At 39.7% G+C, this 144,179-nt stretch overlaps 2 protein-coding genes across 2 annotated transcripts; one reads left to right on the plus strand and one right to left on the minus strand.

The window, feature by feature from the left end:
* Window positions 1-26,313: 26,313 nt before the first annotated feature.
* LOC131859068 (uncharacterized) lies at window positions 26,314-114,028 on the minus strand. The gene is made up of 5 exons (XM_059212590.1): window positions 113,837-114,028; window positions 38,885-38,978; window positions 38,262-38,685; window positions 32,769-32,846; window positions 26,314-26,328 (listed from the first exon to the last, which is right to left on the minus strand). Exons 3-5 carry the CDS (start codon window positions 38,616-38,618, stop codon window positions 26,314-26,316), a joined length of 450 nt encoding a protein of 149 aa, XP_059068573.1. The 5' UTR covers window positions 38,619-38,685; window positions 38,885-38,978; window positions 113,837-114,028.
* LOC131859069 (sister chromatid cohesion protein PDS5 homolog C-like) lies at window positions 62,070-65,781 on the plus strand. Its single transcript, XM_059212592.1, has 2 exons — window positions 62,070-63,052; window positions 65,619-65,781. The coding sequence occupies exons 1-2, from the start codon at window positions 62,070-62,072 to the stop codon at window positions 65,779-65,781; spliced, it is 1,146 nt and encodes a 381-aa protein (XP_059068575.1).
* Window positions 114,029-144,179: the final 30,151 nt, after the last annotated feature.

Raw genomic sequence — 144,179 nt, forward strand, 5'->3', positions numbered from 1 at the left:
AATTTAGTTGAAGCCATACGTATATGGAAATATATTAATTGTAGTACCCCTACCCTAATCAATTTATAATCTTGGTTTGATCTGAGTTAGTTTAACATATTATAGTGTTATAGTCAGTTGTGTTGATTTTAGTGCATACCTGTTATTGTGGTTTTCGCACCAGTTTGTATGCAAGTTAATTAATTCTCCTATTTCGTGTTATTATCTCGGGCTAACGCTTTCATTAAATTTATATATGTATGCATGTATGACTCTTGGTTGCAGGAGATTTCAGGTACAGTACCACATGAGTGCGAGGTTCGTCTTCACCTGGATTCGCAGGTTTGAGTGTACCTCTTTAATCCTTAGAGTTGGATTAGGTGGTCGTAAGACCCTAGTTTGACCATAGTCGTGCTCAAGTGAGCTCCGTCAGTCGTCACCGGTATTCCCTTTTGGTTGGGTTTGCGAGTCGTCTGTCTGGTTGACCTTCTTGGTTTGCGTGTTTGGTGTGTATGGTTAAATTGATTAATCAGTCCTTAGTATTTAATTTGATTAAATATGCATTTGTGTAGTAAAGATTAATGGACTAGATTAAACATGGTTTCTTTATGCGATTATCGTTAATTTGAATTGCTCGATTTTAAATTGGGAGCAAGTTCAATTAGATGGTTGATTTCAATGTTAAATTTATTATGTATATGCTGTTGAAAAAAAAAAAAAAAAAAGATTTAAATTTAATTGCAATAGAATTAATTTAATCTTTTGGCATTTTTTTGAAATAGAAAGGTTAATTTCCGTTAATTGAGAAAATCAATTTTAAATTGAAAAGCAATTTAATTTATTGATATAGTTGGAAAATAATGATTTTTGAGGAATTATTTTAAATAAAAATTTTAATTCCAAAAATAAATTTTGGTCAAACTTCTCCCATTTAACCTAGGCTCTTGGAAAATTATAGAGATGGATATTTTTGGAAAAAAAAAATATTTTTGGAAAAATATTTTAGGATGATTTTGGGGAAGAATTTGGGGAATTTCTGGTGGAAGGATTTTGGGTATTTTTGCAGGTGGAACTCATCTTCAACACCTCCAGGATAGCATTCAAGGTTGGTATTTTGGTTAATCCTTTGTTCTTTTTTGTTGAATTTGCTTGAATTTAAAGGACCTTCCTATGTGTGTAGCTGCCCTTCTTTCTTTAAGAAAACCCCTTCATTTTGGAAATGAATTGAACAATTAATTTTGCATTGAATCCTTTGTTTCATGGATGCAAATCTATTTCTTCATTTTGAGAAAGAAATGATGGGTTAAATTTAAAGTGCTGTGTGTAAATAGGATTTGTAAGAAATCCAAAATTCCTCCAATGAATCCTGCAATTTGGTTTATAGATTGTTAAATTAGTTGTGGGAATGAAAATGTTTTGTTTTAGATTGATTAAATTCATTTTCTGTTTTGCCTCAGAAAATTTCTGAGTATATTTCATTTGGGGTTTGGTTTGAGATTTTTTTTGTAAAAAAAATGTTTATTTATGCCTGAGGGATTTGAAATGAAAATTATTTCCCTAAAATTAACTGAGAATTTTTTGTGTCTGCTCATTCTGTGAGGGCAGAATTGTTTAAATTTATAAACAAAATTCAAAATTTAAATTAACGAAAAAAAACAACATTTTTATTGTTTTACATGAGGTGGGAGAGCCAAGGCTCAACCCCAACCTCATGCTTCGCCTGCCAAAAGCCAAGGCTGTGGGGACATCCCTTCCCAAAGGAAAGGGGAACCACGTGGGTTTTCCCTTACCCTTTTTAAAAGAAAAGAAAGTTTCTTTTTTTATTATTATTAATTAAAGTTCCTTTTTATTATTTCAAAAAAAAAATTAAATTAAGTTTCTTTTTATTATTATTACTTTTAAATTAATGTATATTATTAATAATATATTAATTTTTAATTACTAATTAATGTATATTATATATATATATATATTAATTGTAGTGAATTATAATTAATGAGTATTATTAATTATATATTAATTGTCTTTATTAATTAATGTATATTTTTTTTAAATATATATTAATTGCGGTTGAATTATGAATTTATAAATCAAGGTATATATAGTTAGAGATATATATACTAATTATTATTTTAGGTTTGTATATTTGTTTAAATATACGCAAGGAAATATTTTGGGTAATTTGGGAGATGTTTATCTATTTTTGGTTTCTTTAAATGTATATTTCCTTAATCTGAAGAGACTAACTTGGTTCTGGAAAAAATGAATTTTGAGAAATTGTTTTCGAACCAGTGTGAGAATGATGTTTTATTTTGATGAATAAATATCATATTTTAATTGATTTATGTTCATTTATTTATATTCATGTCAATTTGGTTTGAAAACTCATGATGACGTATTTATGTAGTTTTATGATGCGAATGAACTTTACTGAGTTAGAAACCATGAACGACCTGTGCCTAGGCAAGGTAGACAAATTGCAATCAAACTTAGATCAATTAGAAAATTGGATCGATTTTAATGTTTAAATCAATATGGAAAAAGATTGTCTTTCTTTCGGTTATTGCCTATGCGAGTTTAATTTCTGTATTCGCTTTTGCTTCAGTAATGGCAAGCCTTGCTTTGTTTGATTGGACCCTGTCGTATGGTTGATTTGGGTACCTGTTTCTGTTCTCGGTCTCGAGTTGACTGTTATTTTGTTGTGGTGTTGTATTGGTCATATCCTTTATGTGGGTGTCGAATAATGATTCATGGTTGACCATAGTTGGTCACGTCTCTGGTTAGAGTATCGTCAGTAAGTGTACCTCTTTTGAGTCGTGTTTGACCAAATGGTTGTTCCCTCCTTTTTGAACTCCTTTTTCTAAAATGACATGTCCTAAAAGCTTTCCTTCTGTGACTCCAAATATGCATTTCTTTGGATTAAGGGAGACACCGTATCTTCTGCACCTTTGGAAGACTCTTCTTAAGTCGTCCACATGATCTTCTCTTTGCCTAGAAAAAACTGTGATATCATCCATATATATAATAATGCATTTTCCAATTAAGTCCCTGAAAGCGATATCCATAGCTCTCTGAAATGTGGCCCCGGCATTTATAAGTCCAAAAGGCATTCTTTTGTAAGCAAACGTTCCCCATTTGGTGGTGAAAGCGGTCTTTAGTCGGTCTTCAGGTTCGACTAGAACTTGATTGTATCCTGAATATCCATCTAGAAAGGACATCATCTACGATCCATTGACAACCTGCAACACTTCATCTAATGATGGTAGCGGATAATTATCTTTCTCTGATGCTCGGTTGAGATTTCTGAAATCAACACACAATCTGATCTCTCCATTTTTCTTTCTGACAGGTACCAGGTTGGCGACCCACGTCGAGTGTCTTACTGGGAAGATGATCTTGGCTGTGAGTAACTTCTTCACTTCTTGGTATATCAGGGGTTCCAATAAAGGATTAACCGGTCTTTGTCTCTGCCTGAATGGCTTGCTTCCTGGCTTCAACGGGATCGTGTGAGTGATAATTGCAGTGTCATAAGTCTTGAGATCTTCATAGCTCCATGCAATGACATCTGGGAAGTCCCTCATATTTTTCAAGATTCCATTTCTTTCAGTCGCTGAGCAGGACTTACCAATGAATACATTTTTAACTTGTTTATCATCACCCAGATTAATCGTGTCGCACATGTTTCCTTCCATGCTGTGGTTCTTCTTTTCTTTCAATTTGTCAGGATCAAAAATTCTCTCCAATTCTACCATTCCTTTTGGAATAGTGTTTGTCTTTAAATTCAAGACACCTTCAGCATCGAATTCAGCTTCTCCCACTTCATCTTCATCAATGATCTGTGTTAAGAAGACATCTGTGTTGGTTAAGAAGTCTAGAATGTGCTTGTCGTCTTCGAAAACTTGGAAGTTGGTAATGTTGTCCGAGACTGAGGGAACTGATACTAACTCGACTGTGAACTTCTTCAATCCTTCCATTGCTAATGGTATCAAAGAACTGGCAGCTTGTGCAAGTGAATTCGCCACTTGATTCTGCTATAAATAGAATTGATATTGAAAGCCTCAAAACTCTCAATGAGATCCCAGACTCGATTTCTGTACTTGGTCAATCTTTTGTCGTGGCAAACATACTGCTTCCTGATTTGCCTTATGGCTATTTCTGAGTCTCCATATACTTGTAGTATTTTCGCCCCCTTTTGGATGGCTAATAATAGTCCATGAATCAAGGATTCATATTCAGCTACGTTATTGGTGCAAGGGAATTGCAATCTATGGGCGGCAAGGTAGGTTTCTCCTGTTGGACTAATCAATTCATAACCAGCTCCAGATCCTTGTTTGGATTTAGATCCATCGAACCTTAATGTCCAAATTTGATTTTCTTGATTTTCTGTCTCTGGACTTTTCTGACTTTCAGATGATGTATCGGATAAGACTTCTTCTTCCATAGAACTCTCGGTCTCTGTAGAGCTTTCATTCTCTGAATCTTGAATTTCTTCCAGAATTAGTGTCTGCGGGGCTCTTTTATATACTTGCTCCAATGCAGTTTGGCATAAAGCACAAGATAATTCCGAGTGGATGGCATTGTGTATTCTACACCAATTTGGAAGAAGCAAATCTCGGACGGATGTTAGGTTGCCAAGTTGCACACTTTGCTGAATGTTTCTATGTACGAATCTCCTGAAATTTTCAAACATGCCTTCATCCTCTTGATCAGATCCTTGATCGCTTTCAATGACAATCTCTGTCGACTCTATCACTTCTTGTTGACTATCTTCATTGTGTATATCTTGTATCATCAAGACTTCTTCCACCTTAGGTTTGTATGTTCCTAGGTCAGATTCTAAAAATAGGACTTCATTGTCTTCCCCATATTCAGTTATCATCAGTCTCCACCTTGGAGTGTTGTCGATCTTAATCTGATTCGGGACTCCTCTCCATGGTAACCACATATGTGCAAAGTCAGTCGATACATATCCATTCAATTTTCGCGACCAATCTCGACTTAGGAGCATCCCACATGAATCTGGAATATCCACTACTGAAATATCTATGAAGTTCTGAACTCTTGGATCCGCGGCCAATTGCATATGAATGTTGTTTAACTCACCCATGACTGGAACTTCTGTCTTGTCAAGCTGAGTGACCTTTCTCTTAGTAGGAGCGGGAGTTATACCGAGTCTTTGACAAACAGCCAGGGGCATCACATTACTGGAGGCTCCTGAATCATAAAGGCAATTGTGTAATAATTTTCCAAATATTCTAACTAATAGCAAGAACGGTGCTGGTTCATCTTTTGCTTGGGAAGGGACTGAGGTCTCCTCACTTGGTTCCTGATGTTTGACTTCATTAATCTTTGAATGATCATCCTTTGTTGGGTTCTCCTCTTTTGAGTGATTGGCTTTGTTTGTGGATTTTCCTTTCTTGACTATATCTTTCTTGATCGCTACTTCCTTTTCTGGAAGAACCAGGTTAGTGGTGAGGTTCTCTTTGACAGTAGGCTGAGTCTTCTTAGTCTCGCCCCTTTTAAGTAATACTTTTCCTTCCAACATATCTTCCTTTTTAGCTAGGAAGGTTATAGTTTGGACCATGCATTCATTCTGTTCGGACTATCCTTGGTCAGCGGTTTCCTCTTGGGTCACATTGATAGTGGCTTGAACATTCGACCTAGATTCACTCAAACTGTTGATTACTGCATCTTTGATTTCTAACACTTTTAGCAACTCGTAGAGTGGTAGACTCACTTTGACTTTCTTGAGTTCATCCAATACCAGTGCGGCCAATCTTTTCATTTCATTTCCCGCGGGAGGTGCAATATTCCTTTGTCTGTATTCTTGTGTGTTCTGCGGGTACTCTGGAATGTTGCTAGCTTGGGGATCCGGCGGAGTAGCGAAATTGTTTGGAGGGATCGATGTAGTTAGAGGTTCTTGATTTCTTTGATTTCTGTGATAAACTCTCTGATTCACACCTCCTGATGATTGATGAAATACCTCTTTTATGCCTTCTACTAGGACACTGTCGTTCAATGGTGGAAAATAATACTCTGAATCCTCTACAGGTCCATTTGCGGATGCGGGTGGGAACTGGGATCCTGGTGGTATCATTGGTCCATTAGCTGACTCTGGTGGAAATCTTCCATTTTGTACTTGACCAATTTCTTGTTGTGAATATCTGCAGGTTTCCACAATCATGGCTTGACCGTACTGCGTGGTTGGAACAATTTCGTATCCTGTCGTGGGAGGATTTTCAGGTGGATTAGTGGTGCGCATCTCTTGTTGGAAAATGTCAGCCGCGATCTTGAACTCAGGACACTGCAACTCAGAATGTTGGTTCGTATTGTGGAGTTTGCACCAACTGGACAAGGCTGCTTCAGCTAAAAATACTTTGCTTGTAGAAGGATTTTCTTGATTTTGCGAATTTGGTGGATTGTCTAGAGGCGTCACCACATTTCCATTGTTGGGAGCTGTATTCCAAGGTCTCCTTTGGAAGCCTTGGTTGTTATTTCCTTGATAGTTATTTCTAAATCCTTGATTATTATTTCCTTGGGAATTTTGGTTGTGATTGATCCTTTGCGTGCTTTGGAGTTGATTATTCTGGTTCCTCAGATGAGTCACCTCAGTTGATAGCCTCTTGACTTGCTCAATCAACTCTTTCATTTCGTCCTTTTCTTCTTGTGTCCTTGATGAACTTGTGGCATTTTGCAGGTACACAGGTTGAGCAGGTGGGGCTGGAGAAATTGGAGCTCCTGGGTGAAGAACCAACTGATTCGCCGGCTGTACGCTTGGATACGTTGCTTGCGGGATTGGATTCATGACTGGAGTTTGGTTGGCTAACGCCGTACCGACTGCCTGCATCTGGTTCGGTGCGGCGACAGGTCCCATGTGTAGTAACAGTCTAGTGATATTCTGTCCCATGTGCTTACTAACTTCAATGGCTTTTGCATAGGCCGCATTTAGATCATTTGGGGTCGGATGCGTCCTTACAAACATAGCTGTGAGATGATCTAAGGCTCCATAGTAAATTTCTCTTGGATCTGCAATAAGATAAGGAGGACGTAGCATTGTGTATGCACAATGAAATCTGTTGTTGAAAGAAGTAATAGGTTCATGTTCTCTCCTTCGGACCTCAACAAATTGTCTATATAACTCAGCTGGTGTAGTTGGGATACCAAATTTAGCAATAAATGCGTCTTTCATCGCGTCCCAAGTCCTGATGGACCCTGTAGGCAAGTGAATGAACCAAAAGTATGCCTCTTCTCCCAATGAGTAGGGAAAAAGCCTACATGCCACATCTCCATATTCAATTTGTCTGTTGCGAAGAAGGTCCTCGAACATCTTGATATGATCTTCCGCTGTGCGATGGAAATCACTGACATTGAACTTGGAACAAAAAAATGCTCTGGATTCTTCGGCATATCATGATAAACTGCAAATTCCAACGGCGATGGATTGTTGACTAGCCAAGTCGCACCATTAAGTATATGAGGAGGAGGAGGAGGAGGTGGAGCGCGTTGAGCCATCGTATTCTTTGAAACTGAACTTGATGAACTAGCTTGGACCTTGGTTTGAGAAATTGCCTGGATACTAGATTGGATCGCCGCTTGTACTTGTTCTTGAAGAACTTGTGATGACTTAGGAGATTCTTCCAATCCTAGTTCGAATTCTTTGGGAGTGTCCTCTCTTTTAACTCGCTTCGCCTTTGAAGTAAACTGAAGTTCACTTAGATTTTTGATGCCTGGTGTTGATCTCAATAACCTTTGATGTTTCTCGGGCGAGAAAGAACCAATGCGATCCAGCGTGAAGTCTTGCGAGGATTATTGTGGGTTCCTTTGATTGCGAAGTTCTCTAGCTACAACCCTTCGATGTTCTTCGGCTTTATCTTCCTCTTGTTCCAAGATGATTCTGACTCTGTTATACTCAACTTCACTTCTCCTTGCGTTCCACGCTACTTGATTCAATCCTGAAATGATATCTTCTTGAGTGTTACCTATCCGCAAATTCGGTTGTACTACTTGATTCAATCCTTCATTTGGCAACACCATCGTACTTCATAATCATGTTTGCAATGTATTCCTTTTCAAAATCTTCGGACTTTCGGAAATTCGGAAAACGGCCCTCCTTCTAGCGCCAATTCTGTTGACGTGTATTTTATACACCATCATACACAGAATAAAATACGAATAGGCATCTTATCCTCTCTTGAAAAAAAGCCTCTAACTGCTGAAGATTCGCATAAAGGATCAGTTAGGATGACTCCAAGGTTCTGGTTAGTAGGGTCTCTACGTGTGGACAAGCTTCCAACGGTATGATGTGATTTGTTGTTTCCTCCAGGGGTCTTACGCTTCCGAAAGTTCAAGATTTGCTAAACTAAAGAAACTTTTCAAAAATAACAAAAGAGTAGGGTTTGAAAGAAGTCTAATCTAGTCTAATCCTAAGAATGACTTAGTATGGACAAGACTTGGCAAGATTCAACCAACTTCAATTTTGCCATAAGATAACAACTTAATTGAAATTGATGCGATCTTCTAAGGTAACAAATAATTTTCAATGCATCAAAGATCAAAGACACTACCACGAAGGTACATATCTAAGATACAATAACGATTGAAGATTAAGGGATTCAAAGTATTCTCCAGTCGACCACGCAAGGCGTTCCTACAATCAGCAAGAAGCTAGTGGTTTGGATTACGAATCCTACCAAAGATCAAGTTTCACACTATGTCCTTCAAACTAACACACTACTTTGATTGAGCATGATTCAAGTAAATTGAACAACCATGAAGATAACCAAGAAAGTTGCAACAAAACACCATAACTTCAATATTTCATTGATTTCCAAGTCATCATATACAACAATTACTTGAATTCCTTTCCTCAAAACTCAATCTTGCTACAAAATAAAATTGCTTCTAACTTCTAATCTCTTAGCTATCTCTCTTCTCTATTACAAAAAAAATTACAAATGAAATGAAAAATGAGGGTATAAATAGCATCCTCAATTACAATGAAAGGTCCAGATTGAAAGTAGATCAACGGTCAAGATCATGACACCTAAACCCTAATTAGGGTTTGTTACAAATGGCCTCCTTTTTACTGAACAATATTAAATGCATAGCCAAATATTAAATTTGGCACAAAAACCTAGGAGACATAAACCAATGACAAATAAGGTGCCATGTCATCTATAACAACCTATCATCTAGAATCTTATTCCCTTTCCAATGTTCTTTTTTAGCATATGCAATGAATCTAGATACGATTCCTTCGATTTCTGCAATTGGAATCTCGGGAAGATTCTTCATACTCTCTTCCAAGTGGATGACCTGATCGAACGCATCTAGAAGAGCCGCGTCCCAAGTAGGTTCAAGTTCCTTTGTTCTTTCAATCAGGAGCATGGTGGCAAACATCTGATCATATTGCTCATCTGTAACATTAGCGTCCTTGCAAAAGATGACCCTGATTCTATCCTCTAATTCCTGCATATCCACATCTGTCTCGACCTCGATCCTTCTGCCAAGAATGGTACGAAGTACCTCAAATACCCTGTCCTGGATCGGATTGATCACCTCCTCAACTTGGCTACATTTAGTACTGATGTCCTCGAAGAGAACACTCTTCATATGGAGTAAGGTTGACCACTGAAGCAAACTGTGAGGTCCTCCATCCATGATCTTTTCTTGCGCTAAGACCTTCCTTGATGTGTGTCTAATTACTTTCAAGACAGGAATGATAACATCTTTGGTATGGGCAAATGCAGCTACTGTTATCATCAAATTGTGGATTATCTCAAGAACCTGGATAGCTTGATGAATAATCTTCATCATCCTTGTTACAAATTCTATGGCCACTGTATGAGATTTATCCATCCAATTACTTGTACGTTGGACCATATTCCTGAATCTTTCTGCCTCATTGATTGATTGAAGTGGAAGTGCTTGCACTGGTGACCTAGCTGGATCCTGACGTCCCAAAGGTTCATTGATGTGACTGAAATATGTCCTCCATGCACCGACCTCTCTCTCAAGCTTTCTATTCTTCTCCATTTCTTCTCTAAGCTTGTCTTTTAATGCTTCAAATGAGTCGGTAGCATCATCCAATGTCTGCTCTGCTGTGGATGGTCCTAGCTCAAATGTCTGTATATCATATTCTTCTGCTAGGATCTCACCTTCATATTTGTCTACTGCCGGTGTAGCTATCTGCAATTTCCTGGATCCAGTCTCATCTCGAATCATCTTGGACATCTTGGTAGCCTTCCTCTTTTCTGTTACTTCGTGTGAACATCCAACAAGGCTCTCTAAATCAATTGCATTATCTTCGTCCTCTACTACGATCACCTTGGTTAATCTTTCCTTCAACCAATCTGGGATAGCCGATCTTGTCTCTTGAACTTGAATTTCCTTATGTACTATTTCTTCTTGTCTGGGAGGAGATGTCATTTCATTGTCTTCTTTATCTTCATCAAACTCATAATCTTGGAGAGATCCATCTGGTGACCCTTGTTGTGCCTGTCCTTCCTCCTGCCTATCATTCTGTACCATCGACTCCATGGATTCTTCCACTTGAAGTTTCCTTTTCTCCTGTTGAGAAGATGTGCCGGATGAACGATCTCGGTTGGCCTCTTGTTTCTTCTTGGAAGATTCTCTCTTTCCAGGTCTCTCTTTCCTCTTCGAACCTCTTGGATGGAGATTGCCCTCACTGGCACATCGAAGGTTACCTTCACCTGAATTTCTAGGATTAGGATTGCCTTCACTTACACTAGCTCCACCTTCGGCTGGTTTCTCTTCCAAAGTGAAAGTCATAGCTATACCTTGTTCTCTCAACTTCTGATGCTGTACGTCAACCCATCTGCGAGTACAAGACAAGACTGGTGCCATCAAAGTATCTAAATCCACGACCTCGGGCTCATTCCAATCTAACCTTATTGATTTGCTTTCTCGATCATAGGATGACTGGATATGTCTGCCACTGTCTTGAGCTTGGTCGGCCACTCTGTAAATCCTGCATTTCCTGATGAAATCCAAAGGCAATCTAGAATGCATTTTCCATTTTACTTCGAGATCATCTACGAGATTCATCATAAAATCTTCTATTTGGTATTCATGCCTAAACTTCCTGCCGACTGTCTCCTCTAAATGTCCATGTGGATCGAAGCTTTCTCTCAAAGCAAAAGATGGAAAAGAATACAAGGCTAACTCCTTCTCTGCGTCATCCATGGCTAAAGCATTAGGACATACCTCAACTGAATTGCCCAAAATGATAGGTACCGGAACTCCATTCCCATGTCTGTGTCTGAATGCCTTCGCATATGCTGCCAACTGCCTTGTTACTTCAAGTAACACAATTCTGTCTGTCGGATATCTCGGCAACATGTATGGAGGTAAAGGACATCCATGTACTCTAATATAAGTGAACTTGGGAAACTGAATAAACCAAGCACCGTACCTCTTGATTAAATCCTGTGCATCTTGAGATAATCTGTTGTGAATCCCACCTTGCAACGTCCTTGTGATGTTCATCGTGAAGGTATCATTAACTAACTTGTAGTTGCTTCCTGGCGGATGATGCAAGTAGGCATAGGAATCACAAGCTCTGACCTCGCCGGGTCCTCTTCCAATCACTCCTCTGTGAGGTAGTCCTGCGTATTCAAAACTCCTGATCAAGGCATAGATGACGTATGAACTCATGTGGAAGGACTTGGTAGCCTTGAGTCTCCTCAACTGTTCGTCTAAGCAATGGCTAATCATCCTAGCCCAATGTATCGTAGCCTTTCCCTGAACAATCACCTGGATGAAGTAGAACATCCACTTCTCAAAGTAGAAGGTGTGAGGGGCTCCTGTAACTCGTTTGAGCATTGTAATCAAATCTCTGTACTCCTCCTGGAAATCAATCCTGTGCGGTGTGTTCGGGATCTTGCTCAGACGGGGACGGCTCTTAAGTAACCAGTTCTTATTGATAATGCTTAGACAAGCATCTAGATCATCTTCGTACATTGACCTGGCTCCTTCTATGCTCTTGTATATCATGTCCCTGTGCTCTGGAAGATGGAAAGCTTCACTTATAGCTTCCTCTGAAAGGTACGCCAAAGTGTTTCCCTCATTGGACACGATCGTTCTGGACTGTGGATCATAGTGACGAGCACACTCGATCATCAACTCATGGCACTGAACAGCTGGAGGAAAGCCGGCCGCCTTAATGATGCCACTCTCGATTATTCTCCGGGCGACAGGTGATGGCTTGCCAATGTAAGGGACCTCTCGAAACTTTCTCGTGCTGAAGTTACCCAAGTTAGTATCTCCAATGTTGCTCCACTTCGACACGATCTTGGTCCCCACTTCTTCGGTCTTCTGATCTTCTTTCATGAGAGCTGAACGACTGGTGGATGCTCCCGCCTTCGGGGTTGCCATACCTACACAACATTTCATAATGAGAAACTAGATCTTCCAATATGTAATCATAGATTAGAGAATATTTTAGGAAACCTCATGATAAGTCTTAGAGTTATCATTTCCTAAAAAACGATTGAGCTAGGAATTCAAAATTCAAAATTCAAAATTTAAGCTATGACGATCTAAAACTTAAAACGATAAAACCACATCGCCATACCTCACTAGAGAATTAACTCTAGAATGCAAAATGAATAAAATTGCCTAGGCAAAATTGAAGTTATATCTCTCTTCAACGTGATTTCTTCTTCAAAATATCAACCTCGCCACCTTTGATATGTCCTTGATGTGATCTTCAAAGCAACATTCCTCTTGTCAATTTCACCACCCTTCAAGTCTTCGACGTGATCTCCAAGTTCGCTCAAATGTAAACTTCAAGTTCGCACCACCTTGGATAATCTTGGCGCCACCTTGCTTGAAATGAAATTCGCACTTCTTCAAACACAACTTCGTACTTCTCCCTTTGTCTTCCAAATCGCACTTGAATGAAGATGATAAAATGATAATGTAAAAATGAAAATCATCACCTCCCTTTATAGTGCTCACCTCATATTCACCTTAGGGCCGACTTGGTAATTAAATAAGGCAATTTAAACGATTTTTAAATAAATACAAGGGCCGACCTCCATAAAATAAATACCAAGCGCCATATTTAATTTCTTATTAAAATAATTAATTAATTATTTGCCAACATTTTTTAATTTAACAATTTCGATTTTTACAAGGCAAAACAATTAATTAATATTTTGCGCTATATTTTAAATGCTATTTTTAATTAAATTTTCAAACTTATCGAATTTTTCTAGCATTTAAATAATTTCAAAAATGTGTTTGAGCGCCAAAATTTGAAAATGAAATATACAAACCTTATCGCCCTGGTCCCTGACTGAGGGACAGGAGCGATCCATCACCTTGGTCATGATCCTTGCATTTTTTACGTCCAAAGTCTTCATCTCCACGTTGAACTTGGCATTTTCGTTGGGTCCTTCGAGCTTGAGTGTCTTGCTTGTGCGAATGAATACCCTTTTAATGTGACATCGCCCTGGTCCCTTGGAGAGGGACAGGAGCGATCTTCATGCTTTCTCCATTTCAAGCTCATCTTAACGTTCTCCCCCTTTGTATCGCCTTCCAAGTGATGTTTTAAACCTCGTGCAACTTTGCTTTAACGTGATCTTTAAAGGATAACAAGTGTTTTGGCAAATATCGCCCTGGTCCCTTGGAGAGGGACAGGAGCGATCCTAGTGTTTTCTCCTTAATCTTGCATCTTTGATCTCAAATTTCCATCATAAGGTGAATAATAAAATTGTTTCATCATTCCATGCTTGTTTTTCTTGACCTCTACAAGGCATTTAGATGTTTGGAAGGATCATCGCCCTTGTCCCTTAGAGAGGGACAGGAGCGATCCATGTGTTTTCTCCATTTCAAGCTTAAATTGGTAACATCTTAACGTTCACTTCCTTTATATCGCCTTTCAAATGATGTTTTAAACTTTGTGCAACTTTGCTTTAACGTGATCTTCAAGGATAACGGGTGCTTTTAGCAAATATCGCCCTGGTCCCTTGGAGAGGGACAGGAGCGATCCTTGTGTTTTGGCTCAAATTTGCAAACTTTTGATCTTTGTTCTTCGTTCATTACCTTCCAAATGGCGTCTTTGACCTTGCCTATCCTTGCATTGTCTTGATTTTGAAGGAGCATGAGTGTTTTAATGAAAATCGCTTTGGTCCTTGTCCAAAGGACAGGAGCGATATAGGCTCGTTGGCTCAATTGATAACATTTTGACGTTAAAACCTTTGTATATCATCATCGAAAGACACCTTTGACCTTGTATGATCTTGCATAACCCTGACTTAACGTGGTTTTGGAAAGATTTGACCAATATAATCAATATCGCTCTGGTCCCTTGGAGAGGGACAGGAGCGAACTTCAACGTTTTGAGCTTGTCCTTGTTTTGACCAACTTGCAATCACTTTCATCGTGTAAAATAAAGTCCCTCGATCCTTCTTAGTCGCTTGGTACTTGGCAAACTTTTGAAATCTAGGCATTTATAGGAATTTCGCTCTGGTCCCTTGGAGAGGAACAGGAGCGAGTTAGGTGTCTTGATGTAAATCCTTCAATGTTGACGACCTTTGATGCTTCGTGCTTGATTGAGACGCTTTAAAACATCTTCACCACCTTGTACTTTGTCTTGGAATGCCTTGAACTTGGAGGAAAAGGCATCATAATCATTATGTCGCCCTGGTCCCTTGGAGAGGGACAGGAGCGATATTGCTCTTGTAGGCCTCGTTTCGCTTTATCACCTTCAAAAATTATCTTCAACGTATTCGTCATACCCCCTTTCATCCATCCATGCCTTGGGATTCCTTCAAACTTGGCAAGAAAATCATCTATGACAAAAATCGCTCTGGTCCCTGCCTGAGGGACAGGAGCGAACTTAGGCATTTAGGTCCCTAGTTGACGTTTCATAATCTTCAATTTATCTTCAACGTGTTCAATTCATCGTCTTTACTTGCCTCAAACCTGAAACTTGCTTGATTTTTGCCAGAAACATGCCTTATGAAGAACTTCGCTCTGGTCCCTTGGAGAGGGACGGGAGCTACAAAGAACTTTGCCCTGGTCCCTGACTGAGGGACAGGAGCGATTTTTGCATTTTGGGTCATTCTTCTTCACGACGGCACTTCAAACTATATTCATTTGATAAAACACATCTCCTTGGACCTCTTCAAATCGTCAAGTCGTTAAAATCCTGCAAGGACAAAGCAATATTTGATTTTAAGCTCCGGTCCTTCACTGAGGGACAGGAGCGATTTTGACTCCTGGAGGCATTTCTGTGTTCGTGAAATTCTTCAATTTATATTCAACGGAAAGATCACGCCTTTCTCTACCACTTCCAATTCGAAATTCATCTTGACTCTGCAGGGACAGTAAGATTTTCGAAAACGAGCTCCGGTCCTTCACTGAGGGACAGGAGCGATTTTGCTCCTACAGGCCAAAATATCATGATTTCACACATTTAATCAATTCACGAGGCAAAAACAAATCATTCCCAATGCCCGGGATCAAAAATCAAAAAAGTCAAAATTTGGTCAAAATTATTCAATTGGACAAAAATTCACATTTCATCTTCAACACTTAGACAAATTTAAGCTCTGCACTCAAAATTCCAATTGAAAATAGACCATTCTGGCGAATTCATTTCATTCAAAATTTGCATCCTACGAGAGGAAGCTCAAAAAGCTCTCAAAACTGACTGGATTCTGGCCTGAAAAGACGGCAATTAAAACCCTAAGGCTTGACCCTAAATCCAGACAATTGACTGACTAACAAAACCCTAAAAAACGAAGCGAAAGGCGAGCGAAAAACGAGCAAAAAGAGGGGGTCCCCATTTTAAATGGGGCGATGTGTGAAATGGTCACAACAGTAACCCATCAAAAGTGAGTCTAATAAGTGATAACCTAACAGTAGATTAGAATGTTAATCTCTAAGTAAGATAATTGTGCCTCACACATGGGACGAGTGCTAACACAGACTCGACATGCTGTGAGAAGGCCTAAAATAGCAAACCATCATCCTTGTCTTCACGAAAGGATGTGTGGGTCCACATGAGGCTTGGATGGGCCGGAGGTACGGATTAGGTTGCCAAGGTAACCCAGTGTATGGGGCCGGAACCTATGAAGACCTGCCATGGTAACCATACCAGGTTGTGTGATGACACTTGTCCCTACATTCGCTAGTGTGTTGTCGTATTGTCCTGTTAGGAGCACATTTGTGGATCGTCCTATTGTCTATGCCCTTGTGAGTATCGGGTTTCATGTTAGACCTTGGGTGGTGATGACTCAGTTTTGTGGATGTCCTAATGAACCTTTGTATTAGCTTCGATTGTTGTTCAGCTGGATCCTTTCCTTTTCAAGGATCGTTTATGTATTTATTGACCGATGCGGTCGCTTGTATATTGTTTATGTTTCGCCTTGATGGTAGGATTGTAAATTATGAGAACCTCATGTATTCTTAATTTTATTAATTATCAGAGGGGTCTTGCAGTTGAGCAGACCCGGAGATTTAGCCCTTTAGGGGTGAACTCCGAGATCATCTTGGTGTTATGTGATGCTTTTATTTCTTATAGTTCATGTTTAGTGTTAGCATGTATGAATGCCATTTTGATCGAATGCATAAGTGGTTTAGATGAGATTTATCGTAGATGCATGTATGCAATCGTCTTTTAAAATGCAGTAAATTGTATCATGAAAGAATGTAACTTAGAGTAGTGGGATATATTTAGTTGTTGTTAAGAAAATTAAGTATGCATGAAAAGATCTCATAAGTTTATGATGAAATTATTGTGTGTTAGAATATTAGATGCATGGCTTATATTTTAATGAAAAGCTTGAATGAAGATTATGAATAGATCTTAATGGATGAATCTTGTCTCGTGATTTATATATTTCCATCTTCTGAAAGAAATTATCCTTGTTTAAGAATTATCTCGTTTTTAAGATAATCAGCTTATTGGATTAATTGAGAGTGTTAAGTTAAATGTGTAATTAAGTAATCTCGTTGGGAAACTCTTTAGGTGTTAGTTGATGTCTTCCGCTATGTAATCTGAATCTTTGATATCTCGTTGTATCTTAATGTTGTGTTTATCTTTAAAAAAAAATTATTGCACTCTATTCTTGTGTTATGGCTTAATCCCTTCGGGGTTTCCTGGTGGGGCATTACATTAATTATGGTCAAGACAAGACTAAACCTAGTAGGGGACATTACAATCCATCACTTTGTTGTGGATGGTATTAAAGGCAGTTCTTCAGATGATGCTTAAGCTATGCACGGAGCAGATATTGTGGACAAATGATGAGTGATGACGAGGGCCAAAGGCCACCCAGCCATTAGATCATCACTAGGTTCTTCGGTGTGATCAATCCAAGTAAATGGAAATTCCATTGCTAAGCGAAATTATAAAAGATAAGTACTCTTTATGTTTGAATAATGTTCATGAATTTTCACTAAGTCATGCTACTTCATTGAATAGTGAATCTTGTATTGACATTTCCCCTGACTATCATTATCTCTCTTTGAAATGCTTCCAAGACGAATCAGAGAGTGCATTCAAGGAAGAAAGATTGCTTGCATTTCTTCGCAGAGGAAGAATCAACATTTAGAGGGAGTCTGACATATCGTCAGAAGTAACCTTGGACGAAGAGGTCAGAAGGTTGAGAGGGAGTTTGACATTTCAGCTTCAGAGGGAGCTTAACATTTCAGCTTCAAAGGGAACCACGCCATCATGAAGATTTGTTAATGAGTTCTTCTCTGTGAGGGGGAAGTTCGAGGTTCAGCCCTTGTTATGCATTCTTCTCTGTGAGAGAAGTTTGAGGTTTCAGCCCTTGTTGTGCATTCTTCTCTATGAGAGAAGTTTGAGGTATCAGCCCTTGTTGTGCACTCTTCTCTGTGAGAGAAGTTTGAGGTTTCAGCCCTTGTTGTGCATTCTTCTCTATGAAAGAAGTTTGAGGTTTCAGCCCTTGTTGTGCATTCTTCTCTGTGAGAGAAGTTTGAGGTTCCAGCCCTTGTTCCACCCTCTGCGAGTAGGTATGGTGGATGTCATGTGAGAGACTCCATGACTTAGCATTTGTGCGTATTCACCCTCTGAGAGTAGCCATGGTGAACGTCATATTGAGGTGACAACATCACGTTGAGTCACTCCGTGATGAAGCACTTGTATTTACTTACCTTTCCATACATGGGAGTAGCCATGATGGACCCACCCTCTGGGAGTAGCCATGGTGGATGTCACTATGTGACTCAGATATCGTGAAGGATTCCTCCCTAGCTAAGAGGGAGTGTTGATGTTTGTAGCTATGGTCAGATTCCTTCTATGGCCGACATAGCTAATATAATTGTCTAATTGGCCTATTGGCCTTAGACAATTATAGGTCCGATTTATATTCATTTGTGTTAAGCATAATTAAGGTCTTAATGCATGCCGATTAGCATCTTGCTTTAATAGTAATCGATTGAGGCCAACTTGGATGTCCGCCACCTCTTTGTATTGAGACGTGTTGCTTAGGAGAGGACCGACTCTATGGAGAAAAGCCATAAGCGGTGCATTTAAAGGAGATCGAATCTCCATTCATATATATATATATATACACTCAATCATATAGTAGATATACATATTGAGAAGAGATGTGCTCGGGGGTGACGATAGAGTTTATCGTCTATGGTTGGGAGGGCAACGCTATGTCATTGCCCCTGGTTAATCGAGCATACCAAAAATCAACAAACCCTAATTAGGGCAATTCTAGGGTTTTGTTGGCATGATCTTGGCCGTTGATCTTGTATCAATCCTGGCCATCCATTTTGTAAGAGACTCTATATATACCTCCTTGTCTCTCATTTTCAAGAGAGAGTTTTTGTAGAATTGTTGGTATATGTTGCAGCTATTTGAATCAAAATCATTATTCAATTGTTGGTGATTTTTCTCTTCAAATGTTGTCTTTGCATTCATGGTTCTCAATTCCTCCAAGTTAGATTAGAATTTTAGATTAGAATTTATTTTCATGTATGCTAGATTGAGTGAAAGATTTGTTGAATATATTTGTGTGGAATCCTTAATCCATACCACTAGCCTCTTGTTGCTGGTAAGTGCGCCTTGTGTGGTCAACTGGAAATTTGAGTAAGCTTAACTTCAATTATTATGCAAGCTTTGACAAGCATCAACTTGGATGGTGTCAATGTGTGACAGTAATAGTCTCAAAATCCTTGAGTATACCTTAGATGATTGCACCAAGCTTGTGTCAATACCTGTCCTTGCCTAGTTTGATTCCACTAGATTTGTTCATCATTTCCTACATTCCTAGGCTTAGAATAGATTTCCTGAACCCTATTCCTTTTGCCCATTTTTTGGTAAGAATTAAGTCCGGAGATTCATTGTTAAATCCTAAGTTGTCAGCACACCTATTCCGCATCTTCATGATCAAAGAAGATAATCCCAACATTTGCATAAGTCCCCAAGTGAACACAACAATTCACATCGACCATTGAGTTACCCACTCGTCCAGACCTGACATGTAGATACCTTGGAATCATTTTAGTTGATCTTATCCTTAGCATCTGAGGTGATTTTGTTCAAGAGAGGGTGAATTACCTTGGTATTTTATTCTGAAATGTTATGTGCATAAAACACACACCAACAGGTAGGAAGCCAATCTATGAACATGAAATTTGAATTTACATTGTTAGATCTCATGACTTGGATTATAAACCATTTGATATGCCTTAAGTAGCACAATGTTTAAGCTCTTTTTCTTCATTACTTTCGAGATTAAATTTGAGAGTGAGAATGTTGTTATGTGCTTTTGTCTGCCCATCCTAGGCTAGGTAGCTATCACCTAGGGGTTTACGAAAATTAGAACAGTTGTCAATGCAATTTTTTAAGCACCTATTGCCTTGCCACCTATAACTGATTTTCTATCTTGTGTTGGCTTTGTCCCATGAGCACATGTTGTCATGTGTTCTTTTGTCACATTTAGCATGTTATTTTCCCAACTTTTTGCCCAAATACCATAAAAAGGGTTGTATTAGGAATTTAGGACTAGGATAAACATTTAGACATGATAGAGGACTGGTTGAAAAGAAGCCTGTTCCAATTTTAGAGACATGTCCCTTCATGGATGGCAAGACAAGAGTAAGCTAAAGCCTTCATGCATGCAATTTCAAAATAGGGAATGTTGAAGGGAAAAGAACTCCAATATGAAGAATGAAGAAACTTCCATCTAACAAGTGGGATCCTAATGGCCGATTTGTAGATCTCAGTTTCAAATCATATAATATGGCTCTAACAATGCATCTTTAGCTTGAACCTTCATAAACATTGTGTTAGATATAAAGCCTAGTGAGAAGAATCAAATCTTGGATTGGGTTAGACTCCGGAGTGGATGGAATTGATCTATGGCCAATACATATTGAAATTTATTCATAAAATCTCAAAATCTCTCGCTCTAGCTATAAGTCGTGTGTAAACCTTTCTTAAACTTTGATTCTCGGATTATAATCTTAGTCTTTTATCTCACCATGAATATGACTTCTTATGCCTTAATTATTCATTCTTGCATAACAAGTTACTGATATCAGGTTTTGTCTTTGATTACAGATCTGAAGGAGACTTCACATTGAAATTAAGGATTCATTTCCCACTAGGCAACACATCAAATATTGACAAGAGAGCATAGGAGATCTGAAGTATTTCTCAATTGTGAAGTTGTCCTTGAAAGTAGGCATTGGGGATGTAAGATTTTAAGGCTGAACTTCCTATTCAATCTTATGTTTCACCTAAGACTCAACCTTGACCTTGTTGGAACCTGTTGACGTGTATTTTGTACACTATCAAACACAGAATAAAATACCCAAGGGTACCTTATCCTCTCTTGAATAAAGCCTCTGATTGCTGAAGATATTGCGAAAAAGGATCAATCAGGATGACTCCAAGGTTCTTCGATGTAGGGTCTCTACGTGTGGATAAGCACCAGTGGTCGTTGTGAATGCTGTTTCATCAAGGGGCCTTACGTTTCCGAATTGTAGGAACAGAATTTCCTAAAACTAACAAGTTCTCAAAAAGATCAAAAGATAGGATTTGCAAGAGATGAATTCTAATCTAATCCTAAGAATGACTCAATGTAGGCTAGACTTGGTAAGATTCTACCAATTTCAGTATTGCCAAGGAATTACAACTTTACTGGAATTGATGCGATCTTCTAAGGTGATTAGTGATTTTTCGAATCATCAGGAATTATAGACACTACCATAAAGGTACATATCAATAGTTCAATAATGATTGAAGGTTCAAGCAATCCAAATATCTCCAGTTGACCACACAAGGTGTCCTTACAATCAGTAAGAAGCTAGTGGTTTGGAACGTGAATCTCACCAAAGATCAAGCTCAACACTTAGTCCTTCAAACTTAAATACTACTTCGACTAAGAATGATTCAAGAAAGTAAACAACCATGAAGATAGCCACAAGAATTGCAATAAAACACCATAACTTCAATATTTTATTGATTTCAAAGCCAAAATAGACAACAATTGCTTGAAATTCCTTCTTCAATGCTCAATCTTGCTACAAAATAACTTTCTTCTCTCTAATATCTAAAATTTGATTTCTAATAACAAAATGAAAATGAGTGAGGGTATATATAGCATCCTCAATTACAATGAACGACCCAGATCAAAAGAAGATCAACGGCTGAGATTTTGACACCTAAACCCTAATTAGGGTTTGTTACAAAAAGTTCCCTTTTTAGTTGAACAATATTAAATGCATAGCCAAATATTTAATTGGCACAAAAATCTAGGAAACATAGACCAATGATAATTAAGGTGCCACATCATCTACAACAACCTCTCTTCTAGAACCTTATTTCCTTTCCAATGTTCCTTCTTAGCATATGCAATGAATCTGGACACAATTCCTTCAATCTCAGCAATAGGAATCTCGGGAAGATTCCTCATTCGTTCCTCCAAGTGGATAACCTGATCAAAGGCCTTGAGAAGAGCCGCATCCCATCCAAGTTCGAGTTCTTTGATCTTCTCGATCAGGAGCATAGTAGCGAACATTAAATCCCGTTGCTCATCTGTGATGACATTCTCATCCTTGCAAAAAATGACCTTGACCCTTTCTTCCAACTCTTGAAGGTCCACATCTGTCTCAACTTCGATCCTTCTGCCAAGAATGGTACATAACACCTCAAACACCTTGTCCTGAATTGGATGGTTGACGCCTTCAACTTGATTGCATTTGGTGTTGATGTCCTCGAAAAGAACCTCCTTCATCTGAAGTAGAGTTGACCACTGGAGTAAATTATGAGCTCCTCCATCCATTATCTTTTCTTGTGCTAGGATCTTCCTTGGTGTTTGCCTGATTACTTGCAGAACAGGAATGATAACATCTCTAGTGTGAGCGAAAGCGGCTACTGTTATCATTAGGTTGTGGACGATCAAGGACTTGGATAGCTCGGTGGATTGTCTGCATCATTCTTGTTGCAAATTCAACGGCTACTGTGTGGGATTTGTCAATCCAAGAGCTCATAAGCTGAACCAAGCTCTTGACTCTCTCTGCCTCGCCAACTGATTCAAGGGGAAGTGCTTGCACAGGAGACACTGCCGGATCTTGACGTCCCAAGAGCTGATTGAGATGGCTAAAGTAGCCTCTCCAAGCACCGACCTCTCTCTCAAGCTTTCTATTCTTTTCCATTTCTTCCTTAAGCTTGTCTTTAAGTACTTCAAATGAATCGGTTGCCTCATCCAATGCCTGCTCAGCCGTGAGTGGACCAAGCTCAAATGTTTCTACATCATACTCTTCTGCAAGGATTTCACCTTCATACTTGTCCACTGCCGGTGTAGCTATCTGCAACTTCCTGGACCCTGTCTCATCTCTAATCATCTTAGACATCTTGCTGGCCTTCTTCTTCTCCGTTACTTCTTGAGAATTTCCTAAAAGGCTCTCTAAGTCAATTACATTATCTTCATCCTCAATCACAATCACCCTTGTCAGTCTCTCCTTCAACCAATCTGGAATGGCAGATCTCGTCTCTCTAACTTGTATTTCTTTAGGCAATGGTTCGTCTTCTTGGAGAGGAGATGTCACTCCATCATCATTCTTGTCTTCATGTAGCTCATTGACTTGGGGAGATCGACTTGACGAATGCTGAGGTGCCTTCCCTTTTTCAGGTCTATCATTCTGTACCATTGACTCCATAGACTCATCCACCTCAGGCATCGTCATCTCTTGTCCTTCAACTTGACTTGTCCTTTTCTCATGTCGAGATGATGTACCTAATGAGCGATCTCGATTAGCCTCTTGCTTCTTCTTGGAGGGTTCCCTTTTCTCGGGTCTTTCTTTCCTCTTCGCGCCTCTAGGATGAGAATTGTCTTCACTTGCGCTTGCTCCTCCTTCTTCTGGTCTTTCCTCCAAAGTATAAGTCATTGGTACGTTCTGTTCTCTTAACTTTTGATGTTGTACATCCACCCATCTGCGAGTACATGACAAAACTAGAGCCATCAAAGCTCTCAAGTCTGTAATCTCAGACTCGTTCCAATCCATCTTCACTGCTTTGTCCTCTCTGTCATAGGATGACTGGAGATGTCTACCACTGTCCTGAGCTTGATCGGCCACCCTGTAGACTTTGCATTTCCTGATGAAATCTAAAGGTAATCTGGAATGCATCTTTCTTTTCACTTCTAGATCACTTGAGAGATTCATCCAAAAGTCTTCAACCTGAAATTCGTGCTTGTACTTCCTACCATATGTCTCCTCTATATACCCATAAGGATCAAAATTCTCCCTCAAGGCAAAGAATGTGAATGAATATGAGGCCAACTCCCTCTCTGCATCATCCAAGGCTAGAGCATTAGGACATACCTCAACTGAATTCCCCAATATGATGGGCACGGAAATTCCATTTCTATGCCTGTGTCTGAATGTCTTCGCATAGTCTGCCAACTGCCTAGTCGCCTCGAGTAGCACTATCCTGTTTGTCGAATACCTCGGCAACATGTAGGGAGGTGAAGGACACCCATGGACTCTGATATATGTAAACTTTGGAAACTGGATGAACCAAGCGCCATACCTCTTTACAAGCTCTTATGCATCTAGAGATAGTCGATTGTGAATCCCGCCTTGCAATATCCTAGTGATGTTCATCGTGAAGGTATCATTGACTAACTTGTAGTCACTTCCTAGTGGATGATGCAAATGAACATAAGAATCACAAACTCTCACCTCTCCGGGTCCTCTTCCGATCACTCCTCTGTGAGGTAATCCTGCATATTCGAAACTCTTGATCAAGGCATATATGACGTACGAGCTCATGTGGGATGACTTGGTAGGCTTTAGTCTTCTTAATTGCACATCCAAGCAATGGCTAATAATTCTAGCCCAATGAATTGTTCCTTTTCCTTGAACTATCACTTGGATGAAGTAGAACATCCACTTCTCAAAATAGAAGGCCTGAGGAGCCCCTGTAACTCGATTGAGCAAAGTTATCAAATCTCTATACTCCTCCTGGAAGTCGATCCTATGTGGTGTGTTGGGAATCTTGCTTAGGCGAGGACGACTTTTGAGTAACCAATTCTTATTGATGATGCTCAAGCAAGAGTCTGGATCATCTTCATACATCGACCTGGCTCCTTCTAGGCTTTTGTAAATCATATCTTTATGTTCTGGGAGATGGAGAGCTTCACTTATAGCCTCCTCTGAAAGGTAAGCCAAAGTGTTCCCTTCCTTGGACACGATTGATCTTGACTGTGGGTCATAATGGCGAGCACACTCGATCATCAGCTCATGGCACTGGACTACTGGAGGGAAACCGGCCGCCTTGATGATGCCACTTTCAATTATTCTCTTTGCGACAGGTGATGGCTTGCCAATGTAAGGGACCTCTCGAAACTTTTTCACACTGAAGTTTCCCAAGTTGGTATCTCCAATGTTGCTCCACTTGGACACGATCTTGGCCTCCAATTCTTCATTCCTCTGATCTTCCTTCATGAGAGCTGGACGACTAGTGGATGCTCCTGCCTTTGGGGTCGCCATCTTGACACCTACACAACATTTCATAATGAGTAAAATATTTAAGAGAGTAGCAATGAAGATTCAAAAGGAAGACAAAAGATATTAATTAGGAAACTTCATGATAAATCTTAAGTTATCATTTCCTGATTAACTACGCCATTGTCAAAACTTAAAGTTCAAAATTCAAAATTTCAACATTGGGACTAGGATGATCTCGCCATACCTCCACTTGAGAATTAATTCTAAAAAAAATGATGCAAAAATAAGGTGAATTCGCTAGGCAAAATGTAGATCGAAGTCCTTCCTTTAGCAAAATGCACCTCCTTTAGTCTTCTCAAGCATCAATTCCACCACCTTAAGCCTCTAACACTTAGGATAATTCGCTCCAAATAGACTAGCTTTCGCACCTTCTTCTTGCTCTCCAAAATCGCACTTGAAGTAATGAATGAATGATTGATTAAATTGCTCAAAACACCCCTATTATATAGGGCGCTCACCACTTCACCTCCCCATAGGCCGACTTGACAAAATAGGCCAAAAAATAAATTAATTTGCAAAAAAAGAGGGGCCGACTTAATAAAACAGATAAAAATAATACCTCAAAGCGCTCCATTTTAATTTAATTTCACAAAAATTAATTTTAAATGCCTTTCTAATAGGAATTCGATTTTTGAGGCTCAAAATTAATTTATTAAATGCCATGCGCCTTTATTAAATGCCAATTTAATTTAATTTTTTCCAAATATTTTGAAATTGGCGATTTTGGCATTTCATGCGATTTGGAGGATATCAACGTTGGGATATGGCAAAAAATAATGAATGCCAATGACTTCGCTCTAGTCCCTTGGAGAGGGATAGGAGCACTTTTTTCAATCCTCTTGAGTTTAATTCACTTGATCTTTAGAAGGGACGTGCCTTATGTCATTTTCGCCCTGGACCCTGGGTGAGGGACAAGAGCGCTTTTTCATTTTTAGGCTAGGATTCTCAATTTTTGAAGTCAAACCTTTATTCATCATGCTTTAGAAGATCCTTCCCATCTCGCACAACCTTGCCTTAGCATAATCTCGGAGGGAAATTGTTGATTTTATAAAAATCGCCCTAGTCCTTCAGTAAGGGACAGGAGCACTTTTGCCAATTGTCATCAAAATTCGCAAGTCTTGCATCTCAATTCCACCTCGAAGCATTTTAAACATCATTTCAAACTTGTGCCTTGGCCTCAATTTGTCCAAAATTGGCGAGAAAGGCTAGATAATATGCTTTTCACCCTGGTCCCTGGGTGAGGGACAGGAGCACTTTTTCCTTTAACCTTCAAAATCTTCAAAAGTATCAAGTCACGTCCAATTATCACTCCGGGAGACCCTGCACAAAACAAAATAGAAAAGTCAGTGACAAATATGCATAAAATAACATTTTCGCCCTGGTCCCTGGGTGAGGGACAGGAGCGCTTTTGTCCTTTCTGGCTAATCCATTCAAAATTTAAGTCTCCAAACATTTCACAAGGCAGAGTTAGGTCATCTTCAAGGCCAGGAATCAGTTAGCAAGCTCTCACAAAATAAGAAATTGCACTTAGAATGAAATTCGCCCTGGGCCTCCAGTGAAGGATAGGAGCACTTTCTCTGTTTCAGGCATCATCTTGCCTCCAAAATTTGATCAAAATTTACCTATGCAAGAATATGCAATTTCATCTTCAAAATGCTAACACTTAGACAAAATTTGAATTTTACCCCAAAAAACCCTGACTAGACCTAACCTGAGACTTATCTGACCTTCCTAACAGACTCACCTTACTTCAATAATCAATCCTCGAAAGGATGCTTAATAACTTTCAAAATTTGACTGGACTCAACTTGAAAATATACGGAAGAAACCCCTAAGGTTTAGCCCTAGCCCAGACAGACAACTCACTCACTCAAAACCCTAAAAGCAGAGAGAAGAACAAGCAAAACAAAAGCAAAGAGAGGGGGTCCCCATTTTAATGGGGCGATGTGTGAAATGGTCACAACAGAACCCCACCCAAATTTTGAATTTTATGCTTGCAAATGTTGCCCCAAGTCCTTATTTTTTGCCCATTATAGATTACCAATCCTAGAACTCATAAATGGGCAGACCACCTTAATTTAGTCATGTTCAATGTTATGATTTACACCCATTTGAATCTTTGTTGTTGTGCATATTCAAAATGTTAAGTCTTGGGAGGTTTTTACTAAACATATCCTAGTGGAGATGTGAAATTTCCATGAGCTTTGTAAATTTTGCAAATTGTTTCCTACTTTTTTTCTTGTCTACAGAATTTCAGACCCCCTATGCGACTTTATAACTCTTGCAAATTGCTTCTTGACCTCAACTTCCCACTCCTTTTGTTGCTTGCGAAAATTCACACCACACATATGACTTTGGAAATCTTGCAAAATGCTTTCAACCTTCATTTCCCACTCCCTTTATTTCCTATAAAACTTCAAACCCCACATGCAACTTCGCAACTCTTGCAAATTGCTTCCCAACCTCCACTCGTTGCTCCCCTTGTTGCCTAAAAACTTCAGACCCTACATACAACTTTGCAGCTCTTACAAATTGCTTCCCAACCTCCATTTTCCACCCCTTTCCTTCCTTGCAAAACTTCAAACCACATACGCTACTTTGCAACTCTTACAAATTGCTTCCTAAGCTCCATTTTTCACCCCCTTGCTTGTAGAGCTTCCAATACCATATGCAACTTTGCAACTCTTGCAAATTGCTTCCCGACCTCTACTTTCCATCCCTTCCTTGCTTACAACTTCTGCAAATTGTTTTCCAGCTTTCACTTTCTGATAGCTAATCTCGGTGGACTTTTCACCCTTTCCTCCGAATTGCATCCTTGCTTCCTGTCTTATTCATTCTGCCATGCATATGCTCGTAGACTTTTCACCCTTCCCTACAAATGCACATTGCATGCCAAGCTCCAAGCTTTCCCAATTTACACTGTGGACTTCTTAGCCTTCAATGCAGTTTGCCAACCCTAATTGCAAGTCTACCCTGAAGTTATACTATTTGAACATGGTTTCTCATCTACTCTCCTACACCTTTTGATGCACCATTATTGATCCCAAAAGAATGTAATAGATATCTATAAATGTTCAAATCAAGCCCAAGTGCTACTAGACCCGTCAAGGATGTGGATTTAGATGCAAGAGCATGAACTTGTGACGAAATAGACATGGAGCACGCCCACGAATTGGTAATAATGACTTACCTAAACATGGAAAGAATGTTTTCTTTTCCCTACAGTACCTATCAAAAAATTCAAAGGAGATCTTTTGTGTAGATGGTTGTACCAGCAAGTTGCATGTATTGATTGCAAGTAACCCCTACAACCCAGCCCAAGGAGTTAATGTTAATTTAGGCTATCAATTCATGTAAGCCAATTGTATAAGGAGATCAATCATTTATCCTTCTATTTCTTTGGAGGTTAGTGCCTCATTTTTAAAGAGATTGGTGTCTTTTCTTGAGTAGGTGCTCGATAGTGGGGATTGGTGCCTCCAGAGGGTTAATTCTCCGTTGGCACATCAAGTTTAAAAACTGTGACAGTAGTGAAAGTATAATTTTAAACATGAGCTCATGCTGCAATGACAATTATACAGAAGATAAATCAGTTATTATAGTGAATAAAGATCATTAGGGCAATGTAAAATTGTTAAAAAAATCCAAGGATTTGGTTTGTATGGAAAACTTCAAGAACATAGTCGCAAACTTATATCAAAGGCAGAGTTGAAAGATAAGATGACAGTCCATAGAACGTGATAGAGAAAGGCCAACCCTATGTTGCATGGATGAAGGATGGCAGTCAAAAAAGGTACATCCATGACTTTCTAAACCAAGAAGAGGATACAAGAGGAACAAGGGTTTTGAGAGTTTTAATTAACCCTACAAAGAAGGGTAATGAGAAGTGACAGTCCTATGACTGAGATAAGAAGCAAGTTAGATTACCCCAAGTGATGGAACTGGTTATAGTTGGACATTCCTGCCTCTTGTGGGCCAAGTGATGAATTGATTACCCCAAGGGATGGAACTAGTCATAGTTGGATGTTCATGCCTCTTGTGGGCCACGTGATGAATGGGTTACCCCAAGGGATGGAACTGGTCATAGTTGGACGTTCCTTCCTCTTGTGGGCGAAGTGATAAATTGATTACCCAAGGGATGGAAATGGTCATAATTGGATGTTCATGCCTCTTGTGGGCCAAGTGATGAATTGAGGGATGGAAGTGGTCATAGTTGAATGTTCCCGCTTCTTGTGGGCCAAGTGATGAATTGATTACCCAAAGAATGGAAGTAGTCATTGTTGGACGTTCTTGCCTCTTGTGGGCCAAGTGATGAATTGATTGCCCCAAGGGATGGAACTGGTCATAGTTGGACATTCTTGCCTCTTGTGAACCAAGTGATGAATTGATTGCCTAAGGGATGGAACTGGTCATAGTTGGATGTTCCTGCCTCTTGTGGACCAAGTGATGAATTGATTATCCAAGGGATGCAACTAATCATAGTTCATTGCTCCTACCTCTTGTGAGCCAAATGATGAATTGATTACCCAAGGGATGGAATTGGTCATAGTCGGACATTCCTACCTTTTGTGGACCAAGTGATGAATTGATTACCCCAAGGGATGGAATTGGTAATAGTTGGATGATCCTGCCGCTTGTGGGATGTGAGGCGAATGGCCATAATTTGGATGTGACACGCTCTCGGACTTTTGTTGGGTTGGGCAGTTTACTGGTGCCCTTTCCAGTTCCTACCGAACTAAGAAATAATTGGTTATAGGTTAATTAGCTAGTCATAGTGTTTATTGTAATCTGTCTATTCACTATGTCTACATATATTCATGTGTATGCTCCATGTTTAGTTCATCCCTAATGTGTTTCCGGCATGTTTATTCCATGAACCTCTATGATTATTACCTTGGTTTGATCTAGAATATGAGAATAACAAGAGTGAACCAAAAGAGATATGAAGTTATTTAGAAGAGAACATTGCATTTAAGGTCATAGATGTGTGCCATGTTTCTAATCCTCTTCTCAATATATGGAAGTTCACACTTGCATTGTCTCGAAGAGATATCCATAGGACCAACCAAAACAACCCTTAATATTACAATTGATGAGAGAAAACTTGTATTAAAATTGCAAAGCCTTGCGAATCTCCAATCATAGGACGAGATAACTCATATTTGACTTAAAGACAGAAATATTTTAGAGTTGCATAACAAAATCTAAATATTTCACAAGGAGGTCTAAGGATTAGTTTAGGATCCTCACATTGAAAAAGATGCAGTTAAAACTATCATTGCTTGAGGACAAGCAATTTCGGGAAGGGCGGGCTGTCATGTCCCCGCCATGAAGGCATTATTTATACTAAGCTAAAGATTTAAGGAGGGCGGCTGACCTCATCAGGGACCAGATGTTAAGGCCAACTAGAGAAAGATAAAATATAATTATTAAATTTAATAATATTAACTTGTCCATGGCCAACTCATCATTATCTTCAGTCAATGGTTAATAAACAAAAAGCACTAGTTATAGTTAGGAGTTAAAACAAAGTCAAAATATAATGGACACAGCTAATCTGGCTCCAAAACGGCTGACTAACCTTCATGTTATACACACAGCCGAAAAATAAAAGACGCAGCTAGTTCTGCCGAGCACGGCCGAGATCTGTAATTTTTTACTTACCCTCGTGTTATGCGGAAATCATGGCGTTTTTGGAGCCAGATTAGCTACAGACAAATATAATTAGAAGGTGGGCCGACCCTATCTAGAGGAAGATTATTAATTGTGTTTTAATTATGTTTTAATTCAGGCCGACCTTTCTTGGAGTCTCGCCTCTTTTGGTGAATGGGTACACTAAGTGGTATAAAGGGGCAATTCAAGGAGGATGAACATGGAGCATGGGAATAGGAAGAAGTTAGATCAGAAATAGAAGGAAGATCTGATTATATAAGATCAGAATAAACATAAATATATATAGAAAATTGTCTTACTAATAAGACATCATAATTTCACCCTCCTTGGAGGACTATAGAAGGCAAGATCCATTTAGTAGCAGGCATCGATGAACAACAGAGACTTTCATATGCAGCAGATCTAATCTGAGTAGTGACATATTAAATTCTTATGGGCAAAATATAAGGTGATTCGAGAATGGGACATTATAGCCCTCAAAAAGAAGACAATCAAAAAACGATACCCCTTCCCCAAGATCCATGAGCTGATAGATGAGCTTCATGGGGAAGTATACTTCTCCAAGATTGATCTCAAATCAAGGTACCATCAAATAAGAGTAAGAGAAGAGATGAGCCCAAGATAGCATTCAAATGTCATTAATGGCCCTATGAGTTTCTGGTCATGCCCTTTAGCTTGACAAACGCACCTGCTACTTTCCAATATTGCACGAATCAAGTATGCATCAAAGAATTGAGGAAATTTGTGTTAGTATTTTTTGACGACATTGTTATATACAAGAAGACTTGAGAATATCACTTGACGCGTCTAGACGAAGTACTTGGCATTCTTGAACAACACTCTTTCTTCACCAAGGCATCAGAGTGAGATCAGGATGACAAAGATTCTATACTTGGGAATATCACTAATGCCCAAGTTGTCCAAATGGACCAACGAAAAATGCAGGCAACCTTAGATTAGCCTCATCCAAAAACTTGGACACAATTGAGAGGTTTATTTTGCCTTTGCAATTACTATACAAAACTTGTGAAAGGTGTCTCATATTTGGCAATACCATTATCAAATTTAACAAAGGAAGCTTTCTAGTGGTTCAATTCAGGAACCTGGTGTGCAATCCTAGGCTACACATGTCATGAACTCAAAGCCAGCAACCTGATGTGCAACCCTAAGCTACACATGGATATTGACTTGAGTAAATATCTCTTGTCTACAACGAATCAAAGTCCTTGGGACTGCATTTAAGAGCAAAAAGCAAGAGATCATACTATTTCGTTGCAAAATTTACTCTGTGAATAGACATCTACAAAACGCTTGCCTAAATTACTCAAATAATTGAAGACGAAAGTTGTTAGGAAGCTAGAAAATAGGGAAGTAAAATAGAAAAAAAAAACCGATAAACAGCCTAGTGAATATGAGGAGAAAAACAATATGAAACAAGCAACAAAGGATAATAGAGTTAAGAACCCTAGTAAAAAATTAAAGCCACAAACTCAAGCATTGTCAATTACATCTCCCAAGTTTAAGGATCAGGGCGAATCAGATAACAATGACGAAAATCAAATATTCTGATAAAAACCAGGAAGTAGAGAACCATGGAGAAAGAACGTGAGTTTAAAGAATCATATAATAACTCCTGGGTAGGGGAACAGGAATGGGAAGGAGTGGGTGAAAGATAACCCTAAATGAATAACTAGGAATTCTAAAGTAGAAACCAACCTGTAAATGAGGGAATGAAACAAAATCGATTACTTTCCATGAAAATGATCAAGATTTTATTGGACTTGTGCCAGCCATAGACAACTGGACAATCAAGGATTTGATATTTATGGCTTTATTGAGTAATTCTAACCTGGCAATGTCAGTTTAAAGCACACTTGTGACCTGAATTTATCTTGTATTTTGTATTTACCTGTTATGTTTTAACTGAGATATGACAAAATGTATCATTCCCTATTTGAAATTAACTCTTACAATTCATTTGATATCTGCAAACTCATTGTCAATGTACATAATTGCACCACTACATATATTTTATTTTCCCATCTTGAAGATGCTTAAATTAGTAATGAAAAGATTAGAGAATGACTTACATTTAAAAAACAAAGAAGAGAACCTGCAAGAGATCCAGCAATGGCTAGAAGAGTTAGAAACCTGAAATCAAAAATAGCCTGCATATCAAAGGAGAAACAACAAAGTCAAAAAAATTGTTCATTGGGGAGCATATTTAAAATCAAGGTAGCAACCAATTTAAATTTGCAAGAACAAAATAAAATAAGCTCAGAATTATTGTGTATAGAGAACCTTGTCTCCTAAAACAAAAATGAAATGACATTATTGAAAGGATAAATTTGCAGCTAAGAAGAATAACTCCCAAATTGCACAGATCCATAATTTCATTGCCAACATGGATTCTCCAGAAACTCTTCGACATACAGAATTATTCTTAACTGAGAAGATTTAAAAAGGTTTTTAAATAAAGATTGGAATTTCACTTCAGAATAACTGAAAAACACATTTTTCCTCTTAAATGTGAGTGACAAGCTATTTCAATATTTTCATGTAATTAAAAAAACCTCACCAATGATACAGAAATTTTACAAAATAGATTAATACACTCCCTAGCCTTATAAATGAAACATTAATAATAAGCACAGTGTTTGCTTCAAAAGATACCAATAAAAAGATAACCTTTCTTTCTCAAGATTTTGATGACGAGTATTTAGGAATAATTCTGCCACCAAACATGTTGATAAATTCTAGCAAGATTTTATGATTTTCCATGTCTGGGAAAATTTAAGGAAGGAACCACATATTTCATAGTGCTAGAAATCTTAGAAAATCTTTTTCATTAAATAGTCAAATTTATGTCAAGAAAAATTCTAATAATATATTTTTAAAATCATAGAATTTGGCATGTTCAATATAACAAGTTGGTCAAGTCTCTATTGACGTGGCTAAAATCGCATTGCTACGACTCTATCTGACCAACGCAGAATAGAATTTACTCGTCGAGTATCCTATCCTCTCTTGTATAAGGAAGCCCTAATGTTGTTTTTAATCGATCAAAGGGGACAACCTCAAGGTTCCAAATATCAGTTCTTGACTGCGGGATAAATCAACGGTTAATGTGTTTTGCTGGAAGCACAAGGGAACTTACGTTTTGCAACAGGTTGGTCTGTATCTGATTCTCGAACTGGGAAATAAAAGAAAAGGAGAAGGGTTTATGAGAACTAAAATTAATTAGACTGGTATGCAGGTAGACGAATTCAACATAACCAATCCCTGCTTGGCCAGATAACTCACAACCTCGCAAGAACGGTGCAATCTTCAAGGGGACTTAGAAGATTTTCAGACTGCAAGTGCATGCCCAAACACCCAATTCTGGCGCAGCTCAGACGGACAACCTGCAATTGAACTAAACACAATTTTAATGGCCCAGACTAACCATACACAGGGATACACAATCAACATATCCCCAATGGTATGAACCTGAATCCATCAAATGCCTGCACACCCAAAAAGATCTATCTAAACTACTGAAGGAAACCATGCAAACAGACTAAAACCAAGATGATAAACACCAAATCAATGTCCATTATATTGATTCTAGCTGCTATTACAACAATTTCTATAGCATTTCTATGCTACTACTAACTACTAAATTCTAATCTTCTAACAATCTAACCTATTCTAACAGTCTATAAAAACTCTAACCCTGGATCTAACCCTTTACAATGAGAGGCATCCTGCCTTTTATAGATTTTACAATTCTGAATTAGAGGCCAGGATTGACTGCATCCAACAGTCCTGATCTACCTTCTAGAAGGATGGCACCTTTAACCCATGCCTACTCAATTCTCAGTTATCCCTTCAACCACTTTCTCAACTACCTACCACTATATGGCATTAATCTGGTCAATTAGGTAGTTGGAGATAACTAACTTGTGTCCCCTCACTTTGAATCCATTAGACAGGGCCCACAGGCAGCTCTCTTTTACAATAAAACAATTTCAGTTTTTTAAACTGAATTTCTAGAATTAAGTCCAGGTGTGTATCCTTCTAAGAATGCACATTTTGTAGCATTTTGTGTTCTTCACTTCGGTCTTACTGGTTCAAGTGGTGGCACGCTTCCCATGCTTCATTTTTTAATCTTGCGCTCTGCATCCTCACTTCCCGACTTTGATCGCGATCGCATCTCCAATTTGCGCTTCAGGTTTTCACTTTAGCTCTTCCCGACGTCATCCTGCAAACAATGCAATTTCGACCCGAATTAATCATTTTGAAAAATTAAATAAATTAATTTAACGATCATATTAAATTTTAGGCGAGGTCGCGCTTTGTTTGGCGAAAATGGAAGACGTTTGCTCTTTAAAATAATATAAACTCCCCTTTGCAAAATTAGGGTTTTAAGACTAAAATGCAACTTTTGAATTTGTTTTTAAATGCCTAGCTTTTGAAATAAGACTTCGGGCATTCAGTGTATTTTTGCATAATTCTGCCTTCTAAGTTGACACTTTAAACGCCTTCCTCCTAATGGTAAAAATTCACTTATTTAAGAGCTTGCCTGTTTTTGGGAAAAAATTCGGCCTTGGAAGCCAAAATGCGAACTTTGTTTTAGCATTATATTATTTTGATTCAATGTAAGAAGAAAATCAGGCTTTCAAAATTAATTGTGCGATTTCTTTTTTCTTGCAAAGTAATGGGAAATGCCGAATTTTTGCCAACTCGCCCTCACTCCTCTCATATTGCTTTGACCTTGCTTTATGGATTTTGGGCCAAGAAGTCGTTTTGTGCGATTTGCCTTTTGTTCATTTTCGGCTCAATGAGGTAATACTGCGTGATTTTTTAAGCTATTGTTTTCGACTCAATGAAGCCCTTTTGCGCGACTTTAATCTCTCTTAATCATTTTCGGCGTATAGACCTCTTTTGTGCGATTATATTTTTAGTGATTTTCGACCTAAAAGCTGAGTTTGTGAGCTTGGAATTTTGTTGATTCTCGGCTACTTGCCTTACTTCACACTTTGATATTTTAAGCCGAAACCAGGAGATTTTCGAATATCTAAGAGGGGTTTTTTCAGGCATTTCAGAGAAAGTGTACGATTTTGTTTAAGTGAAAATGCCCCTCTTGCTTTATGGAATTCGGGACACTTGGACAAAACGCGCGACCTAGGGTTGATTCGGACCCACAAACTCGGCCTTTGAGAAGTTCGGCCATTTACATCAAATCGCGCAACTTTGTGAGATTCGGTCCCTTGGATTATTCTGCGCGAACTTTTCTTTTGAATGAATTCGGCTGAAAAGAAGACCCCTTCATGCGACTTTACTGATTTTCGGCTAAATAGGGGGTCATTTCGCGATTCTTTACCTTTTGATTCTTTCGGCTTATTGAAACCAATCTTGAAACTTTGATCTTTTTCGAGCCTAAATGGGTTTTTGCACGAATTTGTCTTTTGATCGTTCAGGGCTCAGGAGGCCAATTTCGGCTTTCTTTCTCTCATTTCGGATTAGGAGGCCGATTTGAGAGTCTTAGCTTAAAACACCTCTTTAATTTCGGGCTCTTTAATCACTTTGCAAACTTTGACTTATAGAACCTGGGATGAGCGATTTGAAGTTTCTTATAATCCTCCTCAAAAGACCGACCTTCTGTCTTTAATGCAGAGCCATGGGTAAAGCAAAAATTGAGGGTCCCTGTCCGAGATAGGGGTGTGTGTGCGACACGCACAACAGACTCAAGGAAAAAAAGTTGTATTATAAGAATCAAGGTAGATATGAGTTAAAATTGCAAAAAACATTTGGAAATTTTTTAGAATATTCAATTTCCAAATATTAATTAGTATTTTCTTACCTAGCTAGTTCATTTGACTAGACGCACCTCTTTGTTTAAAAGGCACTAATTAAGATGGACCAAAGTGTTTGTGTGATAAAAACCTTACAACTGCTACTTTAGTCCTTAAACAGTGAAGCAACAATGACCAATAATATGGAGGCATGAGTACTAAAAAGTATTACAATATTCCATGGGATCGGGACACCACCCCCAATATTTCCAAACATCCTTGCAATGGAGGCATAGTAGGAAATGACTCCAATCTCGTATGAGACAACCAAATTGCAACCAAAACAAATTGGAACAATCCAAGAATGTTCAAGGCATATTTCTCAAGTACTATGTGTGACAAGACTCTAATGTCCTGTTGGTGTCTGTTTTATCATCTACCAAACATTAGAATAAGATACCCAAAGGTATTCTATCCTCTCCTAAAAAATCACTACTAATTCCAAGGTCTATATGTGCGAACAAGCGACTTTAGTGAAATAGCTTCTTGGGCAGTGTATGCTGAAAATATCAAGAGAGACTTACGTTAACAAATGTCTATTGAACTACTAGACTTAGACGGATTTAGCAATTTTAGGCTCTTCTCTATTTTTTGGGATTTTCGGGGATTTAGACTTTCAAAAAGGAGAAAAGAGATAGGGTTGAGAAGGCTAATCTAATCCTATGAACTCCAGAGACAGTATCAATTGGGTGCTCTCGGGAAACCACACTTTGCTTTGCCACACTGAGGACAACTACACAAAGTGGGTGCAATCTTCAATGGGTTGTGCTTATGATTGAAATATTGGCATGCACAGAGGATAGGCTCAGACTAACTTTGCACGGTGAGATGGAAATCATCCATTCACCAAAAGTATGGGTGGAGATACACCGTCAATTAACACTTATCAAATCCTTCTTTCAATTCTAATAACATGAAAGCAAATCTAAATTAACTTAAACTATGTGTTGAGGAAACTGAAACCATGCTAATCATTCAAACAATAGAGATTACAAAGCCTTAAGAGAAAGCGCACATGCAATATATTATTCGGAAATGACCTTCAAGCAACAATATGTCAAAAACCTCACACCCTCCAAATGAGAGGAGGTAGCCTTATATAGTTTTTCCAAAACCAATGAACAGCCGAGATCAAACAGTGATCAAGGGCCCAGTTTGAAAGCTACAAACCCTAATTAGGGTTTCCCAAAACTCTACTAGTCAAAAATATGTAAATCTGATGCACAATTTCCTATAGATATACAATTTCCTATAGTCAAAAATATGTAAATCTGTGGCACAATTTCCTATAGATATACAATTTTCCATAGTCAAAAATATGTAAATCTGATGTATGATTGTATTTAGTTTTCATTGCTACAATAAAATTGATGATCCATCCATTATAGTTAGGTTTTTAGTAGGTTTATTAGGGATCCTATACCCAATGAACATAAATCCCAATTTGAAATGCTTTTAATTTCTGTACTTGTAGAAGAAATACACTCTTCATCAGGAGTCTTCTTCCCATACACTCTTTATCGTGTGTTTCTGTAAACTTTTTATAGACAATAAAGTGAAACAAAACTAAATCACATCATAGTCTAGTGGCCTAGCCTAAAATGCTACAGCTTCCTACATATGAAAAACAATGCATCATCGACCAGTTAAAAAAATTTAACAAACGGGTAATGAAAACAAGATCAAATAATCTACATAACCACTAAATTGAAATTTCAAAGAAAAACATCACTGCCTGAAACTTACACGTTCGATTGTTTGTTCAGCTTGCTTAACAAAACTCTTGCGTGATTCTCCAGACGTAATTGGTAACAGAAATTCTGGCAGTCTAAGACTTTCAATGAACTTGAAACTTTTAGAGTCTGCCACAGCAGAGGCCTTGCCAGCATTATCTGTATGGATACTGGACAAAGAATCGGATTTTACACTTTTACTGGATCCCATGATAGCATAACCATCCTGAGTACCACGTACTATAATGGTACTGTGTTTAGTATGAGAAATTGAGGCAGTTAACAGAGAATAATGTCGCATAGCAGTTGTCACTCTTGGATTATGAAGAGTACACAAAATTCCACCTGAGAATGTCGTAGACAACGCCATTGAATTACACTTTCAACTGGCAGATTTTTACTTAATAAGAAAAATACCTGAAGAAAGTATCTTCAACCTAGCAAATAGCAGAATAATGTATATTAGAAAGCTTGAATGCTGCTCAATTCGTCAAGTATCTACAAATTATCAAAATTTGCGAATAAAATAATATATAGATGCAAGGACTTATATACAATAATATCCAAAACAGCAGCAAAATTTGCAGCTATCAAAAGAATGCAAGCAATCAAAAGGACTTCACACTATCACGCTACCTTTAATTTAGTAGTTAGAGAGTTGATCCTGATCCTCTATGACCATGCATGAATATGTATTGTCTCTGAATTGCTCAGTACAAATCCTTCTATTCTGTAACTTTAATATACACAACATTACAACCATTATAATTATGTCATAGTTTAAATTTTTTTAAATAGAATCAAGTTTCAACACTGAATCTTCAACCTTGAAATAGTTCAAAAAACCTCATGATGTGTAAATTTCAATACAGTATACAGGTAAACAATTAAATCCCAAATTGCCATTACTACCTTATAAATGCAAAATCATTACAACACTTGCATATTTTATCACAAAGGTTAACAAAACCTACTCTACATTTCTCAATACAAGAATCTTCTAACTTTAAACTTTAAATGAGCTAAACTACCATCCTTAATTTACTTAAATTTTTTAAAATTAATTACAAGCTTATTTTCAAAGGTTTTATCCAAATTGGATCATTCACAACTCTTGTGATACAGTAGTTTAAAAGTTAGATTCATTCATCGTTCACATGCCAAATGGAAAGTCTTGAGACATGTTTCCACTTCACTTATAATGCAGTAACTGGAAAGACAAAATGTGCAAAGCATAGGACTAATTGGAGGGAGAACAAGATCAAGAAGATTCAAGGTAAACCCAATACCCTAGAGCCAGCAGCCATCATAAAAACAGGAGTAAGAAACAAATTCATCACCTCATCATACCCTTGTAGAAACCACTTTCAGCACTGCCAAACTCAACCAATCAACAGCAGCAGGAAACAGGGCCAAGCAGACATGCCTGTCACTGCCAAATTTGTCATGTAACAACTCAACCACTCATAAAGGAAGCATGGCATTCCACCTTCCAACTGTTGAGAAATATCGGCATTCTGAGTCTTTTGTATCACTTGCCTACTCATATTCTTAATCTACTAATCAGGCTCTTGTAGAATGATCTAGAGTTGTAGGAAAACATCTAGCCTTCTTGAGCAAGTTGCCACTCAATTTCATTAACTGCTGTAACAATTTAAGGCACTTAAGTAGCTTCACAATTCTATGCACAATTCTGTTTGTGAGAATGAGACTCAAGAAATACCATAGTTACCAGGAGACCAGTACTGGTACTGGTACAGGAGATTGGTACCGGTACTGGTACGGCTATTTTTCAAAATAGGAGACATGGCTACTTGGAGACACGATTTTTATTTTAATATAATTTAATAAATCCAGTCAACCTGCACTGAAAGTCTTCCCACGCCTATAGAAGGAGACCACATGATGGCAAGGAAAATAAAATGCTCAGGAAAAAATAAAATGTGTCCCACGTCTAGATAAAAATTGGTCTTATTTGCATCAAAACAACAACAATCGACCTTTTTAGGGCTTTAATTGCCACATTTTAGCAAAAGAAAATTCTCTTTTCTTCTTTTTCTAGCAGGAGACATCTCATTTTCCATGGAAGACGGAAGGAGACATGGGGATTCTTTTCGCTGAGTTTCCTGTGTTCGGGTGCGTCTCCAAGGACGTCTCTGGTATTGGAGACGCGTCCACATCCCCGAGACGCATCCCAGGTGATCAGAAACACATCTCCTAGTAACTATGAGAAATAGCTATTAAATTCAGTTCACACTTCAGCTATATCAGAATTAAATTTATTAAACATGTTATCTTCAGTTGCTGAATTAGGAATGAAATATCTATCCTAATCATGGATAGGATTGGTATTTGAGCAGAATCTTGGTCCTTGGTTTGTGTCATCAGTTTTGCAGGTGTATGTCCTTTGACTAGATCAACTACAGTGAGTGGAAAAGAGTATTTGACACCCTTGCAACAAAAGGAAAACCTCAAAAATATGAAAATTCCAACATGAATAGATTATTTAAGCTGGAATTGGATATTGCAGCATCTCCCAATCAAAGGGAAAGCTTGAAGAGATGGAGATGATTATAGAGGCACTCATTGGCAAGCCTGGGATTCCACTAGAAATATCCAATGTGTATGAAGAGGCAAAAAAAGGAGCAGCCCTATGGTATCACAATACGCCAAACTCATTCAACATTTAGAGCAAAGGCAAAAGTAAAGATAGCCCTAAGAAGGATTGATGGGTGTGGAAGAGCTTGACAATTGACTAGCCCAATTTGAGGCATATTTCAACTTGTATCATATTAGAAAAGAGCAGCAAATTTCAATTGCGCATTTGAGACTTGATCATCACACACTCACTTAAAGGATAGTTATGTTTATTCTTTAGTTTTGAAGAAGTTGCCACAACTTACTAAATGGAGTAATTTAAGACGCTAAGTAAAAGTCATTTTTTTCCAATATTTCTCCAAGTCTCGATGAGTAATTTAAGAGGCTAAGTAAAAGTCATTTTTTTCCAATATTTCTCCAAGTCTCCAGGATCGAGGGTTGGGGTTGATTCCTTTCTTTTAACCAGCAATGAACTCTTATCTACATTCTTGCCTTTGTATAGAAAAATGGATGCCAAGGAGTTGATGTTTATCATGATTTGTTTTGTTTGTAAATTCATTTTGGTTCAATTAGGATTCATTTGAGGAATGAATCTTCACAATTCCTATGTGAATGGGACTAGAATCATATGTGGCAAATTCTAGTTAGTGAGTAAAATTTGGAGAGGCTCCCTAGATTCCTTGCTCTCCTTTATACTCCACCTGAAAAGGCTTGATCTCAGCCACAACAAACTTGTGGTAATCCTTCCACTTCGTCAAACCAATGAGACACACACGCTTGAGGAGAGTGTCCTTCTACTGCCAGGACATCTTGCCACTTGGTTTGACAATTGGGGCTCCTCACGAGGGTATCCCAAATACCTTGCTAAATTCGATTAGCCAAAAAGAAACAGTGACATCACACCCCTTATATGGTATGATTGATTTGTCTGTGCCTGTCGTAGTGGACCACCATTGCCTTCAAGTAAGGTTCAAACTCGCTCACATTAAACAAAGGTACTTGTGTGGCTTTGTCAATCGCCGCATGTATAAGCGCTATCTTCAATGAGTGCTTCTCGTCTGCTTCCTTCCACCAAGTGTGGCATTCACTTCCGCTCAAACTCTCCCAAGTGAAAGCATCTGCAGCAATTGTGTCATCTTCGGCTGAATTCCCGAGAGGATGCCAGGCCTGATCCTCTTTCCCTTATTGTTGTCGATGCCATATCTGCAACTCGAAATGAATACTAACTCTAGAGCAGCACTTGCAATTTATAATATCACTGTGAACAGCTTTGATAACAACCCCTTCGAAGTAATCTTCATAACAAATTCGGAGTAATTTGTACCAGAGTCAATTGAAGACACATACAAAACAAGGTGGGACTCATACCAAAGGTAGTTGTACAGTTGTAGCCAGTAGAACCCATACCAAAGAACGCCGTATGGGATAAACATTATATTTGGAGTGTAACGACAGTAATGAAAATCATACAAATTGTCAATGACAACTAGGTCATACAGGTTGGAGATTTTGTACGGATTGAGCACAAATTTTCTGAGGATGTGTCCATACGAGGTAGATGTTAGATGGAGATGTCGTACACAAGGACTAACCCATTCTAATTGTTTCTAAGGGAGCCATACGATTAAATGTGCAAGCCATATGGCTGAAGTGTAGAGTGCAGCCCATACAAAAAAAGAGAGGAACCTATTGTTCAAAGAGAACAAGGGATGGTTATACGGAACAAGTAGACCGTATGCCAAGCTTTACTAAGACCCATGCCTTTAAGAATTTGTACCACAATTTGCCAATGAAGTCATACCAAGCCAATCCGTACGAAATGAAGGTATGTAGAAGTTTGTACATGAGCAGTCCGTACACTAAAGAGAGGTTTCACTATGAATGAAAACAAACTTCGCCAACCCCAGTTTATAAAGTGTCAATGAGTTGAGGGAATTGGTCAATCCTTCCTTGCCTTTAATTTAATAAATTTTTAAATTTTAGATTTATAATATTGGTTGCCAATGCCCTTTTTATTCTACCCACATACTTTATAACATTTTTAAAAAATTTCTCCCCCATTATCCTTTTTCGCTAGCACTACAATAACATTTTTCACTTTTGTCTTCATAATACTTTCCACAATTATAATATTTTCTAATTTTAATACTTCAAATTGCTCTCTCCATTTTTTGCCCATCTTTGCCTTTTTCAATTTTAATTTTTTGACCCTTATTACTCTATAATAAAATTTCCCCTTCAATTTTTTAATTTTTATTTTTTCCTCCATTTTTTATTTTTTTAAATTCCTCTTTTTCCTACACATTTATTTTTTTCTTTTTATTGCTAATAGGCTCCTCATGGTCACTCTTTCTTTTTTCTCGTCTATCCCTTCTTGACAATCTCATTTCTATCTTGGAGGCGTACCACCACCAAGTATTTGGTGGTGACTTATAACATTCGTTTTCACAAAAAGTACCAATATATTCCAAATCAAAAAATTTGTCAAGCAAAGGGGCAGGCCCGATACCTTTATAGTGTCCATTATATTTCCCTTCATACTATTGGTACCATGTGGCTTCCTCATCGTTGATCTCCATTGGGCTTGCCAGATTTGGAATAACGGTGGGCCTGCCGAATTTGGAATAACTCACCAAAGTGAGTTCAATGTCGATTGCAGCAAGGGTTCTCTGCCATTCTCGATGCAATATTTGATGATACATTCATTATGTGCAACCCGCTCGCACACAAACCAGTCATCTGCCTTCACGATTACTTTTAAGCATGGGCCAATAATTTGCCCATATTCCTCCAAGTCAATTTCTTCTTCAAAATCATCTTTTGGTTCCATATCTTTTGTGGCTTGCTCTTCCTTCCTCTTTTTCTCAGCTTCCTCATCAACGTCATATGCCAGGTATCCCCGGCACACCCCTTCATAAGGTGCTATCCATCTCCGATAACCAGCCATACATCTCCAGAGTGCAGGTGTGTCAAAGAAAGCATTTGTCGGGTGTTTGTGGATTCGTTGGACCGCAACTCCTTCGACGTGCTTCCTTACTAGTCATCTGTTGACCAATGGCTCTACCTCAGCCCAATCCTCCTCCGGTGCAAATGGTTGTTCTGTTATGACGGGATCTTCCTCCAATGCCTCATCCCTTCCTATTGTCCAACCTCCTAGAGTTGTGTACCCCAACATATTTATTGCCAAAGCGGGTCCTTTTCTCTCCTGATAAACCTTGAGCTTGGATCCATTTACAAGGTCTCGAATGGGTTTGTCATCCAATGTTGCCAGCTCGATTGCTCCACTCTCACCAACCTCCCTGACTTTATATGGACCCAGCAAACGAACTTTAAACTTCCCAGGCTTGATCTCATTACAACCATTATAATTTAAAACCAACTATCCTGGTCGAAAGTTCATTTTCTAGAGGTGTTTGTTATGCCAGAATTTTCATCGGCATTGCATGGTCTTGGTAGCCCATTGTGCCATTATCCTCCGCTCGTCCAACTTGTTGAGGGTGAAGAGTCATTCCTTCGGCCTCTCAATGTCGCCAAGTCAATTCTCCACCACAATCCTCGAGCTTGCAACCATGTACTCAGCAAAGACCACAGCTTCCTACCCGTACATCAACTGAAATGGCGTATGCCTCATTGTCACCTTTGAAGTTGTATGGTAGGCCCATAGTACTACCGAGAGTCTTTCATCCTAGTCCTCATCCTCAACTCCACATGACTTGTATATGATTGAGACCAGCACTTCGTTTGTTGACTCTACCTGTCTGTTGGCTCTTAGGTACTATAGACTCTACAAATTATGGAAAATCTTGAATTTTGTTGTCGTCAATTAGATGACATGATTGACAAAGTCTGTTTGCCACATACAGGTAAATGGTTAAATGCAGAAAGTAAATGCATAGAACATAACGGGAATATATTAAAGAACCAGTCCCTGTATTAATTCAACAGTCCATGTACATCAAGTGCTTATAACATCACACCCAGATATGAACATCATGATCCTACTTCAAAGGAAAGGTATGCAATATATAATACTCAAAGGGGTGCGACCAACCGTCGCGTCCAACTGCCCTTCAAGAAGACTAACTGACTGTCGTAACCCACAATTACCGACAACAACATAACATAATACGACAACATAACATAATGATTATTCCCAACAACATCATCCCCTCAAGAAAAGAAGTCATCTCCAGATGACTTAATACAAAATAGAGATGAGATTCATACACTAAACAGAATCAAGGTATAGAAGAAGAAGGGGGCTGAGGGAGCGTCCCTGAAGCAGCAGGTGGTAGGGCTGATGATGATGCTGGTGTCAGTTGTGCACGCAGATTGTACACCTGTTGTGTCCGCACCTGCAGGTCCCACTCAGCAACCTTTCTGTGCTCAATTGCAGACTTAACCATCCGGGCAGCCTCCAGGAGCTTTCTCTCCTTGGCATCTGTTGTGCGAATCGCACACCCATCCCCGTCTTGGACAGGGACCCCCAGTTTGTGCCTTTCTGTCCTGATCCTGAAATTTGGCTAAGTCTGGAATTCCCTGATCCTAAAATTTGGCTAACTCTGAAAACTGAGGAAACCTCCAAAAACTAGAATTTGCAATATAACTCCTGGAGGTCTGAAACCACTCTCAAACATCCTGAAAGTATATATGGAATATAACTTAAAGTATAAGAAAGGAGAAAGACATATGGAAATGTCACTTAAATGTTATATTCCATATGCTCAATTTCGGACCCAGAAGCCAAAAGTTGAAAAGGTTAAAAGTGTTTCAAGGTCCGAAATTCACCTTTAAACATCATTTTCGGACCCTGGGGCCGAAATTTCTAAATATGACGAAATCGCAAAAAGTGTTTCAAGGTCCGAAAAACACTTTTAACTGTCCATTTTCAGACCCTAGGGGCGAAATGTTAAAAATGCGATTTTGCAAAAGTGTTCCAAGTTCCGAAATTCGCCTTAGACCCATTTTCGGACCCTAGCTCCAAAATGAAAGGTAAAAGGAAATCGCGAAATGTTTAAAACACGCCCCAGGTCCGAAGTTTAAAACGCAAAACGCCTCCGCCCCCCGAAATCGCTTAAAACCTTATTTTCGGACGCCAGGTCCGAGGTTTTTCAAAAGGGCGAAATGTTTTTAAAAAAAAAAAAAAAGGAGGACGCACTAGGTCCGAAAGTCCGAAAAGGCACTTAGGTCTATTTTCGGACCCCCGAAGAAAAGTTTAAAGTGCGAAATCTTTTAAAAGCGCCTCCAGCTCCGAAAGGTAAAACGTTAAGTCCATTTTCGGACCCCTGGGAAAGGTAAAACGTGAAGTCCATTTTCGGACCCCTGGGAAAGGTAAAACGTGAAGTCTCATTTTCGGACCCTAGGGACGAAATGTTTTAAAATCGCAATTTTTGCGAAATATATGTAAGCTCCGAAATTTGCAAAAGGATGGCAAAGGTCCGAAATTTGCAAAAGGATGGCAAAGGTCCGAAATTCGCCTTAAGTCCTCAAACTTCGGACCCATGAGCCAAAAGTGAAAGGTTTTGAAAATTCAAAAGTTCAAATGCTCCGAATTTGCAAAGAACGCCAAAAGGTCCGAAGTTTTTGCAAATTTCAAGGTGTCCTCCGTTCTCCGAAATTTACCAGAAAAGCATGAGAGTTAGAGTTTTAAAATCTGCAGAAGTTCTCCAAACCTCCAGAATCGCGCCATAAACCCATTTAAAACGTCCAAGACTCCAAAGGTAAAATACGCAGAAATAAAATACCAAGGATCAGATTTCACAATCGAAGAGAAAGAGAAGCATTTTCAAGATACATCCCGCAAAGAGCTTCTCAAGCCAGACGTCGTAACTAAATTTAATGTTTGTTAAAATTAAATTATTTAATTTTTTCAAATTAATTTAATGAAATGAAGTTGGTTGATCGCAGGACGTCATCGAAGAACCAGGAGAAAGACCTCAAACGCAAATCAAGGAAGGATTGCAATTCAAGGCCAAGCGCTGAAGATTGGAAAAGAAAGATACAGGAGCGCAAGAGCAACCGAGCATTGGGAACCGTGCCGTTGAACAAATATGAAGTCCACCTGCGAAATTGGAGGCAAAGGGCAAAAGAACACTCTGAATGCTGCAAGTTTATGCATTCTCAGAAGGCACACAGTTGGATTTAAATCCAAAAATTCAGTCTTAAAGCTGAAACTACTTTATTGTAAATTGCCTATGGGTCCCGTGCAAGATATTTTTGTGGATAACTATTCCCAACCACCAAAAAGACCGGATAAACCTGAATTAAAGCCAAAAGTGGTTGGTAGTTGAGATATTTGTTGGTTGGATAACTGAGAATTAATTCGGCATGGATCAAAGCTGTCAGCTTCTGGAAGACAGATCAGGACCCTTGGATGCAGTCCATCCTGGCCTTCGGTTCAAAATTGTAATATCTATAAAAGGCAGAGGCCTTTCTTTTGTAAAGGTTAGATAGTTAGATGGTTAGAGATTGTTAGAGATTGAGAGATTGTTAGAAAAAGGGTTAGAAATTGCTAGATAGTTAGATTTTAGAGTTAGAATAGGTTAGATCTTAGCAGTAGCATAGAGATGCTGCAGAAATTGTTGTAATAGGCAGATGAGATCAATATATCAACATTGATTTGGTGTTTATTGTCTTGTTTTCATCCTGTTTGCATGGTTTCCTTCAGCATTTTAGATAGATCTTTATGTTTTGGGTGTGCAGGTATTTGATAGATTCGGGCTCATACCACTGAGGATATGCTGATTGTATATCCTTTTGTGTGGTTAACTTGAGCCTTCGATTGTGCTTAGTTCAATTGCAGGTGTCCGTCTGAGCTGCGCCAGAATTGGGTGCTTAGCCGTGCGTCTCCAATCTGAAAATCTTCCAAGTTCCTTTGAAGATTGCACCGTTCCTGCAAGGTTGTGAGCCATTCTGGCCAAGCAAGAATTGGTTATGTTGAATCTGTCTACCCGCATACCCGTGTTGTTAGTTTTAGATCTCCTAACCCTTTCCTTTTGCTCTTTATTGCATAATTCGAGAATCACAGCAGACTAGCTTGTTGCCAGTCAAACGTAAGTCCCCCTTGTGTTTCCAGCATAAACACATAAAGCCACTGAGAGATCCCGCAGTCAAGACCTGACAAAAGAAACCTTGAGGTAGTCTCCTTTGATCAAACTTAGAAAACAGCATTAGAGACTTCCTTATCTCAAGAGAGAGTAGGATAATCAGTCGGCTATTCTATTCTGCGTTGGCCGTATGAAGTTTGCAGCAATGCGATTTCATCCACGTCAACAGCATCCACAGTCTCTCGCGCCTGTACCAGACTAGTGCGCAGGGTCGCCTGCTCTGCCCTTGTGTCCTCCAACTCTGCAACTAACCGTGCCTTCTCGGCAGCGAACTGAGCCCTCTCGGCTTCCCACGCCGCCTCCCAACAATCCAAGTCTTTCTGCACGGCCTCAACCTGGGTGGCCAACTCCTCCCGAGCTCTCTCCGCGGCCACCCTCGTAGTCATATGTCTTGCAGACACGGACTTTGTTCGGCGAAGAGTGTAATACCCTTCCCTGAAGGTCTGCTCAATCTGCCTCCCGAGAGACTCCACTCTACTCTCCACTACTAGCGTGCTCATTGCCCATGCGGCCAACATCTCTGCCATCTCAGTTTCTGGCCATCCGCCTCTCTCAAAACAGGCAACAAATGCCTGCGAACAACCCTCCCCCATAAACCTGAGCAGTCGCTCCAACTCCTGCATGGTGTTGTCGAGGCCCTCTGACTAAAGAGAGGCGATAACCTCCCACCCTCAGCACCCTCGGCAGACCTCCGCCTGCAAATAAGTCTGTACCAGTTCCTGAAAGTAAGTCTGCCCTCGGCCCACCATATCTTGGAGGTAAGCCTCCACATCTACCCGGCCTGGCTGCCTGTTCTCCATGTGGATCTCTACCCTATCTCGTTGGTTGTCCACATGGACCTCCGCCATCTGCTCCAGTGCCAACTCCCTGCCCTACACCTCCATCGAGTGTGTCACATCCCTAGGAGAACCTTCGCTATCTAAGTCCACAACCTCTGCGTCTAAGTCCTCCCGAAGGTCCCTACGCACGGGGGTAGCCCGTGAGGGAGAAATGGTAATAACTAGCCTAGGCGACATGGATGTCATCTCGAACTCCCTGCTCAACCAACTGTCCTTCTCGAGGGAGTGTAGTATCCCCCCACCTAGTGTTGCTGTTGTCGCTGTCTGATCGTGCCCCTGCACTTTCCCTGTGGGTACGGATTCACCCACCTCTTCTGATGGAACTATCTCTGTCCTCCCTTCCTCGGTCCCTGATGGCAGCGTCATTACTACCTGCGGCCTCTGTTCCCCGAAGGCTGGGATGGACGCAATGCCACCCGTAGGCGGACTCAAATGCGCTGAGGCGATCAGCATGGGTGTGGCGAACAAGACTTGGGGTGGGGGTGTGGATGCTGGTACGGCCTCAACTAAGCTTACCCCACTATCTCCATCTAAATCACTCAAGGCTTCCGAGGTCTCTTCCCGCCCGCTGTCAAAGTCGTCAGACTCGGACACATCCTACCTTCGCCTCTTCTGCCCTATCGTAGGTGTCAACCCTACATCCATATATCGCCAATAGAAGATGGGTGGCTCACCTGGTGCCAAACTACCTACCGGTTTGATGTCGACTTCGTCCTCTGGCAGCTGGGAACGCACGGCCTCCAGGAACAACCCAATGGCATAGTGCGGCATGTAGAAGGTGCGGTGATGTAGAGTCATGAACTCATACATCCTGTCAGCAAGTACTGTAGCCCAGTCGTATTGCACCCCATTCATAAGTCCATTCATCAAAATAATCTGAGGTAGTGCGATATCCGATGCACGGCTAGACCCGGTAAGTCGGCTCTTCACGACATCCATGATACAGCGCCAAGGCCCTTCAGCTACAAATGACTTTTTCATTCCCCTATTTTTTGTGGCATTGGTCATAGAGGCAAGTTCAACCGGTGTAAGGTTGCGGGAAATCATCTTCACCCAGTGTTCCTCCATGTCCTTATTCATTTTCTTAGCTTTTAACTCCACTTTCTTCCCATTGTAGCCTAGTATGCCAAATACCCTTGTAAAGTCGGCTGCTGTGAAGGAAACCCTTAGCCTATGGTTGTCGTAGTCAAACGTGCTCGTTCTGGAGGTGGCGTCAAACACGTCGACCACCATTCGCAGTGGTACCTCGAATTTCTTTATGGGAAAAACAGGCATCTGGATAGCCCAGTGAACTCCTGCTCACTGTAAATTCTTTTTCACTTCGTGATCTACAGCAGTCTCTTGCCACCACTTGCGGCACTCGGCTCCATTCACACCCTCGAACACAATAGTGTCGGCGATGACCTTCCCCGTGACTGTGGTTGTGGCTATCTTTGGCCTGTGTTTCTGTTTGCTGGCGCTGGTGCTCGTATCCATGCCTCCTGCAACTCGAACTTCGGATGGTAAAACCCTCACGGTCTTGTCCATGTTTGTCTGCAACTTTGCTCACCAATGGCATTTGCCAGCTAAATGCATTCCCCGTATTTTGCCTCTCCTTAACGTGCCAGCTGAGATATGGCTAACTGTAGAACCATTACACCACTTCCCCTTCCCTGCGGCAACAGTTGCGTACCCACGTGACTGCAACGGCCCCTTTCTTCCGCAGCGGATATGCCAAGAATCCCTTCTTCCCCAGGACTGTCGCCTTTTTCTTCAAGCGGAAGGCCGATGGCTGCGTGTGCGTGGGCTGCGTGTTCGTGGCTTAGTGCGGCTGCATGTGCGTGGCTTGGCGCGGGTTGTTGTGGCGGTGGTTTGTGGGGTGGTCTGTCTTATTTGCGCCATCGTGTTCACGGGCTGTTGTGGTGGTGGTTTGTGCGGTGGTTTCCACTGCACGGTGGTTCCACCGAGGGTGGTGCCACCGTGGCCCTTTTTTTTTTTTTTTTCAATTTTACAATTTTATTTTTATTTTTTTATTTTCCATATATTTTTCCAAAAAAAAATATTTCAATTTTCTATTTTTTTTTTCAATTATTTTTTCCAGTTAGGACTTGCTGGTGCAGCTGTCGCTCGTGGTACAGTTTCAATTTGGAGTCGTTCACAACCTAGGGTACCTATTTTCCATCCAACGTTATCAATCGAATGGCCCCGTTGGCCCCGACTTCACGAATTCAGAAGGGTCCTAGCCATCTCACCTTAAACTTCCCTGGTTTGATCTCGATTTTCCCGTTGTATTTCAAAACCAGCTGTCCCGGGGTGAATTTTACCTGTTTTAAATGTTTGTCATGCCATACTTTTCTTCTAGCTTGTGCGACCTCCGTGGCCCACTATGCCACCATTCGACGCTCGTCCAGCTTGTTCAAGTTGTAAAGCCTCTCCTGCAGGCTTTCCATGTCTCCGAGTCTATTTTCAATTGCTATTCGCAGACTCAGCACCATGAATTCCACAGGCACCACTGCTTCCTGACCATACATCAGTTGAAATGGAGTTTGACCGGTGGTCACCTTGTAAATCGTTTTGTAGGCCCATAATACAGAGGGTAACTTCTCCTCCCAGTCTGCCTTTTCTACCCCACAGGACTTGTAGATTACCGACACCAATATTTTATTAGTGGCCTCAGCCTACCCATTGGCGCGGGGGTAGTACAGGATTGATAATGAGTGGAAAAATCTTAAACTCGGTGGTCAACAGCCGTATGACATGGTTCACAAAGTGGCCCCCTCGGTCACTTGTCAACTGAATAGGTATGCCATATCATGTAATAATTTGTTCATTGATAAATTTAGCCATACTTACTACAAAGTTATCCAAGAGAGCCCTCGCCTCCACCCACTTAGTCAAGTATTCTGTCGCGACCACAATGTAACGGCACTATCTTGTACAACTAGCCTTAAGAGGCCCTACAAAGTCAAGTCCCCATCGTTCGAAAAGTTCTTGTGCGTGCGAAGGGTTGAAGGGCATGAAGTCCCGCTTCAAAGGTTTACCCACTCGTTAGCAAGTGTTGCACCCCACGACCCACTCCCTAGCGTCGTCATGTACGGTTGGCCATCGCAGCCCTACCAGCAACACCTTGCGTGCCGTAGTGTCCGGGCCCATATGTCCGCCTGAGGGTCCTTCGTGTGCCTCCCCCAATACATTGGGGACTTCCTTCTCCATGACACAATGCCTTAGTACCTAGTTTGGTCCCATTTTGTAGAGTAAGCCATTGATCAATGAAAAGGTCTTGCTCCTTAATACTAGCTTCCTTCGTTCCCCTGGAGGCATGTCCTCCGAGAATCGGGACGTCGACAGGTGCTCTCCAATATTATTGTACCACGAAGGGAGTACGGCTATTTGGAACAAGTGCGCATCCAGGAAGTCATCATTTACTCCCTCCGGATGTTCCCCCGACTTAATCCGAGACAGCTGATCGGCTATGACATGGCTTCGTCCTGGTCTTACCACAATTGTAAACGTGAACTCCTGTAGTAGCAATAGCCAACGGCTTATCCTTCCTTGAATAATAGGCTTGTTTACCAAGTACATTAGTGCCTGGTGGTCTACGTAAAATGTGAATGGTGTAGCGAGTAGGTAATGTCGAAATTTCTGTACGGCGTAGACCATGCCGAGGGCTTCGCGTTCCGTGGTACTGTAGTTCTTTTCAGCATTGGAGAGCAACCTGCTCGCAAAATAAATCGGATGGTCCAACCCGTGTCCCCCTACCTGGGCTAGTGTAGCCCCGATGGCATAATTTGAAGCATCCACGTGAACGTGGAATTCCTTATCCCAGTTCGGGTATGCGAGTATGGGTGCTCCCATCAATCTCGTTTTCAGCTCTTCAAATGCATCGCTCTGCGGCTTTGTCCAGATGTATGGCTCCCCTTTCCGTGTCAAACTATCCAACGGGTGGGACACCTCAGCGAAGTTCTTGATGAGCCTCCTGTAGTACCCCTACATGACCAAGGAAAGACTTCACCCCAATGACGTCTGTAGGAGCTTCCATTTCTACTATGACCCGAATCTTGTCAAGGTCTATTTTCAATCCTTCTTTGCACACAATGTGTCCAAGCAATCTTCCCTGTGGTACCATGAATCTACATTTCTTCAGATTAAGGGCCAATCATGCCCTTCGACATCTCTCCAGGCACTCGCCGAGGGCCTTTAGGTGGATGTCCTGCCCACTGTAAATAGACCAATCGTCCAAGAAAGCTTTGAAGTTCCCTTCCGACATCTTGTCGAAGATGTGCAAGATGATGTGCTGAAAGGTCGCAGGTGCATTACATAGGCCGAAGGGCATTCGGTTGTATGCATACACACCGTCCTCCACCACGAAGGTCGTTTTCAACTTATCTTCCTCGGCGATGGATATTTGGTTGTACGCAGAGAACCCATCCATGGAGTAGATTTCATGTCCAGCCACTTCCTCGAGGATGTTGTCGGTGAAGGGTATGGGAAACGGGTCTTTAATAGTGACAGCATTCAAACACCGGAAGTCTACACAGATCCAGATCTGATTGGCCTCTTTCTTGAGGGAAATCACAATGGGAGACACCCATTCGCTTGTCTACACCTTGAAGATTATGCCTGCTTCCAACATCCGCTCAATTTCGTCATTCACCCGTGCAGCATAATTTTTGTTCATACGATAAGGTCGCTTCCTTACCGGTTGGGCCCCCGATACCAATGTTATGCAGTGTACACATGGCTCTGGGGGCACGCCCTTTAGGTCCTTGTACGTCCATGCAAAAACATCCTTGTATTCAAGGAAAAATTTTAAGGCTGCGGCCTTCAGCACTAGATTCCAGTCATCTCCAGCAAGGATGATCTTGGGGTCACTCGTCTCCCCAAGATTTGTCTCCTTCAAATTGGCTTCCTGATATTTAATAGGTTCGCCCTTCGAGAACTGGTGTGCCGAAGTGTGTTGTGCGTTGCACACGCTCCCTATCACCGACAAGGTCCCCCTTCCTGTTTTTGAGCCTTTCGTCCTCGCCCTATTGAGTTTTGCGCAGAGCATCTCGCGTCCTTTCGAGCGAGTCTGCGACTGGTCCGTGAGGTAATGATGTCAAAGGAAAAGAGCTGATAAATCCATCAGGCTAGTCTAGCCCTCGGGCACGAATGCCAAGAGTTTGTTCAAAATTGTGAAATCGCCTTGGATAGGCGTAAGGTGATAGAAATTGGCGAAGCCCGCCAAGCAAGAGCAGTGCGTCTGAAGGTCGCACGAGGACCCAAAGTTGTTTTTCACACAAAAGCGATGAGATAGATTGCATAAGGTTTGTTTTTGCGATGTTTATGGGATTTGAATGAAGGATGATTTTCGCTTGCTGGTGAAGGAGCGAATTTCCTGGCCAAAATGCCAAGGTAACAAAACTTGCCCAAGTGCCCAAGCTCGCGCTTCTCAAGGAGAAAGTTTAAATCGCCAACATCGCTCTAGGAGTAAAATTTTGGACTTTCAGGCCAAATTAAGAGAAATTTCAAAATTTGTAGAATCTTGCGAAAACTGGTCCAAGGTCCGAAATTTCACTTAAGTTCCCAAAATTGCCTTATGGGCCGAATTTCGGACCCAGAGGCCAAAATTTTAAAAAACTTCACAAGGTCAAAAGATTACCAAAATCGCCCAGGGGGCCGAAATTCGGCCCCCGGGGTTAAATTTCAAAATTTCAAAAAAACTCCCAAAACTGCCTAAAGTTCCGAAAATACCTTTAAAAGTTGCAAAAGACCCCCAGGGATCCGAAATTCACTTAAGTCATCCAAATTTCAGACCCTGGGGCCGAAACTCGAAAATGTTCTAAATTTGCAAAAGGGCGCTAAAGGTCCGAATTTTGGATAAGTTGTAAAAAAAGCCTTAAGGTCCGAATTTGTCCTAAAATCGCAAAAAGGCGTTATAACCCCGAAATTCGCGAAAAGCATTAAAACTCCGAATTTGCAAAATTGGGCCTAAGGTCCGAAATTCGTAGAGGTTGCAAAAAACGCCTTAGGGTCCGAAATTCTTTCAATTCGCCAAAAGAGCCTAAAATCGCGAAATTCCAAACATGCTAAATGGTCCGAAATTCGTAAAATTTGCAAAATTGGGCTTATGGTCCGAAGTTTCTTCGATTTTCAAAAAGGGGCTTAGGGTCTGAAGTTTTTTTTAAGTTGCGAAAAGTGTTAAATGGTCCGAAAATTACCTTTCAGCTTGCAAAATCTCCCCAGGCTCCGAAAATATCTCCAATTCGCAAAAACGTCTAAGCGCTCCGAAATTTGCCAAAAGAGTCTAAAATCGCGAAATTCCAAACATGCCAAGTGGTCCAAAGTTTGTTATAAATTTGCAAGAAGCGATGCATGGTCCGAAAATGCTTTCGAAAATCGCAAAAAAAAGGTTAAAAATCGCGAAATTCCAAAGGGCGTAAATGGTCCGAAGTTATTTGAAAATCGCAGAATGAGCCAGGGCGTCCGAAGTTCGTGCTTAGGGTTTAAAAGCGCAGTCTAAATTTGTAAAACCTCTCAAGGCTCCGAAATTCGCCATAAGGCCAAAATCACAAGCTGAGGGAAGAACGCGAAGAAGCAATATAAGGAATTCGAATTTGAAAACTCCTCCATTCCTCCGAAGATTGCAGCACCATAGCTCCGAAGTTCGCGATTTGGGAACGAAGTGTGAAGTTGAGAAGTTGGCAAAGCCCCTCCATACTGCCGAATTTCGCGTAAGGGAGGATCACGTTCGATTTTGAAAGGGGAACCAGAGAGTATAAATTGCATTCGAGGTAAACGCTGACACAAACCATTCCAATATTCAAGCTCAGATTACCAATTGCCCAAGGTAAAAACTGTCTAAAATGACAAATTCTTTTCAAACAACAACCGCTAAAATTTGAATTAAGGAGATAACCGTTGGAATTCAAAATTTGCAGAACTATCCATTCATTGTCGATACTTCGACTCACCCCGGGGGACACCATCATTCTTGGCCAGTACTATTTTGCTCTCAGTGTTTTGGCATTGCACTCTCGGCCACGTGTGAACCCTCTACACAGCCACCATTAGCATCCCTAGCACCTTGGTTACCTTCCTCGTTTCAAGACTCACTCCTCCTCGAGGTCTTCAGCTCAAGCCCCTATTCTCAATTCCTTTGCTATAGATAGATTCTTGATGCAGTGCATATTATTCTCAAATATTTCGACAGCTCATTCTCAGGGTTCCTTCCTTCGTCCTCTTCATCACGTACCGACTGTACAAACTCAGTCTTGGAGTTTTCTTTGTCCTCTTCATCTGAGTGTACGGACTAGTTATTTGCTTGGTTGACAAGATCTTTGTTTGCTTCGTTAGGGAATGGTAGGTTTCTGGCAATTTCCTCCCACTCACTCCACATACGACATGTTGTGCCTTCGTTGCCAAATAGTTTCTATCTCTCTCGACTACAGCTTCTGCTGACACTTCTAATTTTACTTCTTGTTGGACTTCACAATTCCTTGACAATTCTCTACAATTGTCGTTGTCATTCACTTTGCTCTTTAAGATAGAGAGATCTCACTGACCCCTCTCCCTCCCCTCAATTGTTTACAATACGTGTTACCCTTGTTTAGTCGTAGGGGCATTGATTGTTGAAGGTACAGCATCTACTTGTATCATGCTCTTCTTCATCCCTTCGATTCCTTTCCTTGTACCGTTGTAGTATTTGCTGCCAACGTTGCTCTCGGTCCCTTTCCTCCCAAAGATCTCAAAGGGAAATGAAGTACATGCCAACAACCTTGGTAGTCTTTTAAGGAGATGGTCAACTGCGTCATTCAGTATCAAGATACACAGATGGCGCTCTCAGGGACCTCTCACTAGAGAGCCTCTCTTGAAAGTAAGAGTTGATAGATACTTCCCACAAGTATACCAAGTCTTGCATCAATTCGTCTTCAACTATGTTTTCCTCTTCCTCAGATATTTCTAGTTCTTCAATCGGTCGACCCATTACATCACCATACTGTTTGTTGCCATACTACATCTTTGTGACTTAGATCTCCAAGCTTCGTATCGGCAACAATGCCAAATGTTTACTCCCGTAGGGTAATATTATTCCACATACAGAGTAAACGGAAATATCATTTGCAGAACATAGAATAACAGAGTATGACAATGACAAGTACAATAGAGTTTCAAAAAGATATATCATTCATTTCAATATGCAATGTGTACAATAATGAATCAGTCCCTAATACAACAAAATGAGTACATAAATACTATCCTGCAGTTGGTTAAGATTACCAACTGCTAAGAACTGCCAAATACAACTACCCATCGGGAACAATTAAACAAAACATTACATAACCTAGCCGGCTAGTACTTACACAATTAACACTTCGTCTAACAAAATATTTATTTATGAACTACTTGGCATAAGCTGTCGACTACAATCCCCAAGATGCCAAGGCATCCCCAATTTCAGCAAAAAAAAAAGATATCACTTGGACACCCCCTTTAAAAGGGAATGTCCTTTGCATGTCCTCCTTTTAAGGTGATACGTCATAGGCATCCCTCTGTTAAAGGGGTGTCTCCTCTTGTCCTTAAAAGAAGATGGGGGGACATCACATCCCTATCTATTGAAATGTCCCAAATGAGGCAAGCACCAAATGGGATTGTGCATATAAGATCATGATATGTTGGTGAAGTGCCTCAATGGACTTCATAGCCATCTCAAGAGGTACGTTTTGACAGCAAAGCCTAAGACCATTGAGGAAGAAAATTCCAAAGGTCATTATCATGAGGGAAAAGGGGAGTCCATTATATTCTTCAAATCACCATGGTAGTCCAAAAACAAAGGTAAAGATAAATAGAAAGGTAAATAGAATGCTACTAGTCTTGTATAGACTGAAGATGCTAAAAGTTATTGTGGGAAGATGTTGAGGGTCATTCTGATCTTAGATGTTGGAAGTTTAATCTAGAATCGCATCCCAAGAATCACAACAAATCAAAGGCTATAACTTATTTGATCAAAAGGAAGCAGATAGGAGGCAGCTCCAATGTTCATGAAAAGATGGCTTGCACTGCCATCCAGATAAGAAGTATTTAACAGCAATGAGGTAAGGAAAAGAGATGTACTACCAAACTCTTTTATACTAGGATTCCAACTAGGAAAAGATAAGTTGATGCTCTTTTTAAATATCTCATAAGAAAAACTTACTTGTAATGAATTGGTAGAGAAGTTTTGTTTGGTTACATATGATCATCCCCATCCTTACTCATTGGGTCAGGTGAAAGAACAAGTAGAAATTGAACTCAATGTACAACAAAAAAATTAAATTTGGGATAAATGGCCATTTCATTGATGAGTTTGATGTAGATGCTGTTACCCTACATACTTGTGTAGCAATTGGCAGCCCATTTGTGTATTTGAGAGATGTTATCTTCATGAAAAGAACCAACAAATACTGCTTGGTCAAGGACAAGCAGAATTTGATCATTAATGCATATCAAAGTAAATCGAAGCTCTCTTTAGTAAATGCTACCCAAGACAATAAAAAATAAAAATAAAAATGATTAATACAAGTGTATAGTTAATTTACTTCTTTTATTAGATGAGGTTGAAAATGAATTCGAATGGAAATTTTGATTTGTAACCAAGGTAATAAGGTTTTTGAATGTAAGGCTTCTTCTAGCATGTCTACCAACAAAGAGAAAAAAATAGTAAAGAAGTTTTTGCAACATGTAATGTCCCCTTTTTGGGACATTAGGAAATCCATTTAAATAATTAAATTTAAGTTGTCAAAACATAAAACTTTAAAGACAACTTAAATTAAATATTTATTAAAGCTAATTAAAGTGACTTCAATGTCAACATCAAATTATAAAAAATAAAGTCACTTTACTATTAAAGGGAAATACTAAGAGACAGGAAGGGGAAATTGAAGAGTCACAGGGTTGTGCTTTAAAAGAACATTGAGAGGCACATTCAGATTATGCTTGGTTTATGTTTGGTTTTGTATTCTCTTGGAGAATTCAAGGAAGCTTTGGCTTTCAGCTGGTTTGGGGAGGGAAACCCTCAAGCTTGGAGGCGGTGGACGAAAACCCATTGCAGTTGGAGTTATCATGCATGTGACTCACATGTGCTTCAAATGCAATTTGCTGGAAATCCAATCTAACTGTTATTCCTGTAGCTGAGATTGGATGTAAGGTCATTATTCTGCTGATGTATTATGGCAATATACATATGTAGTTTTCAAACCTCGTTCTTTTCTACAAATAAAGATCTTTAGTTGTAAATTGTGTGTGAAAAATTGGATATTTTGGTGATTAAATTCATGCAACCGTTTTTATAAAAACTTGTGAAAAGTTTATATAAAATCTGGAGTAATATCCCTAGGGGGATATTTCAGTGGTATCAGAGCTAAAAATTCTGCCAACCTGTGAGGTTTTTTTTGAGTGACAAGGACAAATTTGTAGGATTCGAAAATTAATCTATTCAAAGTTTGGATGACTTTATTGTTGGGGAGTTAATTATTTTGAAAAAATATTAATATCGTCATAGCTGGGAAATTGGTATTTGATGTTGATTTAAATGTTTTGATTGAAAATATTTCAAATTCATAACATGGTCGGGCGAGTCTTGAACGCTTCATTCTCTGTGGCTCCTCACATCCAACACGGCAATCAAAGACTGGGCAATCTTTGAACGCTTTGAATATAAAACACTACCAATTATGTATTCTGATTGATTGGCGAGGCGAATGCCTATAAGTTCGGGTTCTATTACATCACTCCCATGAAAAATAAAGGCTCGACAAATTTGTACTGGTTAAACCACTCAATCTGGAAAGACGAAGGATGTCTGAGCTTGGGCAGATGAACAGGTAAAATATAAGGGCGAAATATAGGGCCATCATTGATTCTTTCCTAACTCAGAAAAGATCCTTAAAGCAATCCAGTGACATAAAATTTGTGCACACATCTCCAACATTTGTGAAATAATGGTTGTGAGAAGAGCATAGTCGTAGACACGTATAGATTCATTCCACAGCTTACAGTGCATGCAGTTAAAAAGAAACAGAAACTCGTTCCTAAAAATCAATGGGGCAAATTTCCCTTGTTAGGCGCTGATCCTCTTTTCATCTACCGGAGGCTCTGCTGTTGATGAAAAAGGCAGTACGATAACAGTTAGCCCCATTATCACCCAGCTGAGGAGAACGCAGGTATTGTTATAGGCGAATATTAGAATCCAGTGATGAAGGTCGTTTGAACTGAGATGGGAGTCTCTTTGCACGAGTCAATAGTGTCAAGGTCCATCTGGAAGGTCGCACAAGGGTCTCCATCGTTGTTGCAACTATAAGTAATCGAGGATTGAGAAATATTGGCAATTGTTCGGGAGGTGATTTTTAAAATAGCGGTGAGGAATATATTAAACGTAGTGTCTGTCATTGCGTTCTTTCTTGGAGACGTTACTTATTCGGGCAGGAAGATTATTCGCAGAAGCCGTTTTTTTAGCGAGTGGTCTAGCATTCGGTTTGATTCATTTCTATAGTCAGGCCTTTGTTTATTTGTGTTCATTAGCTTTATGATTGGCCATAAATATTGTCGGTGATGGTAGCCGAAGGTCTCCTTATAAGGATGTGTAATCTTTGGGAAGGTGAATAACGTACCCGTTTCTTTCGACAAGATCGACAGTTGGCAGACAATTCATTAGTGGAGATTCGGGAGCAGTTACTGGAAGAAGCTGCAAGAATAGTTTCAGATTGGGAGTCTTTGTAGCTGGGAATGATTGTGTATGCAAAACAAAATATATCATTGCCATAGAAACTAGAGGGAGTATAAGGCAATTGTAAGAATCGAAGTATTCACAGACATTGTTAGCTCAGTAGAAAGCAACAACGCTGTTACTGAGTGGGATTCAGTTCGAAGTGCAACATAAACCTTGGGTGAAGTAACTATTTCTCCTGACGTGGATAGACAATACAAGAGGTTTGTGGCATTGTAATGCAAACAGAAAGTTAATGCCGTCACAGCTAATAAACCCATTGGGCGTGAAGTATGAGTAGTTTAGCTTGGGCATATTGAGTTCATCATTGTATGGTTGGCATAACGCACAGTACAGATTTGTGAGCGAAGTTGAGGCACACAGGGAACAATCAATATTGCATTGACAGCTGGGTGTGAACAATACTAGAGATTGGGTGTGATAGTTTCAGCTGCCGCCTTGCAAGTGAGACCTCCTGGGTTAAGTGAACCGTGGTTAACACCCATTTCCTGAGTCGTATTGTGCCCGGAATCAGTTACACAGCTTGTTGTTGGAGAATCGACTGTAAGCAGCAGTCCTGAATGCACTTGGTATTGACAGTAATGAAGTCACAGTTTGTAGCAGGCCGAATTAGTGTGGAGTTGACATTGGTAGCAAAGACTTGCATCTGCTTCAGCGACATCTAAACCAGTTGATGTAATTCAGATTCTATGCATACTGTGCGACGATTCCATACTGTGTTTTCAGCGGCATCTCAAATCAGGTTCTCTTATCATTTGTTGTACAATGTTATTTCCTGATTGTGTTCAGTATTGGCCATATAGTGAAAGAGAGAAGAATCGTGACTGCTGTAGGATGAGAGTGTTGAAAATTTGGTAGCATCCATTTATGTTTTTAGTGATGGAAAATAGTATGCTGGAAGTTTTTTAGTTATGACTGTTCATGAAGAAAGATTCAATATGGTGATTGTGTAATCTAGAAAATAAAATTAATGGTTATATATAATGAATGTTGTCCATGCTTGAAAAATGCTATAAACTACAGTAAACGCATTAGGTATCATATAAACAATCAAAGAGAAAAAAAAAACAAGGAAGCTGCATGACAACTGTTTGACGGAATTAATTTTGAGTTGAAACATATAGTTTGAGCAGAACAGGGTGGTCCATTACATTAAAGAATAGTAGTGTGTTTGTTGTTTTATGTATGTTTGAAGTGTTATGAATGCTGCAAGAAGAAAACCTTTAAAACGCACCAGGTTCAACTAAACTTCAGTAAAAAAAAGTCTTCTTCAACCTTGGACAGGGCAGCCTGTTACAATGGAATCGGACAAACAAAAAAATCAGTCAATTTTTCCTAGTCAGGGCATCCTATTACGTGGTACACAGAAAAATTCCAGGAAAGAGAAAAATCTCTAAACTTAATTGTTTGACTGCCATCTCTGAGGAAATACCAAGAGAAGTGATTGTTAGGAAAAACTAGCAGCAGATAGACCACTGTTTTTTCTGTTCTCATCTTGGACAAAGTTTGTTAGTCTATTGGAAGAAGAATCAGAGTTCTGATTTTCAGTTTGAACCATGGCAACTGAAGATATTAAACATTTGGCAAGATCACTCTATGAAGTAGGTACTCAACTCAGTGATCAATTACGATCTAAGGATGATGTCATAAACATGCTAAAAAGGGTGGAAGACTGTTTGATCCTTGTTGAGCAGTCACCTTGTGATATGTTCCAGTTAGCTATGTCTCCTATAATGACTACTTTGAAACAACACTGGTGGTTAAGGCATCCAGATGATGAGATTAAGTTGGCAGTTGCTTCATGCTTATCTGAGATCATGAGGATTATAACACCCCAAGAACCTTATGGTGATGATACAATGAAAGAGGTTTTACAACTAGTTGTGGAGAGTCTACATGGGTTGTATAATGTCAAAGACCCTACTTTTGGTAAGAGGGCTAAAATTTTAGAGATTATTGCAAGGACAAGATCATTTGTCCTTATGTTGGATCTCCAATGTAATGAGTTGACTCTTCAGATGTTCAATTGTTTTATTGCTGAAATCAAGAAACGCCATTCAGATAAGGTGAAGACAAATATGTTCGACATATTGTCCATGATCCTAGATGAGGATGATGATATCTATAGGAAGTTGAAATCAGATTTGTTAGCTATTTGGAGAGAGGAGCTGGTAGTCTCACCTTGTGCTTATAAGTTCTCCAAAAGGTTGATTGAGCAGAAAATTGAAAGGTTCAGGGAACAGATGACTGAAAAGGAACTAATCTCCATGGGTTTACAGGTTTCGGGATCTCCAAAAAAAAGGAGGAACCAAATGAGAAGAGAGCAGATTTGTTTCACATGTCAAGAGGCTTGGACACCAAAACATAACTGTGGAGTTAATAAGGAGAAAAATCTATCGCAGCCAAGTAGAGATGAGGACCAAGTTATAGATGATAGTGCCTTAATTCATGAAGAACAAGCTGAAACAAATCCGCCTGATAGTTCCCAAGCAATGGAGAACGATATTATGGAGAAAGGATCAATTGCTACAAGTGAGAGGTATACAAAACTCCTAATTGGTGATTTGCAAATTACTATTGATAAAACTAGTGAAGAGAAGAACTCTTTTGGTGAATACATATATAATCACAATGCTGTCCCATTACTACATGTTGACGTGTCTAGAATCGCATTGCTGCAAACTCCATACGGCCAACGCAGAATAGAATAAACCAGCTGAGTATCCTATCCTCTCTTGAGATAAGGAAGTCCCTACTGCTATTTTCTACGTTTGATCAAAGGGGACAACCTCAAGGTTTCGTTTGTCAGGTCTTGACTACGGGATTTCTCAGTGGTTTGATGTGTTTATGCTAGAAACACAAGGGGGACTTACGGTGAGATAGGTGATTGATAGATGAGTTCCCTGGGATCTTTATGATCTTTCTTATCAAATGATTTCAATTGAGTTGATACTGTTTTCAATGGGACTGCGAATTCTCTTCATAAAAAAAAAAGGGGAAAAGGAGGGAAGGATAGGGAGAGAGAGATACATAAAATATAAATTTTAACTAAGATAGCAGATTCAGTAAACAGACGAACACCTCCAAATAACTAGACTAAGCATCACCAGCTGTTTTAGCACAATACTTGCATAAATCTAGTGCAATCTTCAAACGAAAATAGGATTTTCATGTTATCAACTACAACATTAGAACTTTTACATTCATAGTGAGTATTCAATAACCGAACTAAGGATGTGAAAGGTTCAGATTAACCATGCAGAGAGAAAGGCAATCAGCCATTCCCTAATGCTGTGAACTGCGAGGATTCTGTCGGATGTTTGTTTGAAAATGCTATATAAAGGAAATAAACATAACTGAAAAATTTATAAATTAATGAAGAAGGAGACCATGCACTCACAAGGAAATTTGGAAACAGTCTTAAGGTTGCATTAAATCCTGTAAATTTCGCTAGAGCTTTTGCAACAATTCAAGAACTTCTTACCAAATGAAGGAAAACCAGTCCCTTAAATAGGCTTCAAAAATGGATGAATGGCCAAAATCAAATCTAAACAAGTGGCCCAGATTCATCCATAAAACATGGCTGCCCATACCCATAAATGGAAGGCAAATATCAACAACCACCCCAAAATGAGCAATAACTACCCAAAAAGGATAATTAAAACTCATCCAAAATTATCCAAAAAGGTGCATTCATAAAGTTTTACATTTTAGTTGACTTGAAAGTCAAATATGACCCTTTTGGCCAAAAGTGCACTTTCCAAAATTTTAAAAAGGAAAAAAGTGCATTTTTAGGAAAGCACTTTTTCTTTTCCAGTTTCAAATCCTTTTATCAAAAATTGACTTTCTTCATGCAAATATTCGTGCCAGAGATCTCGACCTGCCGCACGTTCCTCACGAACATACTCCTGGAATCTGATACATAATTGGAAAAGCAGACTGAATGGAGGCATAGGAGGATGGCGAATTTTATATTGCATGCCCTCGAGGTATTGGTCTACCTACTTCAGACCATCTTGCCAACTGGAACAATTACGCTCAAAGCACAACATGTCCGAGTGGAATTGACCGGCAAAGCCTAGGTCCTTAGTGGAATAAGTGATCTTATTTGTTCCCATTCTTTCCTCCCAGTCTGGCGGTATCACTTCATCGGATTGGTCATTTACCCATCCTGAAACCATTGATCGAAGGATTATCTTGCCAAGTTCCTCCATGGTTTTCAGAATTACCTTGCATGCATTGTGTTCTCTATTGATGATTTCCTTCGCATCATTCTTCATGTTGATAGTCCAGTACCATTCCTTAAGAGTGTTGATGTTATGAGGATCTAGGATGGTAGGTAATGTAGGAATCTGTGCATGGGTCCAGAAAAGAGCGTTCCTGAGGGGAAGAGTAGTGGCAGCCACTTCCTAGATGTGGAGGGATTCCCTCTTTACCTCTAATAACTTAACCAAAGTGGTTTCTTGGTGGCGAGCCATTTCCTTCATTTCCTCAAGGATTCGTTCTCCTCTTCTTCTGATGCCTTGTATCCATTCCTTGACGGCCCTTGCGGTGTCCTGTACTCCTTCAAATTTTGTTGTGGTCCTCTGTGCCAATGTTGTCGGGGGAATGTGGGATTCGGAGGCATTGTGTAATGGTCTCAGGAGTTGATCGATGTACCCTTCGGCCTGCTCAGCACGAGCTCGATACATATCCTTCTCAACTGTTATCTCTTCAAGTTGCCTAAGTATGTTCTGCACTGAATCCTTGAATTCCTCCTTTTCCTGTGCCTTAGTGGCTCGTCCAATGGGGATAGTCGTGATGCTATAATCTGCCAGTGTGATCTGATCTGCTGGCTTATCTACAGGCGGGGTGGCAATGTGGAGAGTACGGTTCCTTTGCTCATCTTTAGTCATTCTGGAATATGCCTTGGGCTTTTTCTTCCCCTTAGCTTTAGCTTGGTCTATGCGTGAGAATAAGTCCTCGAGGTCGATAGGTGGTTTGGTAGCGGCCTTGCGCTGGGCTCTAGCAATTAACCATTCTTGAGGCACTGTTTGGGCTCATGACATGGTTAAGTTTGCATTCTATTCTTTGAGGTTTTCAGCCGACTCATCACAAATTTGCAGCTGTTCTGTTACCAGAGGGGTGGAGGAGGTGCCAAGTTCCTTACTTGCAGCTGAACTTTCTCCCATTTCACTGAACAATTGTCTGGCGCCTTCGTGTGATGGTTTCTCTTCAGTCCTTCGAGCTCGCGTGTCTCCTCTGCCTTTTGCTCTCCTTCAACGGTAGAGTCATCTTTCGTTGTATTATGGAGCAATAGTTCATGGCGGCTCTGTTGGGTGGGTTCATGCACTTCGATCCCTTGAATGGATGGAATCTCTCCTTCCTCTATTTGGTTACCCGGTTGGGTTGATTCAATGGCCCTTAGCTTAGCTTCTAGCATGTCGAGTGCGGGAGGATCATCAGTTCCAAACGCATCAATGTCACTTTGAGAAGGCAGAGCAGGTATATAATCTAATTCTACTACATCGTCGGACGAACTGGGGTCCTTTGACGATGAAGTGACCTCTGGTCTTCTTATAGGAATCTTTTCCCTTCTTGTTCTCTTGGACGTCCGAGTCCCTCTACAAGCCTTAGCCTTTTTTCTCTTCTCAGGTTTCTCAATTTCTTCTTTGGGTGCACTGGACGTTCCTTCATCTTCGAAAGACTGAGAATCGAGGCTGCCCATTAGGTGGTAAGTGAACTGGACTCCCTCATGAATTAGCCTCTCAATCTGCTGATGTAACCATTGGTCTGTATATCTTGCTGGGGCTGCCATGACTGCCTCAAAATCAGTGATCGGGTCCTGGTACCAATCAACGCCTGGCAAAAGATGCCTTATTGCCTCAAATTCCCGGACTTGGGAGGCAATTCCCTGAATCTGTGAGTTGATCTAGGACCCGGCGATATTCAAAGAGCCGCATTTGCTGCACACTCAGCCTAGAATATTCACGTCTCCGGACTTCGTAGTCATCAGAGCAATTTTTCCAATAGTCTTCAATTGATTCCTTTGCTCCGTACCGCCTGCCATAGGCTCTCTTTGCCAGATTATCGTGATCGAAATATTTTCTCAGAAAATGCTCTTGTAGGCCATAAGAGGCCAGCTCTGCGAGGGATTCCTCTTCTAGGGTGGGGGTCTTCAGATGGACATCCTGGTTGCCTATAATCATGGGGAACACGAATCCAACCTGCTTGCTTTCTCTGAGTAAGATGTCGGTCGGACGTGACTGCCTTGTGACCTCCATAAGAACTATTTTGCCGGTTGGGTATCGTGGAAGTCGGAGAGGGGCACCATCAAAGCCCGCTATTCGGATATAGGAGAACCTTGGGAACTGGATGAACCAGGCTCCGTATCTCTGTACTAGAATAGTAGCTTGCTCTGAGAGCCTTATGTGCAGTCCTCCCTGCATTAGCTTGACCAGGCGCATTGTGAAGGCGTCATTGACGTGCTCATATTGGCCAACTGCATAAGCTGGGCTGCTCTTTCCTCTCTGAGCTATATCTTGGTAATGCAGCTGCGGGTAACAGTCATAGACCTTTACCTGACAAGGCCCATTCCCGATTTCACCTTTCATTATCAAACCTGGCAACGGCTGGTTCTTGGCGAACATGTAGACCAAATAAGAGGTCATAGTGAAGTATTTCTTTGTTTCAAGCTCTATCAGCTGAGTGTGGATGTTGTCGCTTATAATCTGGGCCCAGTCGAACTTGGACTTCCCAGCGAAGACTTTCTCTATGAAATAAAACATCGACTCCTCAAAGTAGTTGGATTTGGGAAGTCCCATAACCCTGCTGAGTAATGTGACCATATCCCCATGCTCATTATGAAAGTCACTTCTTGGGGTCTTTTTCCCAATTCTAGTGCTTGGAAGCCTTCTCTCCTTGTACCACTCTTCCTTGATCAGTGTTCTGCATCTGGCCGGATTCATATCATATGCCCCTTGTGCTTCATCTATAGTCGTGGCCGTGGGGTTGTTTGGGAAGGGAATGTCGAATGCGTCGCCAATGTCCTCAGGAGTGAAGTTGGCGAGAGTCATATTCTCAAGGAGCACCAATCTGGAACCTGGCTGATAATGTCGGGCAGCCTCTACCACTAACTCATAGTTTTGTACTGCTGGAGGAAATCCCGCCGCTTGGGCGATGCCACTTTCCACCATCTGTCTAGGCTTGCCATATGCGTTAGGGGAGAAGACCCGATTCCTGAAGTCCTGAATGTCAATATGGCCTAGGTCGGTATCACCGACATTGTCCCAAACGCTCTGAACTTTTGACTCCCTCAATCCCCCTCTTTGATACTGGTACTTCATCCTTTCAACTTTGCGTGGGATATGTGATTTGGATGCTCGCGATGTCTCGGTTGTAGCGGGCGTCTTTGATGATTCTACCGCCGACTTAGGCATTTATCCTGCACAGCCGGACACGGATTATGAGGCGATATAAAAGAAGTAAGGCGGGTTAGATAGAGAATATGTCAGCATTCAGGGATTAATTCAAAATTTAGATTGGAAACAGAGTGACATTGCTAGCTGAGAGCTTGATTGAGCAAAACATTTATTCATGAAGCTTTTGATCACGAATTTATATTTAAGCACTTTCTGGATTGATTTTCAAAAGGGACAAAGCTCGAAAAGTTCTCCTAAGTTTTAAAAATGCAATTTCTGGTTAAATCTTAGGAGCAAATTCTAATTTTCGACTGCTTTGAATGACACTTTAATAATCGGAAAAAGATGTGAATTTTGAAGGCTTAAGCACTTTAATCAATTTTGCCCAAGCATGCATCCAATTTATAAATATTTCGGACGATCAAGAAAGACAAAGCGTACTTACCTAATGAGAATGGATGGCGAGAAATTGCCCGACTTGTTGTGCAAAGACGAATGGATAGTTCTGCAAATTTTGGAATTTCAACGATTATCCTTCAATTCTAATTTTCGCGGTTTGGATTGGAAAAGAATTTGTAATGTCGGGCTTAGACTAAGCGATTTTACCTTGGGCAATTGGTAATCTGAACTTGAATGTTTGGAATGGTTTGTGTCAACGTTTTACCTTGAATGCAATTTATACTCTCTGGGTTCCCTTTGAAAATCGAACGCGATCCTCCCGTACGCGAACTTCGGCAGTATGGAGGGGTTTTGCAAACTTCTAAACTTCACGCTTCGTTCCCAAATCGCAAACTTCGAAGCTATGGCGTTGTGATCTTCAAAGGAATGGAGGGGTTTTACCAATTTCAAATTCCTTATTTGCCCTACGCGTTGCGACTTTGGGCTCTATGGCAAATTTTGGAGCTTGGAGAGGTTTTGCAAACTTACACTGCACTTTTAAACCCTAAGTGCGAACTTCGGATGGCTTGGCACATTTTTGCGATTTTTAAATAAACTTCGGACCATTCATCTTTTTTGCAACTTAAATGAACTTCGGACCATTCATCGTTTTTGCAACTTAAATGAACTTCGGACCATTCATCCTTTTTGCAATTTTCGAAGCTTTCGCGATTTTGCCACTTTGGAGTTTTTCGGACCTTTTGCCCATTTTGGAATTTCGGAGTTTTCAACGCTTTTTGGTGAATTTTCAAACTTTCAAATTTCGGCCCCAGGGTCCGAATTTAGACGACTCAAGTGGATTTCGATCCTTGGGAGGCTTTTTGCAAATTTAAAGGCATTTTCGGACCTTTTGCCAGTTTTGTTAAAATTTCGGCCCTTGGGTCCGAAATTTGGCCCATAATGCAATTTTGGCAACTTAAGTGAAATTTCTGACCTTGGACCAATTTTCGCAATTTCAGACCTTTTGGAGATTTTGTGAGTTTTAAAGCATTTTCGGATCTCAAGGCCATTTTGGGAATTTAACAAATTTTGAAATTTCTCTCAATTTGGCCTGAAAGTCCGAAATTCGCCCTTAGAGCGATTTTGGTGATTTTGGCAATTTTAACTTTCTCCTCGGGAAGCGCGAGCTTGGGCACTTGGGCAAGCTTTGTCAGCCTTGGCATTTTGCCAGGAAATTCACTCCTCCTTCTCCACCAGCAGGCGAAAATCATCCTTCATTCAAATCCCGTAAACTTCGTAAAGACAAACCTCATGGAATCTATATCATCGCTCTTATGCGAAAAAACAGCAACTTTGGGTTCTTGTGCGACCTTCAAATGCTTTTCTTTGCTTGGTGGGCTTTGCCAACTTCTATCACCTTATGCCTATCCAATGCGATTTCACAATTTTGAACAATCTCTTGGCATCGTGCCCAAAGGCTAGACTAGCCTAATGGAATCATCGGCTCTTTTCTTTCAACATCATCACTTCAAGGACCAGTCGCGGACTCGCTTGAAAGGACACAAGACGCTTTGCGCGAAACTCAACAAGGCGAAGACGAAAGGCTCAAAAAAGGGAGGGGGGGCCCTGTCGGCGATAGGGAGCGTGTGCAACACACAACACTACATCATGAAGAGTGCATGGCTTCGTCTAGAGAACCCATTAAGTGTGATAGTAATAATGCTTCCACAATTGAGAACAAACCAGAAAATTTACTATGCTACAACCCATGTTTCTTAGATGAATTTGAAATTAAACCTTTATCATTGCAAGATTTGAAGGATAGATTTTCAGTCACAGAGGAGAGAATTATGCAAGTATTAACAAGGGCAAATGAATCTCACAAATACATTGAGGACCTTACTTGGAAAGCTCAAATTGAGGAGAGACACAAGGGAGTTGCAAGTGGAGTCACTAGTACTCAATTGGGCACAATCAAAGAAGCTTTTGAAAGGATGAAATCAGATTACTTGCAGCTGCTAATGGACAGGGATCTTGCTATCAAATTTGCGGAAGACAAGGAAAGTGAGATTGATGATCTCTGTTACCAACCAAGCATGACCCATTTCTCTCTACACAAAACAGAAAATCAGATGCCTAATATGTCTACAACCAAGGAACAAGAAGTTGATACAAGGGAAATGGAGATCAAACAAATAGTAGTTGGGATTGATGAACTCTTAAAGGAAGAATTGGGAGACAATGATCCTAGCAATTCGCATACTAAAGACATCCGAGAAGTTGATGAAAGGATTGAAGAATTCCACAAGGAAACACCTTGCAGCCTTGTAGCTTCATTTGAAGAAGATGCATTTGATACACCACCACCTTTGTTCACTTGGGATGAAGATATGACACAAAGGTATGGTAGCAATTCTGAATTTTGTAACAACAGTCATACTTCTTTACACCATCATGAGGTAATTACTTTTTCACATGAGGATGTTGATAAGCAAAGTTTTTCTAGTTTTGAAATTTCACTTAATGGTGATCAATCCATGGGTGAAGAAGTTGATTTTCTTGATGAAACTTGTAGTGAATCAGACTTTCACGTGTTATCAGTGTTGGGCAGTGAAAGTGTATACACCACATTCTTGAGATAGTCATCTATTTCTCTTGATGGGGCAGCGGTATATTTGTTGCTTGGTGACTTCATACTCTTTGATTTCTTTTGGACTAGTGGCTGTCCTAGTTGGAATCATATAGCACTTCCTGATTTTACATTGAGTACATTAGTGATTCAGTGGTATGGGAGTGTTGATGAATGTTTCTCTTGGATAGAGATGGAGTGTGGGGGTTTTCCTTTGATTGGCATTGGTTTGGTGACATGTTTGAAATCATTTATGTTGCTGATAAGAGTTATGGCAGTGAGTCTGGGTATTCCTTCATGTTGGTTTATGGGCATGAGAGGGTTTTGTCCTTGTGTTCTACATGTGTGGACGATTACTTCAAGGTGAATGGTTGACAGATTCTTTCATTACTTATAGTGGGTTCTACAAGTTGATATGGGATCCAAGTAGTGATATGTTTGGTGCATTGGCTCTTGCGGACCATGATATGCTACTACACCATGGGTTTACAGATGTTTCAGTCAGCATGGTGCAGCGGATTTGTACAATAGTGTTCTTGAGGATGGTTTGGGATCTGTTGGCGTGTCAAAAGTCGCATTCCTGCAAACTCTATACAGCCAACACAGAATAGAATAAACTTGCTAAGTATCCTATCCTCTCTTGAGATAACGAAATCCCTAATGCTATTTCTGACGTTTGATCAAAGGGGACAACCTCAAGGTTTCGTTTGTCAGGTCTTGATTGCGGGATTACTCAGTGGTTTGATGTGTTTTTGCTGGAAACACAAGGGGACTTACGGTAAAATAGGCAATTGCTGGATGAGTTCCTAGAACTTTAATAGTCTCGCTTATCGGATGGTTTAAGTTGGATTAATACTGTCTTCAGCAAGACTGCAGATTCTTCTTGATAAAAAAGGGGAAAAAGGAGGGATAGAGAGATAGGTGCAAAAAATCTAAATTACTTAACTAGATAGCAAATTCAGTAAACAGATAGACACCTCGAAATAACTAAATTAAGCATTACCAGCCATTTAAGCACGATACTTGCATCAATCTAGTGCGATCCTCAAGGGAAAATTGAATTTTCATGCTATTAAATACAACATCAGAACTTTGACATTCATTCAGTGAGCATTCAATAACCGAACTAAGCATATGAAAGGTTTAGATTAACCATGCGGAAGGAAAGACAATCAGCCATTCCCTAATGGTATGAACAGCAAGGATTCTATCGGATGTTTACTTAGAAAATGCTATATAAAGGAAAGAAACATAACTGAAAATTCTAGATTAATGAAGAAGGAGACCATGCGCTCACTAGGAAACTTGAAACAGTCTTAACTTTGCATTAAATCCTGTAAATTTCGCCAGAGCTTCTGCAACAATCCATGAACTTCTTACAAAATGAGGGAAAACCAGTCCCTTAAATAGGCTTCAAAAATGGATGAATGGCCAAGATCTAATCTAAACTAAAGGCCCAGATTCATCCATAAAACATGGCTGCCCATACCCATAAATGGGAGGCAAATATCAGCAACTACCTCAAAGGGAGTAATAACTACCCCAAAAGGTAATTAGAACTTATCCAAAAATAATCCAAAAAGGTGCATACACAAAGTTTTACATTTAGTTCACTTGGAAGTCAAACATGACCCTTTGGCCAAAAAGTGCACTTTTCAAAATTAAAAAGGAAAAAACGCTTTAGGAGAGCACTTTTTCTTTTTCAGCTTCACACCCCTTTTCCAGGAATTCATCCTCGTCGTGCAAATATTCTCGCCAAAGGTCCCGACCTATTGTACGTTCCTCACGAACATATTCCTGGAACCTGAGGCACAATTGGAATAGCAAACTGAATGGAGGCATAGAAGGATGGCGAATTTTATACTGCATGCTTTCAAGGTATTGGTCTACATGCTTCAAACCATCCTTCCAGCTGGAACGATTACACTCGAAGCACAACATGTCTGACTGGAACTAACCAGCAAAACTTAGGTCCTTAACGAAATAGGTGATCCTATCCGTCCCTAGTCTTTCCTCCCAGTCCGGCTGTATCACTTCATCGGACAGGGCATTTTGCCATCCCGAGACTATTGATCGGAGGATCATTTTGCCGAGTTCTTGCATGGTGTTCAGAATTGTCTCGCATGCATCGTGTTCTTTATCAATGATTTCTCTTGTATCATTCTTCATAGTGATAGTCTAGTACCATTCCTTAAGGGTGCTGATGTTATAAGGATCTAGGATGGTGGATAATGTAGGAATCTGTGCATGGGCCCAGAAGAGAGCTCTCATGAGGGGAAGAGTAGTGTCAGCCACTTCATGCATTCTAAGGGATTCCCTCTTTACCTCTAATAGCCGGACCAGGGTGGCCTCTCGATGGTGAGCCATCTCTTTTACTTCTTCGAGGATTCGTTCTCCCCTCCCTTTGATGCCTTGTATCCATTCTCTGAAGGCCCTCGCAGTATCCCGTACTCCTTCAAATTCTGTTGTGGTCCTCTATGCCAAGGCCGTCGGGGGAATGTGGGATTCGGAAGCATTGTGCAATGGTCTCAAGAGTTGATCGATGTATCCCTCGGCCTGCTCGGCACGAGCTCGATACATGTCCTTTTTAGTTGTTATCTCTTCAAGTTGCCTGAGCATGTTCTGTACTGAATCCTTGAATTCCTCCTTTTCCTGTTCCTTAGTGGCTCGTCCGATGGGGACAATCGTGATGCTATAATCTGCCAATGTGATCTGATATGCTGGCTTGTCTACAGGCGGGGTGGCGATGTGAAGAGTACGGTTCCTTTGCTCATCTCTGGTTATTCTGGAATATGCCTTGGGCTTTTTCTTCCCCTTGGCTTTAGCTTGATCTATACGTGAGAAGATGTCCTCCAAATCAATGGGTGGCTTTGTGGCGGCCTTGCGTTGGGCTCGGGCAATCAACCATTCCTGAGGTACAGCTTGGGCTGATGCTATGGTTAAATTTTCACTCCGTTCTTTGATGTTTTCAGCCGTCTCATCACAAATTTATAGCTGCTTGGTTACGGGAGGAGTGGAGGAGGTGTCAAGCTCTTTGCTTGCAGCAGAGTTTTCTCCTACTTCACTGAACAATTGTTTGGTGCCTTCATGTGATGGTAGCTCTTCAGTCTTTTCGAGCTCGCGAGTCTCCTCTGTCTTTTGCTCTCCTTCAACGGTAGAGTCATCTTTGGCGGTGTTATGGAGCAGCAGTTCATGGCGACTTTGTTGGGTGGATTCATGTACTTTGATCTCCTGAATGGATGGAATCTCTCCTTCCTCAATTTGGTTACCCGGCTCGGCTGATTCAATGACTCTTAGCTCGGCGTCTAGCATGTCGGGTGCAGGAGGATCATTAGCTCCAAATGCATCGATGTCACTCTGGAAAGGAGGAGCAAGTATATAATCCAATTCTACTACATCGTCGGACGAACTAGGGTCCTTTGACGATGAAGTGACCTCTGGCCTCCTAATTGGAATCTTCTCCCTTCTTGTTCTTTTGGATGCCCGAGTTCCTCTGCTGGCTTTAGCCTTCTTCCTTTTCTCAAGCTTTTCAATTTCTTCCCTAGGTGCACTGGAAGTTCCCTCATCTTCGGAGGACTGAGAATCAAGGCTACCCATTAAGTGGTAAGTGAACTGGACTCCTTCATGAATTAGTCACTCAATCTGGTGATGCAACCATTGGTCTATATATCTTGCTGGGGCTGCCATGACTGCCTCAAAATCAGTGATCGGGTCTTGCGACCAATCAACGCCTCGCAAAAGATGCCTTACTGCCTCAAATTCCCGAACTTGCAGGCAATTTCCTGAATCTGTGAGTTGATCTGGGACCCGGCGGTATTCAAAGAGTCGCATTTGCTGCACACTCAGCCTAGAATATTCACGCCTTCGGACCTCATAGTCATCAGAGCAGTTTTTCCAATAATCTTCAACTGATTCCTTTGCTCTGTAGCGCCTGCCATAGGCTCTCTTCGCCAGATTGTCGTGATCAAAGCATTTCCTTGGAAAATGCTCTTGTAGGTCATAGGAGGCTAGCTCTGCGAAGGATTCCTCTGCCTGGGTGGGGGTCTTCAAATGGACATCTTGGTTGCCTATGATCATGGGGAATGCAAATCCAGTTAGCTTCCTATCTCTAAGTAAGCTATCGGCCGGACGCGACTGCCTAGCGACCTCCATAAGAACTATCTTGTCGGTTGGGGACCGTAGAAGCCGGAGAGGGGCACCATCAAAGCCAGCTATCCGGATGTAGGAGAACCTTGGGAACTGGATGAACCAGGCTCCGTATCTCTGTACTAGAATAGTAGCTTGCTCCGAGAGTCTTATGTGTAATCCTCCCTGCATTAACCTGACCAGGCGCATTGTGAAGGCATCATTGACGCGCTCATACTGGCCAACTGCATAAGCCGGGCTGTTCTTTTCTCTCTGAGCTATATCCTGATAGTGAAGTTGTGGGTAACAATCATATACCTTTACCTGATCAGGTCCATTCCCAATTTCACCTTTCATTAGTAAACCTGGCAGTGGCTGGTTCCTGGCGAACATGTAGACCAAATAAGAGGTCATAGTGAAGTACTTCTTTGTCTCGAGTTCAATTAGCTGAGTGTGGATGTTGTCGCTTATAATCTGGGCCCAGTCAAACTTGGACTTCCCAGCAAAAACTTGCTCTATGAAGTAAAACATCCACTCTTCAAAGTAGTTGGATTTGGAAAGTCCCATAACCCTGCTGAGCAATGTGACCATGTCCCCATGCTCATTGTGAAAGTCACTTCTTGGGGTCTTTTTCCCAATTCTGATGCTTGGAGGTCCTCTCTCCTTGTACAACTCTTCATTGATCAGTGTTTTGCATCTGGCGGGATTCATATCATACGCCCCCTGAGCCTCATCTATAGTTGTTGCTATAGGGTTGTTTGGGAAGGGAATGTCAAATGCATCGCCAATGGCCTCAGGAGTGAAGTTAGCGAGGACCATGTCCTCAAGGAGCACCAATTTGGAACCTGGTTGGTAATGTCGGGCAGCCTCCACTACTAACTCATAGTTTTGCACTGCTGGGGGAAATCCTACTGCTTGGGCGATGCCACTTTCCATCATCTGCCTAGGCCTGCCGTAGGCATTAGGGGAGAAGACTCGGCTCCTGAAATATTGGATATCGATATGGCCTAGGTCAGTATCACCGACATTATCCCAAACAATCTGAACTTTTGACTCCCTCAATCCCCCTCTTTGATACTAGTACTTCATCCTTTCGACTCGGCGAGGAATATCTGATTTGGATGCTCACGATGTCTCACCTGTAGCAGGTGTCTTTGATGATTCTATCGCTGATTTAGGCATTTATCCTGCACAGTTGGACATGGATTACGAGGCAATAAAAGGAAGCAAAGCGGGTTAGATAAAGAATATGCCAACATTCAAGGATTAATTCAAAAATTGTATTGGAAGAACAACATGATTTGTTAGCTAAAAGCTTGATTGATTTAAACATAAATAGTTATGAAGCTTTCGACTGCAGGTTTATATTTAAGCATTTTCAGGATCAATTTTCAAAAAGGACAAAGCTTGAGAAATTTTCGTAAGTCTGAAAATGCAATTTCTGGCTGATTCTTAGGAGTAAGTTCTGATTTCGATTACTTTGCACGTCGCCTTATAAACGGAAAGAGATGCAATTTTGAAGTTTTAAGCATTTTAATCAATTTTTGCACAGACATCCATCCAATTTGTAAGCATTTCAGACGATCGAGAGAGGTAAAGCGTACTTACCTGGGGAAAATGGACGGCGAGAAATTGCCCGATTTGCCCTGCAAAACGGATGGGAGAGTTCTTCAAATTTTGAATTTCAACGGTTAACTTTCTAATTCAAATTTTCGCGGCTGCGGTTTGAAAAGAATTTGCAGTTTGAGTTTCAGACTTAGAGATTTACCTTGGGCGAAATGGTAATGGAACTTGAATGTTGAAAGGGTTTATGTCAGCGATTTTACCTTTGATGTAAATTGTGCTCTCTGGCTCCACCCTTCAAACCTTACGCGATCCTCTCTCACGCGATTTTACCCTAACTTTGGCAGAATGAGGGAATTTTAAAAAAACTTCAAACACTTTGCAGTTTCATCCTCCAAATCGCGAACTTCAGCGCTATGAGGGTTTTTGTAGACTTCTTAAACTTCGCATTTTCATCTCCCAAATCACGAACTTCGGATGCTTTCGCATTTTATCCCCTACTGCACTCTCTGCATTGTGATCTTCGGAGGAATGGGGGATTTTGCCAATTTCGCTCTTTACTTTCCCCACGCCTTTCCTCCGGATTGCGATTTTCGGGGATATGGAGGCCCTTTTAAAACTTTAACTTTGTCTTCACTTAAAGTGCGAACTTCGGCACTTTTACCCCTTTTTGCAAATTTCGGACTTTTGAACGTTTTGGCAACCTTTTAACTTTTTCGGACCTTTTGTGGGTTTTGCCAACTTTTGAACTTTTGTCATTTCACTTAACGGGTCCGAAATTCGGCCCTTTGGGCATTTTTGCCAACTTTTGAACCTTTGTCAAAAAGTGCGAGTTTTGGCACTTGGGCAAGTTTGTCAACTTTTGAACTATTGTCATTTCACTTAAGGGGTCCGAAATTCGGCCCTTTGGGCATTTTTGCCAACTTTTGAACTTTTGTCATTTCACTTAAGGGGTCCGAAATTCGGCCCTTTGGGCATTTTTGCCAACTTTTGAACTTTTGTCATTTCACTTAAGGGGTCCGAAATTCAGCCCTTTGGGCATTTTTGCCAACTTTTGAACTTTTGTCAAAAAGGTCGAGTTTTGGCACTTGGGCGAGTTTGTCAACCTTGGCACTCCTTTTTTTTTTTTTTAATATTCGCTCCTCTTTCTCTTCCAGCTGGCGAAAATCGTCATTCATTCAAATCTCGTAAATTCTGTAAAAACAAACATCATGTAATCTCTCATCATTCTTATACGAAAATCGGCGTCTTTGGGTCCTTATGCGACCTCCAGACGCACTGTTCTTTTACTTGGTGGACTTCGCCAGTCTCCATCATCACACGCCCATTCAAGGCGATTTCACAAGCTTGAACAATCTTTTGGAATTCATGCCCGAGGGCTCGACTAGCCTAATGGAATCACCGGCTTCTTCGTTCAACATCATCACTTCACGGACCGGTCGCGGGCTCACTCGAAAGGACGCGAGACACTCTGCACGGAACTCAACAGGGCGAAGACGAAAAGGCCCAAAAAAGGAAGGGGGACCCTATCGGCGACAGGGAGCGTGTGCAACGCACAACAGGATCAAGGTACTAGCATGCAGATCCATGATTGATTGAGGACAAGCAATCTTTAAGGGGGGAAGACTGTAATGTCCCCTTTTTGAGACATTACGAAATCTATTTAAATAATTAAGTTTAAGTTGTCAAAACATAAAACTTTAAGGACAACTTAAATTAAATATTTATTAAAACTAATTAAAGTGACTTTAATGTCAACATCAAATTACAAAAATAAAGTCACTTTACTATTAAAGGGGAATACTAAGAGATGGGAAGCGGAAATCGAAGAGTCACAGGGTTGTGCTTTAAAAGAACATTGAGAGGCTCATTCGAATTATGCTTGGTTTATGTTTGGTTTTGTATTCTCTTGGAGAATTCAGGGAAGCTTTGGCTTTCAGCTGGTTTGGGGACGGAAACCCTCAAGCTTGGAGGTGGTGGACGAAAAACCATTGCAATTGGAGTTATCACGCAAGTGACTCACATGTGCTTCAAATGCAATTTGCTGGTAATCCAATCTAACTGTTATTCCTATAGCTGAGATTGGATGTAAGGTCATTATTCTACTGATGTATTATGGCAATATACATATGTAGTTTTCAGACCTTGTTCTTTTCTGCAAATAAAGATCTTTAGTTGTAAATTGTTTGTGAAAAATTGGATATTTTGGTGATTAAATTCATGCAGCCGTTTTTATAAAAACTTGTGAAAAGTTTATATAAAATCTGGAGTAATATCCCTAGGGGGATATTTCACAAAACTTGTAAGGAAGTATTCCAGAAGCCCAAAGGACTTCCACCTAAGAAAGTGGTACTGCGGGAGATCCACTTGGAACCACTTTACTCTCTTTCAAACCTTGGCTTGTATGGTCTATCAATTTTGGATGCAAACGAGGTAAACAAACAACTTCAAGCTTTATTAGTCAGGGTATTATCTGTCCTAGCACATCTCCATGCGGCTCTCCTATTGTCATGGTGCCAAAACAAACAAATATATATATTTGTTATAGACCCTTGAATAAAATAGCTATCAAGAACAAGAATCCTCTTCCACCAATTGATGACTTGTTAAATTAACTCCAACATCCCAAGCAATTCCTTAAGATGGACTTAAAGTAGGGTATCAACAAATGCAAAAAAGGAATATGTGTAAAACAACTGCCAAGGCAAGGTGAAGTCAATATGAATGGCTTACTTCCCATTCATTTGTGTATTGCTCTTGTGACTTCCATGAGATTGACAATCAGATGCTGCAATGGCATTCAGCAAGATTTATGAAGAGCATCAAATGCAATTAAGACAATTTTTGCAAGTACTAAAGGAGAACAAGCTTCTGCAAAATGAAAAGATATGTGATTTTGTACAACATTCACTACACTACTTGGGACATGTGATTGGAAGAGGAGATTTTATAATTAACCATACAAAGATAAGGAGGAAGAGGGCTATCAATCAACCCAAGCCTTCCAATATGACCAAGACAAGGAGCTTTGTATGAGCTATTGAACATTTTTTGAAGTTCATAACAGCATTCTCCACATTTGCAGCACCCTTGCATTCGATAACTGAAGTATTAAGTCTTTTACTAGGTGTAAAAATCAGCAATGTAGATTTCAAGAATTGAAATGTAGAATCAGCAAAGCAATGAGTTTGGCACTAGCTAATTTGCAACTCTCATTTGAAATGTTAACAGGTGCACATGATCACACCATAAGTGTTGTTCTACTGAAAGTAAGCCAGAATGCTATAATTCTAAACTTTTCCATGGGACAATTTACTATTTCATGGGACATGGGAACCATTGTTTGTACAGGTCACTAACTTCAGTATTTGTAAACACAATTAACACTACAGCAACAAAGGCACTACAAATAAATGGATATCTTACAATAATTTAATTTGATTGTCAATATACAAGAGGTGTACAAGTTGGCTAATCTGTTGTAAAGATGAGGCCAATGCTGAAGAGTATGCACATGATGAATATTTTGGAGGAATAATTCAGCTCTTGTAAGGGACAAAAAGTGCAGATTAAGCATTAGGAAGACTGTCATCTCAAAGATGAGCTGCTCTACAAGTTGGGAAATCTTTGTGTTCCAATGAATGAAAAAATTCAGCTTATGAGAGAAGCACACAGCTCAATGTTACATGTCCCTTTGATGTAGCAAGTACAGTAGCATATTTGCATAGTTACGTGTACCACCAAAAATGCAAGATGATGTTTCATGTTAGTCAATTCATAAGGGGGTGGTGTAGCAAATAGAGTGGAATATTTGCAAAGTGTAGCACCAAAAATGCAAGATGATGTTTCATGTTTGTCAAGTCATAAGGGGATTTCCTGGTGCATAGGCTGATTGGTCACAGCTGAGTGTTTATCAATGGACAGCCTCAGTTTGATTCCCTTGGGGGTTAGCAGTCCACCTCATGCTGTATTTTCATCAAGAGTGGGAGGGTTTATAGGAGCAGCACTCTACAATCAAGCCCATTGCAAGGCAGTAGATGACGATGGAATAGTTACCAATTCACCTTTGTATAATAAAAAAACGAGGGGGTCAAATTTAGCAAAATGTCCACACTAATTCCATGCAAGAAAACTGATAAGGACAATGAAGTTACTAATTTATTTTTCACTAATGTTTAAATAAATTTGGTTTGCCTAGTTCTATTATTTCAGACAAAATGTGATGTTCTTGGTCAGATTTTGGATCATTTGTGGAGGAGAATGGATACAAAATTAAAGAGCAGGTCAATTACTTTCCATCCCCAAACAGATGGTCAAAATTTCATAGTAAACACAACATTGGTGCAGCTGTTGAGGGGTAACAATAGGAAGTATTCCCGAGACTGGGGATGATAATTTGGCATGCATTCAACACTTGTCCAATAGGGCAATGCAAACTTCTGCAAATAAATCTCCTTCTGAAGCATACTTTGGTTACTTTCTTCCTAATCTATATTATTTTGTAATGAGAGAGCCAAGAGGGAGCCAAGAAAAATTGATTAGAAAAAAACAAAGGGCTGAAAATTTCATTGGCAACATAAAAAAGAATCATTTTCAAGTGCAAAAGAAGTGTATAACTTTACTTAAGCAAAGAAAGACTCCAAGACAAAACAGGAAGTTGCAACCACTTAAGTATGGTCCCATTACACTAGTTGAGCAAGTAGAAAATAATGCATTTAGATTATACGTACCTCTTTATATGGAAATGTATTCAGTTGTGAATGTTGAGAATTTACATCTATTTGAGCCAACCAAAGAATATGACCCATTGTTGACTTCCATTCAAGATTTTGTACCCAATGTATAATAAGAGTTGGTGAATTTGACATGCCCCCGCCAAGATAGATAGCAGCCTGTATAACAATTAGATCGCAGCCTTTATCTCAGTAAAATCGCAGCCCTTAGACATGGGCAATGGAATGAAACAGTGGTTCTCTTAAGGGTTGATTAATAGACTCAGGTGGCAATGATCAAACATAAAAATAAAATCTGAAATATGGACAAGTTGTGGGTTATTCTCCTGCCTCCAATGACTCTAAACACCAAAATATAATCATAACAATAATAAAAGATTAAATTATATTTGAGACCAACAGCAGCGATCAATTTGTGAAGGGATGTATCCCTTGCAAAAGAAAAGTTGTGACTCCCCCACATTAGAAGATATAAAGGGGACTAAGACTCATTTGTAGAAGAATCATCCAAGACATCATTCAGAAACTGATATAGAAGTATTACTAGAGGAATATATTGAGCAGAAGACCCACAATTTAGAGCAGCAAATCAGAAATACATACAGCTGTACATGTATTTAATCTACATAGAAATCTATTAACAAGTTTTCAAGTCTTACTTGCATCTTAAATTGCCAATCCGTCAAGATATTGATCAGCATTAATCAAGCAAATTCATCAAAAAATCAGTTTGAATTTGAGGAAGTATCTAGTAGGAGTTGGAAGGACATAATCCTTTCATGCTCTAGGGCCAGGAGTTGGAAGGACGAAAATCCTTTCGTGCTCTAGAGCTAGGAGTTGGAAGGTATTGGAACCCTTTCATGCCCCAAGCAAGTTAATTCACAAAGAATTCACGAATTTGATTGATTTTGAGGATTGTGCTTTGATTTGTTGATCTGATTATTATCTTGAATTTGTGAAGTTTGATAAAGTTATTATCATTTTGAAGTATAATTATTGTTTTAGGGCACAAATCAAGAATGTCCTAGAAAGGGACATTACAGAATTATCATGTTTTGTATAGGAAGTAAGGACAAGAATAAAGAGAGAGGAGGAAAATTGGCAGATTGGATTGAAGGTCTAGTTGTCATATTACACCAAGTGATATTCAAATGACAAAATGAGAGAATAGTTCTCACACCACGTGAGTCCTTAAGATTTAGGGGACAAAAAACCTTCATATTGGTGCAGTACAAACCCAAATGAATCATTCACAATTCTTATAATACAGTTGTTGCAAATAAATCATCTTCCTTCATGACTTGTATATGAACAATTCAGGTGTAGAGGAGAAAAAGTGAACCACTCCAATAGGTGGGTGAACACCAATTGGGGACTCACTAATTAGCCTCTCCACTCAAGATGCGGTACAAAGTATAAGGCTGTCCAATACCCCTTAGATGACAATGAACGTGTCATAGAAGTATTCTGATGCAACTCTATGACACTCTATCTGAGGACGCATGTGCGGGTCTTAGACAACCACGCAACACACCGGCGTCCCGTATTGACAAAGTCCATAAAGAAAACGGACTGTGACGGAAACATGCTAAATAATAGAAACAAAGTAAATAATAGTGCGAAAAGGTAAATACGACTATTTGCGAAATGATGAAAGAGAAAAGGAAAGAAATCTTACAACTGGTCCATGCTTGAAGTCTCTAGCTAGCTCTTCGAATCAACTCGGCAACCTGCACACAAAGCAAATGGAGACAAAAGGTTGTGGCTATGTTTCAGAGGCCTGCCACAGTCAAACCCCCACTTTGGTGTTTCCACCTCCACGGACAACCAAGATAGATAGATGGAAAGATAATAGAAAATAATAGATAAACGATACAACAATGAAGATATTAATGAATAATATGCTACGAAGATAGTAAAAGAAAGAGGAAGAAGACTACCCTTCCACACCCAAAGCAAGAAGCTTTCCACGTGGAGAAGAAGAAGAAATCAGTCTCCCTCATGGCACGATAATAGAGCAATGTGTGAGAGCCAAGTATGCAACCAAAGAGAGCTTTCAAACAAGCGTAGATGCAAGAAACGGGTTGAGTGATCAAATGAATAACCAGACAGATTGAATGAGTGATTAGAGAGCCAAAATGGACTCCAAACAGGAAGATATACATGCTGGGACGGAGGCAAATGTTGATGGATGTGCACAAAGGCATTACAAGCATCTTCCAGGCATAGGCATAACACTAAACGGCCACCTTCAAATTGTCAGATTCACAGAACGCTAGTGTAGGGCACAAACGTCTCTACAAAGCACTAGTGTCTGAGTCAAACAGTCGATATGGTCAGGAAAAGGACAAGACGGAGGCTGACGAAGCAACTGATATGGACAAAAAGACAAGGCAGTTAAGAAGATCTCCAATCGACGTAAAGCAGAGGTGCTTATGTAGCGTAAAATTACACAGGGTGTAATTTACAACACTACATTTTGCCCCCACTTTAGCGAGCATATTATTATTATCGAGGTGAGAGCTAAAGTAGAGATTACCAAGCTTCAAAGGGGAAGCAGAATTCTCTACCCGTGCAGAGATGCCCCCAAGGAAGAGTCTTGAATCTTCGAAAAGATGTTGCTAAGTTGTTCCATCAAAAACATGTTAGTAGCAAACAAACATGTCAAATGAAAAAGCGAATAACATGATACAATAGGCACGAAGATAACTGATAACAATAAAAAGATAAATGGCCAGTATGGGTAGCAAGTTATGCTAGATAGCCATATGATAGGGCGATTTTAGATAGAGTGGATTGGCCCCCACAAAAGGCGATAAGATCTAGTAGTTTGGCCCCCACCAAGGCAAACGAGATAATGGTTTATAGATTTCACCGGTATGGGTAGCAAGTTATGCTAGATAGCCATACAATAGGGCGACCTTAGATTGAGTGGTTTGGCCCCCACTAATAGGCAAACAAGATAATGGATTTTGCCGATATGGGTAGCAAGTTATGCTAGATGACCATATGATGGGGCGACCGTAGAACAAGTGGATTGGCCCTCACTAATAGGCAAACAAGATAATGGATCAAGTGGTTTGGCCCCCACTAATACGCAAACAGGATATTGCGAAATGCAGATATGATAATGCAGAAGTGCAAAAATATGAAAGCATAGGAGGCCCACCCCTTAGAATGGTATGTGGGAGACACATGCCATTCTAAGGAGAAGGGATGTTGTGTCACATCAACATAGCGAGATGTTTCTGTGGAATGCCACCTTGCAACAGATGACACATAGCAACCACAACATCAACAAAAACATAAGAGCATAGGGGGGATCCGCTAATTCTGCGTCAGAACCCATAGCAATGGAGAGACATGATATATAGCTACGTATGGTTGTTTCATCATGGTACCGAACGTTATGGATCATAGGAAGAAGGCACGTGAAGACAGAGAGAAAATAAAAATCGGGTCAACATGGAAGAGAGCCTAAATGCCCCCAACACTTTGCATCATCCCTTATATCGAAAATCAATATACGACAGATAGAAGAAGGGTGATTGACAAGTAGAAGAAGATTATGACAGAAAATCCCCTGTTTCCAGGCACCTACGAAGTGACTTGGGTCCTTCAGTAGAGCACATAACATATAAAGACAGATAACCTACCGTTTCCAAGTACTACCAGGGTAACTTGGGTCCTCCAGGAGGGAAAAAACATATAAAGCAAACACGGGAGAACACAAGAAGACACACTCTAATCTACAAGATAAAGAAAGAGAGGCACCAACCTCTAGCATCCACCAATAGGTCACTATCCTCCCAATCTTGATCATATGGAGAGGGACGTCGAGACCAAAGAGGGATAACTGCAAGGGGAGTGCCTGGTATGGCACCAGCAACAAGGGCTAAGGATGAAGCAGCTTCCACATTTTCATCCAAAAGCCCCTGGGAGGAGAGGGTCAACAATCGCATAAAGATCATCGACAGTGTCGAGATATCCTCTAAGGATTTAAATACTACTTGGGCTAACGTGTTCGCAATCTGGTTAGTTGCTCACCCTACTGACCAGATGTTGAAGGCATCAACGCTCTCCAAGAGATCCCAGACCCTGTTACGGTAATGGGATAGACTTTTATCATGGCAAACGTATTGCCTTCTCACTTGCTTGACTACTATCTCCAAATCGCCGAAGGCTTGTACAATTTTAGCCCCCTTACTTATGGCGAACAACAGTCCTTGAGCTAGTGACTCGTACTCGGCTACATTGTTTGTGCAGGGAAACTGGAGTCCACGAGCTATGAGAAACACCTCCTCATCGGGACTGGTTAACTTGAACCTGGCTCCTGCCCCTTTCTTGGAATAGGATCCGTCAAATCTTAGAATCCATGTATGTTCTTCGTGTTGAGACCATACCAAAACCTGTTCCTCCCTCTCCTCCTATGGAGGTGGTAGAGTTTGAATTTCCATAATATTTTTGTTAAACTCTTCTAATATTTGGTTGATCTCACCTTCAACCTCTTGCCTGATTGTACGGTAGGATGACGAAGCTTGTATTTCAATGGTGTGCCTACGGCAGTCTATCAGTTGATCCTCTTCCATATTTACCTCTATATTTTGCTGAGGTTCATGCCTTTGACGGACTTGTCTACTCTCGGTATCGTTTCCAGGGTCTGCAAACTGTTGGAGCATTTGACGAACCTCCATGATTGCTTTGTGGCATTCTTTACAAGTGAATTATGAATGAGATGTGTCATGAACCCGACACCAATTGGTCAGCAATAGCTCATGAATCTTACTCCTCATTTCTGCCCTTTGATATACATTTGTCCAGATGAATTCCTTAAAACTCTTGAATAATTTTTTCTCTTTGTCTGGATCGTCAAGAAATGTGAGGTCGGATCCATCTTCAATTGCTTCTCCTATAGAGGAGGCTTGTAGTGTCAAAACTTCATTTACCCTAGCTGTATAGGACCCTAGGTCAGTCTCGAGAAACAGTATTTCATTATTTTCTCCATATTCCGTGATCATCAACCTAAGCCTTGGGGTACTATCGATTTTGATTTGATTAGGAACCTCTTTCCATGGTAACCAAATGTGAGAGAAGTCGGTGGAAATGTATCCATTCAGTCTTTTGGACCAATCCCTACTTAGTAACATGCCATATCCATCTAGGAAGTCTACGACAGAGATATCGATACAACTCTGCACTCTTGGGTCTGCCGCCAACTACATGTGAATATTGTTGAGCTCTCCCATCACAAGTACCTCAATCTTATCTAGCTGTGTGACTTTCTTATTAGTCCTTGTCGGAACAAGTCCTAATTTTTGACAAACGGCTAGTGGCATTACATTGCTGGAGGCACCAGAGTCTACTAGGCAATTATGTAACATTTTGCCAAATATTCTTACTGACAACAAGAATGGAGCTGGTTCATCTTTGCCTTGATAGAAAACTACTTGGTTCTTTTCTGGTTTATCTTCTGCTCTTTGAAGGGGAAATCTCTACTTTGTGAGTTCAGTGATAATTACTTTGCCAGAATTTCTTCTTGGAATATGTTTGTGTCCATGAGGACCTCTTCTAGTGTGATGTTTTCTTGGTTTTCAACTGAGGTATGTATCATGCCTACAAAATTTGGAGGTTGTTGTGGAACATCGGATGATACAACATTGGTATTAGCGGGAGTATTGCCCATTCCTCTGTTTACTGCATTTGGCTGAGGGATTCTCGGTGCCACAACTTCAGTAATATTACCAAAGATTGTTTCTCTAATTTCATAAATTTTCATCAGTTCAATCAAAGGTAGACTGACTTTTATTTTCTTAAACTCCTCTAATACGAATGCACTTAGCCTTTTCAACTCATCTTTGGGACCGTCTTTTGCTCGAGTTTGAACTGGCTCCAGCTGGGGGACTGTTGGTCGCCTTTGGTCAACTTGAAGAGAACTGACAAGTTTTGATCCATTGGGTTGGACATTCTGTTGGCGACATTCAGGGGAATCCCTAGGAGGCGTTGGTACATTGGTGGCATTGGGATTTGGTGGGGTTTGAAAGTTGTTGGGAGGAATAGATGTAGTTAAAGGCTCATTGTATCTAGTATTCCTCTGGTATACACGGGGTTGGTTTCCAGACGTTTGTTGGAATGCTTGCACTTCCCTAGTGCCTTCTACCAAAACACTATCATATAATGGGGGGAAGTTATAGCCATTGATTGTGGTTGGCTGATTTGATACCAATTGGACTTCAGGTTTGTTTTGACCTTGCGGCGTTTCTACGGGACTATTGGCCGATGCAGGTGGAAATTTTTGACTAGGCCGGTATGATGGGCCGTTCTAGAATGGGGGTCTGACATTTTCTATGACCAAAGCTTGGTCATATCTTGTTATAGGAACCATCTCATATCCAGTCGTTGGAGCCTCTTCTGCTCCTGAATTCCTTCTCTCACTTTGAAAAATGTCTGTTGCTACCTGGAATTCATGGCATTGTAACTCATGAATGTTGATCAGTACTATGTAACCTACACCATCCTGACAGTGCAGCTTCTGCTAAGAATACTTTGTCTGCAGGACGATTGTCTGCAGCAAGTTGGTTATCCAAGGGAGATGGCATAGTACCATTGTTAGGCCCAGTATTCCATGTTCTTTTCTGGGGAACCTGATTGTTATTCCGAAAACTTTGGTTATTCCCTTCGTAGTTTTGATTGTCTCTTTGGAAATTTTGACCATCTCTTGTATAGCCAGAAGAACCTTGTCCTTGATGATTCCCTTGATAGTTTCTCTGCATTTGGTTGTTCTGTCCTTTCAAATAGGTTACCTCTGCTGACAGTTTCTTTACTTGATTGATTAGTTCCCTCATTTCTTCTTTCTCCTCCGAGCTTCGACTTGAGGTTGTCGCATTCTGGAGATATATTGGTTGCGGCGGAGGTACTTGTGAGACAGGATTTCCAAGATGGATGACCAACTGATTACTGGCTACGGGAACTGGGTTCATCACCGGCATATTTTGAGACAGTGCTCTGTTGATATTCTGAATCTGTCCTTGTGCAGCGGGGATTCCCTAGATAGTTCAAAGGCCCTGTAGTAGTATCCACTTCTAGATCATTGCTAACTGAAATAGCTGAAGCATATGCTTCCTTTAAATTGGTTGGGGGGGTGCCTTTTGTTTTTACAAACATGGAAGTGAGGTGATCTAATGTTGCATTGTAAACAAGTAGTGCTGCAGCATTATTCAAATTGTAGGGATCTCTTAGCCTTGTATAAGCCTTGTGGAATCTATTATTGAAGGTGCTAATAGGCTCATGCACTTGCCTTCTTATTTCCACAAACTATCTATATAATTCAGATGGAGAAATTGGCGATCTGAATTTTTCCAAGAAAATGTCTTTCATCTCTTGCCAATTATGGATGGAGTCAGCTGGCAGGTGGATATACCAGTGAGAGGCTTCTTCATCAAAGGTGTAAGGAAATAACCTACAGGCCACATCTTCATGCTGGATATCTCTATTATGCAGAAGGTCTTCAAAAATCTTTATATGTTCATCAGCTGAGCGGCTTAGGTCGCAACTATGAAACCTAGAACAAAAGTGCTCAGGGCTCTTTGGCATTGCATTGTAGGTTGTAAAAACCATAGGGGACGCATTAGTTGGACGCCAAGCCATTGAGACGCTTGTTTGGGAAACTACTGGCTGAACTTGTTGGATAACTGGTGCAAAGGACACTGAAGGCGAAGTGCTTGGGACTTGAGAGGAGGGGGTTTGGAATAATTTGGAGATGTCTTCCTCCTCTAGCCTACCCTCTTCTGCTTGACTTTCTCCTTTCTTTGGTGAAACTTCTCTCTTTTGTCTAGATCTTGTGGGTCATTCTAGCTCCACGAATTCCTTTAATGAATTTTGTGTTGATATGAGGATTCTCTGAAATTTATCCGGGGAGAAAGAACTTATGCGATCCAGCGTAGCATCTATTCTTGTTGAGGCAGTGCATGAACAGGTTCAGGAGCTGGATTAACTTCCTCTTGTTCTCTCTGATTTTGTGCGTTGATACGATTAGCAATCTCTTCTTCTTCGAGGATGAAGCACATTCGACACCAGTCAGGATAATTTCTTTTCACAGACCAGGCCAAGCTATATAACTCAATTATGATGCTCTCTTGTTCGTCGTTGAAGCTCAAGTCTGGTTGTATCACTGGTTCGGGGTCTCTTCCTGGTTCAGGAGGAGTGATGGGCAAACCCATCTCTTACCATGTTAGTGGACCGAAAGGAAAATTGTTGGATTTCTTTAAGAACTTGCTTGTGAAGGGTAGAAATCCTTTGTCTCTCTAGATTTTCCTTGATCACAGTCTCTATTTGCTGACCCCTTTCTTCTTCCTTGGTAATAATGTGACTCACTTGTCTGAATTGAGAGTAATTTACCTTTGATTTCCAAGTAAGTGCTCGTAACTGATCTACAATGTATGATTGATTCAATCCTTGTTCAGGTTGTTCAAGAGGCAGGTTGAATAGGAATTCATGCAGCAATACCATGCTGCCTCATATCTACTATCCAAAATAGGTGACTTTGGGATCTGATAGTGATAAAGCCCTCTGAATGCTCTTGTATGTTGCGTGTGGGAAAAGAGTTGTGGGCAATTTTTTTTTAAAATGAACTTGTGCGATCTCAAGTCCAACTATTTAAAAAGTTGTTATCTTGCTAAAACCCTCCTTCTAGCGCCATTTTATGTTGCGCGTGGGAGGAGGGTAAAGAAAAGTTGTGGACGACTTTTGCAAATACAAATTCGAGTTCAGTTGTTCAAGACTTGATAATGATCATGCCCTCCTTCTAGGGCCATTTTATGTTGCGCTTGGGAGGAGGGTTAAAAGGTCCTTAAAATTACTCCCTCAAGCATAAATTGATAGAATCTAGGTGTCAATTGTTCAAGCGTTCATCGCGATCAGCCCTCCTTCTAGCGCCATTTTATGTTGCGCGTGGGAGGAGGGTAAAGAAAAGTTGTGGACGACTTCTGCAAATACAAATTCAAGTTCAGTTGTTCAAGACTTGATAATGATCATGCCCTCCTTCTAGCGCCATTTTATGTTGGTGTCTGTTTTATCATCTACCAAACATTAGAATAGGATACCCGAAGGCATTCTATCCTCTCCTGAAAAATCACTACTGATTCCAAGGTCTATATGTGCGAACAAGCGACTTTAGGAAAATAGCTTCTTGGGTAGTGTATGCTGAAATCTCAAGGGGGACTTACGTTTAACAACTGTCTTGAACTGCTGGACTTAGATGGATTTAGCAATTTTAGGCTCTTCTTTTTATTTTTTGGATTTTCTGGGATTTAGACTTTCAAAAGAAAAGGAAAAAGGGATAGGGTTTTTGAAAGCTAATCTAATCCTACGAACTCCAAAGACGGTATCAATTGGGTGCTCTCGGGAAACCAAACTTCACTTCGCCACACTAGGGACAACTACACAAAGCCGGTGCAATCTTCAATGGATTGTGCTTATGATTAAGATGTTGGGATGCACAGAGGATGGGCTCAGACTAAATTTGCACGGTGAAATGGAAATCATCCATTCACCAAAAGTATGAGCGGAGGTACACCATCAATTGACACTTATCAAATCCTTCATTCAAATTAACAACAATGAAAGCGAATCTAGATTAATTTTAACTAGGTGTTGAGGAAATTGAAACCATGCAAATCATTCAAACAATAGAGATTACAAAGCAAGCGCACATGCAATATATTATCTGGAAATGACCTTACACAACAATACATCAAAAACCTCACACTCTCCAAATGAGAGGAGGTAGCCTTATATAGTTTTCAAAAATAAATAAATGGCCGAGATCGAACAGTGATCAAGGGCCAAGATTGAAAGCAATAAACCCTAATTAGGGTTTCCCAAAACACCATAAGTTTGAGTGAATAAGAAAGTGACACGTGGCACAGCTACTAATGTCACTAGTGTGAGCGCCTACTTTCCTCTTTCGCAGATTCGACATATCTGGACACAATAAGCCTGACTTCCTCCATTGTGACACTTGGCAAACTATTAATTTGGAAATCGATGATGTCCACATCCTCGGTACATGTGGCGAGGATGCCTTCCCACTCAACTGCCTGGGCAAGAAAGTTTTCATCGATGAAGAGAAAGTTTGCAATCTTTAAAAGATCGCCCTTGTCAATCATCCCTGAATCCTTGAAGAAGCTTGACTGAATCCTGGCTCTCAGGTTCTCTGCCTGCAAGTGCTTCTCCCTTATACTCTCTTTCTTCCAAATCTCGGATGTGTTGACGTGTCTAAAGTCGCATTGCTGCGAGCTCCATACGGCCAACGCAGAATAGAAGGTACTCACTGAGTATCCTATCCTCTCTTGAGATAAGGAAATCCCTAATGTTGTTTCTCACGTTTGATCAAAGGGGACGACCTCAAGGTTTCGTTTGTCAGGTCTTGACTGCAGGATTACTCAGTGGTCGATGTGTTTTTGCTGGAAACACAAGGGGACTTACGGTAAAATAGGCAATTGTTGGATGAGTTCCCCAAAACTTTAACAGTCTCGTTTATCGAATGGTTTCAGTTGGGTTGATACTATTTTCAGCAGGACTGCGGATTCTTCTTGGTAAAAAAAGGAAAAAAGAGGGATAGAGAGAGAGAGGTACAGAAAATCTAAGTTACTTAACTAGGATAGCATATTCAGAAAATAGACAGACACCTCCAAATAACTAGACTAAGCATTACTAGCCATTTAAGCACAATACTTGCATCAATATAGTGCGATCTTCAAGGGAAAATTGAATTTTCATGCTATTAAATACAATATCAGAACTTTAACATTTTCTAGGAGGATTCTTTGGTGTTTTAAGGGGGTATATGTGGGAGTTTGACAGTTTGGATTCTGGATTCCTTCTGAGTTTTCAGAGAACTTCAAGATGGTTCGACATGCATCTGCATTGGGTGACTTTTTCCAAACTTAGTATTTTTAGTAAGTGCGACAGCTGCTCAGAATGTGGTTAAAATCACTTTGGAAACACTTACTATTTTAGCAGTATGCTATTTTTAGTAAGTACTATTTTTAGCAGGATGTCAGCAAGCCTGTTCAGATGGCTATTTCCGACAGGTCAGTTTGAGCAGTTGGTCTTCCAGCATTTTTTGGTGCTATTCTTGGCAAGGATTCTGCATCTCAGCTCAATGGCTATTTCTAGCGGTATTATTTTGGCAGGATCCTGTATTCACTCAGATGACTATTTTTAGCAGTTCAGTTCAGAGCCCCAACTCAGTTCAGTTTTGGTGATTTCCAGCACTTCAGTCTCCATCTCAATTTGGCAATAATCAATATTTGAGAAGGTATTTTCAATATATTAATACCTTAGGCATGAAGTTTTAATATTTGATTATTTTATGGATGGACGACTTAGGAAGGGAGAAAATATTAATTTTATCCTAAGTCTATTTGGGCGTAATTTGCATATGACTTCGAGGGGGTCGTCATGGTGTTCATAATTAAATTATAACTAAAGGCAAATGGGGTGATTTTCTAAGTATATTGCCTTAGTAATATTTTTTATTTGAAAGTCATAGTTGGACGTCCACTTTACACTTTATTTTATGACACTAATATTTATTAAAAAGGGCAATTTTGGGTGAATGTGAATTGGGCGAACTTGTGCAAGGAAATGAAATGAAATGCAATGCTAAATGTGGATGAAATGGAATGGCATTTGGTTTGGGCGTATTTGGAGTGCATTTGAATTTGAATTTGGTTGGCAAAAAGTTATAAATAAGTGACTTGGGCTCTCATTTTGGTATCTCAGACAATTTACACTGTTATGTTGTCGGATTGACTCTAGACAATCTTCGAGGGTGAATACCTCCTAGGGCTCTTGACAGACTTTGCGTGTGAGATATCACTCCTCGCTGTGATTGGATCTTCTGAATGTGTGGTTCGATTTTAGTGTGCATTTTCAGAATTTCAATGTGGTGTGGATTTCAGTGTTACTGGTTTTTGGTGTGGCTGTAGCACGTTTTAGTTCATAACTCTCAGATCGTGTGGCAGATCATTGTGGGTAGTGGCTCGTTCTCTTCCTATGCCACAGGCGATTAAGTTTGTAAGTTTGTAGACCTTAATGTTGAATATTTAATTTTTAAATGCAAATCGTACTTCTTTCCTAGCTATACTATGTTGGGTTACTTGGGAATGCGTGCATAAATTCATTTGGGGGTTTTGAGTGCAGTTTGTTGGTTCTAATCTCATCACCTGTCTTGTATCTCTTATTTGCATCCATTTGGGGGTCATTTCATTGAGTGTGAATAGAGTTACGAGTATTTTTGTGAGTTTCTAGGCTGCTGGTCTGTGTGTTTCCAGCGCATGGGTTGCATATCAAAATCTGAAAAATTGTTAGTTTGGAGTGTTTCCTTGTGTGGAGTTGGTTTTAGAGTGTGTGGGTTCTCTGGAGTGTGTTTAGAGATAATTGGAGTGTGTGGGGAGTGATTTAGAAGTGTTTGTGAGGATTTTAATGTTGTTGGTCTGTATTTCCAACCTGTTGTTCATTCATATTAGATTTAGTTTTTTGGGGTTAAAGCTGGTTTTCAGGTGTGTGAGTCTATGGGTGTGGTGTGAAGAGTCTTGGTAATAAGTTGTAGCTGTTAGTTTGGGTTTTGGCATTTGAATATCCATGATGAATCATATTGTAATGCTTGTTAGTAGTACTAACGGCAATTTATTTGAACTCTCTTAGTCCCACTGCATAAGTGGAAGAGGTTGGCCTTGCCGCCTAGTTTGAACAATGATTCTAGTAATTTTGTAATCTATGTTTGCATTGTAAAGCTGATTAGTAGTACTAACAGCTATATACTTGGATTGTTGTTCTTTGGCTCACTACATAAGTGGAAGAGGCTGGCTTGCCGCCTTCTTATCTATTGTAATACTGTCCTCCTGCTGCATAAGCGGTAGAGTTGATTGTAATTTCATTTCTAGTCCTCCCGCTGGATAAGCGATTGAGTGCTTGCTTCTTCAGTTTCTTGGCTTGTCCTTGGCTAGTTTACCGCCAAGTGATCTTTCAATATTCTCATTATCCTGCTGGAAAGTGGAAGGGGTTGGCTTGCCGCCCAGTATTGTATTTGAGATTTCATTTCCTGCAGTTATTTGAGTTAAGGATCCCCTTGACACCGTATGCTCTCACCCTCCCATATTGGGCTCTCAGTGATCAAAAAGTGAAAGGGTTACTTTCAGCATTTCCTTTCTGCGCAAGTTTGATTATTCTAACCTTAACAAGTGAATCTTGTTGTGTTAATAATCAAAAAAAATTGTGGGGATATTATAAGGTTTGAGGTTCTTGTTGCATTGCCTCGGTTATAGCTTTCATTTGCTTCTGTTCTTGTATCATTCAGTGAAGTTTTAGGCGAGTTATGAGCATAATAGTGATTTTGGTAGTGGTTTTTTCTGCGTGATATGCGGACAGCAGATTGTTTTTACAGTTTAGTGATCAGTGGTGTGTTATTTCTCTCTGGGTGTGTTTGAGTTTGCTAATTGTGTTAAGCTTGGAGGTATTCTTCAGTATTGGATAGTATAACCTTTCTATTCTATGCATTGTATCTCTTTATTGTAAGGCTGGATAGTAGCACTAACAGCCATTTCTGGATTGTAAAGCAAATCCCCGCTGAAAAGTGGAAGGTTGGCTTGCCGCCTACATTTGTCTCTATAATGTTGTCCTCACGCTGCACAAGCGATATAGTGATTGCAATTTCCATTCATGTCCTCCTGTTGCATAAGTGGTAGAGTTGATTTGTAATTTCTTTGTATTCTCCTCCTGCTGCATAAGCGGTTGAGTTGAGTTTGTTTAGTAATAAGTCCTCTCGCTGAAAAATCTCGGTAGAGTGATTTGTGCTTGAGTGTGTTTTGTTTACTTGGCTGGTTTACCACCAAGTTTCCTTGTTTTACCTGCTGGAAAGTGGAACGGGCTGGCTTGCCGCCCATTATTGTAATAAGCATTTTCAGAAGTTTACATCTAACGATCCCCTGCCACCGTATGCTCTCACCCCCCCAGCTTGGGCTCTCGGTGATCAAAAGGTGTAGGGTTCCTTTCAGCTGGTTTAGATTTCATTATTCTAACCCTAACGGGTGTTGGTGTGCTTGTAAAACTATCAAAAAATCAAAAAAATTGTTGGGGATATTACAATTTTGGAGACCCGAATGCAAATGATTAAGTTCACATAGTAGGCGAAGGCTTGCAATCGGGTATCAAAGACCCGACTGCAAGTTCAAGAGATTGCAACTGTGTAATATCCCGGATAACTTTTTTTGTTTTCTAGTGCAATAGATTTACAAACAAACACATAACCTGTTAAGGTTAGAAAATATAATCTCAATGCTTGCTGAAATTGCAACCCTTCCACTTTCTGATCACCAAGTGCCCAATGTGGGAAGGTGAGAGCATACGGTGATAAGGGGTTTGTTAGCTCACTAATCTGCTGGAAATGATAAAGCAAGTACAATCCTGGGCGGCAAGCCAACCCCTTCCACTTATCCAGTGGGAAAGCAAGGAACTTGGCAGTGAACCAGCCAAGAGAACAATACTGCAAACACAAATCACTCTACCGCAATATTTCAGTGGGAGGACTGAATTACAAATTATCAGATATAGGCGGCAAGCCAGCCTCTTCCACTTTTCAGCGGGATATGAAGATTACAATCCAGAATGGGTTAGGAGTACTACTACTTAACCTTACAATCAAGAGGCAAGTGAGAGTAGAAGTATATTGCTGAACATAAGAGATATTGAACATCAAACTAATTCAACACCAAAAACAGCAAGCTGGAAATGCATAACCAGCAACCCATAAACTCACTAAATTACTCATATCTCGCTCAAAACTCTCTCAATTCACTCCAAATCACTCCCAAACCAATACTAGACAAGCAGCAACTAAGACAAACCAAAAGGGAGCTACAAAAACACTTCAAAATACCTTGCACGCATCCCAATGCACTCTCTAAAATCCACGCCTAGCTAGGATATTTTGATTTGCATTGTTAAATTCAAAACTCAGAGAAAAGTGCTACAAACTTACAAGATGAATCGCCAACAGCAAGAAGGAAGATTGAACCAGTACCCAGAATGATCAGTCGCTCAGGCAGAGAGCTATGATCAAAAACTTGCTTCAGCCACAGGGAAACCAGCAACTCCAGAAATCACTCCAAACTCCAAAAACACTGAAATATGCAATGAAAACATCATAGATTGCGGCACACAGTTAGGTACTATATCTCAAGTACGAAACTGGAAACACTAGGGAGCCGCACTCCGGAGCTTCAAAAGTTCATACGCCAATCCGGCAACATAACGATGCAAATTTTCAAGATGCCAAAATGAGAGCCCAAGGCTCATATTTATAACTTCACACCTCCCCAAATGCAAATGCAAATGGCGCCCAAACTCAACTCAAATTCCCTTTCATTTTGTTTCATGTCTCCTCCAACATGGTGCCCACTTTCCTCTTCCTAGGCAAGTTTGAACTTTGTCTTATGGTGGCGTATTTTTTGCAATATAAAAACATAAAACAAGAGATGTTTTATCCTCCCCATTTGCCACCAAAAAATACGCCTTTTGACTTAGGAAAAAAACATGGATATCAATTAATTATTTTTCCCTAAGTCATCCTCAAAACATTTAATCAGTAAATGCAAATATTTAAATATTAAACGGTAAACCTTTGACAAGGAAATAATATTTAATTAAATTACTTATGACTCCCATACTGATCATTAACCAAAACCAGGATGAAGCGGAGTAAAGAAGATCATAAAACTGCTGCAGGATCAGGACCCTATCCACTGCCAAAAATAGAAATGCTCCATACTGCCACTTACTAAAAATAGTGTCATGAATTACTACAACAAAAAGCATGATCTTCGCACCCAGTGACAGAGCATGGAAAGCTCAGTAAGACAGCATCATCCAAACAACCAACCCCTAACTTACTGAAAATAGTAAGTTCTCACTTCACCAACGTTTGAAACCCTAATTCTTCATTCCACATAGCCTACGAGTCTCAGGAATAGGCCAATGGACCACTGAAAGCACATCATCAAGAAGGGGACATTACAAACTAAGTATCAAAGGAAAGCTTGCAATCGGGTCTCACCGACTGCAAGTGAACATACTAGTCACAACAAAACTAAGGGAAAAACGACTTGCAATCGGGTCTTGGAGACCCGAAAGCAAGTATAAGAGACAAACCACGGCGATGCAACTTGCAATGTAAAACAAAGTCATTACTTGGAAGGAAAAACTTGCCATCGGGATTCCAAATCCCGACTATGAGCAATCAAGGTCAATCCAAAGTGAAATAAAAAATTTGCATTTGGGGATGATCCAATGTGCATCCACACGCACTTAGCAAAGAGGAGCATGAACACGCTTCAAAATTAGGCATGCGATAATGGGAAAAAAACAAAGGCGAAAATAAAGAAAGCATAAAAGAAAGAACAAAACGAGCTTACCTTTGAATCGAAACCCCTAAGAGATGAAAAGGAAACTCGCCCAAATCTTGACGTAGCTCGAAATGGCAAGAGTAAAATGATTTGAAACCCTTCACTCAAAGGTTCTAATAAGCAAGCAAGGAGGAACAATCCTATTGCAACCCAAACACACTATAAATGCAACCGAAACAAAAAACCTCCTTGATCATGAGGCAATAAGAAAAACAAGGAGAGAAGAATCAGATTCTAAGAGGCCTAAAGCAAGCACAAAATACCCCCACTTTGGGCTTCACAGGACATACTTGTAATCAGGGTCCAAAAACCCAATTACAAGCAAACATAATCGCTTTACAAACATACTTGCAAGAGAAAATAAAACTAACTTGTCCTTAAGGCCTGATTACAAGTATTTGATAAATTTACTTGTAATCGGCTCCTAGAGACCTAAAAGCAAGTAAGGTGTATTTGCTTGTAATGCAATTAAAAATCTCCCTTTACTTGCGATCATCTGCTTAAAACCCAAAATTGCACAAATAAGGGGAAAAACGAAATAAGGGGAAAAACGACAACCAAAAACAATCAAGACTTGGACTAAGAAGTCAAAAACACCCACACATGATTAGACGCAAACCAATACGATTTTTCACCTTGTAAAACGTGCCTTAGAGAAACGAATATATGAATTTCAAGAAAAATTCATAGGGGTTGTCAATTTTTTTGAGAATTCAAAAATTAAGACAACGCGACGATAATAAGCGAAAAGAGATGATTGATTAGAAGCAAATTACAAGTTAGTAAGTCGTTGTTGCAACTGTCCCATATTTTGCAATATGGTGTTAAGCATAGGATTATGCGACGAAGGAAGCGGCGGCGAAGGTGGAGGCGGAGCAATACCGCCTCGACCACCACCACCAAAACTACGGCCGCCACCACCACCAGCACTAACAGTAGGTCCAGAAGTAGTAGAGGTCATTGCTATCCCTATATACCCAAAGAGCATGTGTGAGTTATTAGCTTTAGCTATTGTATATCCACCGGCATATGGATCGGTAGGAGGTTCGGTATTCACCATATGGATCGTTGCTTGAGGAATGTTGACACCAATCTATGGGCCAATGGTGCCGAATTGATCGTCCTAAACAACGGCATCAGCAAGTGGTACATGATTTTTAACAATCATAGAAATAGCCCTTAACACTTCCAAGCCCTTCTTATCTAAGATTAGCATATCTCTTAGATGATGAATAACAGGAACCGACCTGGGGAAGAATGTTTTCTCACTCAAGGAAACCTTCAAAGTCCTCCAAGTTTCTCTCCAAAGAATGAACCTGGTCGAACAGAACCTCAAGAGCAAATTCATGATCGACAGCACGTGGAGACTAAGGGGGACTATTCGTAGGAGTACTATTTTGTGAATTATGTGTAGACGAACCCCAAGTCATGATGTCTTTAAGAAGTTGAGAAGCAAAGAGATCATTTGGGTTTGATGAATCTGTGAACATCAACCCTAGCCAAGTCAGACTATAATGATCTGGAGGGATGCTCTTTCTAACCGTTACAACAATTTCAATAGTTGTCTGGGTTGTGAAGCTCATACACAAGCCTCACATTGACAGGTCGAAAGGAGCAAAGAAGAAATATGAAATTTCATTTCACGTCAAGTTCACCAAAATGTAGAGGGGAAAAAGTGAACCACTACAATAGGCGGGTGAACACCAGTCGGGGACTCACTAATTAGCCTCTCCACTCGGGATGTGATACAAAGTATAAGACTGTCAAGTACCCCTTAATGACACTAAATGTGTCACAGAAGTCTTTTGATGCAATTCTATGACACTCTATCTGAGGACACACACGCGGGTCTTCGACAACAACGCAGTGCGCAGGTGTCTTGTACGAACAGAGTCACAGAGTCCATACAAAAAACGAACTGTGATGAAAGCGTGTCTAAATAATAGAAACAAAGTAAATAACAGTGCGAAAAGGTAAATACGACTATCTGTGAAATGATGAAAGAGAAAGGGAAAGAAATCTTACAACCGATTCACACTTGAAGTCTCCGGCTAACTCCTCGAATCAACTCAGCAACCTACACATAAGCAAACAGAGACGAAAGGTTGTGGCCGTGTTTTAGAGGCCTACCATAATCAGACCCCCGCTTTGGTGTTTCCACCTCCACGGACAACCAAGATAGAGAGCTGGAAAGATAATAGAAAATAATAGATTAACGATACAACAATGAAGATAATAATGAATTATATGCTACCAAGATAGTAAAAGAAAGAGAAAGAAGACTCCCCTTCCACACCCAAAGCAAGAAGCTTGCCAGATGGAGAAGAAGAAGAAGTCGGTCTCCCTCAAAGCACAATAACGGTACCAAAGTGTGAGAGCCAAGTATGCAGCCAAAGAGAACTTCCAAACAAGTGTAGACGCAAGAAACAAGTAGAGTGATCAAATGAATAACCAGAGAGATTGAATGAATGATTAGAGAGCCAAAATGGACTCCAAATGGAAAAAATGCATGCTGGGATGGAGGTAGATGTCGATGGACGCTCACAGAGGCATTACAAGCATCTTCCAGGCACAGGCATAACGCTCAAACAGCTACCTTCAAACTATCAAATTCACAGGATGCTAGCGCGGCACACAAACGTCTTTGTGATGCACTAGTTTCTACAAGTCAAACAGTCAATATGGTCGGGAAAAGGACAAGGCGGAGGCTAACAGGGCAAGTGAGATGGATAAAAAGACAAGGCGGTTAAGAAGATCTTCAATTGGCATAAAGCAAAGGCACTTATGTAGCGTAGAATTACACAGGGTGTAATTACAACACTACAGCGGGACTTGGACATTTTTCCATCCACATTTGTAAGACAAAAGCCAATCAAATATAATGTGCAGAGGATTGACCAAAAGAAGAACAAGATCAAGAAGGATCTAAGTTGATCTAGATACCTGAGCAATAGTAGTTGTAAACACAAGATAAATGATCATACCCCTTTAATAAACATATTAAGCATTGTAGAATTCATTCAATTTACAGAAGGAACAAAGAGGACTAAGCAAATATATTCAGAGCTGCCAAATTATTCCTAAGACAAATAATAACTCAATTGTCTAGAATGGAATCCATAGTATCCCACCTTACATCAGTTTAGGTGAAGTAGCATTTTGAGGCTTTTTTTTTCCTAGCTACTTATGTCGAAGCAGAAATCTAACCATTGTTCTGCTCCCGAGGGGTGTGTGTGCATTCAATGCTTAGCAGTACAGAGATATAGGAAATGTAACAGTACACAAAGATGCAAGTGAAAAGAACTCATATGTCTGTATTCATTGATTCCAAAATGCCAGTACATTTAAAACATAGTTTCCTAAAGCAATATCCACGTATTGAAATAGAGACCCAAGTACATATATATAGGTGTCGGTACAGGTTGCCCAATGCCAACTGCCGGCAACCGTCAGGTAACCACCGACCCCTAACACACTTAACATTCTAATTACGACATGACATAATTACCCAACAACATCATCCCCCCCAAAAAAGGTCGCCTTCGGACGACGTATAAACAAAATAGGGAATGACACCAAGATAAACAAGAAAAATCAAAGCTGAGGGGTACAGAGGACGTCCCTGATGAAGAAGGGGCTGACAGTGCTACTGCTGCCAACTGCTCCCTCAGTTGGTGGACCTGATATGTCCTATGCCTCAGATCTCGCTTAGCGACCAACTGCCTCTCCCTAGATTTCTTCACCATAAAAACCGCTTCCATGAGCTCCTTCTGCCTTCCGTCCAACTCCTCGAGGGTAGAGGTGAGATGGGTCTCAAGAGTTGTTCGATCCGCCACCTCCTGTGCGCGCCCTGCCGTCTCCTGGGCCAATTCTGCCTTGGCATGAGCCAACTCCTCCTCCAAACTTAGTGCTCGGGCCCTCTGTTGTGCCAACTCCATCTCCATCATGGCAGGCGAGTGACTAGCTTCTCCCGAGTTGTGATGGCCGCCACCCACTCTGTCTCTGCTGCAGATGCTCTATGTTGGGTACGCCTGAGCTGGTAGTACCCGTCCCGGAAGGCTTTCTCTACCCGCTGTAGCAGCAAGTGTACTCCACTAGCCCCAACTGTCTCCTCACACCTCCATTCCACCAACATCTCCGAAGTCTCCACAGCAGGCCAACCCTTGGCCTCAAAACATCTCCCAAACTCCTCAGCACATCCTCCTGTGGCAAAGGCGAGGAGACCCTCAACCACCAACTGCCCGAGAGCCTGCTCTTGAATAGGGGCTGCCAATCTCCGTGCACTAGCCTCTACCTCCACTGCCATTCTCTGCGTACTAGCTCCCATCTCCGCCAGAAACATCTCCATGATCCCTAGCTGGCTCTCTGTAGTGGCCCTCATCTGCTGCTGCATCTCTCTCGTCTCCTCCCCAAACCCAACGGTGCCCTGCAAGAAGTCCATCGCCAACTCCTGTCGCCCCTCCTGATGAGAACTACCCTCATCTAGGTCCACAATCTCAAGAAAAGGACGTGGCTGGGGTGAGGCAGGCGAGGGTCCCACTGGTGGCATAGGAGGCATCTCATAGCGACCCAACCACTCATCCATGGTGGCATCATCACCTGTGTCCATTCCGGTCACCGTGCCCTTCACTGGAGGTTTGCTGTGAACCGATGATACTACTAGAGCCACTGGTATGTCTCCCATCGGGACTGTTGTGGCGACACTAGAGGGTGTCAGCAATGGAGGTCGGGGTCTCAACTGCCCAAATCCTGGAATGGGCACGGCTGGTATTGCTCCCACCGTCACCCCCGAAGCCGGTAGGGGTGTCAATCCTCCATCCGAAGTCAATACTGCTAGCGCAAACACCTAGTGGCCCACTCCCGCAGGTCGCACTCCACCCGCCAGCAATCCACGGATACCTCTCATCACATGCCTAAAAGACACCGCGCAGCCACTATTCTCCGACCTCTCCTCTGTACCAGGGGTTTCCTCTACTTCTTTTCGGCTAGCAAGGCAGAATGCGTCGTGACTCTGGCTGCTCCTAGAAGAAGTATCATCGGAATTTTCCCCTTCCTCTTCTTCAGCCCCTTCCTCTTCTTCAGCCCCTTCCTCTGCATCTTCGTCAACTGTCTTTGTCCCCTATTTATTGTCTAATACTACTACTTGTGGTGGTCTCCTTCGCTTCCTGTTGGAATGGGCTTCCCCACTACCTGTGACAGTATCCAGGTGGGTCCAATAGAATATGGCTAGCTGCGAAGATTCCAAGGACTCCCGAGGTTTCCAAACATGCCTCTCCGGAGAGACTTGTGTGTGTACAGCATCAAGGAATAACCCAATGGCATGGAACGGCATGTAAAAAGCCTTGTGTCGTAAGGTCAGAAATTCATGAATTTTGTCGAACAAGACTGCAGCCCAATTGTACACCGTCCCATTCCTCAGTCCATTCATGAGTGCAATCATGGGTACCGCCGTATCTGATGCCCTGCTGGCTCCAGGAAGTTTGCTTTTCATGACATCTAGCAGGCACTGCCATTCTCCTGGGACGATGAACGATTTTTTTAGTCCTCTTCCCTTAGGTGCCTTAATCGCTGCACATTCCTGCGTTGAGAGATCACTTCGACATATCAGCTATAGCAGTTGCTCCTTCCTCTCTGGTGGCATCTTGGTGGCGTTCTTGTCTACTTTCTTACCTTCATCTGGTATGCCAAAGACCCTGGCAAAATCCTTGGGTGCAAATGATACAGTCACAGTGCTCTGCTGATAAGAGAATGTCGATGCCCTTGTTGCGCTGTCATATGTGGCCACCATCATTCACAAACATGGCTCAAAATCCCTGATCACAAAGATGGGCATTTGAATTGCCCAATGCACCTGTGCTTTCCTAAGAGACTGCTCTCCAACCACCAGGTTCTGCATACACTTCCACTTAATCCTTCAAATCTAACAGTGTCAGATGTGATTTTTACAGGCATTGTCTTCTTTTTGCCCTTTCCTGTGTGTTGGCCCTGCAACTTTTACTCCAGATTGCAATACTCTCTTTCCCTTGTCCATGCTTGTCATGCTTGCTTCCGCCATCTTTCCTGACTTAGACGGTTGCTTTAACTGCTGCAACCGTTTTCGCCAGTCCAGCTTCCCCACTCTTGGTTTTCCTAATTCCATTTAAGTGATTCTTTGAATTGTCGGCAACACTTATAATATTTGTTTTCAAATCCGTTACTTTTTCTACCGTACAGCTTGTGCGATTTTAGTTTCCTCCTGACTTTGTCATGTACAGACTCCCTAACCTATGACGCCACCTTGTACAACCTCCCGCACTCTGTATTGCCCTATACAGATTTGCTTGTCTAAGTACGGATTTCCTGTGTACGATTCCTTATGTGATGTACGGATTTAAATCTCCTGCCTCTTGTACGAATTCTCCTTCTTGTCTGTACAAAAATCTTGATTGCCTCCAGTGTACGGATTTCTTCCTCCAATCGTCGTACAAGCTTCCTTCAATCGTACCGTACAAATTTTCTTTGTGTCGCTGCCCCAGACAATTTGTACGGATGTACAGAAAATTGCTCCTTCATGTACGGTGTTTTTCCTTGGCCTCGTACGGATCTCCCTGTCACTCGTACGGATTTCTATCGGCTTCCATTGTAGGGGTCTCCTGTACAGATTTTTATGCTCCCTTGTGATCGTACAAGTTATGTCCTTCACCCATACGGCCTACTTCACGTCAAAACTGTACGGATGCCACCTGCCATCGTATGGATTTCGCGTTGCCATTGTACAGTTTTAATGACCAAACCGTACGGTGAGTTATCAATTTTTTTATTTTTTTTTTAACTAACCAATAAAATAATTACCTTTTCAAATTGGTCGGCTAGGCCCCGCCTCCGGACGAACTGGTTCATTCCGCTGCTGCTTGCGATGGTAGACTTTTAATTTTGACCCATTTACCGTCTCCTTTCTTGGTTGGTCGTCCAATGTGGACAACTTAATCGCTCCATTCTCAGCTACGTCGCGAATTTTATATGGCCCCAGCCATTTGACTTTGAATTTTCCAAGTTTGATCTCATTCCGCCCGTTATACTTCAGCACCCACTAACCTTATCGGAACTCCATGCGTCGGATATGCTTATCATGCCAAAATTTTCGTTGTTGGGCGGCTTCGGTAGCCCATTGGGCCATCATCCTTCGTTCGTCCAACTTGCCCAAAAGTGTACAGTTGCTCCCGCGGGCTTTCCATATCTCCTAGCCGGTTCTCAATTGCTATCCTTAGACTTGTGACCATGAACTCTGCCGCCACAATGGCCTCTTGGCCATACATTAACTGGAAGGGTGTCTGACCCGTCATGACTTTGTAGGTGGTCCGGTATGCCCATAGTACGGATGGCAACTTCTCTTCCCAATCTTCCTGTTCAACTCCACAGGACTTATAGATCACAGATACCAATATTTTATTAGTGGCCTCTGCCTGACTGTTGGCCCTTGGGTAGTACGGGCTTGACAAGGAATGAAAAATTTTGAATTCCGTCGTGAGCGGCTTGACTACATGGTTCACAAAGTGCCCACCGCGATCACTCGTCAATTGAATTGGAATGTCGTACCTTGTGATGATCTGTTTATAAATGAGCTTAGTCATACTCGAAGCTAAGTTATCCGGCAGTGCTCGTGCCTCAGCCCACTTAGTGAGGTACTCTGTCGCCACCACAATGTAACGACATCTTCGTGTTCTGTTGGCCTTCAAGGGTCCAATGAAATCCAAACCCTAGCGTTCGAACAACTCCTGGGCATGGGATGGATTGAGGGGCATAAAGTCCCGCTTCAATGGTTTTCCTGCCCTCTGGCAAGTATCACAGCCCACCACCCGCGCATCATTATATAGGGTGGACCACCATAGTCCGGCAAGAAATACTTTGTGTGCGGTGGTGTCTGAACCCATGTGGCCTCCTGCGGGCTCTTCATGTGCTTCTCGTAGCACTTTGGGAATCTCTTGACCTTCTGAGGACTTGGTCGGGTCCCATTTTGTACAGCAACCCAATAATCAGCTGGAATGTCCTGCTTCTCAGGACCAATTTCTGTCTCTCGCTTGGTAACATATCGGCTGGGAACCGAGAAGTGGACAAATATTCCCCTATGTTCACATACCATGAAGGTAGTGCGGCAATTTGGAACAGATGTGCGTTGGGAAAGTCATCATTGACTCTGGTGGCTCGCCTGACTTAATCCGGGACAATTGGTCTGCGATCACATGGCTCCTGCCTAACCGTACAATTATTGTGAATGTGAACTCTTAAAGGAGTAGTAGCCACCTGCTTATTCTGCCTTGAATGATGGATTTATTTACCAGGTACATCAACACCTGGTGATCCACATAAAAAGTGAAAAGTGTTGCCAGCAAGTAGTGCCAAAATTTTTGTACGACATAGACCATTCCAAGGGCTTCCCTCTCGGTGGTACTATAATTCTTCTCGGCTTTCAACAGCAAGCGATTGGCAAAATATATGGGGTGGTCCAACCCATGTCCTCCTTCCTGTGCTAGCGTAGCCCCAATGGCATAGTTCTAGGCATCCACATGTACGTGGAATTCTCGGTCCCAATTTGGATAGGCCAGAATGGGTGCGGCCACCAGTCTCCTCGAGTTCATCAAATGCTTCCCCCTGTGCCAGTCCCCACACATACGGTTCGCCCTTCCGTGTCAGCTTGTCCAATGAGAATGAGAGTTGAACAAAGTTCTTAATGAACTTCCAGTAATATCCTATATGTCCTAGGAAGGACTTTACTCCTGTCACGTCAATGGGTGGTTCCATCTCCACAATTACCCGTACCTTATCCGGATCAGTTTTTAATCCAGCCTTGCAAACAATACGGCCCAGCAGCTTCCCTTGCGGCACCATAAATCTGCATTTCTTCGGATTCAAGGCCAGCCTGGCCCTTCGACATCTCTCCATGCATTCCCGCAATGCCACCAAGTGAGTGTCTTCGCTACTAAAAATAGTCCAGTCATCCAAGAAGGCCTTATAAAGTTTCCAACAGACATTTTGTCGAAGATGTGGAGAAGTATCCTCTGAAATGTTGCCGGAGCATTGCACAAACCGAAGGGCATTCGGTTGTACGCATATACTCCATCCTCCACCACAAAAGTGGTCTTTAACTTGTCCTCCTCAGCTAGCGAAATTTGATTGTATCCCGAGAAGCCGTCCAGAAATGAGTACATTTCATGGCCAGCCACCTCCTCCAGGATGCTATCTGTGAAATGTATAGGGAACAGATCCTTGATGGTGACAGCGTTGAGGCACCTAAAATCCACGCATATGCGGATTTGGTTGGCCTCCTTCAGCGAGATCACCATCGGCGAGACCCACTCACTTGTCTCCACCCGAAATATGATGTCGGCCTCCAGCATCCATTCGATTTCTTCGTTCACCTTAGCTACATAGTTTTTATTCATGCGGTACGGCCTCTTCCATATCGGCTGGGCTCCAAGGACCAACAGTATCCGATGGACACACAATTCGGGCGAGACTCCTTTTAGATCTTTGTAGGTCCAAGCAAACACGTCCTTGTATTCCATAAAAAATTTTGAAGGCTATCGCCTTCAGCACGAGATTCCAATCGTCTCCCACCAAGATATTTTGAGGGGTTGCAGCATCCCCTAGGCTCGTCTCCTTCAGGGTGGGATCTTCGTACCGCATCGGTTTATCCTTTGAAAACTCGTACACCGGGACGTCATTCACTTTGGTGTCTCCCTCCTTATACTCCCTGTATTCTGGCGGGAACTCATCTTTCTCGCCTGGCTCCTCTTCCATTTGCAGCATATGGCATGCAGGATGGAAGAATGCATAGTCCTCCATCTTCCAGTGGAATAGCCCATTCAACGAGCCTACCTCATCCTCAAAGCGGTCTTCTAATTCCAGGACACCTTTGTCGTTCAGCTCCTTTTTGTTCTCATCCACCCCGGAATCTCCATTGGAGTCCGAATCTAAAGAAGAGGCCATTTCTTCACTCACCATCTGTGTCTGGAGGTCGATGATAAATTTCCAACCCCCCTTCTCCATGGACGGTGTGTTCCACTTCTAGTTGTGGTTTACTTTGGCTTTAATCAGCCAACCTCTTCCAAGGATTGCATCATAGCCCTCTTTCTTCAAGGGGATCACCACAAAGTCGAGAACGAAGGGCTAAGTGCCGATCGTCACCTATTGAGCCATGAGTGTCCCGATGGGTTTGAGACCATGCTAGTTGGCACCCACTAGGTTGAAGGTCGGTGGCCATAGTGTTGGCTTGCCCAATTTCCGCCAAGTCTCCTCGGGGAGTACATTAACCCCGGACCCTCCATCTATGAAGGTGTTGGTGAGGATCGTACCCAATATCCCCATTTCCACCACTGTCGGGTGTCTCCTGCTATTCACCACCAATAGCATGGGGTCAGCGGAGGGGTTGATCGGCACCTCTGTGTGAACTGTTGTTGTACAGATCGGCACTTTAATGGCATTAGTGATGGCTTCTCTTAATATGTGCATGGTGTTGAGGAGGTTCTGGAGTTTGATGGGTACCTCGGTCTGCAACACTTGTCGAAGGATGTTCTGTTCGGATTCAGCAAATGTACTTGTCAGGGTTTCTCGAGGCTCCTTCCTCATTTCCCGCTCAATATCGACCTTGGTTGCCCGTACTCGTTCCTTCTCTGTACAGGGGTCGGGATAAGTGGCCTTCTTCATTTGTGCTCTACTGATAGCGAGCATCTCCCTTTCATTGGACTTTTCGATTGTTAACAAATTTATTCCAGACTTCGGGCAACTCCCGTCGTCGTGATCTCCTGACCCGCACCACCGGCACATATGCTGAGGGGCGTCTCCCTTGGGACAATCGCATGCATAGTGTCCCCATTCATTACAAGCTCGACACCGGATCATCGGGTGGCCTTTTGCATCATACTGCACTCAGCGGGTGCTATTGTTGTTATTCTTTCCTCATCTATTGTTTTTGTATCCGTCGAAAGATGTTGTGGTATTCGCCGATTGTTGTGGGTTAGCAGCTCTCGTGGCTATGGAAGGTTGCTCCTGAGTCAGAAGCACTTGAGCGCTTCTTGTTTTCATATTGTACGGGCACTCCTTGGTGGAGTGTCCCAGTACTTTACAAAGCTTTCTTCGGGCACGTACCCTTAGTGTGGCCTTCCTCCTTGCAATCTGTGCACCACAAGTCCCCTTCGTTCTTACTGCTGCTCCCCTTCATTGCTTTAAACTCTCATCATTCTATGCATGTCCTTTTGTAGAGCGTGAACTTTCTTGCTTGAGTCCTCGTCACTACTGCTCTCAGAGGAACCATCACCACCTGATGATTTATCCTTCTTCTTCTTCAAGGTCTTGCCTTCGCTCTCGAGGTCTATGGCTCGGTTGTATGCGTCCTCGTACGAGGTAGGAGGGACAATCTTCATCTTCTTCCTAAGGGAGGATCTTAGTCCTTCCACGAACCACCGCTTTTTCAATCCATCAACGGGTTGATTATCCATCTTTCCGAGCAATTCTTTGAGTCATCGGTTGTATGCTCGTACTGTCTCGTTCTTCCCCTACTTTGTGCACAAGATTTCGGCAACAATTTCATTGTCGTCTCGAAGGAGTTGAAACTCCATCTCGAAGGCTTTCTGTAACTCATCCCAAGTACCTACCTTTGTCTTGTCTATATCGGAGTACCAGTCGATGGCTACCCCACGTAGGGTGGCGGGGAACTGCACCACCCATTCAACTTTGTCAGTCACTCCATTGGTCGACCAAATTGTCTCACATGAACAACAATGTCGTACAAGATCTTCTTTCCCGTCTCCAGTGAATTTAGGCAACTTCTGCCTGTTCGCCATTATGCTCCTTGGCTGTGGCCCACTCTGCCCTCCAGAACTCGACCCTCCAGAAACTGGCCCTCCAGAAATTGGTCCTCCAAAAACTGGCCCTCCTGAAATTGGTCCGCCGGAACTTGGCACGTTGGGTCCCACCAGGTTACTCTGACTACCAAGGTTTGATGAGCCTAAACCGAACAGATTACTTCTACTACCGTGCCCTTGTGTCCTCTCGACACCTTCGGCCGCACCGGTATCTCCCACTTCTCTGTTCTCAGTCTCGGTCTCCTTTTCTTTCCTAGTCTCGTCACCTCTAAATGGTGTGTACGACTCTACCGTACTTCCGTCGCCAATCTCCTCCAACGTGAGGGAAAGGTCCCCCAACCGCTTCCTAGTGGTTTCTATCAATACAAAAACTTGGCCCTCGCCAGTGGAGCCATCATTACCATTCCCTCCACTTCCTTCCTCGACAATTTTCTTCAGCCGTCTCCTTCGTTCGGCTTGTTGCTCCAACCTTAGTGCCCTCGTTGCTGCCTTGTGCCCGTCTTCCTCTTGTCCCTTCGGTACACGATTTATGTCTTTGTTCAACATCACGGGCATCAATTCCTATGTTCCGTCGAGTGGAAGGTTCTTCTGCGGCCTTCGTCACATTCCTCCTCCTCCCGTCGACTCCTCTCTTCGAATTGTTGTAAAATTTGTTGCCAACGGTTCTCACAGTAGGTTTCCTGTCGGCGAGTTTGTAGGGCAAGAAATGCTTGTCCCAACAGGCTAGGCAAGTTATTCATCAACCAGTTCACCGCCGGACTTACGCCAAGGGCACTCCAGACGGCGCTCCCAGGGACGTCCTCTGCCATGGCTTCCCTTTGTACGTAAGTTTCAATTGAGGCTTGTAAGATGCGGTGAAGTCCCTTGTCAATGCCCTCTCTCCTTCGAACAACTCCTCCGGCTCTTCCTCGGGATTGCTACTTGTCCCCTCGCTCAATGGTTGTCCCATTATCGTCGTGCCATGTAGTATGCTCCTGTCATTCCTAGGTTTAACTTGTCAACGGCGCCAGATGTTTTGCCCCCGAGGGGTGTGTGTACATTCAGTGCATAACAGTACAGAGATATAGGAAATGTAACAATACACAAAGATGCAAGTGAAAAGAACTCATATGTTTGTATTCATTGATTCCAAAATGCCAGTACATTTAAAACATAGTTTCCTGAAGCAATATCCACATATTGAAATAGAGACCCAAGTACATATATATAGGTGTCGGTACAGGTTGCCCGGTGCCAACTGCCAGCAACCGTCAGGTAACCACGGACCCCTAACACACTTAGCATTCTAATTACGACATGACATAATTACCCGACAACAACCATTGAGCTTATATAAAATGATCTAGAGTTTGTTAGAAAGCTTGTACAGCTAAGTTTAGGAATGAACTAAGTTGGCTTAAGTTGTAAAGCAGGGTAGTTTGTTATTGCATTACAATAGTGCTGAGATAGTCCCATAATTGATTTGGAGGCTCCATGGGAGCAATTGGCTTGTAATTCTTCTTGGTTTTGGTTGCCAAATTGACATAGGAAGCATGACTCCAACTTGCTTCTTTTTTCCACATTCAATTTCTCCAAGGTAATTCCTTGCGTTCATCTTTATTTGTGTGTCTTTCACTCATGCACTTGCTCAATTTATTGTATGCAACTACTCTCACAATTTCTAGTACTTCAGAAACTTTACAATTCTATTTTTAAGCTTGTACATGTCTTATTCAAACATCATTTGCCTATATGAAGTTGAGGTCTCTTCCATTCATTTTATTCTTGTTGGTAATATGCTTCAGGTTTACATTGTCTTTATGCTTCATCTTTGAATGATGTCACCAAAGCGCTGGATTTTCAAAACTCTTATTCTCTAAGCTTTATTCAATATATTTTGGGTGAGGCTGTTTGAAAAAGTGACACTCAAAGAAACTCTCTAGGAGGTCTTTACCCTGCATCTCAATCATAAGGTAAAAGACATTATGGCCTTTGACCTTCTCTGCCACATTTTCCTGCCCAAGTCAAGCCAAACAATTGTGGCGCTAACCACAAATAACCCTATGAGCATTTAAGGTAATGAGCTTTTGAGTTTCAGGAAGAGTTAGGAATTTGGAAACATACATGGGATGACATGGCTTTGTTTCTCCATCACAATGAAGCATTTGAATATTAGCATTGCTCTGCTTCCCAGCCTCTTCACACTTCTGGGAAGTCATCCTCTCCCTCCTCCCTTTCCAAAAAAGATACATCGGGCCCACCCTAAAAAGGAATTAACTTCTCTCTTAAAGGCAAAGGCAGTGGAATCTATGGTATAATTACTATCAGTATGTTGCTGCTGTAGCATTAGAGTCCCTACATACAAATGGTAATCACATGACTGCAGATAAATGTTTCACATGTAAATGTCCTCTAGATCAATGATGTCTTGGATGACTAAGGGACTTGGAGAGGCCTCCCATCCCCCACATCAAACACAAAGAACATCAAAAATATTCTTTTAAGCATTCTACATCTAAAATTAATCAAACACTAAAAGGGTGTCCACCAAAGCCAGCCCAAAAAACTCCATTGTCATTTCGCATTCACCAAAAGAAAAGAGAAAGAGGAAAAGAGAGAAAGACGAGCAGTTTTTGAGATATCAATCAAGTGTTGAGTCCAGTTTCTAACCTTGTTGTTCAATGTACCTGTGTACAATGCATTTGCATCTCAATGTAATCCACATTTCATATTAAGTCTAAGATTGTCAGTCCATCAGATGGAATGTGTACTCAATCAATTGTACCTACACTTTAGAATTTCAGCTTCTTTTGGTTTGTTCATGGTATTTTAAGTATTTATGATCTAATTGTAATTTAAAAAGTCAAATAGTAACTTTATATGTTATTTTAATAGCCATCCCCCATCGTCCTCAAAATCTGGGAAAAAAATGGCATCCCAAAACTTGGAGAAACACAGCTGCGAAGGGAAGTGGTGTGGACCTGTGGGCTACCAATGGCATTCCTCAGCATGGTCCTGAAGCGGAGTGTCTCTATAGACCTCTTTTTCTGTGTGTTGGCTCCAGGCCTGGTTATACATTGTAGTGGCTCTCATCTGTATAGTCTTCAACGCTTCATTAATAACCAAGGAGCTCATGTATGTAATCATAGTCGTCTTGGTTTGGCCGACGATAGCCTCTGCTATCTACTTTTCCAGTTAAATTATGTATGTTTTTTTTCTTTCAAAATATTGGTGATCAACGTGTAAAATTCGGCAACATTTGCATCAAAACAAAAAACGGTTCCTAAAATTTACCAGTGTTATCTCATAAGATCTAAACTTAACTCACGGGACTAGAGAAATCCTTATCCTCTTAATTACGCAAGACAAAAAAAAATCATCTAACCTTCACATGTATGCGCACTAAATTAACGCCTTCAAATTTATTGAAAAATTTTTAACACAACAATAAGCCTAACTATTAATGTAATATCTTAAGATTCCTCAGAAAACCTCACGATGTTTAAAATTGATTATGCATTGGAAATGCAACTCTGAATCTTCAAATGTCTTTTTGAAATTGCTCGGAATACCTCATAATGTGGCAAGTAAACTACAATTCGAATAACAGATATTATTCGCTCCAAATCTTGGAAAATAACATTACTTAGCTCCGATTCTTCAAAAGTAGCATTTAAAACTCCGAATTTCCACAATCATTCTTCGAATTACACAAAGAAAAAAATCGAATTATATAAAATTATCTAAATTTGCATCAAAATAAAAAAGAAAATCCAATTTTCACAAATACTCCCTTTTAAAATGCAAAATAGATATTGAACCTGTATTTTCCACGGTAAAATGTATAACAAACCCTAGATAGACACATAGATAGACACAAAAGGCAAATAATCATGCAGTGCTTAGTTCAAAAAGAAACCTAATGATTCAAATTTTTCAACAGTGAAAACAATTGTTCAGAGTGAAATTCTCTTTCAACACGAGAAATTGAATAAATCTTCAAGTAAACATCAAACTCCAAATTAAAAAAATGAAGTAATTATATGCAATGCAAAACTCCTTACGTCGTCAATCGCTTGCATTTGGTATTGCAAAATTTTAAAAGAAATCATTTGATAAATCTCATAAGTCTCTGCAAATTTAAGTCATAAATATTTTCGAGAAAATTTTGGCATGAATGTATGTGTGAAAGTGGCAAGTATTTATATCGTACATGGGTAAGAGGAAAGCGACACAGAATCGAGTGTCGAAGACGAACTTGCTGTCTATTTTCGCCATGGAGATGTTGTGGAGGGAAGCAAATATCTTGAAGGCTGCGTGCTACCGGCTGTTGCCGGGGGAATAACAGGCCACTGGCGGTCAAGTCTCCCGTCTGGATAACATGTTAAGTCCTCAACCTCATGATTTTCCTTTTCACCCAATGAAAGAAAATATATATCACATGGTGCTTGTTTCCTTTAAAAATGCCATGTATAGTGAATGGAGAAGTTCACACTTTGAAATCGACCTTTGAACAACATTTGCACGTTATATACCTATACATGAATGAGGAATTCTTTTTTCTTTTCAAAGAATGAAGGGTATTCGGTTTTAAGAGAATAATGTGTGAATAAGAATGGAAAAATAACTAATTTATGATTTTTTTAAATAATATTATATATAATTTCAAAAAAGAAAATTGTTGTTTATATTATCATATGATCAAAGTTTATTAAATTTATCTAATTAAAATTATAAAATTTAAATTAGGAGGAGATTTTGAGTCATTAGGGTCACTCCACCTTTCCTCAGACAAATTTTTTTTCATTTTCTACCAACTTCTAACCAACAAGAGTTCCTCTCCATTCTCAAGTTATACTTCTAATTATAAATCTTTACCACCAAGTAGCAAAAATTATATGTATTGGTTGCTTTAAGGACCAACCATGCAATTGAGAGGATACAATAGAACATTAAGCAAGTGATAACCATCCCCTCTAATGACCAACAAGCAAAGACCAAGTAGATAATTGTCTAACTAATAATATAAAAAACCCTCTCTCACCAAGGGATCTATCCCAAGAAGGAAAAGAGGGCACAACCCCCTTGCAACAATGTGATGGCATTCCCCTAATGATCAAGAAGGAACTAAAGGTGTTGCACTTATTAGACCACTTTGTTGGCTTGAACTTGAATCTACATGAACACAATGTAAATCACCAACAACTTGGAATGAGTAGAAAAATTAAAAACTACAACACAATTAGTTAATATTGCGGCATTATTATCATTCTAAATATAAAATAAAAACTCCAATCTAAAAACATGCCATAGACGGAATTATTTAGGTAGAAAATTGGCCTCATTATGCCATTTAAAAAACTTTGGTCTAAGAGGCTTGAAAAAATCATGAATCCTATTCCCAGCTAGCTATGCATGAGAGTAGAACCAAGATAAATGCAAAAGATTTTGAAATTGCCCATAACACTAGCATCTAGGATAAAAACATCAAAATGCATTAAGCAATTGTTAATTGCAAGACCTTGGTAAGAAAACATAAAGTATAATGAGCAATCTTGGGCTCCATGTTTACTTTCCAAACTAATTGGGAGTGTTTTCCTTATTGTGACTCTTCACAACAAGCCTCTAATTCTCATCAAATGGGGGACCCTTCATTTGTTGAGTCTAATTGAATTGTGTTTATGGTATCCCCCATTGGTCACATGCAACTAATTGCATTGATATTTATGTTTTGGTTTTTCGTCACACATTAACGCAAGTTGCATTTTGTTCAATATGCACTATTGGCATGTCATATATTTGTATTTTGAGGTTATGTCATAATCTGTTTAAGTGTTGCATATGGCATCATGGATCTAGTTTTAACTTGTCACATTTACTACATTTTGTTTGCTTTGTTGACTCATGTTTGGTCATGTTTTATTACCTTGTTACATTTGTTGCATTTTACTAGTAGAATTATGTTGAATATGTTAGTATGATATCATAAGTATAGCCACATCTTTTCAATTTTTACATTTTCATGTGTCACCCTATCACTATGTTACACATTAAACGCAAAATTATATATTTTTGTTGTGATTAAACTAAATTTTTATTTTTTCTTTATCATCTAATAGTAGGGATTTTTTAGCTTGGCCTGCACCAGATGAGGCCACACATGGGGGACCTCATCCCCAATATTAATGCAACAACAATAGCCCAAACCTGCAAGCGCTATAGCCTAGCAAGGGCACGAAGCCTGTGAGCATGCCAATCCAACAAGGGTTCAACACATGCATTATCACCTGAGAAATAACCAACATGAATGCCACAGTGATTTACAATCAACCTAGAGGGGTTTGAACCTTGGCGGCACCATTAACAATGCCACAACTTAACAACCATCACACTGTGGGATGAACCCCCTAAATTTTCAAATTTTAAATTATATATTTATATTTATATAAAGAGAGAATTTAAATTCATATATGTACTGATTTTAATATTTAATAACTACATTTAATTGAAAAATATTTATAAGAGTACAGGTTTTAATATTCAAATCTAGGAATGTGTATTTAAAATTTAAATTTATGTTGATGTTTTACTTCCTTTTACAAAGACAATGTGCAAAATGCATGTGGGGGTCAAATCTCTAAATTCAAAGAAGTCAAAAGGTCATACAAGAATTTGAAAGGTTGCACAAGATAGGTTTATTGGAGATGTTAAAAAGTCACATTCTCCTAGCCTGTGCCCAAAATGGGAGCTCCGAAACACAATTTGGAGTCAAAACATAATTAAAAGTGATTTTTTTGTCAATGTTAGATTGCAAGCATACTAGAAAATATGTATACAAAATATGGGTGCATAGAGTAGCATCATGAGAAAATATGTATACAAAATATGGGTGCATACAGGAGCATCATGAGTTGCATAACAAAAATTGTTTGACAAAATCCTCAAATAAATAGTCACAAACTATTGGTTGTGAAGTTCAACCATCACTGTCTTTTCAACTTTCTTCTTCTCTTGACTTTTCGTCTGTCTTGAAGAGTGCATTATATATTTGGTTCTAAATCACTTTTATTGAGATAGAACTTTGAATTTCGCTATTGCAAGTGATAAGAGATATTACCTTGTTTTTTCTCGTGGATGCAGCCATACATTGGTGAATCACGTAACTCTATTTGTTGGTGTACACTTATGAGTGTATGTTTTATTATTTAAGTTTTATCGATTGTTGTTATGGTTTTTGTTTCTATTTTAAATTACTCAACAAGTGATATTAGAGTTGAGTGAAATTGATAAGAGATGAAGCATGTTGATAAGTGTAGGATTGTAAAATTTTTAGATGGGAACTTTAAGATGTGGAAGTGGCAATTGAAAGCATTGTTAATTTAGAGAGACCCCTCAAATATGGTAGAGGGAAAATCAAAGAAGCTAGTTGCAATGTTCAATGAATATTGGGACGAATTGGATAAGAAAGAAGTGGCAACAGTAATCCTCTCTATCCAGTAACGTGCTATTTAATATTGCAGCAGAAAAAAAATGAAAAGATAGTGGAAAAAATTATTTGACATGTATGAAATGGCTTCCACATCAAATAAAGTTTAGGCGATAATGTGTCCAATCACTTAAATGAATTTAATAATTTGATTAGCCAATTAATTATGTGAGTAATAATCTAGATGACAAAATCAGGGTCATCTTGCTATTATACTATCTACCCAATAACTAGGAAGGAGTTGTTATGGCCATTACCAACTTGGTATCTAGGAAGAAGGAAAGTGTGTTGAGATTCGATGAATTTGTTGGCACTCTTATTAGCAAGGATATAAGAATGAAGTATCAAGGTACTTCATTGGGTAAAGATTTGATAACCGATGATAGGGGAGATCACAAGAAACGGGGAGGTATAACCATGAAAGAATATCAAAATCTAGCAAGAGATAAAAATCAAGGGGTATAAATATTAGTTGTTGGTATTATGGTAAAGAAGGCCACGTAAAAAGAAATTGGTCGTTCAAGAAGGTTGAAAACCACCCCAAAAAACATGAAGTAAATACGACATATGAAGAAGATGTGGGTGTTCTTGTTATGTCAATAGGAGAAGGTACAATAGATGTTTGGGTACTTGTTTTAGGTTTATCATTTCATGTCACATCATATAGGAAGTATTTCAAAAACTATCAAAAAGGTAACTTTGGCAAAGTTTATCTTAGTGATTATGAACCTTGCAATATTATTGGCAAAGGAGATGTTATGTTGAAATTGAAAAAATGGTATCAATTGTCTACTAAGGGATGTCAAACATGTCCCTCAACTTAAAAGAAACTTGATTTCTATGAGACAGTTGTATGCTCAAGGTTGTAACATTACTTTTGAGTCAAGCATGTGGAAGGAGACAAAAGGAGCCTTGGTAGTTGCTAGAGGTGGAAAATGAGGTATTTTGTATGTGTTAGAGAGACACGTTAAAGTGGGAGCTACAATGGTAGTTGTGGATAATGGCACGGAGCTTTGACATGAGAGGCTTGGTCATATGAGAAAAAAAGACCTTGAGATTTTGCATAAAAAGGGTCAATTTGTCAAGTTTGAAATCGGTTGATTTAGTTGTGTGAGCATTGTATCTACGATTAACAAAAGAGGATCAGCTTACACATTTGTTGGATTTAGTGCACATGGATGTCTTTCGCCCTGTAGACACATAAAATTGTCCTCTTTAATTAAATAAATATTTTTATTTACTTAATTATTTTATCCTAAGTCTTCTATTACTTAAATAAATTCTTATTTATTTAATTAATTCATTTATCATCTTCTAAGCCTTTCCTCGTTTAAATAAATACTTATATTTATTTAAATTGTCATTTTCCTAAATTAAATAAATATTTTATTTATTTAATTAATCCCATTCCTCTATTAATTAAATAAATCTTTATTTATTTAATTCATTCACTAGCCTTTTCTACCCATGACAAATGGCATGCATCTCTTAATTCTTCCCTTACCTACCCCCTTTATCATTTAATTATTTCTTCTACCTACCCTTTAATCCTAGCCGACCATTTATCCTCTTCACCTTTTAATCGTATCCCTCCATTTCCTAAAGCATCTTCTATATAAGAGGATACTCTCCTTCATTATCAACCCTAATGACATAATCAAGTCTTCTTGCGATCAAGCTATCAACCATATTTTTGTTCTTTGTTGAGCTCTTGTGCACACATAAAATCTGAGAGGAAATATATCAAACAAGATCAATGGAGATTGAAACCCTACTAGACATGTGAAGGGTATATTTGGTTTATTTTGTTTATTTACATGGTCTTAGGTATCTTCATTTGTGTATGGTGAATCATTTTCATTATTAGGCTAGGGTTTTGTGGTTGGATCTTTGTTAGTCTTTCAATATTGTTGTTTTCACCATCCATTTTTACCATATACATTTTGGCACGCCCGCTGGGACTCTTGTCCCTTTTATTTTTGACATCTTGTTTGCAGATTTTGTGTTTTTAAAAGTTGCAGGTTCGGCATTGCGACGATTTTCATTTTTTCTACGTCTGTGACGGATCTAATCGCATCTTTGTTTTGTTTCTACGTTTGCGATTGCTATTTCTACATTTTTTATTTTCTATTGTTTTTGCAGATCTGTCACCCTAAAGTTGTGTCTGTGTAGCATCTAACCACGTTCTTCTTTTCTTTTCACGTATGCCTTGCTTTTTGTTGTGTTTTTGTTTTTGTAGGGTTTTTGCTTAGTTTTGCAGTTGCAGATTATAGGAATCGCGTCTATGAGTTGTATTGTCGCCTATGTGCAAGTTTATATCTCATATGTGTTTTGTTATCTTTTTTGCAGGTCTCAGATCTAGAAATTGTGTCTTTATTTCATCTATCTACGCCTGTGATTTGTTTCTGTGTCTACACCTGGTATAGTTGCGTCTGTCTTTTCAGTTTTCCATTTTCGCTTTCATTTAGGGTTTTCCAATTTGGTTTTTAAGGCTAACCTCTTTTGATCCGATTAATGAAGTGGTGCAGCTGTTTAAAAAAGGAGAAAAATGTCTTGTCGAAGGCCCCTATTTCACAAAGTCTTTTGGATCTTAAATTTACCTAACTTGTGTGCTTGCAGGAGGGGTATCACTTCAAAAAAATAACTACTAACAAGTTTGGTGCAGGACCTTGGGTAAATGTTTTAATTTTAGATTGCTTTCTTTGTCTTCTTTAGTTTAGCAAACACTTCATTTTGGGTCCTAAAATTAACAACTGTTTTTTGTGTCTTGAGCAATAGGCTCTTTTTGTTTTACCTTTTAGAGGGCCTGCCTCCCGAGTAGCCCACAAGGCCAAGTGAGAGGGAACGATCCAAGTGATAATGGGCTAAAGCCAAACTCTTTCAAGCCACTATAAATAAAAGTGTTTGTGATAAATTTGCAAGCAACGAGTGTTACATGCTGCTATAAATGTGTTATGACTCCCCATAAAACCTATCGAGGGCAACCTCTATAGGTTGGGAGGCCTTTCATTTAACGGAGCGTAACACACTGTTGATTATAGCCACTTGAATGGATGCCCTTACTAGACACCATTTTGTGTTAGAAGCCAAAAACCTTCTAGTTGTTGGCGCAAGAGGTCGGACCTTTGAAGCGGCTCACATTCTTACGGTTATTAGTAGAGATACAAAGTTTGCCACAGGGAGTTTTCGTGGGGTCTGGTGCTTGGCTGCCTCGAAGAAGTGAGTGTCGAGGGTGGAGCTAGTGGAGTCAAGCATCTAAGTATCCGCTCTGAATTGCGTAGATCAAGGTAACCCCCCAAGTGAGATTCAACAACTATTGTCCCAGCCAGCCTTAGGATTTGTGCTTGCATGATCAAAATAAAAACATTTTCAAGCCAAACAAAGAAACATTATGTCTACCATGTTTTCAAGTGTGTGCAAAAACATTTCATATTATATTTTACATTTGGAAACATTTTTTCCTTTGGACAAAAATACTTTCAAACATTGAGTCTTCACTGTTATTATGTCCTCTTGCCACGAAAAGAGTCAAAACATTGAGATTTGGTCACATTAAACAACTTCACAATCAGACAGAATTGCACAAAGAATCAGAAAATGCGTCCGTGATTGTTAAAATCACGTATGTGCTAAGAAATTGCATCTGTGAAGTACAGAATTGCGTCTGTGTCCCACAACAAAATATCAGTAAGAAATTGTCACATTTTCAGAAATGCGTTTGTGACTATTAAAACCACGTCTGTGTAGAGTAGAATTGCATCTATGACTTTCAGGCTAAAATTGTCATTGTCGCCATAAAACAACGTCTGTGTCTACTAGAACTGCGTCTGGGATCATAAATCACGTCTAGGTTTGTTAAAACTGCGTCTACGTTCATAGTTGAGAGATTACAAAAAATTCTTAAGAACAAAAGGGACTTAATTTTTCAGATTCAAAGAGATTTTAAGGTTGCTTCCTATAGGGCTTCATTTTTCAGTCAACCTATTTTGGTCACACATAGTCAATCATTTCCTTCATTTGCATTGCCCTCATACATATTTTCTAGATTTGAGTCAAAAGGTTACTGTGTTTGTCCTCATCAAACTTTGCAAACATACTACAACACAAACACTAGGTGATTCTCATATCAAGATCTATCATCTTAGGGTCTCATTTGGTCTTCTTGAGTCAAGGTCAACTTACCTCATCAAGAGATCCATCATCTCTTTGGAAGCCACACCTTACTCTAAAAACATACATACTTTGGTCTTACACTCTTGGACATTGCAAGTTCACCCTAGATTCATCTACATTCCATACACCTCTTAGTCTTCCATAGTCTTTGCATTTTCATCCTACCTTTCATTTTGGGTCAATACTTTAGTCCATGGTTGAAACCCATTCACAAAGGTCTAGAAGGGAAGTCGAAGAAGATTTAAGGTCTTTAAACATGAGTACCTATGAATTTGATGGAGACGAATTTTACAATCCATTTGAATATTGCAGTAATATACCAAACAATGACAATGAAAACAACAATGATAAGGACAATGACAATGCATCTGTGGATTCAACAAAAGTTGAAGAAACCATCATGGATCCCCATTTTAACAAATTGGTTCAATAAATCATGAAGAGGGATAGACAATATTTCTTGCAAGTCATGGCACAAAGTGGAAGAAGACTACCCCGTGATTTTGATATGTCACAAATTTTGGAGGATGATACAAATCAAATAAATCAAGTTAATACAAGACAAGGGAAGCCTAATAATAGTAGTGATAAGAAAGAGTGTCTCGTGCTTGAGTCACCTTCCTCCCTATTTCAAAAACTTGAAATTCCAAACACATACACTCATTCTCATGCCAGTTATGATAGAACCTCTCATGAACAACCCTGCAGCCATCCTTTCCCATGGAGAAGAACTACCACTACACATTACCATGATGATACCCAAGATCATACCAATGCATACAATTACACTCAAGCGAACATTCAAAATCATGACATGAGGAGACCCCGTGTCAAATTTGGGGGCAATACTCAAGATCACTCTTATGATACCTCTAATCCTTATGGTCATGACATGTATCGACCTAGACCTAGTTCTCCTCATTTCAACACAATACCAAGTGGTCCATATGCAAGCTATAACTATGTTCCTCCATATGCACACATCTATGATCAATACCATCCATATATACATTATATCCCTCCTCCTCCACCCGGTGGCTCAGGCATGGGACTAGCTCAAAGAGAAAAGATCCAACCATAAAACCTTAGCCTAATAATTAAAATGATCCACCATACACAAATGAAGATACCTAAGACCATGCAAATAAATAAAATAAACCAAATATAACATTCACATGTCTAGTAGGGTTTCAATCTCCATTTCTTCCTATCTCCATTGATCTTGTTTGATATATTCGCTCTCAAATTTTATGTGTGCACAAGAGCTCAACAAAGAACAAAAATGTGGTTGATAGCTTGATTGCAAGAAGGCTTGATTATGTCATTAGGGTTGGTAATGAAGGAGAGTATCTTCTTTATATAGAAGATGCTTTAGGAAATGGAGGGATAAGATTAAAAGGTGAAGAGGATAAATGATCAGCAAGAATTAAAGGGTAGATAGAAGAAATAATTAAATGATAAAGGGGCAGGTAAGAGAAGAATTAAGAGATGAATGACATGTGTCATGGGTAGAAAAGGCTAATGAATTAATTAAATAAATAATTAATTATTTAATTAATAGAGGAAGTGGGATCAATTAAAATAATAAAATATTTATTTAATAGAAGACTTAGGATAAAATAATTAAATAAATAAAAAATATTTATTTAATTAAAGAGGACAATTTTAGGTGTCTACATTTTGCCCCTCTTTGAGACAATGCAACTTGTCGCGTTGGCTCAAAGAAGATAAGATAAACTGATACAAAGTTGCCCCAAGACGGGAATTATATGCCCCCTCGAGAGATTGGATGAAAATGTTTGAAAAGATCGCAGACAATCTCTCGATAAGAAAGAAAGACCAGAAAGGACTGACGAGATAGGGTGACAAGGTCACACAGGAAAAAGAGACCGGCATGGGAAAGAAATCTGACACGAGAGACTAGGGTTAAGTAGCCTATATGATAGGGCCACAAGGAAAACATCCTCATTTGCATCCACATAGTTAAGAGATCGGAGTGCAGAGAGAGATCTTAGAGCAATCAGAGTAGTTAGCGACAATGGATAGAGTTCACAGGTTCAATTGAGTCCAGCGATATCAGAGACCAGACGACATGGGTGAGTCGGTAAGTACCTTGAAGCCTCTTTGTACGTTTTTACATTAATGACAACAATAAATGCAAAAATGTACAAAGAGGCTTCGAGGTACTTACCAGCTCACCCATGTCATCTGGTCTCTGATATCGCTGGACTCGATTGAACTTGTGAACTCTATTCATCGTCGCTTACTGCTGTGACTACTCTAATCTCTCTCTCTATCTTAAGTGTGTGGATGCAAATGAGGATGTTTTCCTTGTGGCCCTATCATATTGGCTACTTAACCCTAGTCTCTTGTGTCAGCTTTCTTTCCTGTGTTAGTCTCTTTTTCCTACGTGACCTTGTCACCCTATCTTGTCAATTCTTTCTAGTCTTTCTTTCTTATCGAGAGATTGTCTGCGAGATTGTCTGCGATCTTTTCAAACATTTTCATCCAATCTCTTGAGGGGGCATATCATTCCCATCTTGCGGCAACTTTGTATTAGTTTATCTTATCTTCTTTGAGCCAATGCGATAATATGCATTGTCTCAAAGAGGGGCAAAATGTAGACACCTAAAATTATCCTCTTTAATTAAATAAATATTTTTATTTATTTAATTATTTTATCATAAGTCTTCTATTAATTAAATAAATTATTATTTATTTAATTAATTCATTTATCCTCTTCTAAGCATTTCCTCATTTAAATAAAAAAATTTATTTATTTAAATTGTCCTTTTCCTAAATTAAATAAATATTTTATTTATTTAATTGATCCCACTTCCTCTATTAATTAAATAAATATTTATTTATTTAATTAATTCATTAGCCTTTTCTACCCATGACACATGTCATTCATCACTTAATTCTTCTCTTACCTATCCCCTTTATCATTTAATTATTTCTTGTACCTACCCTTTAATCCTAGCCGACCATTTATCCTCTTCACCTTTTAATCTTATCCCTCCATTTCCTAAAGCATCTTCTGTATAAAGAGGATACTCTCCTTCATTATCAACTCTAATGACATAATCAAGCCTTCTTGCGATCAAGTTATCAACCACATTTCCGTTCTTTGTTGAGCTCTTGTGCACACATAAAATCTAAGAGCAAATATATCAAACAAGATCAATGGAGATAGGAAGAAATGGAGATTGAAACCCTACTAGACATGTGAAGGGTATATTTGCTTTATTTTGTTTATTTACATGGTTTTAGGTATCTTCATTTGTGTATGGTGGATCATTTTCATTATTAGGATAGGGTTTTGTGGTTGGATCTTTGTTAGTCTTTCAATATTGTTGTTTTCACTATCCATTTTCACTGTATACAAGCCCCACGAAGATAACAAGAATCGGTGGGTCTAATTAATTTGTTACTTTCTCAAATGATTGCACTAGGAAGTCCTAGGTTTACATGCTAAAAAGGAAATTTGATGTGTTTAGCATGTTCATATATTTTAAAGAGCTCGTAAAATATTACACTGACAATAAAATTAAGTTCTTAAAATTTGAAAATGGTGGTGAGTTTCATTCCATAGAATTTCATCAATTTTGTGCAAACAATGGTATTCAAAGAATCAAAAATGTTCCTTTCATCCCTTAAGAAAGGTGTAGCAGAGAGGTTCAACAAAACAATAGAGAGGGATTGCAACATGCTCCTCAACACCAGGTTGGGAAAGGTAGAGGTTGTTGATACTGATATTTATTTGATTAATTGAGGTTTGTCCTTTAGTTTAGATTTTGAAAATATGGAGGAGAAGTCATCTGTGGGTGTTTGAGTGTGAAGCCTTTATTCATACCCCATAGGAAAAAATAATGAAGCTTTATGTGAAGTCAAAACAATGTATTATTATTTCTTATGGAAAAGAAAAATATGGTTACAAGTTGTGGGATCTAGTTGATCATTTCGGGACCCTGGGATTCCGAGATCCCAAAATGTTGGGTTACCTACCAAACTCACCCCAAAGTTTCAGGACACTGAAACTCCAAGGTAAGTCCCTTTTTTAAGTCTCCAAGCTTTGGGACCTCGGAACCCCAAGATCCCAAAATCATGTGTAAAGGTTTCTTAAGACCCCGAAACCACAGAACTCCGAGATTCCAGAGTCTATTGTTCTTTAAATAAATCTCCTAAGGCACTAATTATGCATATTTTTTGATGCAGATTGAAGTAGTCTTATGGAAACATCAAGTACTCCCAGGAAGAAGACTGGAAGTGAGGTCAACTTTGAGAAGAACCCAATCACCATGAAGTAATAGTATCAGGGTCAAACCTTGTTTGACAATGAGATATAGTGGGTCATTGATAGAGAGATATGACACATTGAACTTGATGCAATTAGGAAGGAAGTGGCTCAACTAAACCTCTAAGAACCATACAAAAGAATTAAGAGTTTTGGGCTTGTAGAAGCCATCGCCTTTCCCCAAGTAATGCAATCTCCAGAATTAATCCTCGCCATAGCCCAGCACTACGACAAGGACACCAGAAAGTGCAGAGATACAAAAGAAAATGTAGTGGTTAATCTCTGGCTTGAAATGCTTGCCATGACCTTTGGTATTCCCCAATACAAGAAGGTCCTCCAGACCATTGAGGAAGAGGCAGTCAAGATATTCAATAAGAATGTTGTAGATAATAGGCGTCATATAAATGAAGCATGGCTTGATGAACCAAGAAAATCAAGACTTAAGACTACTAACGACATTTTGAGAGAAGACTTAAAAGATGCGCCTATGGATATAATCATTATGCTCAACCAAGCCTTCAACAAGAAATATTGCAGACATTACCACTTATGGATGATCCACTAAATCCACAGTATCCTGATAGGGAAAGAATATTTTGATTGGGCGCAGATTGTGTCAGACAATATTCATAAACAAATGTGCAACATGTTACAAACAAAGAAGCTCTCCATGACTTCTTATGTAATTTGGGTGGTGGATAGGAGTGACATCTACCCTGAGTTAAACACTAGTGGCCGACTAGGGGAGGCACTTGAGTAGAAGAGAGTATGGGAATATTATACACAATTACCCATCCAGCAAGCAAAATTTTATTTTAAAAGGATCAATGATGCCTTCATCTATGCAGTAATTTATAGATTAATAGGTGATGTTGGATATCGTATTTCTCCAGAAGCCATGAAAATGATACGAGAATGGGGAACATGGTTCCTCCAGAACCAACGCTCCACATATATCTAGATAAGAGGATTCATAGGAAAACCCCTCCTCCTTCCTGGATACTATAGCAACTGCATCATCATTCTTGAATATGCAAGGTAGATCATAGGGCTTCAATCTCTTTTGACTCTCAAGCATAAAATCAGGGTTACTTTTCCAATTAATCTTGACCACTACACATGCAAGCGAATATCCAAACAACCAAATTAGCTATTCATGAATTACACGATCTCAGCCTAAAGGAATTTGATTATGCTTGGGAAAGGTATGACCTATTTGGTAAACTCAAAGAAATGATGTCGGTATCATATTTGAGCCATCTACCAACTCTGGAGGATTTTTGGGCAAGCATGCAAGACAACTTTGAAGCTAGAAAAAAGGGGGTTCTTTAGGGTGACAGTTCCCTGAATTAGGAAATTCAAGGTAGAAACAAATATCCCTAATGAGCTCAGGGATGACAGAGAGTTAATCGACCCAACCTATAATGAAACCATGGTAGACAAAAGACCTCTCTCTTTGATTAGGTGGCCAAAGCAAGAAAAAGTAGATATTGATATTGTCACCGAAAAGTTGGTCAAGAGGACGAGGCAATGGTTGAGTCTCAGGATCCGCCCCAATACATATAAAGACAAAAAGAAAGGGAAATCCATAGGTAATCCCTAGTCAAAGACCACCAAGGAGTATGTGAGGAGGACAAGATCTAAATCAAGAAAGAATACTCTAGTGGATCTGGAAGGTATTGCACCTGCTTTGGGGCAAGGAAGAATTAATGAAACATCTAGATGAAAAGATGAAGGAGTCTCAACTATTTAAAACAATGGTTGGGCATGGAATAACAACTAGGTTACTAGCAGTACCACAGGATTCAATCACACCTATTGTGTCGGTAATCGGTATTGCCCCTGGACAAGGTGCATCGCGAGTACAAGGTACTAATCACTAGGTTCCTCCCGCTCAAACACTAGCATCAACATTTGTCTCATCTCATGAGAAATTAACGATCTACAATGTTGAATCAGATTCAGATCAAGATGATGGGCCAATCTCTATGGTGGATAGCAAAAGGAGGGATAATATTACGCAAAGGCAGACGCCTTCTACTCCTCAACATGAACATGTTATTCAAACAATGGTTGGAGGACCTAAGGACCAAACAATAGAGTTGTCCCAAACTCAAACACATGGAGAGAATGAGGAAACTATGGATCTAGATGAACATGATGAGCGGATGGTACTCACCCTGCAAGATCAAGAATTTCTCCTCAAGAAATTATAAGGGGACCAATAGAAACAACAAGAGGAGGCTGATAAAGAGGCTTTTGAGCAAGAAGTGGGTGAGAAGTTAGAAGAGTTTGCTAAGGAAAAATAATAAAGTTATGAATAGGTGCTCTAATCAAACCTTGCTCAGCAAATCTCACAACCTTCATCGCAACATGAGGAGCCCTCACAACAATGACCACATGAACAACCTGTAAACGAGGCACAACAAGAAGAAGGGCAAGAACAACAATTGAAATCTCACATTGTAACTGCCCAAGTCACCACTCAGGGTGAACAAAAGGATTCTATCATGCCGCAATGGTTGAATTTCAACTTCCAAAATAAGAAGATTGTTCTCCCAAGCATTACCTTGCAAGATGCAATAGCCGAGTCTCCAAGGAGAATGAAAAGGCCTAAAACTCTCCACCACCCATCAAGAAATTATTTGAGAGATGTAATTTCCAGTATAGCTAACCTGGTACTGGATATAGAAGGTGAGCAACAAACATCCTCAAGGTACCAAGTCTCCCAAGGAAACCTTGGTAAGCAAACTAAATGGGGAGAGATGGGCTCCCTCAATGTCGTCACTTCTACAATAAAGACAAGGATAGAAAAGGAGCACAAATCTAAAAGGGAAGTCAAGGCACAACTACAATAGTATAAAAAATTTCTCATTGAAATGTCAAAGCCATTCGATTCAAGATCTAGAGACACTTTACCCAACACTTCATCGCTCCCACAAGAAGAGGTAAAGGCATTGCACGAAATGAGGAAGGTGGCAACATAAGGTGAAAGTGTTATTGCAGGACACTATGGAGATATATGAAGACACCCACCTCCTAAAAAAGGGTCTCATCTACCACTCCATGAAATGGGAAGCTCAGACAAATAGGTTCTCAAAAGAAGCCATGGTTCTCAAGAAAATTAAAGGATTAAGTGAAGAGGTGATAAAGAACCAGGATTTGCTAGGGGGAGGGGACTTCAACACTCTACAATCATGTATTGATATCTTGGAATTGAAGGTGGAAGTGATTGATCAATGTAGAGACAAAGTACTCAAGCAACACTTGTCCTTCTCTGATTTATTGAAACAATATTAACAATATATAACAAAACTATTGAGTAAGTATGGGACAGATTTAATGCAATCTACTGCACTTTATTCAGAGGTGGTCCTCGAACAATGGGATGCATATGTAGTCAATTACTTCTTGCCAACCGCTGAGTTTGATGTAGTAGCAATGGATAGATACATGCACCTGATTCTATAGTCTTACCAAGCTACACAAACAGTAGATGAGTTGGTTGACAAGGTAGACGAGGTAAGGGAAGCACCAAGGGTCTCAAAATTTTGAATTAAATACATACCTGACCCACCTTCCGCTTCAATAGACTACTACTTGGGGAACAACCACAGCTACAAGAAGAGCAAACAATAAATGAAAGGTTGACTCCCAATGCACCCCCCTGGATAACTAGAGTTTTTTAGCACACCTGTCTTGCATTAGGACCACCGCCAGGGAGACATAACACATGGAGATTGCAGATATAGTCACACCTAGAGAAGACTCATAGTTCTGCAACATGTAGTAGTAGTTAAGTGGAGTTCAAAGGTAGCGACTTGCATGTCGTTTGCGACTCCCACCATTTTGTAACTAGGTTGTAGGCATGTTTTATTCCTAGTAAATAGGAGGCACGATACTATAAATGCAACTTATCGAGCCCTTTTAAGGGTTCAAATATTGAAGATTGGAGGCCCTAGTTTAGGATTTTACTAGCAGTAATTTCATTTCCAGCATTCTAAGCTTCAAGCTTTGTTAAACTTACCAAGTATTAGTTCTCACTGATACCGTATTCTTTAATAAGTAATCAATGCAACAAGTTGTTGTGGATCGTATATTCCATGATCTATGTTGAATGAAGTTAGTTATCCTATGATCTGATATCTTATCTCATCTTAGATAGCATGAATGTTCTGAATATGTGGATTTCATTGTTATGGTATGAGAAGTTGTTTAATTAGCTTTGTCTGCACATGAGATCATAGACCTCATATGCAGATGGAAGTTTCTTATGCTACTATCTAATTTGTTATTGTTAATATCTAATTGTTTTAAGTATTTATTCTTGATTTAACAAACTTGCATGGTTATTGATGTTTCTTCCTTACCCTTTATATCTTTTGCATTTTATTTCTAAGTGTTACGTGTGAGTATCTTTTTAACCAACAATGCCACCTTGATTGAACAATTCATTCGAACCCCTAAGTTACCCAAGCATCATTGTAACCCAACAAATAGGACCTTGGGGAGCACATATTTTGTAATCCTAACTCTTTTCAGGAGAGGATCCACTTCGCGAAAGCCTACATGCTAAGTGAGTATAAAAGTCCCATCAACAATTACTATAAGAAAAGTTCTTTGATATGTGGTTTAGAAGGAGAGTATGTACTTGTTCTATCAGATTCCAGACTTTTTGAAGTTGGTCTTTTGTGGTCAATGAGTTTGAAGTAATAAAGTTTTCATTATTCTTGTTGATCATGTGGATTGTTGTTTCAATTTGATGCATCAGATGTTTGTAATGTGTGCTCACTGGAGGTAGCACGTGGATGACCGTTGAGACTTAAGGCTACATTGGGAACCACATGGCATGCCTTTTCTTCTAGAGTAGTGTGTGAGCTATTCAACCTATCCTATTACACATTTGGTTAAGGGTTATCTTTTTGGCAACTTGTAGATGCATTAATATTTATTTAGGCCAAAATGTGAATTTAATTTTAATTACAATACATATATATAATGCTCTAGGGTCTGTCTTATAATGTTGGAAAGCTATGAAATTTAGGGCTTCGATGTAATTATTTGATATGTGTTTGATGTGTGAATGTTAGGGTGACATTGTGTTAGTTGAGTTCCAATCCTCAAGAAAATTTATTCATTAAACATTTGGCTTGATACATCTTGCCAAGTTTCTTCCATAGATTCTTTGCAGAGGACTCTCTATGGACATTGATTAAAATAGAGTTTGTCAAGCACAATCTAATTAAACTCTTGGCTTTATGGTCCATAACATCATACTAAGCAGTCATAGTATGATGTGTAGTTCTAAAGAAATTCTCATTAATAGCATCTCATAGATCTTGATATATTAATAAATCTTCCATCTTCAACTTCCATATTTCAAAATTATTTCCATAAAACTTCACCTCTATTCTCTCTAACGAACTTGTCATCTGAAAATTCTTGCAAAAAAAAATCACAAAGTACATTTTGCACAAGCTCCCACTCAAATGTGGATTGGTTCAAAAATACCAACAACCCACTGTAGCATTGTAAATTTTCACCGAGCCAATTTATACCTCATGTTTGTGCCCCTACTTTAGTGTGTCTCCTCCTCATCTCCTATTTGGGTTTGTTCAGTGCCTTAACTATATCTTTTATGCTATATACACCTATCAATTGATCCTCTAGAGCTATGTCCTTCTCCTTGGGGCTAATGTGAGGTCTTTGATTGAGGAGGACTGTAGAGCTAGCACCCTGGTCCTAGGACCAAAGTGCCTAGCGCACTAGTCCCCCTTAATGAAACCCAATTTTTAAGTGGGGGATATTACCTATCACTCAGGTAGGAAATAAAATTGGTGGCTCTATATGTTCGTTAGAGGTTGTCCTAATTGGTAAATTGACCTAGGATCTCATATATAAAGACATTTAACCAGCCTAATTTCATCCTAGCAAGCATTCGAGGTCTCCATATTCAAGCAATCAAGAATTCAAGTATTGAAGTGTTCATCATCAAACATATCTAGAGATCTTCAAAGCCGCATTTCCTTCATTCAACCATTATGGAGCAAAATACATCATTAATATAAAAGCATGTGTGTGTGATTCAAGTTTTGTCATATTCATGCTATTTCATACAACATATGTGATTAGATTCAAGAAGCAAAGCATCATTATGTGTCATTGCAGATATGAGGTACATCTTTCCATTGTTTATTTTAGTATTTGCAATATTTCATTCAATTTTAATTCCTAAACTAAGGTTTGACTTAGGCAAACCCCTATTCCCAACCTATTTCCCTTCTCTATTGTGCACAAGAATAGGTACGAACCTACAATCTTTATAATTGGCTTTACTTACAATGATGAATCGATTCCCCATTGGAGTGTGAAAAGTGTGGAGGAACAAGGCGACTATCACCACAATCCTGAAAAATTAGGAGCTCCTTCTGGGAACAAGTCTGAATACTCTTATAATCCTTAGATCTAGGTTCATGGCTCAATCTGACGATTGTAGCTCACTATTCACACATTTTTACTTCAATTCTAGCACATTTACCCTAATTTCAACATCTTCAACAAAACCAATTCAACTCAAGGGAAAGAAGAGGCTCATTCAAGGTCCCTTGAATCTGATTAGCATTTGGATCTATAAGGTTTAGATCTATCAAATTCCTCTCTTTCCCTAATGTAATGGTCCCCAAGTAAAAATTACCAGTTTTCATCCTTCTTATGGTGGAAACCTTAATTTTTCACGACTTTACACCCACAACTGAAACCAAGGTGATTAAGCTCTAATACCACTTCAAAGAAAATTAAGGTAATAGAACAATTTCCTACACTAACCTTGAGAGAAGGGTTATGTAAAACTTTTCAAATGTTTACAACACTTACAAAAACTTAATAGAAATAAAAATAAATAACATGTGCACCATATCACAATGATTTTCCTAGGGAAAACTCTTTTAGGAGAAAAACCACACACTCTAAAAGCCACCCGATATATTATTTAGAAATAAACAATAGATTACAATATACTTGCAGAGCAAGATCTTGATGCAACTCAAAAAATATCAAACTCTGGCAATACATCACAATACGTAACTGTAATACAATGCCCTAATAAAATAGGTTTGCCTTCTAGGGCAAGGAAAGCACACAAAATATCCATTGTTATATCTATGACCTAATGATAAATGGTCAAGATTTATAATGATAAATTATACATTAAATATGACTTCAATGGGGGTAACCCCCTTGTAAACCTCCCAAACTTATTTATCAATAGTTTCCTTTTATTATTGCAAGGTTGAGACACCATTTTCTTAGCAAATCTCCCACTTGTCTAACACTTACAAGAGAATGAGAGGGTTACCAACATCATGTTTTAATTGCTAGGGACCGGGAGGCCCATAGACTCGTAGCAACATCAAAACTTCTATGTGTTCATGGCATTAGTTAGAGAATCTGTAACTTTCATCAAAGTCTCTACTTTAAGCAACTTTACCTTGCCATCCTCAACCATATCTATAAATTGATATTGAACATCAATGTGTGGTCGTAGACTAAAATGTCAACTTCTTAACTAGGTATATTTCACTGTGACTGTCACAATTAACTATCACTACACCTTGTTTATTCTAATATCTTAGCATAGTCTCTTAAACCAAATGGATTCTTTACAAGCATGAGTAACTATCATATACTCTAATTTAGTAATGGACAAAGCAACCACAACCTGTTGCTTACCCATCCAGTTGATCGCACCATCAAATAAAGTAAACAAATAAGCATTAGTGGATCTTTTCTATCGATAGCACCAGCCCAATCTGAAACTACATAACAATGAATATCAAGGGAAAATCCATCTCTTATCAAATTATAATGATAAAACAAAAAATACTCTAAGTTACCCTTCAAATATCTAAAGTCTTTTAATTGCATCCCAATGAACTTTACCAATAATAGACATATATCTAGAAAGAACTCTCATTGCTTGGGTAACATCTAGCCTATTACAGATCATAGAATACATCAAACTTCCAACTGCACTTTGCTAAGACACTCTTCTCATGTCTTCCATCTTTGAAGGGGATGTAGGATGATTTAAAATAGATAACTGAATTTATTCCAAATGTAAAGGGAACATATAATGGTTTGTAATTATGTACATCAAACCTTTGTAAAACTAAATTCACATACTTACTCTAACCTAGCCATAGATTTATATTCATTATATCTCTTCTAATTTACATTCCAAGAATGTGGTTAGTTGCACCAAGATCTTTCATTTCAAATTTAGTAGCAAGATTAGAATTTAGTTTTAAAATCATATATTTCCCTTTACCCCCCTTGCAACCTCCCATACTCATTTACCAATAGTAACCTTTTATTATTGCAAGGTTGAGACACCATTTTCCTAATAGGAGAGTGTTTTAAATTTTGATCAAATCATGATCAAATCAAGTGCAAGCTGAGTTTTTAGTTTGAAGGTCAACAATTCATATCTTTGTATTTCAATGGGACTGGTATCTCACTAGTTGAGTTGGTTCTCAGATCTTGAAAGAGGGGATTGGTGTCTCTTATAGGCTGGTGCCTACAAATGTAATAGGGGATTAGTGTCTCTAGTAGGTTGGTGCCTACTTTGTATTATAAATGATTCATTACTTCTTTTTTGTGGGGTTAGATTTGGGTAGTAGATCCAAGTAGTTATTCTCACCATGGTTTTTTGCTTTTGGGTTTCCACATAAATCTTGTGTGAATGTGTGTTTATGTTTTATTTATATATGCTATTAGAAGATATTTTTAATGGGAATATGGATGTGATGTTTGGAGAAGTTATTAATGGTAAATAATGTTTAATCAAGTTGAAATTGGCATGTCTTATGAATCAACCCCCTCTTAGTAAATTGTGTGCCCTTCAATTGGTATCAAAGATAATTTCCTTGGAGGAAGCTTAATAGACTAAGGTAGATCTGAGATGGCACACTCAATGGATTAGGAAGGTTTGTCTTCAAATAAGGCATCACTTTTTAATGGAACTAATTATGCTTTTTGGAGTGTGAGGATGAAATATTTGATGGTGCTAAGGTTTGAAGTTTGACAGTCATTTGTGGATGGATATGAATATCTCAAGACCCCTCTAAGGGATTAAGCTAGAAATGAGAATTGTGAAAACAATTCCAAGGCAATAAATGTTATTTTATGTGTTGCCTAACTTTCAGTTTGTAAAGGTGATGCAATGTAGGATTGCAAAGGAGATATGGGTTAAACTCCATAATATTTATGAAGGAGATGATAAAGTTAAAGAAGAAAATCTTCAGACTTGAAGAGCTCAATTTGAGAGTTTGAAAATGAAGGAAGTGGAGAACATTGCTACATTTTTGCTTTGGGTTGATGAGCTTGTCAACTCTATTAGAAGACTTTGTGAAGAACTAAAGAAATGGTAATTATGAAGAAGATACTTAGATATCTACCACCAAGATTTGATCCGAAGGTGACTTCAAATGAAGAACCTATATATCTTAATAAATTAACTATGAATGAGTTACATGGTCTTTGAATACCTATGAGATGAGGATTAATGTTAAAAAGTACTCAAAGAAAGAAGCTACATTTAAAGTGTCTATGAAGAAGATTCAAATTCTAATGATGAATTAGATCTAGAGGTGGCAAAATTTGTCAGAAAGTTGTAGATAGGTTCCAATAAGTATAAGGGTAAGTTGTCTTTCATATGTTGTAATTTTTGGTGAGGCGGGACATTTTTATGGCTAAGTATCCATACAAGGATTGTAATGATGAAGGTTAAAATAATGGGAAGAAGTATTTCTCTAGAAGAAGAAATTTCAAAAGAATCATAAGAGTTTCTTTATAGATGAGGAAATGTGTTTATCAAATGAAGATGAAGATTAAGGCACTTTTAGGAATGAAGGTGAAACATATTTATTCATGGAAATGAATTATTATATTAGTGATACTAGAATGAAGTCTAGAAATGATAATGATGATGAGGTAGATATTGTTGAAGAGTTTTTTTGTGCCGTCAAAGAGATCAAGAGGTTGAATAAGAGGATCATTGAAGAAGTGAAAACTAAAGACAAATTGGCGTAGAATCTTGAGAAGGTAGAAAATATATCACTGATTTGAAGATTCAAGTGGAAGAAGCAAATAATTTTGAAGAAGTTGGGATAGAGAGACTAATGACCAGAGACAAGGACTATGAAAAAATAGAGGTAGATATTGTGGCATTGAGAAGAGATCTAGAGAATTAAATAGTAAATTAAAGTTGAAGTTTGGGAAAAACACTAAGATTTTAGATTAAATAATTGAGATTAATAGATCACCACATATTAAAATTGGCATTGGTTTTACAAAATATAAGAAGGGAAAGATGGTTGAGCAGTCTATGAAGTTAGTTGCAGAAAAATTTGAAGAAGGATTAGAAAGTTCAAGGTTTGAACAAGTTGTGACAACTAAAGAGAGAAAGAAGACGGATGATGGATTCACTCAAGTGTGTAGAAAAACGGGAGATCTAAAAGACAATGACTTAGTACTAGGTTCAATCATTCTTTTTTTGTTATTGTTTTAATTACAATCATTTGGTCATAAGGCTGTAAATATTAGAAAGGGTCTGGTAAGAAGAAATAACTTTGTTAGCAGAAATGTTTTTTCCCCATTATTTGATTTCAATGTCATTTCTCATAAGTGGAACAACATTGGACGTATTGTAAGAAATTGTAGAAGAAATTTTGTGTGTCCTATGCTTGATGCTAAGGGAAATAAATTATTGAGTATGAGTAGGTGATATCGAGAAGGTCTAGAAATAGAAACCAAAAGGTTAGAAAATACATAAGTATATGGCAACTTAGACTGCTTTACATGCTCAGAAGGAGAGTAACATGTGGATTATTGGCAGTGGGTGTTCAAGTCATATGACAAGGGATAAAAGAAATTTCATGAATTTCAAGAACTTTGATGGAGGAGATGTTACTCTTGGTAATAATTATGTTACCAAGATTACCAAAAAGGGTACTTTGAGTCTTGATGGAGAAAAGACAATAGCTCAAAATGTCTTGTATGTAGAGGTTCTGAAATATAATCTTCTAAGTGTAAGTTATATGTTTGTCAATGGTTACAATATCTCATTCAATTTTAAGGGATGTGAGATTAGGAAGATGGATATCAATGAGTTAGTTGTAGAAGGAAGTAGGACTGGTAGTGACGTGTGCCATCTCAGTGAAGTTAATGGGTAAAAGTGTTTTGCCATACAACTAGAAGAGAATTGGTTGCGACAGAAAATATTGGAACATATTAAATTTCATGATCTTGTGAGAATGAGCTCAAAAGGAATGGTGAGAGACATGCCTAAGATCAAGAAGGTACCATCTACAAATTGCAAACCATGTCACAAGGGAAAGAAAATGAAGACATGATTCCCTACTAAGGAGTATTCTACACTATTGAGTGGAAAATAGGATACAAACATTGATATGAAGATATAAGGGTTTAATTCAGAAATAAGGTTTCATAAAGTATAGATTAGAAGATATGATTTTAGTTAGGGATACTATCAAAGCGTTTTATTCCTATTTGAAGATATAATTAAAGGAAAAATATCTATTCACTAGAATAGAAGATAGATGATAGGTAGATAAGATAAGATGTAGACACTTAAAAATGGTCAACACCTGTGTCTCCTATTTTTTAACATATCATGTGCATAGTGCCTCTTAGGTTTAATTAATTAAGTAATGCCCCTGACCCAACACAAACAAACCCCCCATTCTGTGAGCTCCACCTGGATTTCTGAAAGCCCTGTCTCCTCTATGAATCTGGAGCCAGCCAATTTCCCATTCCTGACCTTTAGGATTGAAAAAATGCTTGTTGTTGAAGAGGCCAGTAGTGTGAAGGAAGAAGATCCCAACCTGGCTGAGCTTGAGAAAAAGATAGAGGCCCTCTCCAACAATGTGCAGGTGATTACCAGCAGACTGGAGGCGACGGAGTCCAAGATGCACGATGTGTCCAAGTTCGCGCTCAATGTCATGAGATGCTCGACTACTATGTTGTGCATGTTGCAGGATACCACGACCAAAGGGAAAGGTAAGGAGGATGACGACTACAAAGGCCTGTTCAAGTTCCTCATGAAGGAATGGGCTAGAAAGCTGCTCCCTAAGAAGAGCCAAGGGAAAAAGAAATAATTGTTTGCATGTGGAGGAGTTTATTGTCTATGTTGTGTAGTTGCGGGCTGGATAAGCCCAGTTTAGGCTTATGTTTATATTTTGTTGTTTATAGCCCTGCGTGGCATATGAATTATACTCTGATTGGTAGTTTTTTTTATCACTGATAAACTCTCGTAGTATGGTTTTTGTTTTTGATAGAGGTAAAAGGTTGCTACTTTGCTAATTTAATGCGAACAATGGTCATGCCACTGTTCTCTTAATTGTACCTATGGGCCAGCCCCCTCGTTTTTGGCTGCTTTTATTATAAAAAACAATTCTTCTAAGTCCTAAATAAATAAATTAAAAAATATATTTATTTGTCTCCTATGTCCATTAATTAAATAAATTTTTTTATTTAATTAACTAATTCATAAATATGAGCAATAAATTAATAAATCATATTTATTAATTTATCATATTTATCTTCCTCCAAAATAAAGATAATTAATAAATTTAATTTATTAATTCATCTTTATTTGCTTTTTGTGAGGAGATAATTAATGAATCTTATGTATTAATTATCTCTAATTATCCTCTCATGTGAGAATATTTCCTGCTTTTTTATAATTTATAATTTTTTCATTTTATCCTCTTATATGGAGATATTTAATAATTTTTAATATTAAATCTTCTCATAAAATCTTCCTAATTTTTGAATTTGAAAGCTAATATCTTTCCTTGATTTTCTAAAATTATTCTTTTTGGCAATATCTCATTGATCATAATTTTATATTAAAAAATGAGGTATGCATCTTCAAAAATCTGCTTTTTTTGGGAGGAGATAATTAATAAATCTTATTAATTAATTTTCTCATAAGAGAATATTTTATTTATTTCTAATTATTCTATTTATCTTTTGGAATGAAGACAGTTAATAATTTTTAATTATTACAATCTTCCTAATATTTTGAACTTGCGAATTTGGTATTTATGAAAAGATATTAAAGATTTTATTATTTATTCTCATAATATCTTCCCATTTGCTTTCTTTTATCTTCATCCTTCTTTGAATAACATCTTTGTCGTGCACTCAATCAGGTCCATCCATCTAACCAAAAATCTTTTAAATCTTAGCCATCCAATCAATCCCATTTTTTTTTATAAATTGAGCTCTCATTACTCATTTTTAACAACCACATTTCGAGTAACCTTATGCTGTGATTTTCATCCCATAATCCACTTGATTTTCACTTGTATTTGTGTTTGTAGGTGGGATCCATATCCAATTTGAAGGTGAAAGAAGAACAATGGAGGTCAATGGAGGCAACATCTGCATTTTGGTTTGCGCTTTCTTTTGATGTTTTGTCTTTCATTTTTTATTGATTGAATTAGGAGTTTTTATCATATCTAATTAGGTTTGTGGTTGCCTAATTATGTTTTGTTGATGCCTATTCCCAAATTGCCAGTCACATTTCTTTGGTGAACCCGACGTGAACATGCTTGGATCTAATTTTATTCTTTTTAAGTTTTGTGAAGTTGCAGATTTTTCATGTAGCAATTACAAATCTTTCTTCTAAAACTGTCATAATCATTTGATCACACAGTGATTTAAGTGCAGAATCAAAACAAATTATTTCTAGGTTAATTATATCTCATTCTCCCATTTCCAGACTATTTTACGGTTTGTGATTTGGATAATAATTGAAGAAGTAATGGTGTTTTTAATTCTACTATTGTACAAAGATAAATTTTTCAAAGCATGTAACAACTTTCACTTAGATTAATTTAGGATGGTAAATTAATTATGCATTCATGCAACTCCCATTTATATTAATTTAAGATGGTAAATTAATCTTGCATTCATGCAAGCTTCCTCTAGATTAATTTAGGTTGGTAAATTAATCATGCATACATGCAACCTTCATCTAGATTAATTTTGGTTGGTGAATTAATCATACATACATGCAACTTTCATTTAGATTAATTTAGGTTGGTAAATTAATCTTGCATTCATGCAAATCTCATCTAGATTAATCTAGGGTGGTAAATTTGACGAGCTTCACATAGATTAATCCAAGAGGTCAAAGAATCACAATTTTGATGGGTTAATTTAATCATGGTTATCTGTGACACATTTGTTGTAATATTCGACATGTTTGACTATGAAAATAACACATTTGTCTTGGCTTAAGATTACAATATGCTTTTGGTGATTTATACTTCTTGAGTATCTGACATTGTTGGTAGCTTTGTGGCAAATGAAAGTCAAAGTTTAATGTGCAAATTACTAACACATTTGGTGATGGACGCAGTTAAAGACTTGAAATTTGAAACAAGAGTTTCTTCTTTTTCATAGTTAGCAAACATTTGGATATGGGCACTAAAAATAACTTTTTCTTTCTTGTGTTTTCTTTTCTTGGGCACACTTGTCCGTGTGAGCGATGCCACAACTGTCACACACTATCCTTTCCCCTTGGTCTTCGTGGTCTTGGGTGCATGAGAAAAGTGTCAGTGACACTCAATTTTTCATTTCATAGGTAGAGGGATTGCCCGCCAGAGAGCCCATAAAGTCGGTGAGGGGAGAACAACCTAGAGCGGTAATGGGCTAAGACCAAGTCACCTCTCAGTCTCTATATAAAATATGTGACAATGAAATTCCTCGCGACAGGTGCTAAATGCCTACCTACGTCGACCTCCCTAGTACCTTTGTTCTACAGGAAGGAGGCCTCCTGAGGGAGAGAGCGTATATGGATGCCCAAAATAGAGTCCCATATTAGAATAGCCATTGTTGTAATTTTCCAAAAACATTCTATTTGTTGACTCAAGCATTGTGATACGCGCATGTTGAAGATACCCCTCATGTGCCCTTCAATTTGAGATAGTAAATTTCTTGAAAAGTGATGACCTAAGAAATTTGAAGCTTGGTATGTTTGAGAAGTAAATATCGTGGAGTGGAGCCAGTGCTACCAAGTTTCTAACTATCTGGTTGAATGTGGTATTTTGGGCTAGGAGATTTAACAAATATTGTCCTTTCAACCTTAGGATTATAATTGAATGTTTTTATTTCATGCAAAAGTCAAACAAATATTTTGTCTTTCATGCTTGTTAAAAGTGAATCATAAACAAAGGACATAATCAACATCATAAACATTATAAAAAAAAAACTTTCCAAAAGTAGTCATAATCAACCTTGGTTATCAAAATCAAACAAGTGTCCAAACAAAGTTCAAAGAAAGGTCAAAATTTTGTCCCAAATTATTCCAAGTATTCATTCAACATTTGAAAACATTTTATGAACATGGCTTGTCAAAAAATTAGGTATCCTTGTCTCAAAATTCATGTCACTTAGGGTTAGATTTTTCATAGTTAAAACTTAGGTCTAGGACATATAGTCATTACCCTTCATTTTAGTCCATTTCATTGTAAGCATTCTCATTTACACTTAGGTTTAAGGTCATCTTCCTAGGTCATTATCATTCATTTTCATCCATTATCATACCAAAATTAGGTCTTGGCTTAGGTTGCATTTTGCATTTCCTAAAGTCATTGGTCCTTGCATATATCCTTATTGCATTAGGTCTTGCCTTAGGTTAATATTGTCATACATTTGCACTCATACCCTTGGTCCCTAGGTCGTATCATATCCTTGAATCATTTTCATATCTTTAGATCATTTTCATATTATATCATATCCTTAGTTTGTTCATATTATATCCCTAACCCATATCATTAGGTCATATCATATCATTAGGTCCTATCATATCATAGCATTAAGTCATATCATAACTTGAGATCATATTTGATAGGGAGGTTACCTAGTTTGCCATCAATTAGATTTCTTGACGGTTTGCTTCTATCCCTTCCCGGGTTCCAAGTCTACCCCTCTAGACTTCTAAGTGCTTCCCTACCAGTATTTGCTTAGCACACTCGATACAAGCTCATAAAGAAGCTTGTTCTCCATGCTCCTAGATTCTGTCACTATGAGTTGCAGAGGTGTAGGACTACCCTTGCTTACTCGCAGTCTGTAAAGTCATCATCCTATCTGATTTTGTAATCAGACTTCTACACCAGTCCTCCCTGGCACTTACTCCTTTACGGTCACTGAAACCTAGCCGGACTTCTTCCAAGCTCACCTAGGCTCAGTATGCAGAAATGGCGATTTCCATTTACTAGTTTCCTCCTACTGCTACTCTACTCTTACTGTATATTTTTGGCTCTTTCTGAAGAAATCCAAAGGTCGTGTGGATCCCACGGTGGAGGTTCAAGGTAGAGCCATATTTACAGTGTGAATTCAAAACAAAGAAATGAACAACAAAAAGGAAACTTTAATTACAGAACTGTAATGAAAAACTTAACAAAAACAAGACAGTACAACACTCAGCGATAGAAAACCAGAAAACAAGCTTGTATATATTTCTCTTGTGTTTTTTTGTAATATCCAACCAATCCAATGCCTTACAATTTAGACTTGTATAGCTCATCCATGCGTCGTGAAACACATATGGTTACAAACTAGAGAAAACGGTTTCATAACGGGTCATTGGCATAGCCTCAAAACTTGGCTTCCAATGCCTGTTGGTGACTTGCAAAGTTCGCACTTTTCCATCGGGTGATCGGGGTAACCAAAACACACCTTCGTCGATGGCTGATAACCATGTCCACCATTCTCACTTTTCCATCGGGTGTTCCATCGGGTCATTGGGAAGGCAACCAAACAGCTATCCTGATCGTCTGATCTTGCTCGATCTCTCTTTTTACGCTCCGCCATGTGGCACCCTCTAATTGGCTCCGGGGTCCCTACCTCGCCACCTTAGCACGACCTCACTAACTGCATGGAATGAAACTCTTCTTTGTCACTACGTCCCACCATGGTCACCAAGTTGCGGGGAATAAACTTCGTGCATCTCGCCATAGCGGTATAGCGACAATCGTCTAGTCATCTCGAACTTGCTCACTCGTTAACTTGCCCGAGCTTCTCTCTTGTTGGGCTCCACCTTTGTCGCCAAGTTGTGGGAGATAAAATTTGTGCATCTTGCCATAGTTGTATAGCGACCATCGTTGATCCACATTCAACCTACACGGTTGTTAACTCGCCTCTTTTTTTTGCATGTGCTTTGTCGCCAAGTTGTGAAGATTATCTGGCAATCATCTTCCCATTGCGGTATAGCGACAGCTGTAGGATCATCCATGATCACCATCTGAATATAGGTCAAGTTAATCATCACGGAAACTTGAAACTACTCCTTCCGATACCCGATAACAATACTCCGAACTCTGGTGAACTCATCAGGGTAAGACTTGTCGATCGGGGTAGGTATGCCGATAAGAGAAATTTAAAAAAACCTTCAATTAAACAACCATACAAATGGACTAGAGCCAATCCTTATGTATTTACATGACCACTGGAAGGTCTCACAAGCCAAAATTGGTTAAGGGCATTTCAACCCTTAGGTGCTCTTGCACAAATATCATTGCATAATACCTTTGGGTCATTTCATATCCCTAGATCATAACATATCTTGAGGTCACATCGTATCCATATCATATCCTTAGGTCTTTATCATTATCATTGCCTTCTTGCATTTAATATCAAAATTAGGTTCGCCAAACTTGAAAATCAAAACTTTAGATAAAACCCTAAGTCATTGTTAGAGAGTGTAGACCTTGTCCAAAATTTTTTCTGTTTGTTGAAATCATTTTGTCAAACCTAGCTTAGTATCCAAGCGTATAGGTGAGACATTGTCAGTTGTCCTATTGTCATTTTTCCCTTTTTCCTTTTCTTACTTAAGGTCTTGACTTCATTTCAATTTGCCAAGGTTGTGTCTTTATCTTTGCATTCCAAAAGTTTGTCCAAATCTTGAAAAACAACAAAAACATAGGTTGCATTATTGTCCTTAAAGGTTCCACTTAGTTGCATAATCATTATAATTTTAAAGTTAAAAAGATCAAAAACATAGGTTGCATTCTCATATCCCAAAGTTGCATTTAGTTGCATAGCATTATCAAAATCCCAAAAATTCAAAAAGTCCAAAGCAAGGTCGCATTTGCATTCCTTAAGATTGCACTTAGTTGCATAATCATTATCATTTCAAAAATGCAAAAGACCAAAAAAATAAGTTGCAATAATGTCCTCTTAGGTTGCATTTGTCATTCCATTAGTTGCATCTCATTATATCCTTTAAATCCCAAAATCCCAAAAATACTGCATAGCATAATTTGACATGTCTATTGAAACAAGGTTCCAAGATCCTATGATGCAACAAAGTTTGACATATGAACCGATTATTGGACCAATGAATAACACAATACAATCAAGTTTTAATCCAAGGCAATCACAATTCTATCCAACTCAACAACAAGGCAATATCGGTCAAACATTTTATGATGAAACAGGTATCCAAATACGAAAACTAGAGGAAAAACTAGCTTGAGAAAAAGAGATCTTAGAACAAAAAGTGAAAAC

Source organism: Cryptomeria japonica, chromosome 10 (genome assembly GCF_030272615.1).
Source record: "Cryptomeria japonica chromosome 10, Sugi_1.0, whole genome shotgun sequence".
In the NCBI taxonomy this organism is placed as follows: Eukaryota; Viridiplantae; Streptophyta; class Pinopsida; order Cupressales; family Cupressaceae; genus Cryptomeria; species Cryptomeria japonica.

Excerpts from the sequence above, each read along its gene's own strand:
- LOC131859068 (XM_059212590.1), bottom strand. The coding sequence starts at position 38,618 with ATGGCGTTGTCTACGACATTCTCAGGTGGAATTTTGTGTACTCTTCAT. Across the intron at positions 32,847-38,261 it reads CTGAACAAACAATCGAACGT|GCTATTTTTGATTTCAGGTT; the intron begins GTAAGTTTCAGG and ends TTTGATATGCAG.
- LOC131859069 (XM_059212592.1), top strand. The coding sequence starts at position 62,070 with ATGGCAACTGAAGATATTAAACATTTGGCAAGATCACTCTATGAAGTA. Across the intron at positions 63,053-65,618 it reads TCAATTGCTACAAGTGAGAG|CTGTTCTGTTACCAGAGGGG; the intron begins GTATACAAAACT and ends ACAAATTTGCAG.